Genomic DNA, 144,179 nt, shown 5'->3' with positions numbered 1-144,179 from the left:
GGATCTTCAGGAAGGTCATCGATGTCGATGATATCCTTTGGATCCGGCTTGCTGGCAGATGAAGCCTTGGGCGGAACTTCCACCTCAGGAGTGATAGGAAAAGAAGCCGGAGATGGTCTGGCCTTCTTCTTGGGGACCCTTGGGGCCTTGGGAGGCTGGCTTCCGGAACTTCAGAAACGACATAAAAGCATAAGTACGAGTTTGAGCGTTAAACCAGAACTTGGGTCTCGGAAGTAGACGCTTACCCGGAAGGCTTGAAGAAATGCTGGATGGCAGGCTGCCCTTTGTTGCTGGTATTAATCAGCGAGAGGCGCTTCTTTTCCGCCTCAGCTTTCCGGGTAGCCGCAATGCTGAGCGTCTCGCGAGGGCGTTTCGCATAAGGGCTGGAAGGGGCTGGCTTCTTCCTCTTCGCAGGACGTGGAGCTTCAGGAGCTTCCGCCTCTGATGCGGCTTCCGGATCCGCGTTGCCGGCGGACGGGACTCGGAGGAGAGTTCCGAGTTCGCTTTCCTCAAGCGCCTCGAGCTAAATGCAAAGTTAACACTTAGACAAAAAAGTTTGAAGAAAAACAATGAACCAAAGTCAAGACGACGTACCGCGGTTCCGGATCCCTCCGTGTGGATGTCTTTGTTGCATACGTGAACTTGGAGTTCACGTGGGATTTTGATGAGGACCCGGATCCTTTTGTCGATGGCGTCGGCGGAGAGATTGTCCTTGGTGGCGCGCATTGGATCGTCGCGCCCTGTGTATTCAAACATCAGGCGATCCCTGTGTTGCAGCGGCTGGATCCGCTTCGTGAACCAGGAAAGGGTTAAGTCCTTTCCCGTCAGCCCCTCCTCCGTGAGCTTGCAGATCCGCCTGACAGCGCGGGTCAGCTGTGGTGAGTCGGAGAAGTGGGGGCAGTGCGTCCATGATGGAAGCTCCGTGGCGGGGCAGTTCTTGAAAGACGGCAGCTTCCTGTCGCTCGCGGGGTCGGAGACGTCCTTCAAGTAGAAGAAACCCCCGGACCAGTACCTCGCGGATTCGTGACGGTCGGTGGGGGGATAGACGCGGCCCGGGCGGATTATGAAGGTGACGGAACCGCAAGTCGCCAATTCGGAAGTCTGGCGGATCTTCTCCTTCTTGACAGAAAAATAGTATTGGAAGAGGGGAAGCTCTGGAGTAACCCGGAGGTGGCCTTCGCAGAGAGCGACGTGGTTGCTGATGGCGAGCACGCTATTCAGAGATATGTTGTGGGGTTGGAGTCCATACGTCTTCAGAATCTCCCGAAAGAAGTCCGAAGGCGGAAATGAAAATCCGCGCTCCACCAGTGCCTTTGTCAGCACCATCTCGTCATCCTTTGGAGCCGGAGCTGGTTCATTTGGAACTGATCTCCAGCTTCCGGGTTGCAGGAAGCCCTCCGCCTCGAGATTCTTTAATTCCATCTCAGTGGTGGTGCAGGGCCACCACTTCCCCTTAGCTTCGGAGTCGCGCTTCCGAGCTTTCGATTTCTTGGCAGCCTCTTCCGCTTGCTGCTCCGTTTGACCTGCCCCGGAGGTTTTCTCCGGGTGAGCAGAGGTCCCCTCAGCCTCCTTGCCGAAATCCTTTGAAGGATCCAGCCTGACTGGAGCGAAGGGAGGAGGGGCGGAGGAGATTGGCGTCGCCATGATTGGTTCCGAGCTCGGAGGTGGAGTCGTTGAAGACATCTGAAGAAAAAGAGTTTGGCGGAAACTTTCCTTAGTCGGATCCCACATCGTCTTCCCCAGGTTCACCCCTACCAACTACGGCGCGAAGATGAAGCTCGAAGATTTACCGTAATGGCGTGTGCGGTGGTCGGAGTCGCCGGCGACGAGTTTTCCGTGTGGTGGCTCGCCGGAGTTAAGAACACGAAGAACACTGCGGTGGTGGGTTCGCTCCGGCGATGCTCCGGCGATTACTCCGGCAGGTTCCGGCACGGCGGAGAAAGGGCTCACGGGCGGCGCTCGGCAGGAAGGTGAGAAGGGGGTGAATGAGGGTAAGGGGTCTCGACGGCTGATATTTATAGGCTGAGGGGATAAGATTCGTGCTCCGCATCCTGTGGTCGGAACGCAAGCGTCGCGCCGTTGGATGCGTGACACGTGTCCCAAACCCTAGCGGTAAAAATGGTTAGAGATAAGTTACCGCGCAAATCGCGCAAAAATGGCGCCAGAATTGGCGGAACCGTTTGAGTCTTTTAAGATTCCGGGTAATTGTGTGAAGATAAGTTGGTCCTCGTTCACGAGCAGGGAGTAACCCGGAAATGTTCTTTGGAATGTCGATGGATGAAGTCCCGCAGGATGAGAGCATTTTCCGGCTGTAAGTTGGAAAAAGAAGAAAATGCGAAGTTGGAGTTCTTCAAGTTTCTCCGCGTTGCCAACGATGCCGGAAACTAAAGGTACATGCATGGCGGAGACTGCAGGTGAAACTCGGAGAACTCTGGGGGCTACTGTTGTGGGTATACTTCATGGGTGTACCATCGACAGTGCCTAGATCCGGCAAGCCCGGGTGGCCCACAGACGGTGATGAGGCATGTGGCCCATCGGACGGCCCAGTTGTTGTTGATCATGAAGGAGGAAGTCCAGCCCAGGATCAGTAAGCCGGATCCGTACCGACATAGGAGTAACCCGGATCCATGAGGGTCCATGAGGAACCCGGATCCAGTACGACGTGTGTGGAAGGCGGATCCGTGACGTGCGCGGCAAGATATTGTACCGTAGCTAGGCAATCTGTAATCCGGCTAGGACTCTCCATGTAAACCCTAGATCCGTGCGCCTTTATAAGCCGGATCCCGGGAGCCCTAGAGGCACAACCACAACTCATTGTAACAACGCGAAAGCGCCCAGATAATTCCAGACAAGCAGCAGTAGGCCCTGTCATCGTGCAGGTGTTTCGAAGCTGGGTAACTCGCGTACCACCGTCCCGAGAGCACTCCGCCCTATGGCCCCTACTTCTTCTCCCCCTCGTGAGGATCCCTCCTCCGGGGTACCGTCGATTAGGCAACGACATGATGCAGGCGAGTATACCATCAACTGCTTGCAAAACACGACAATCAAACATCTCTCACAGCCTCACAGGGGTCAGAGCCAAATAGCTCCTCGACAAAATATATATTCTACTAGCAGAAACTAATTAAGTTGTGTGCGCGCGTATACCATGAAGCATCTTCTCAAAAGATTATAAAATTGGTGACGCGAAAGTATCAACAAGTGATTTACACATTCTAGCCTAACAATTGAAGTGGACATTCAAATGAACACATATTCTTGCTTGCAAGGTACCGATCAATCACACATGGATAATTTTCCAGCAAACTTTTCTCGGACTGTATTTACCAGGTAGTAATGCACATGCTGCCGTTAGACTATTTCGTATATCAGGTTCCCGCGTGGAGACTTTAGTACCAACACCATAACAACTTTATGAGTCGTCGGGTGGCAACTTTGAAATCAGAAAAAAAGAGTGGTTGAAACATATTAGCATGAGGTCTAGTTGCGAAGATCCAGTCATCGCGAAACAGGCGGTAAATACGGATCATAAACCGGGTTCATGGTTTGAGAGTTCAATCATTTAGAAGTTTTGAGCTTAAAAAAATCTTGATAGTGCCATAAAAGTGTTTTTTATTGCATGCATGCAAATCCTAAAGAGATATTATGTCGCCGTGCCTAAGGAGGGGTTAGTTGCGAGTGACCTAACATTCTCGTGTTATTGACCTCCAATATTTCCATTGTTAAGTGCACACCACAAACTAATATTGTGCACCACATAGAAATAAATCAATTTGATCAACATCATGGTCCAGCTCAGATAGGTTGCTATAATATCTATCCTAGGAACGCCCAATTCGGTACCAACTATAGAGAAAATACATAGAATCGGAAACACTCCTTATTTCAAAGATCATTGTTATATATACGACACATTTTGTCTGAAAAGGAGCATACCAATGATTTGGTGCCACGATCACCTTAAATACCATATATACTCTAGATTTTTCTATACAAGTATATCAAATCATGAACTAGAAACCTCCAACAAAATATTCTTATAACATACAATTTAGAGATCTCTATAAACATAGCTAAGTATGCACTAATGTTGCTGCTTAGCTATATCCCATTTAATTTTTAGTGTGGTGTTGGTCCTGAGTGTACTCGGGAGCTTATAGGTAATAACATTTTGGTTATGTGATCTATAAGGCCTTCGGAAAATAAACATATACTCCATGCGAGCTATGCAAATTGATCCACACATTCATGGAAATCATTCTTTTCTTTCTTCTCTCATTTGCGATGATTTGATTACAATATCTTTGAAAGGCACAGTGTAATTAATTTTTTTATTAATTATATCGTGTAAATTTAGCATGTCACACTAACTATGACCATGAATTGACGAAAAATGAGTTATAAACAAGGCGTGAACCCAAACGCACATTCTTTGACGAATGAACTGCAAAAAACTAAGCTAACAGTTTATTGCATAGATAATACGAGAAAAGTATAAATGGTTCCTTGCAATTAAGCATCCCTCCGAGGATCGGTAAATTAACTCTTGAATTGACAATATAAAAATGGACTCAGTAATAACACAATAATCAAATTTATATGCTCAGTCGGCACACTGTACGACGGTCACCCTGCTATTTCCCGTTTTCCCGTGTTACAAACTGAAGGAATTCAAAAGCTTCACTTGAACACCAAGAATAAGTACCGAGATTCTTTGTTGAATACCAGCAAAAGACTAAGTTACAAGGATAAATCTCTTCAAACTGACACCCAAAGATACACCAGAAACAACCTGGACTTGGTCATAACATCATTTTGTATTAAATGACTTCTTGAGAGACCGAAGGACTCCCTACATGGCAGTTGATAGAAAGAAAAGGACTCCCTACATGACAGTTGATAGAAAGAAAAGAAGTACGATGGCGTACTTCAAACCAAGATTCTTTGACGAATAAACTGCAAAATACTAATTTAACAGTTTACCGCATAGATTATGCGAGGAAAGAAATGGCTCTTGCAACTAAACATCCCCCACGAGGATCGGTGGATTACCTCTTGAAACTGACAATACAAAAATGCATCAGAAACACCTCGACTCAGTTGTAACACAATGATCAAATTCATGCACACTCAGCGCGTTGTACAACTGTCACTCTGCTATTTCCCATTTTTCCTTGTAACAAACAGAAGAAATTCAAAAGCTTCAGTTGAACATCAGGAATAATATTATCCCTCACAAGACTACAAGTTGACAGTTTAGTTGCAACTAAATCCCTCAGAAGGACAAAAAAACGTACCAGAAACATTTCAACCTGGACTCAATCATAACATCATTCTGTATTCAATGACTTCTTGAGAGACCGAAGGACTCCCCACATCACAGTTGATACAAAGAAAAGAAGTACACCAGTGACTATGGCGTACTTCAACCCAAGATTCATGAGCAAATTTACCAGCAACCCTGCTAGGACGACCCCCACGAAATTCGCTGACAGACCCGACCAGAAAGGCATGCCCAGAACTGATGCAATGATAGCGCCGGTCCATGCCCCGGTGCCTGGGAATGGAACAGCAACAAACAGCATCAACCCAAGCCATTGGAATTCCTCCACAGGTGCAGCCTTCCGCCGCGCCCGCTCAAAGAGGAGATCCATAATCCGGGTCGCAGAAGCACTTCTTTGTGAGAGAAAGGTGGCGAGTTTCTTCAGGTAGAGGATGATGAATGGCACAGGCACCATGTTCCTGGAGAAACCCATAGTACAAATAAAGTTATATATAGAATGAAGCATCCTGGAGAGAGATGATTAAATTGCTGACACTATAGTAACAATGGGCAATTTAAATTTTAACCGCGTCACTGAAAAATGACTATAAACGTCATCACAAACCTATCAGTCATCAGAATGCAAGAACAACTGTTTCAAATGCTAAATAGTACATCACTTGATTTTGTGCATGTGGATGCAGCATCACCTTCCTGCCCACCCCCTCCTCTATCGATCTCTCCATCTCTCTTCCATCTCCTGCACACTACAGAAACTCATTTTGAGTGGATTTTTTTTTTCTGTTCTGATGAAAAGGGAGTGCAGAGTTTTCTGAATGTTTATGAATTGAAATTTTCTAGGAGCTTGTCAAAGACATTTCGCGTAGAGGCAACACTGACCTTTGTATTAGTGAAGGGTGGGCAGGATGTAAGCAACATGGTTTGAGGCTAAGAAGGATGAACTTGACAGGAAGATCTACAATGTCCACCTATCCTCCTAATCCTAACTAAATACCTTCACTCGAATACTAGTGACAGGTCCTGGCTTTACTTTTAAAATGGGTTCCTATGGTTTCTCCATGTTGTACAGCCAATTCCCCTATTAAAATGCTATCAGTGGTGCATTCATGTCGTTGATGTCAATTTAAAAGAAGAAATAAGTCGCTGTTATCATTTGCAGTACATTCATGCCATACCCATAGCACAATGCTTCCAATCAAGAATTAATCACATGCAATTTACATTTCAGCCGCGTCAATGAAAAATAACCATACAAGTATAAAACACCATCATGAACCTACCAATCATCTGAATGGAAGAACTACTGTATCAAATGCTAAATAGTCTATCACTTGGCTTCCACATGATCTTGGTTTTGCCCATGTGGATGCCACATCACCTTCCTGCCCACCCCCACCCTCTTCTCTCTCCCTCTCTCCCTCTCTCTTCAGTCTTTTGCACACTGTTGAATTCCATTCAGAGTGGATTCTTTCCAGTTCTTCAGAATCAGGAGTGCAAATTTTTCTGAATGTTGATGAGTTGGAATTTTGCAGGAGGCTGTTAAAGATATAAGCGCGTAGAGGTGACACTGACTTTGTGCTGGTGAAAGGAGGTTGGAGGTGAGTTGCATTGTCGAGGCTAAGAAGGATGAGCTTGACAGGAAGATCCACAGGCTCATCACATCCCCCTAATCCTAACTGAATAACTGTAGTCCAACATTAGTGACAAGTACTGGCTTTTCTCTCGGAGAAAATGGATAAAATGCTATCACGAGTACATTTGCGCTGTTGATGTCAATTCAAAAGAAGAAACAAGTCACTGCTATCAATTCTAGTACATTCATGGTTCCCATAATACATTGCTTCCAATCAAGAATTAATTCTTCAAACAAGCAGATCAAAAGGAGATGGAGGGAGTCACCATCATTGATATTTCAAGGTGGCAGGAAAAGGGTGAGAAGGAGGTGGTGGACAGCTCTCATTGGTAGGAACGTGCGATGTCCGGCCAATGTAACACTTAAACTAGGTAGCGCAGCATGGAGCTATCGGCAGGCTTGCTCAGGCCAGTGATGACATGCAACTGCCGCTGGCAGAGGATGCTCTAGTGCCTTCTCCCGGAGCATATCTGCTTGCCACTCTCAGATAGCCTCACATCAAGGATGCTGGGAACGAGTTTCTGATGGTTGGGAATTGGAGCAATGTATGAGTGGCACAGTTATGGATTTCTGGATCGGTCAGTGATAATAGGATGGTGGAGGACAGGGAGGAGAGAGACATAGGGGACAGAGGGAGGACCGGAGGACCAAGGTGACATAACACCCGCATGTAAAAACAGGGTGAGGTGCACACCACTTGGTCAAAACCATCGTCCATGCCATTACAACAGTGTCAAAACCAGACAGGGGAAAATGTTTTCACTGACTACTTTATGGGACCAAGTGCAACCAAATATTGTTTAGGGAATAAAGTGTGCGGTGCGAATAGTTTACGGACAACAAATGAAAGTTTTTCTTTAAACTATGTCATGTACACCCTTGTAACGTTCTGGGCTTTGTCGTCTTGGGCCCTGGGTTGCGTGTGCTGGGCCTGGTGCATGAAACTGACGAAGCTTTTAAGGAAAGGAAGCAGCTGCTGGCAGAGGGTATCGAAGAAAATGAATCGAGGCAGTTGCCTTCTCCTCGTCTAGTTCCTCTCGTTCCCTACCTCGTGCTTTGCTTCTCTCATCCCATTTTCTGATTTCTCTTGTATCCATGGTTTGATTTCATTACTTGTTTGATGCATATGGAGTGAACGAGTTGTGCATGCTGCGGAGATCCACTTATGTGGAGGTGTTTGTGGAGTTTCAGTCAGGGTTCGAGGCAAGCCAAGTTCGAGGCGCTCTGCATGGACGGTGCATCTATGATGGATGTTGCTTCCTTAACATCCAACATGCATCACCGGCCATCTCGTCTTCATGCCAAACAACTCGAGTCCAATCGTTATTGACTGGGATCAGGTGGAGGTGGCACCACTCTCCTCTGAATCAGTAATGCTTAACTTGGCAGTGCCAACACCCCTTAATGAGCATTCCGGTACCGCCAAGGAGTCTACACATGTGGTCCTTGGTGATGCCGGGTCCAAGCACCACTCTACAACGCCGGTACCAGCAGCCATCCAGGAGCTCGACAAAACACTGGTCATGCTGGATGACAAGGAGCAAGCGCAAGAGCAGGGGAAAAATGAGCTACCCAGTGTATCAGAGGTAAGTGACAGAAAAACTGGCATTATAAGGAATGGAAAGAAGCTTCACCGACTCATCAAGTGGGTAGTGCGTATTGCGCGGCGTCCTATGCGCTGGGTCCTAAGAAGTAAGTTTCGAAACTCTACGACTACTCCAGCACAGCCTCCAGTGCCGCCACACCCGCCTGATCTGCCAGTTCATCGGTTGGACCCTTGTTTAACCCCTCTGAAACTTGCTTCACATCGGCCTCCAGATTCACTCTCAGGTATTGGGTTTGTGACTACATACATGCTGCTTGATTCTCATATTGCACGAGTGGCACAACTTAGTTTTGAGCAGCAGAAATATGAAAATGTGAATGGAGACAGTTATATACTGAAGCGACTACTGGGCTCAGCTTCACATGTCTTGGATGTTGAGGAAATGTGTTCCATCTTCCAGGTTGATTTTCTACAAGGAACATGCATACAACTGGCTCCGAGTGGTATACTTCTTTTCGTGCCGTTGCTTCCTGTATATTGGTACTGCACATTGTCAGGCACAACGAGGAAGGCTATGGAAACTGCAGCACATTACTATTTGTCACTGCAGTCTGAGGATCCACCTCGAGATATAGGTTGCCTAGTGAAAATTTGTGAGATTATATTGGCAAGCACTGGTACACATAGTCTGGGCAGCTGGCTATAGCAGTATATGGTTACACAACATCAAGATTTCAGTCCATATTTACATGCACTTCTCAACTATTGACTGCTGGTTCAGATTCTCTACTTTACTGATATTATTGAGCGGTTCTTGGCCAAATGTACGACCTCATTATTCTCTACAACAGCTGCCTGGTCACACCTTGAGCTTGACTGAAGAATCACCACTTCACATGACAGGCCCAACCCCGATGGTTTCTACCGACAACTTAACTCAGTGTGCCCAACAGTCATGGACACCTCCTGTTCTTTTTCATGCGGTCATTCTTGGTAATCTCCGAATGCTCCAGATCTATTTCTTACATACTAAGTGGTGCAACATTGGTGTGGATACATATCTGAATGAGCAGAGAGAGGTTTTGGCATATCTTTTGCCTTGGCGTGGTATAGCACTGCAGCTTGTGGTGGATGTTATGCATGTTCAAAATGAGTGCCTGAATCGGATTACATACTTGGAGGGTGGATACAACAGTTTCTCTGTAAAGGCCAAGCATTTTCAGCATAAGCATGTGCATGGGAGTAGAGAATAATATCTCAGTGCCTATCACTATGCTGTGGGATCCGGGTGGCATATCGTTGCGGCTTGAGGGCAAGCCGGATTTTAAGGGGGCGAGAATGTCATGTACACCCTTGTAACATTCTGGGCTTTGTCGTCTTGGGCCCTGGGTTCCGTGTGCTGGGCCTGGTGCATGAAACTGACGAAGCTTATAAGGAAAGGAAGCAGCTGCTGGCAGAGGGTATCGAAGAAAATGAATCAAGGCAGTTGCCTTCTCCTCGTCTAGTTCCTCTCGTTCCCCACCTCGTGCTTTGCTTCTCTCAACCCATTTTCTGATTTCTCTTGTATCCATGGTTTGATTGTAACCACATACAATCATTATCCCACAATATCTGGTCGTTTCCCCCCATCTCTGTGATTGGGCCGTGACAAACTATAGTTGCTAATTTGTCAGTCCCTTGACCAATTCTGTTCTCTTCAGAATCAGTTACCTTACCATCTAGAAACTGAAAATCTATGTAACTACTAGTAAGCGATGATCAAGTGTCATGCATCTCTAATCCTCACCAAAGCACAGCTAGAGAACTACAAATAATTCTGAGAAAATACATCCGGCCAATAATTAAGTTGTCCTGGAGACAGCCGTCAGTTATGTGGTACTCTCGGTTCCACGCGCTAACTAAAATGATCCAGCATATCTTCATATGCACTTAGTTTATGTGTTGTGGTAGGTATCATTTCGCAACAAATGACTTAGCTACCATTAACCGTGTGCCAAAGGGCAGCTATGTAAGTTAATTCACTGTGTTGCCCTTTCTTTGGGGGCTGTTGCACCCTTTCAGGTTTTAATACACAATGGGGTTTATTTGAACACAAAAAAAAGGCTACACAGTCAGTCCACTTCATAATTTTGCTACACACAATCCAATCAAAAGTACAATTAAGATGGTCGCCTAACATATCACATTATTCATACACAATATCCTTATTTATCACTTTACCAAACTATGTAACCAACTTTAACGAACTGGGTGTGTTCCATTATGTGTGATCTTAAAGACAAGTCAAAACACATATTTTCGACTGGGTTGTTATGCACATTATTCAGAAGTGAAAAAGACGTTTGAACTAGGCTTTTTATACACATTAGTTTCAGAAGTCTAGGCTTGTTCTGCAAAATAGTTTCAGAAGCCAAACAAACTTTTCAACTAGGCTTGTTCTACACATTAGTTTCACAAGTCTCGCACCATGTAATATAGTATCTATTAGTTTCAGAACATTTTATAGTATCTACTCGTATTATACCTTATTGACAAGCAGTCAATGCACCACCGAAAATTCATCAAACACCTCACGGGCAAGTACTAGACTTCGTCAAACAAAACAATGATACGAGAAATGCAAAGACAAATCCAATAAAGGATAGAAAAGTGAGGCGGACAGGCAGGTATCGCAGCATGGAGCTATCAGTGGCTTGCTCAGGCCTGTGAAGACATGCGACTGCTGCCAGACCTCGCAGTCCAGGCCTCTAGGAACAAGTTTTTCATTGCCAGGAATTGGAGAGTGGTGTGAATGGCACAAGATTGGATTTCGGGGTTGGCCTGTGATGATAGGATGAGTTGGGGTAGAGTATCAAGAGGGGAGAGAGGGAGGAAGGTGACGTAGCACCGGTTGTGCAAAACCAGGGTGAGGTGCGTAGCCTCTCGGCCTAAACCATCGTCCACAGCATTAAAACAGTGTCAAAATCAGATAGGGGGAGAATGCTTCGGTAGCTGTACCTTTGGGGGAGAATACTTCAGTTTCAAAATCAGAGTGACACAAAGTTGTTTAGGGAATAGAGTAAGGGTTGCAACTAATTCAGGAGCAAAAAATGTGGACCAGCTGCTGGTGCTCTCCTTCTCTGGCCTCCTTGTTTTCTGTTGCTTGTATGTGTTTCAAGTCTGTATTGTTAGTAATGTATGCCTAGAGGCACTGGCGGAGCTACGCTGAAACAAAACCATGCCATGGCTCGCCCAGCCCCAAATCATTTTCTCCTCTATCCAACGACTATCTAGCACTAAAACTCCATTAACTATGTCCAAACTCACTGCTCCGCGTATGTTTTGGCCCGTCCAATGTTTCCTGTCAAGCTCCGAAAGGCCTACGGGCGTACATCGTAAAAAAAAATTGAACAGTTTCTTTCAGCTATAGTTGTTAATTTTTCAGTGCCTTGATCAACTGAGTTCTCTTCAGAATCAGTTATGTTTCCATGTAGGAACTGTAAATCTGAGTAACAAGTAAGCGATAATCAAGTGTCACCATCACTAAATCTCAGCAATGCACAGCTAGAGAAGTGCTAATTATCCGGAGAAAAAACACTGGGATAATAGCTAAGTTGTCCTGTAAGACGTCGGTGAGTTATGTGGCACTCCCAGTTCCGCACACTAACAAAAATGAGCCAGCATGTCATCACATTTACCTACTTTGCATGCCATGGTAGATATCATTTTGCAACAAATGACTTACCACCCTTAAACATGTGCCAAAGGGCAGCTATGTAAGTTGGTTTACTGGGTGGCCCTTTCTTTGGGGCTGTTGTACCCTTTCAGGTTTTAATACAACATGGGGTTAATCAGAACAAAACAAACATGGGATACAGTCAATCCACTTCATCATTAATTTCTCTGCGTATAATCCAAAAAAAAATTAACTAAGCTAGTAGGCTAATTTATCACATTGTTAAGCTAAAACACGTATATGTAGGCTAGATTAGTTTTAGAAGCCAAACACACAATTCAACTAGGCTTGTTCTACACATTAGTTTCACAAGTCATCGCCATCGGTACTCATAATAGCTTCTAGTACCATGTAATATAGTATCTACTTGTATTACAGCTTATTTTGACAAGCAGTCAATGAACCACCGGCAATTCATCGAACAACTCACCGGCAAATACTAGACTTCATCAAACAAACAATGACACGAGAAATGCGAAGACAAACCCAATAAAAGATAGGACAGTGAAGCGGACGGACAGGTAGCGCAGCATGGAGCTATCCGCAGGCTTGCTCAGGCCTGTGAATACATTGGACTGCTGCCGGTGGGAGATGCTCCAGTGCCTTCATGTGGAGCAAATCTACCAACTGCTCTCAGATAGCCTCACTGTCAAGGTCGCTGGGAACGAGTTTGTCATGGTCAGGAACTGGAGAGAGGTGTGACACAGGATTGGCCTGTGATGATAGGATGAGTTGGAGTAGAGAAACGGGAAAGGAGAGAGGGAGGAAGGTGATGTAGGACCCGCTTGTGCAAAACCAGGGTGAGGTGCGAGCCTCTCGGGCTAAACCATCGTCCACAACATTAAAACAGTGTCAAAATCAGAAAGGGGGGAATGCTTTAACTGTACCCTGGGTGCGGGGTGGGGTTAAGAGTGACAATTGTATGGAGAACAAAGTGCGCGTTGCAAATAGTTAAGGAGCAAAAATGAATTTCTGTTCCTATAGCTGTTAATTTTTCAGTTCCTTGCTGCGTTCTCTTCAGAATCAGTTACCTTTCCATGTAGGAAATGTAAATCTGTAGTAACAAGTAAGTGATAATCAAGTGTCACCATCACTAAATTTCAGCAAGGCAGAGCTAGAAAACTAGTACTTATCATCCTGAGAAAAAACATCAGCATAATAGCTAAGTTGTCCTGTGAGACAGCACAGTGAGTTATGTGGCACTCTCAGTTCCACACTAACTAAAATGAGCCAGCATGTCTTCATATTTACTTAAATTTCATGTCATGGTAGATATCATTTTGCAACAAATGACTTAGCTGCCCTTAAACATGAGCCAACGGGCAGCTACGTAAGTTGATTTACTGGGGCCCTTTCTTTGGGGCTGTCGTGCCCTTCCAGGTTTTAATACAACATGGGGTTAATTTGAAAAAACGAACATAGGATACACAGTCAATTGACTTCATCATTAATTTCTCTATGTATGATCCAAATAAAAGTTTAAGTAAGTAGTAGGCTAATTTATCGCATTGTTCACAGATAACTGATTTGTCACTTCATCAAACTGTGTGACTGACTTTGTCGGACAGCACGTATTTAATTATGTCTGAGCTTAAAGAGAATCCAAAACACACATGAGTAGGCTTGTTTATAGTACATCAGTTTCAGAAGTCAAGCCTACATTCATCTAGGCTTGTTCTTTCTATACATTAGTTTCAGAAGCCAAACACACATTTCAAGTTTTCAACTAGGCTTGTTCTACACATTAGTTTCAAAAGTCATCGGTACTCATAATAGTATTTAGTACCATGTAATATAGTATCTATTAGTTTCAGAACATTGTATAGTATCTACTCGTATTACACCTTATTTGACAAGCAGTCAATGCACCACCGACAATTCATAGAACACGTCACAGACAAATACTAGACTTTGTCAAACAAAACAATGACACGAGAAATGCAAAGACAAACCCAATAACTGATAGGATGGTGAGACGTACGGACAGGTAGCGCAGCATGGAGCTATCAGCGGGATTGCTCAGGCCTGTGAGGATGTGGGAGATCTCTAGTGCCTTCATCTGGAGCACATCTGCCAGCTGCTCTCAGATAGCCACGGGATTGGATTTCAGGATTGGCCTGTGATGATAGGATGAGTTGGAGTAGAGAGACAGGAGGGGAGAGAGCGAGGAAGGTGATGTAGCACCCGCTTGTGCAAAACCAGGGGGAACCATCGTCCACAGCATTAAAACAGTGTCAAAATCAGACAGGGGGTGAATGTTTCGGTAACTATAAAGTCAGAGTTGCAAATAGTTTGGGGGCAAAAAATGAACGTTTTCTATTGAAATATAGTTGTTAATTTTTCAGTCACTTGCTCTGTTCTCTTTAGAATTTATCTTGCCATGTCGGAACTGTAGGAACTGATAATCAAGTGTCACTATCACTAAATCTCAGCATCGCACAGGTAGGAAACTACTAATTATCCTGAGAGAGAAAAAAACCCAGGATAATAGCTAAGTTGTCCTGTGACACAGCAGCAAGTTATATGGCACTCTCAGTTCCACAGATTAACTAAAATGAACCAGCATGTCTTCATATTTACTTAATTTGCATGTCATGGTAGATATCATTTTGCAACAAATGACTTAGCTTCCCTTAAAACATGTGCCAAAGGGCAGCTATGTAAGTTGATTTACTGGGTGGCCCTTTCTTTGGGGCTGTTGTACCCTTTCAGGTTTTAGTAGAAGATTGGGTTAATTTGAACAAAACAAGCATAGGATACACAGTCAATCCACTTCATCATTAATTTCTCTATGTATAATCCAAAGAAAAGTTTAAGTAAGCTAGTAGGCTAATTTATCACACTGTTCATACAGATAAATCTGATTTATCACTTTATGAAACCGTGTGACCGACTTTGTCAGACAGGTTGTGTATTTTATTACGTCTGAGCTTAAAGAGAAGCCAAAACACACTTAAGTAGGCTTGTTTATAGTACATTAGTTTCAGAAGTCAAACCTATATTTCAACTAGGCTTGTTCTGTTTCAGAAGTCAAACATGCACTTCAACTAGGCCTGTCCTACACATTAGTTTCAACACACGTTTTAGCTAGGCTTGTTCTCCACATCAGTTTCAGATTCCAAACACATACTTTCGACTAGGCTTGTTATACACATTCGTCTCAGAAGTCCCACATTTTGCCTAGGCTTGTTGTACACATCAGTTTCAGCAGTCACAATAAATCTGTACTATGTAGTACAACGTAGTACTGTATCTATTATAGTTGCAGAACAATGTAACAATATCTACTCGTACTACTACATGCTATTTGAAATGCAGCCAAATGCCACCGGCAATTCATCGAACATCTGGCGGGCAATACTAGACCTAACCAAACGAAGCAATGAGAGAAGCAGAGACAAACCCGAGAACGGCTAGGACGGTGAGGCGGACGGGGTGGAGCCGCATCCAGTACCCGGCCGGGATGGCGCCCCGCAGCTCGAGCACGGGCAGCGTGGCGAGCGTGAAGACGACGGCGTCGTCGGGCCACCCGAGCCTCCGCAGCGACGCGGCGACCCGCAGCCCGAACCCGGACGCCCTGATGGAGTCCTCCGCCGCCGCCGCCAGGGCCGCGCCGCAGCCGAGCAGCGCGGCGGAGCCGATGAGCGCGCCCAGCAGCAGCCGTGTGGCCAGAGCACCCCGCTCCGGCGCCTCGGCCTCGCCTTGCGACAGCGCCACGCCACGCGCGACGGGCGCGCGAGCGGCACGGGACTCGCGCGCAAGCTGCGGGGGTCGGGGAGGAGGGGAAGCGGGGGCCCTCAGGCGGAGAGCGGGCGCAGGGGCCGCGAGGAAGGGCCTCCGTCTCGGCGATGCCGACGAGAGAAGGGACGGCGCGGGCGCGGCAGTGAGAAGTGAGGCCGCCATGGCCATTCGGGTCGAGAGAGCGTACTCTTGTGGTCGCGGCCACGGGTTGGATGAGCTCGGCATGGATCGATTGCGACGGCGGTTACGAGGTGGGCAGGAGTCGTCGGAGGAGAGCCCGAGGCCGGTGGCGCGCCATGGGAGTGAACTGGGGATGGTTCTGGCTCGAGTGGTGGGGTCGGGTGAATATCTGTTGTTGCGAAGACTTTTGGTCTGTACCTATATACTTCATCGCTCAGATTTTTTTTTTTTCGAGGGAACTTCATCGCTCAGATAGTCGTATCTATACCTAATAATAAAGAGAGAAGTGTTTCCCTGGTATGGTCCGTCACAATGCGCTTTGGTCCATCGTTCAATACGTCTTCGTCCGTCCGTCCAACCTTTCCTTTTCTTTTTTTTGAGAATAACCTTTCCTTTTCTGATGTTGCACACCGCATGCAAAGTCACAAACAGAGTTCAGGAGGAATACGTGTGGGACTACGACTCCGAGCTTGACACGACACGAGGGTTGAGTCCTGCCCCGCTTTTGGTATCCAACTCCATTATATATATCCTACCGCATCCCTAGACAAACCAATCGATCAATGGATACGGAAGGTACGATGTCGGCGCTAAGGTTTAGGACGAAAAGCTGCAGAAGCCAAGGGCTACCAAAGACGAAATCTGCAAGATCCTCGGTCGCCGCGTGCTCCAGATCAATGGGCAATGTAATCTTCAGCGATCGGCTTCCTCTCGTCCGCTCAGGTGTTGCTGCCTCCCACAACGGCCAACGAAATCCGCTGACCTCGCCTGCCTGGTCGAAGAGATGCTGTAGCGGATGTCCCGATAGCCCGTGGTCACAGACGAGCGGTCCGGAGTCACAACAACACGGATCGTGATGGACTGCACCTACGATACCACGGCCACCATGGTGCGTCTAGGACTCTAGGGCGCTGATGCTGGCGATCTTGTCGCGTCAGGTTTGTGCTGGCATGGCGCGCGAGACAGAATTTCCTTGGGATTTCTTTTATTGGCCTATGAGGATGACGGCCGTATGCGTGGGGTCGATGAGAGGATGTACAAGTAATCCACATGAAGGAATAGAGAATCGTGGCGCCAAGGCCGTTCACGTTGTTCTTGACCACCTCCCGTCAACGCTTACATGGAGTTCGTCCTGATCAAGGTGCAGTCTGTAGGTAACACAGAAACAGATCTCTTGTCCAGCTTCTGAACTTCCTTCTGCTCATCTCGTTTATCAAGGTCGGCACCTGTGATCATGCCGCATCCGTAGGAGTAGGTGGTATAAGCAGTAATCAAGGCTACGGTTGTCCAGGCAGTAAGGCGCCTGGCCTCCTGAGTGAGATTGGTGGACGGATGTATTAGTCACTTTGTTGGTGGATTGCTTCCTGCTTCCGAGTGTTGTTGCTGAATATTTTTTGAGAGGTGCAGTTTCAATTTCTTGAACACATTTTCAGTCCCAATCGGCAGTTTTAATTGGTATATATTACCAGCAGTAGTGGCCTGGTGTAAGTCGTGGCTCTACAACGTAAAACGTACGGAGCGAACCAGCGAAGGGTGGAATTGCACACAACCAGCGCTGGATGAGTCGCGTAAGTTATTAGCGATCTCAGTTATTAGTGAGTTGCATGGTGCAGTATGGAAAGCATGGCGGGGGAGCAGCTCATTGGATGCCGGTGGCCATGTGCCCTGTCTGGATCGTGCTCGTGGTATGAGGCTGGCGTGGACCTGGTAACGATGAGCACAACAGCGGGTCAGCGGCAACAGAGACAACAAGTGGCAGCGCCGTCGACCGCTCTCAAACCTGGCGGTACTTGCGCTCCAGGTCGGGTGTCAATGTTAGCGTCGGGCGTCGGCCGAGCTGCTGTATGTATTGCTTGTGTCGAACGATGTGTGTGCGTGCTGAAAGTAATGGGGCGGGAGACAGCTTTCATGGGTCTTTTTTTTTCATGTATCTAGATCGCCGCCGGCCACTTTTTGGACCGAACATGTAACAATGGGTCACTTTCTTTTTTTCTTTTTTTATTTTCCACTTCAACAACCTGACACGAATATTGTGAGCTCGATAGTCCCACTTGGTCCATTGCAACGAAAAAGCTACATGACACGAATAATGTGAGATCGATAGTCTCACCTCCCTCCGTTGCAACGAATTCGGTCAATTTATATACACCAATTTTCCTGTAATTGACAAGCCGCCAAGATCTGATTAGGAAGAAACAAAACTCCTATTGACAATGGGAGAGAAGTGGGTGCGAAGGACAGGGAGTGGTAAAAGGAAAAAAGAAAAGAGAAGGGAAATCATCGATTCGAAATTGCTCCGAAATTGTGTGGATTGAGGCATTGTTTACGGCGACCAAGCAAGGCCAGGGGTAACACATCAGGAGAAGGCCGGCAGGCAGGATTGGGCGTCGCGCTGAGCTTCGGCCGGTACGACGGAGCTCCACCGCATTGGTGAGGAACCAGAGCCAGGAAAGTCGGCGAGAGTGTGTGGAGAGGCAGCGCTCCGCTAGGGATTAGCGGCCGAGAGAGTTGACGTGCGATAGAGGGAGGCAAGGAAACATGGGTTCTCGTAGATGGCTAATTCACATTGTTATATGATTTTTAATATTGCGCGGTACAAAATACATGTTGATCAACGATTGTGTTATATTTGGATTTAACTTGCGTAGATTTGAAAAGCCCATTTTATTTAATGTTGTATCGTAGCAACGCACGAAGTTTGGTTGAAGTGTGCGGTAATACAAATCAATGTAGCGGCGGCTTCGCAGAAACATCTTCTTAGGATTATTAATCATGCTCGTCATGAACAGAAAAAAATTGTAACCACCTTTGTTATATATACATATATATCTTAAAAGAAAATAAGGGTGGTGCACAAAATGATTAGTAGTCCCGAATATTACAAGTCAGGTATGATTATGTTTTTTTTAGATAGGAAATTATTATGTTGGTGGTGACAGGGTAGCATTTCATAATTTGTTTCTTCCGGTGCAACGCACAGGCACTTTTGCTAGTACTGACCTACATTATAACCTATATAAAAGCTAAACCTCTTTGCTGAAACCTTATGCTTTTAACTACTGTTGATGGGGTCTTTTCTCCATATAGAGATGGACACGTAACCTTTTTTCACTGTAGATGACGATCGGTAACTGTAGATCCGTTTTGGGTGCCATTTTTTACTTCCGTGCAAAATCCGTAATAACCGGATCTGTACCGGTTGCCTTCCGGTTCCTCCTCGATGTGCACACTATTTTTTTTCTTCTCTACGTGCTGTTAATTCTAGGTCTTCCGGTTTCTCTCCGGTTCACAACGTGGGACGGCCAAAGCGGTGAACGTCCCCACCATCGAGAGCGATCCAGGAGCTCCACGTCTCCACCGCTTTGATTCGCACAGAAACTCACCTCCTCCCAATCGCCGCCACCCACATCCTCTCCCAGATTCGGCTCCCTCCTCTCCCTTTTCATCCCCCGTGTGGCCTTCTGCTTGGGTTCCTCCCTTCATGCCCCTTTCCTAGAGCACCTTTGGCCATGGCCTAACCATGGCGGCGCCGGAGGACTGCACATGCTCTGGTTCCACGCGTTGTGGACGATTTGCCCGCTCTGCGTGCCCGCCTAGCCTCTCCACTCCATGTGCTTCGGATTCGAGTGCAGAAGAGGATGTGCGTGTCGTCGCTGGTGGAGCTGCTGGATTGGAGGCTGGAGGGGTGATCGTGCCTCACCGCCTTGGTCCCCGCCTTTGCCGCTCAGCCGAGATCCGGGTCCCCGTGCCGGAGTCGCCAGCGACCTTGATTCTGTGCTGATTTTTCATAGCTCTGTACTGCGTCGGTGTTGCCTCAAGCACCGGAGAAAGAGGCATGGCATAGGTGCACAACCAACCGTACTACAGTCCTGCTGGTGTAGATAGCTTGAACATGTTTGATCTAATGTCCTACAGGCAGTAAGGTTGCTCTTTTCCTCTTTTTGCTTTTGTACCTAAATTAATAATTTTCAGTTTGCCATGCACGAGTGTAGGCTGCAGCTGGCGATGGTGTGCTTGGTGCAACAAAGTGGTGTTAATATTACACAAATTAGTTCATTATGTCAGTTGTTCTTCAGGTCTATTTTCAAAAGGGGATCCTGGGTCTTCTGTCCAGAAGGTGAGTTCTCAGAATCCATGGTCACTATAGGTTTACAGTATTTGTGTTAAATGTGATATTCCTATTTTTTTTTGCCGGGCACAATGTTCCTAAATTTAACTTTTGGGCATATGCTATTTGCAGACTAAATGTTACTCAAAATGCATGCTTTTGTTGTACCTTTTATTCTTTTGTTCAGGTTTATTTGATGTCCCAATGCTATGTACTATGTGCAGATGCTCCTCTTTTGATAAGTACAACACATTCCCTACCTTATTTGCGTCCCCTTCTACCCACACTATTTTAGCTTCCAATATTGTCAGCAAGTAACTCTCACAAATGCCCATCCAACAATGTTTCTAGCTTTTTAAATCACACATTGCTCAGAGCGTTGGTTTCCCATTCATACAAATTACTTTCAGTACCAATATTGTTTGAAAATGATTACCACAAACAAGACGATGTTTACATCTTTGCTTCTTCTAAAAATGTGGATTAGTCTACCTCCAAGTACTATCAGAAAATGATCATCACACTTGCTGATTTAACAGTGCTTCCATCAGTCGGAACCAAATGCTGTTTAGAACTTTAGATACACTTTCAGATATCCATGTATTTAGATGGCCATTACTAATTAAAAGAATTCAGTTTTCTTTGTATGCATGTCTTCTGGCAAATTTTGGTTGCTTTTTTGGTACAAGTAACCTTCAATAGCATTTCAGGGTCATATCTTTAGTTCGCGTTTATTTCAGTACATGCTAATTTTGTCTTCTGCTCCACATGTTGTTAATTTTACTGCCACTTAATAATGCGTTTTAAAAAATACTAATATTCCCTAAAAGTTATTTGTATATTTGATGTTCTCTGGTGTCTACATTTGAATCGCATAAAAATGGCCTTCCTTATTTGACGCAATTATTTGTTTTCACCTCTTCGTTATCCAGGAGGTATATGTTACTGCTGCTTCGAATATTTCCATATCTGTTTGATGCTCTAGAAGGTTGAGGAGATATGGCCTTCATGTGTGATTGTTTGGGCTGGTTGTTTCTCGCCTAATGTTTCTTTTTTTCGTGGGGAAAATTCTTGATGGAACATTTTATACTTCCTGCTTATAGTGCTTGGAACCAGCATCTAATTGATGCGAGCTATATCTGTGTGCACATGAATTTAATTTTTTAGGATTTGGTGTATCAATATAATCCTTTCGATTATGACCGACAGTTATATTTTTCCTCTTCCAGGTTGGGATGCCTTCCATTATTGATTTCTACTTTTCTCTTTCGCCTAGATGTTCAAGTATATTTTAGATAATCTGATACAAGAAATCTATGTATTTTCAATAAATTTGGCAGACACGTATGTCAATGAATGAGGCCATAGAGCACTTTCAGAGCATCTTCAGGTTGAAGTTCTATTCCTCTGTTGTGCACTTCCATTTACCTCGAGAAGCATTGCAAGCAGCATTCTATGAACAAGTTATGTGGGTTGGAGGTCCTATCTGTACGCAACAAGAGTTTTTTTGTTCTATTCATTGTTGCCATATGCAGTTGTATGCTAGAAATGCATTCCAGCATGAACCTGAGCAGTGACGTCATAAGGCAAGTAAGCCTATATAAGTTGTAATTCAGCACATGAATTCTGAGTAGGTAATTAGGTGTATTCTTCGAGGTGGATTTAAATCTTGGGAAGCTGCTCATGAAAGCGATTGCTCAGTGTAAATTTTGTTTGCAGGTTTACCCAGAAATAACTACACTGATTAATCGTAAGGCACACTTTTGATCCTAGAACTGGAACTGTATTTACACAATATGATATAACTCACCAGTTTGTTCATAATTGCCTCTAGAAGGACTATTAGCTAATCAGAATTTTCGATATGTTCATTGAATTGCATGTTGAATTACCTAATGTTCTTTTTTGTTTTGTACCTGTTGCTAGCCTTTCCATGTGCCTCTCAATATTGGTGCCAGTGTGGGCAACCTTCTTGCACATTTGAAGTTCAGTGTTGTCGATGCCAAATGGATCAGACATGACCTGCACACTTAAAGTTCTGAGTAGTTGATGCCAAATGGATGGGACGAAGTAATTACCCAGCATCTGTCTTAGGAGTTGGAGCCCTAAAAATCTATTAACAGAAATTATATGGAAAGAAGAAAAGGTTTGTGCATTTAGGGGTATGTGTTTCTCCTCTTCTCTTCCATTCAGTTTGTTGACTATATGAATGTGGTCCACATGATAAACACCTGAGATATGGATGATGTCCACATGAAGTACTCCGAGATTGAGAAGGTGTGATTTAAAAGGTGAGTTTTTTTCTCTGTTCTGCCTTGATTGGTGTGGCTAGATTTCTAGAGACATAACTTCAGACTAATTGTTTCATTGCAACTGTAGTAATTTTTCTCTGGAATGATGTAAATATTAGAGTTGATCTATTTTCAATTTCCTAGCATTCAGTTCTTACAGTTCCCTAATTTTTAACCGTGACATCAAACCTAGATTTGTAATGGAAAAATTTACTGTCGGTGTACCGACCAGGTATGGACGAGTCAAGGAGGCACGATCCGCGAGTGAAGGAAATCTTTATGAGCGACACTCGGAATTTCTTTGAACATATCATAAGTGAGTAATTCTACATCTTGGACAATGCTATAGGACACTCACCCCTGTCCTTTATTATTACTTTTTATTTAGAATTTTTTCCATTCTAACAATTCTTCTCTCTGCAGATTCAGAATTCTCCAGGTTTTAGGGACTGTAAATTCCCTATGTTCAGAGGACAATAGTAGGAAAATGATGTAGTTTGGTCACAAAATATGTCATAAAGTGCAAGTTCCTGCATAATGTTAGCAAGATGGTCTACGTGGTACATGTGGCCCATTCTGAGGGGTATATATTGAAGAAGTTAGTGGGACTTAATTGTATTTCTCTCATCGATATAGGCATGACCGCTGCAGGTATGATTAGTCCTACGTTACACTTTGTTCTGTTCAGTATTTAGATCAAAACATCCGATTGATGTGCATTCTCTAATTTATCTCTGCATTATTTGTATATGCACAGATACATTTGTCTGCATGGTCAGAAAGGGCAGGCCTCAATTTAACAATTTTCCTGAGCTAAAGCCAAACTAGGGGACATCTAAGGGGAAGAAAAAGATGCACCTGATGGAGATGGTCACCTGGTAGCAGTATGCCGGCAACGTTGGAAGCCCTCATCATCGACGTCTCCTGCCTAGAATGTCACCTTGACACCGGTGTCGCCAGCGAACCAGTGCTGCCATCGTCATCACGCTATGTGGATCCATGGAGGGAGTTGCTGCAGCCTGCAGGCATATCACGCAGCAGGGTGAGAGACCACACTCTTGCATGAAGGCCGAAGCTGGCTCGACGCTGACTCCACACCGGTGCTCTGCTAGCAACGTGAACCACCTCAACCAGCAGTAAAAGAACTAACACATACCAGCGTTGAGACCATCATATGGGGAGTCACCACCAGTGAAAAGCGGCAACGCCATCACTCTTGGACGGTACGGCTTTCGATTCACCAGGTGCAGAGCAGGAGCACATACACAGTGCAACGGTGGTGATCGTTGATTTGGTTGGGTTAGAGGGCGAGAAAGCACTCGGCAACATCGATTTCTAGAGGAGATGGTGAAGAATCGGCAAGATGCTGACCATTGAGGGAGTGAAGAAAAGGGGGATCGAAGAAAGAAGATGGGCGTCAAAGGCATGGATGAGGGAGAGATAAGCATCAGCGTGTGCAGGTGCACGTGTGATCAGTTATCTGACATGGACCCAACAATGTATTTGTTTAATACATACAATGCCACAAGTCTTAGATGTGTGCATCCTTATGCGAAGAAAAACAATAGTCCATGTACTACGGGACAAGAATTGACTGAAAACGTAGCCACACATTTATCTTACCTATTTGCTATATTTGTTAATTGTTGCTAGGAATATTGTAAGGTTTATTGCCACCAGTAGCCTCCTCACACATGCATACTTTATTCTTATTTTTGTAATTGGCAGCTAAACCAAGCTTAGAGTCCTAGATTTTTCTCACAGCTTGCAGACCACACCGACAGTGTTGCACAGCGATGTTTTTTAGTCTACCGACGCAAGATTCATTGCAGATATGAACATGATTAAGATAATAATGAGACTGAGCGAGGCTGCGAGCCAGCAATCGATGTCAGTATCCATCTGCCAGCTTCTGTTTGTTTTGGTGACACACTTTCTTATCATTTCATAACCAAGGGCCAAATGATGTGTTCAGAAATTTTCAAGAGGTACATTTTCTTGCAAAGTAGCAATATTTGTTCAAAATCGATCGATGTCAGTTTCCATCTGCCAAGTTTTGTTTGTTCTATCTTATCATTTCATAACCAAGGACTATAATATCGCGGCATAACCCAGAGAAGAGGGCCCGTCTGGTTTAGTCTGACAAACGCTTTTTAAATATGCCATATTCATAATCATTAGGTAAACATACAAAATAAACTACAGCCCAAAATTAATACACAACTTTTTTTTGAGTTGAAATTAATACACAACTAAATGCCAAAATTAATACACTGAAATGGTAACTTCACGGGCGCGGCGTGCGCCGCGCCTAACTTCCTAGTGATGCTAATGAGCTAATCACAAGCTTATGTGCTTAAATGCTCAATAATATAAAACGTTAGGAAAATGCTTCTTTTCAGGCGGAGGCTCCAGCGCATGTGGTTGAGAAAAATCAAGCCGCTCCCTCGTGTTCTTCGCATAGCCGGCCGCCGCAGCTCGTAGCTCGCCGTCTACCAGCATGCTCGCCGCCTCCTCCCGCTCCATCTCCCCCGTCTCCACCTCCGGTGGTTCCTCTGCACCGCCTCCTCCCCTACATCCCGAACGGCCGGCGGCACCTCGTGCCTCCTTGCTGGTTGCACAGCGTCGCCTCGGCCCCTCACGCGTAGATTCCCACGCCGCCGCGCTGTGCTCCGTTGTGCGCTGCGGGCACGACGGCCATCCGGAATTGGGGCTTCGATCTCGTCGGTCCTACTCGCCGCGGGCGGCGACATCGGATTTGGCAGTCAAGATGAGGATCCCGCGCCTGGTGGAGGTTGGAGGTGGCGGTTGAGTTGCGCGTGCGGCGGAAGAAGGCCGCCGGGGCACTCATTGCAGCCGAGTCCACCTTCCGCCGACCTGGCTGCAAGGTCAACGCCATCTCGGCTCGTAGGATGTTGCAAACTGCCCCGCTTGCTCTGCCCTTTCATCTTGCCGCAGACCTGCTCTGCCCTTTCATCTTGCCGCCGGCCGCCCCAAAAACCACGAGCCATAGCAAGGACGGGTTCCCTATCCCATGGCCAGACGAGATAGGCGGGGCCGGCGGTGTACCTTTTTGCGGTGGTCGAGGATAGGGCTCGGTCCACTCGATGTGCTCGACGCCGGTGATGGTCCTGGAGGAGACTGGCATTGAGGACGACAGGGTCACTCATCGTGCATCGGTGTGTGCTATAGGCCGAACGGGATTTGCATGCTACAAAGGATGCAGTGTCGCGCCTGCTAATTCATGCAGACTATGCTGCAATAGCAGTTCGACGCTACATCGAGCGGCGGTAGCCGATGTTACAAGGTTCGGGCAGCGGTGGACCGGGGACCTACCATGGGTGACGACAATGCCGCGAGCAACGTCGAGTAGTGCTTCCAGGGGCCTTGGGTGGTGCTACCACTGCTGAGAGCTGGTGCTGCGAGCCAAGGTCAAAATTGCGGCTAAGGGCGACGGCAATGCTACCACCTGCGTTCGGTGTTGCTACCATCTTGTGGAGGAGGTGCTGCAAAAGACAAACCGTAATGCTGCCAACAACCCACGATAATGCTACCACCCGCGTCTAGTGTTGCTACCATCGTGTGGCAGAGGTGCTGCAAAGGACAAATGGTAATGCTGCCAACTGCCCATGGCGATGCTACAAACAGTCAGTGACGATGCTGCAAGCAACAAGTGAGGTGCTGCTAGCCGGAGTTGGGATGATGTCGGCGGTGCACCGGCGACTAGTATTTAACGATGCTACAATAGTATAAATCTTTTGCTGCAAATATTTTGTGGTTCTGCTACTTTAGTATATTTTTGTTGCTACAAGGATTCCAGCGATGTATCCGGCTGTTATCACCAGAATTTGATCGAGTCAAAGGTGGGCCGCGATCAAGATGGGCTTGAAGAATATACATGGAAGAATATAAGTGAATCGGCCTTATATGCAAAGTTTGGGCTAGTGTGCCCGTGTATCTGTAATATAGTAGATTACGTGTCGGTTAGTTAGAGTTTGGCTCGTGCACGGTTGGGATTATTCCCACGTTAGAAAGTCTACGGACTATAAATATGTATCTAGGGTTTATGAAATAAACAACAATCACGTTCACCACAAACCAATCTAGGCGCATCGCCAACTCCCTTGTCTCGAGGGTTTCTTCCGGGTAAGCATCATGCTGCCTAGATCGCATCTCGCGATCTAGGCAGTACAAGTTTATTCGTCGTTCATGCGTTGCTCGTACTGAAGCCTTTTTGATGGCGAGCAACGTAGTTATCTTAGATGTGTTAGGGTTAGCATTGTTCTTCGAATCATATGCTATCATCGTGCAACCGTTAGACATCTAGCCGCCCTTACGCCTATCTTAGGCGTAGGGGCGGCACCCCGCTTGATCATTATTTAGTAGATCCGATCCGTTATGGTTGCTCCTTGTTCTTCAAGGATTAGTTTAATATCTGCATAGTTAGGCCTTACAAAGGGTTGAAGGATCCAGCGGCGCGTAGGGTGTAGTTTGCTAGCCCTAGACAGGATGTTCCGGGGATCAACCTCGTGTTGGTTTTTAGGCCTTGTCTAGGATCGGCTTACGATCACCGTGCGCGGCCGCGAGGCTCAATCACGAGTAGGACGTTCCGATTATGCGGTGAAAACCCTAAATCGTCGTAGATCGTTTTAGCTTTATCTTGATCAAGCAGGACCACCATATATTCGTACACCTCGTGCGAATCATGGGTGGATCGGCTCTTTGAGCCGATTCACAGGACAACCTGAGAGCCGATCGAGGCTCGTATTTAATGTTTACGTGTATGCCATGCAGGAAACTAAGCGAGGCATCTCCATCACCTTCCTGACCAGGTATAGGTCAGGTGGCACGCCCTTGCACCAGCATCGGACGTGCGTGCCGGAGTCTTTGCGGGCCGTCGCTCGGAGGGACCAGGGCCAGCCGCAGCCCTAAGTTGCTCCCGGCTCTCCTGTGTTGCCCGTCGCTGCTCGCCGGTGAGTTTCTGACAGCAACACATTCTGGCACGCCCGGTGGGACAGTCTTCGACATCAACCACATCGCCATCTACATCTGAGATGGCGGACGGCACCCCAGTCACGTACGAGGATCTGACCGAGGAGCTCAAGAAGAAGTATGACGAGGTCAAAGCGATTCTCGAAGCCGACCTCATCGGCTCCTTTCACAGAACCCGCTCACATGGCATCAGGTGGAAAGGGTTCTCGCCTGAAGGCGCGCTCGATGGAGTGGACCTGTCCGCCCCGTCCGAAGAACGCACCAGGTCCCTGCGTCAGGAGATTAACTTCATGGTAGCTCATTCGCTACACCGCCACTCTGAGAACCTGGTGAACACTTTGGAGCGTGTTGCTCTTCGGGTGATCCAGGAAATCATGAGGCACCAGTACTCTCCGTCAGGACCAGCTCTCGGGACATACCAAGGAGAGATGCCACTCCAGTCCCGTCCACCGCTGCCATTCGCGTTGGCAGCACCAGAAGTGCCGAATTCACCGGCATTCATCGTCTACAAGATCGGTGGTGACCCTAGTGACTACCAGTTCTTGCACGAGGCGCCTAAGGAGATCCCTCACGGGTACACGTGCACATACGTGCCAGACTGCGTGACTGAGGGCGCTCACAAACCAGCCGCAACGGCGAGGACTTCTGGAACAACAGGAGGAACTTCGGGAACGGATCTTGAGAAGCAGACGTGGCTAGCTAAATATGCCACTCCGACAAACCTCCAGAGCTCAGCTCCTGCAGTTGGCTCAGAGCTGGAAAAGCAAGCATGGCTGGCTAAGTATGCCACCCCGGCGAATCTTCAGAGTTCGACTCCTGCAGCCAACACCGCGGATCAGATCAGTACCATCCTGAGAGACCAGTTCGGCATGGTGCCGAAAAGGAGGACAATCGGCTATTCCAAGCCGTACCCCAACGAGTACGAGTTGATCCCACTACCACCCAAGTATCGGCTCCCTGATTTCTCCAAATTTAATGGATCAGATGGTTCCAGCTCCATCGAGCATGTGAGCCGATATTTGGCACAGCTAGGAACGGTCTCAGCATCGGATCCACTACGCGTGAGGTTCTTCGCACAGTCCCTCACAGGATCGGCTTTCGGGTGGTACACTTCGTTGCCACCAGACTCGATCCGGACTTGGAAGCAGTTGGAAGAACAGTTCCACATGCAGTATCACTCAGAGGCTTCCGAGGCCGGCATTGCCGATCTAGCTCAAGTACGTCAGAAGCGCGGAGAAACTGTGGCAGAATACGTCCGGCGCTTCAGAAATCTTAGGAACCGATGTTATTCGGCTCGTGTGACTGAAAAGGAAGCAGCCGAGTTGGCAGTGGTGGGCCTTGCATCACCAATCAAGGATGTGGCCTCCCAAGCAGACTACCCTTCACTGACGCACATGGTTCAGAAACTGTCGTTATATGAACAGCGCCACCCGGACCTGTACCAGGATAAAATTCAAGCGTGCGGTAGTCCTGGTTGAGGCAGATGAAGACGAAGGCTCTGCGGGAGATCAAGAAGTAGCAGTGGCTGAATGGACTCGGGGGGCAACCCCCGTGTCTTGCAAATGGGTTAAGCCACCAGGTCCGCCCAGAGGGTTTGATTTTGACGTGACTAAAACTGAGCAAATTTTTGACCTCTTACTCAAGGAGAAGCAGTTGAAGTTACCCGAAGGCCTCAAAATCCCCACGGTACAAGAGCTGAACGGAAAGCCATACTGCAAATGGCATAACTCGTTCTCCCATACCACCAACGACTGCAGGGTGTGGCGTCAGCAGATCCAAATGGCGATAGAACAAGGACGTCTAATTTTCAACCAGTACGCCATGAAGGTCGACACCCACCCCTTCCCCGCCGTAAACATGGTGGAGTGCACTTACCCTGGAGGGTGCCAGCCAAGTTTCTCGTTCAACGTCAACATGGTAGGACTTGGACACCACTCTGGTAAGGACGGAGACGAGGGCAGCTGCTCTCGTAGCAAGGACACAGAGGAAGCCGTTCCACGCGATCGGCTCCGGCACGATGGCAAGCGCTACATCACAGAGGGAGAAGTGAGGAACGTAAGATATCAGCGACCTCTCTCTGATCACCTCCTCAACAAGTATGTGAGTCAATATAGCCAACGCCGACGATCCAGCGACGATGATGATAGAGACCGTCTGGCTAGGGACGCCCGGAGACATCATCGGCATGATCGCGATGAGGAGGAGTACGAGCGCCGTGCCAAGGAAAAATCGAGGGAGCAAGACGACGAGGATAGGCACTGGGACTGCCCCTTCTTCAGACACTGCTGGGATTCAGGAATGAGCCGATTGCCTACAATCGGCAGCGCGAGTAATGTAGACAGAAGAGGAAGGATGCAGCTAACGTGTCCGTGTTCAAACGTCTAGGGCCCCTCCCACCGCGGAACAAGCACGCTGAGTCCCCTCGGGTGGAAGATCTCGAGGATTTGGAAGACGATGATGAAGAAGAAGACAGGTACCACCGGCCAAGGTGGTGCCCTGATGGACTCAGCCGTTCCCAAAAGTGCAGGGTTCAGCGACTGCGCGGCTTGGAGGAAGCCGAAAGGTTATACCTGCACACGCTAAGGAAGGCGCGGCCTGATCTGGCCGCGAAAATTCAGCGAACCCTGGATGAAGAGGGTCGACCACAAAAAATGGAGTGGCGCCCCAAGCAAAGGAAAGCCGATGATGAAACATCGGCTGGCACAAACATGGTGTTCATACTTCCAACGGAGTTTGGTGCTCCAGGATTGGACGAGGCACCCGTGGCACAACTTGACTGCGGCCCACGGCCAGTTATCTTTGAAAAGCCACGAGAAAGAAGCTACAGACATCTGAAGGCCCTGCGAGGTTATATCAATGGGCAGCATGTCAACAAGATGCTGGTGGACACCGGAGCGGCAGTCAACATTATGCCATACTCCATGCTACGTCGATTGGGACGCTCTAGCTCAGATCTGATCAAGACCAACGTGACATTGAGCGATTTCAACGGCCAAGCATCTGACGCACAAGGTGTTCTGAACGTGGATCTGACCGTAGGAAGAAAAACCATCCCTACGACGTTCTTCATTGTCGATAGCAAGAGCACCTATGCTGTTCTGCTAGGAAGAGATTGGATCCACGCCAACTGTTGCATCCCATCCACGATGCACCAATGCGTAATACAGTGAAATGGAGATGAGGTAGAGGTCGTCCATGCAGATGACTCAGCCGAGATTTCAACGGCTGGCATGAACGCTTGGGAGACAGCAGGCCAAGAGCCACTCTCAGGCATCAATCTGGACGACTGCGAGCGCATCGACGTGACGAAGGATGGGGTTAGGCTGGTCTTATCCACCGGCCTGACCGTGTAGCAGGAACAAACCTATGGACAAACGTGGCGAGGCCGATCCTTGGGATCGGCCCCAAAGATCTATGGAGGAACATCGCAAAACCTTCATTAAGCGATTCGATCAACGTGGAGGCCGATTCCAGCAATCGACCAAAATTATCCTCACCACACATTCCCCCTGTGTTCAAAATCGGTCTAATAGGCAGCGGTTTTACGTCGGCTGATGAGAGTCAATATTGGTCCTACCGGAGCCGACGTGCAAATACAGTGCCTTGGCTAACTACAGAGCCGATATCTGCAGTTACCTGACAGATTCGGCTCGGGGGGGGGCACCTAATCGGACAACATGTGCGATACATGTGCAGTGAAATATTGGGGGCCGATAGAAAATCGGCCAGTAAATTTTTTTTTACATTTTCATGTTTGGTATAAAGCCGATGCACAGCCATCGACTCTAGTACAATTACACAGGGTCTACTTGCTGCGTGTTCAAGATGTGGATCTTCACCAAGTTCAGTTCAGCTGTGAGGCCTTCAGTTTTGGCATACAAGACAGCCTTTTGCTCGTTAAGCCGTTGGTATTTCATCTACAATATCGGCTTTCAAAGGAAGAAAGGTGATCGGCTCTGGTGCATCTACCGTCGGCCTGGCGAGGTTGGCCACTTTCTCAGCTACGTTCGGCATGGCGGCTGTCTCAGAGTTACCTGAGTTCAAAGCCCTTTGTCTGATCTGTGCATCCTCACCAATATTCTCGCCTTGACTGAGGCTCGGGGGGCAGCTGGTCTGGTAGATGTTCTGTTTTAGAAGCCGATTGAGGTGTAATCGGCTGATCCTTCGTCGCAACCTTCTTCAAAAATGGTGAATTCTTGCAGAAGAGGATCACTGGACCTGGTGGGAGGAATTTAAGGGCTTTCTTGAAGACTCCACATTATCCACCAGATCTCAAAGTCATCAGTTGAAGAATTGAAGGATGAATTGTGAAGGACCGATGCGTTGCTATCGGCTCATTAAGCATTGGCTAAGTGGACGAATCGGCAAAATCAGTATGAGGGGAAATCGGCTAAATTAGCTCAAGGGAAATCGGCAAAATCAAATTGGGGGAATTCTTCATTGATAAGCAAGATTTCTTACATAAAGAGCTGATTGCTCTCAAAAGGAAGTACTAGGGGGTACATTGCCCCGTCTACTACTACTGGTCCTATGCTAATGGTCCTATCTATGGGCCGTCGCTGCCCTCGTCGTCGCCGTCGTCGCCGCTGTCGGCGCTACTCCCGGCGGGCTCGTCGTCGCTGCTCCAGCGGCCGCCGACCGGGCCTTCGTTGTCCTCATCCTCCTCGTCAGCGTCGTCGTCGTCGCTGTCGAAGTCGCTGAGGTTCCCCGGCCAGGGGCAGAAGCGCTTGGCCGGCGGTTCGTCGGAGGAGGTGGCATCCTCCTCCTCCTCCTTCTCTTCCTCCTCCTCCTCGGGGGAGGTGAAGTCGTCGCAGGAGAAGCGATCGTCATCGCTCTCCTCCTCCGTTTCCCCGTCGGCGAGGAAGCGGAGGTCACTTTCCCCGTCGGTCGAGGACTTGTCGTCCTCGGACCAGACGGAGAAGTCGTGACTAGACTCCTCCCCGGCTTCGATGGCGCGGCGGATGTTGGCCGCGTGGGCCTCCTCCGGGTTCCACTCCGGCGTCGGCTCGCGGGAAGAGGAGGACTGGGTGGAAAGATCCGATGAGGCAGAGGAGGAAGAAGACATGGTGGCACAGGAGGGCTTTTGGGAGTGCTAATGCGAAGGGGATGCGGAAGCGAACTGTTTGGAGCGGTTAAATAAAAGGGGATATAGTGGAAATTCAATGCCACATCAGTTTCCGAGGAAATGGTGCCTAAAAAAAAACTGCCAGGTCACGCGGAGAAGTTGAGAAGGCAAGGCATCATGATGAAGGATACTGCGACGGTTCTGTCACGACATGACCCGACGAAGAAAAGCAGAGTGATTTTGGAATTATCAATTCCAAAACCAGGGGGGGCATGTGTTATCACCAGAATTTGACCGAGTCAGAGGTGGGCCGCGATCAAGATGGGCTTGAAGAATATACATGGAAGAATATACGTGAATCGGCCTTATATGCAAAGTTTGGGCTAGTGTGCCCGTGTATCTGTAATATAGTAGATTACGTGTCGGTTAGTTAGAGTTTGGCTCGTGCACGGTTGGGATTATTCCCACGTTAGAAAGTCTACGGACTATAAATATGTATCTAGGGTTTATGAAATAAACAACAATCACGTTCACCACAAACCAATCTAGGCGCATCGGCAACTCCCTTGTCTCGAGGGTTTCTTCCGGGTAAGCATCATGCTGCCTAGATCTAGGCAGTACAAGTTTATTCGTCGTTCATGCGTTGCTCGTACTGAAGCCTTTTTTATGGCGAGCAACGTAGTTATCTTAGATGTGTTAGGGTTAGCATTGTTCTTCGAATCATATGCTATCGTCGTGCAACCCTTAGACATCTAGCCGCCCTTACGCCTATCTTAGGCGTAGGGGCGGCACCCCGCTTGATCATTATTTAGTAGATCCGATCCGTTATGGTTGCTCCTTGTTCTTCAAGGATTAGTTTAATATCTGCATAGTTAGGCCTTACAAAGGGTTGAAGGATCCAGCGGCGCGTAGGGTGTAGTTTGCTAGCCCTAGACAGGATGTTCCGGGGATCAACCTCGTGTTGGTTTTTAGGCCTTGTCTAGGATCGGCTTACGATCACCGTGCGCGGCCACGAGGCTCAATCACGAATAGGACGTTCCGATTATGCGGTGAAAACCCTAAATCGTCGTAGATCGTTTTAGCTTTATCTTGATCAAGCAGGACCACCATATATTCGTACACCTCGTGCGAATCATGGGTGGATCGGCTCTTTGAGCCGATTCACAGGACAACCTGAGAGCCGATCGAGGCTCGTATTTAATGTTTACGTGTATGCCATGCAGGAAACTAAGCGAGGCATCTCCATCACCTTCCTGACCAGGTATAGGTCAGGTGGCACGCCCTTGCACCAGCATCGGACGTGCGTGCCGGAGTCTTTACGGGCCGTCGCTCGGAGGGACCAGGGCCAGCCGCAGCCCTAAGTTGCTCCCGGCTCTCCTGTGTTGCCCGTCGCTGCTCGCCGGTGGGTTTCTGACCGCAACACCGGCGAGATCCACGTCCGACGGATCATTTTTATTTACTCCTAGTCGAACCGTTTTTTGCTTCAAAAGCGGAACTTTTTTTTGCTGCCACGAAACAAAATCTGAACAACTCGCAACTCTCCTTCTATTTTTAATCAAACCGTTTTTTGCTTCAATGAAGCAAAAGCGGGATCTTTTTTGCTGCGACGAAGCAACATCAGGATTTTTGGCTGAAAGTGGACACGTGGCACTTAGGGAAGCAGGAGGCTGGAACGATTCTAACCTCCGGAGGATCCTCAGCGGTATCCAAAACGTTAACCCGTAAAGATCTTTTCAGCTTTTTCCATAAATATATATACTTCCTCAATCTATAAATACGGTGAACGATTCATCGTCTTGTCCATAGCACCAATGATAACCAAGAAGCAGTCAGACTCCACAATGATAGGGAGCATACTACAAGCACTCCTATCTGCTGCATTTTGTTGCCGAATCCACAATGGATCGATTACCACAGAAGTGATCCCCACCAATTTTGTTGTGAGTTGCGACACAAGAGGGAAATTCAATTATTATTGTGAAGAGTCATTTGTATTATTTTTCATGTGCTTCATTTGTAAAATTTACAGCAATGTCTCAGGAGCTTCTCGGATAGAAGAACAGATATTGTATAATATTTCCTTCATTCTAAAATAAGTGCTTTCATTTTTTAAATACAGATGTATCTATAACTAAAATGTATAGTTATTTTAGGATGGAGGTGGTAGCTTCAAGTCATGTCCCATTGCCCTCAAAGGGCGAGCCGCGGCCCCCTAACGCTTTATGTTCAGCGCGGTCGACGCTCTCATGCCAATCTCGACACCATAGGGAGCCTCCTGGGAGCATAGGACACAAGCGGCAATCGACGCCACGTTGGATACCGACGGGTGGGTACCACACCTCGAGTGGTGGATCTAGCTATATCTTTGAGTTTTGCAGGTAATCGTGGTGTTTCAGTCTGATGCTGGAAAGGTTTGACTAGCTTCTGCTTCAACGTGGAGATAGTGAGGTCATGTCTCCTAGGGTCTATCTGGTCGGATGTGGGGTTGTCGCCATGTCCTTCTTGTGGCTTTCCTCTTTGGTACGGTTATGCATGTCTCAAGTCACTAGCGTCGCTGCTTTCTAGCCCCGACCGATGACTTACCGACTAACACATCAACAACTCTAGGGTTAGACATAAGGTTTGCTTAGCCTTTGGCCTCTTTGATTTTAAAAGAATTCACGTCTTAATGTACATGTTGGACTTCAATAATTGGTTTTGGGCGACCGTAGGGCATCGATTTTCTGATGGGTGGGCCTAAAACCGGTTGTCCTTCGTGCCATCTGTCAAATCGATATCCAACGATCATAACTAGCTTAAATTGTACTTTCGTAGTTTCTCCATAGTCTTAAAGAAATCAACCCGCAGTATCGAGGTTCTCCACTTAAAGCGAAAGTGTATATCACTTGTGCTCTGATCTTTCTGATTTTTGCAGAAAATATGGCAGCGTAGTGATCAATTAACATGATAGAGACTATACCCTTAAAAACATGATAGAGACTATACCCTTCAAAAAAAAACATGATAGAGACTATTGCAAACTTGTGTGGGTTGAGCAAGCCTTAAAAGCCGCTAGCCAACTGAGCGACACTAGTTCCCGATGAACTATCATACATGGCTTTCCTAATAGAAGGAGTTGACACTAGTTCCCGACGAACTCAGCAATTATGTTTACTCTAGGTTTACAACGCTCTATCGTCCATTTTTCCAAAAAAAAAACGCTCTATCGTGCATTTTCCCTAATAGTAAGAAATTTAAGCAGCAAACACAAAATGATCCCTTTAATGGTGCCCTTCTCTTATAGAAATAAAACATACTTTAAATTTTGAAAGAACTTTTAGTTATTTTGCACAAGCTCATATGCAAGATAACTACGGGTCGACAAGCGTGCTGTGTTCTTTTTATCGTTCGTGTTGTCAAACCCAGTCTTAGATGGTCCTTCAAAGAAGAAACTTAGATGGAACATGAATTTTTGGAGGTCAACCTCACCATGTTCACCTCATTCTCGGTTCGGCTTCTTCTCCTACGCTAGCCAGCTAGCGCTTCGATTTCATGCTTTGAACATTGCATTGCACCTAAGAAAATTGACGAGTTTGAATCGTAAAAGCACCAAATTTATTAGCATACCATGTTCCTGCTCTATGTAATGCTTTGTGATTATATTTCCAGAAAAATAGGATGTCACGGAGTCAGTGGCAAGTGTTGCCGTAAGTGATGGTTCAGCTACAATAATATAAGTTCAAGATGATGCGAATAACCACTAGTAGAAAATGGACCTTTTGCACCGGTTGGTAAGGACTATATGTACCGGATGCCCAGCCGGTGCAAAAAATCCGGTGCAAAAGCCCCCCCCCCCCCCCCTTAGCACCGGTTCAGTTGCGAACCGGTGCTAAAAGGTGCACCACGTGGCGGCTGCCGGGCGTCCGAGCGGGAGGATCTTTAGCACCGAACCGGTGCTAAAGGGTCTGCCGCGGCAGAAAAATGCCCCAAAACGCTGCCGTGGTAGAACCCCGCTACCGTAAAAATTTGTTCGAATTATTTTCCATTGCCTCTTTTTTTCTTTTTTTTCATAATTTCTAATATTTTAGTTATTTCACAAGTTTAGTCTCTAACTACCCTGATCTCTAGTCTAATTACTTACTCGTGTTCAAACTTCCCACTCGGTCACCCATCCTCCCACTACTCTAGCACTAGCACGCTTAACTTCCAAGTTCCTTTCCATCCCGCATCCAAGTGCTTCGTGCGCATGTGTGTGATACTAGTATCATATCAATCCTATTAACATGTCGGTCGATGTCATATTTCTTTATTGTTCGAATTTCAAATAATTATTTTAATAAACAAAAGTATTGTTGTAATAATAATCTTGAATAAATAAATAAACATTAACTTTATAATTTGTATAATTTTAATTATTTTCATATTTTCAATTTTTCAATTTTTTGCCCAAACCTAAAACCTGAAAATTTGAAAATCTTATAATTTGCTAAAAGTAATAGTAATCTTTATGCAGGATGCAATTATTAATTTTAATTAAAAAAATAAAAATATATATAATCCTAAATTTCTGGAAAAAAACTAAAATCTTCCTGCTTTCATATTTTCATTTGGAATTTTGAGAATTTAAAAATTAGCTAACCAGGTAAACCAAGTATGACAATGAAAAAAACTTACGATTAATAAGTTATCCCATAGTTCCTTCTCACCCACTATCTTGGAGCTTTTCTCGCATCAACCATCGCCTCTTTGCAATGCTTACAACATACCGGAGGCCTCAGGTACTCCGAACTTGCCGGCACATCGTGATCATAGTTGGCACACATAAAAACTTCATGCCAAACTTGTATGAAAAATACTCCATCTCCTTCACCTTCGCAAGATCGCCGCACTGACAATGCTTGGCTGTGTCATCCCTGGGGCAAGATTGCACTCTTCATCTTCGATGTTCTAAATTCTTGATATGAGAAAGGCACACTCACGACATCAAAGGTTGGTGGAAGAAAGAAGAGGGGAAGAAACACGGGTACATCAAAACAATTCGGTGGTTCCATTTATAAAGAAAGACCACATGATGAGATGGCAGGAAACGGTGGCGGGAAGGGGTTGGCAAGAGAAAGGAGCAGGGAAAACCAGCGAGAATAATAAAAAAAGAGAACATTCGGGTATGTCTAGCCCGAGCGGTCAAATTGTGTACGCCTAGCTCGACCACCTTCTTTGGTTTGGGCTTGCCCGACGAGGCCCAGCCAGGTCCGACGAACCCGACCTGCTTTGCGATACGGGGGAGCCCACACGATATCTTGTCAGGTCGGGTTACTACAGCCCATAGGCCCTAATCGGGTTAGCCTAGCCTACCACCGTATTATTTCTGATCATATTCAAATTTGAGTATTTGGTGGAAATAAATAAATAAATATTGTTAAAAAATCGTCTCTCTAAACACACTTTGAGTCGTAAGGTTTGTACAACCCAAGACATAGCTAGCGCACTTGTTTTTCAATCTGAAAACAAGACAAAACGAAAGATGACGGCGAACAGAGCTATGCATTATAGAACAAGTAAATCTTTGGAACAAATGAAATATACTCCATATAAAATTTCAGTGCGTAAACAACTAAGGAGCACATATTGAGAACTGAGTTCTAGCTCAGTGGCAAGGCAAGCGAGTGCGCAGCCAGCCCACCCGGATTCGAATCCCTATCTCGCGGTAATTTCGCATGGAGGGGCGAACTTTAAACCGGGTTATCATTCTTGCGTCCATCCGCGGGGAGAGTCTCATCCTACCTAACAACGTATAGCCAAGGGAGGGACCATTCCCCCGTTTGTCAACGTAACTAAGGAGCACATATTTGCATATTTTTACACGTGAGGTCAAACGGAACCACCATTTGACGATATAAGATGATGGCATTCGGAACTAATTGGGGCAACCTTATGCATCTATCTGCCATTCCTCCTCTGGATTACATATCTCACATAAAATTTTCCAAAGAGGACGGCGAGCGCGGAAAAATCCGAATCCTACGAGAAAGGCTTGCATCCCCAAGATCAAAGCGAGGGCCCAGAGCGGGATGCTAGAGTCGTCCTTTAGGCCGTAATAGATGCACATCAACAGTAAGACAGCGGTGATCGCTCCCAAGACGAGACTCAACACACCCAAGATCTGTTGCCGGCAGCGGCGGTTAGCGTCCTCATCTGGCTCCGCCGTGGCGACGAGGGCGTCGTGGATACCGTTCTCGATGTCGGCCATTGTTCTCGATTTTCTTAGTTGCCTGCTGCTTTGCTTGCGATCGGAGATTATCTCTCCTACTCTTTGGCTTTTCTTTTTTCTGGTACACGACTCCACCTGGCTCCTTATATTGCCTACGATCGCGAACTTAACAACGAACCGACTCGGAGATGTGGACGTATACAATCCGGATCCTTTTATTATTGGGTTGTGCTACCCGGCGGCGCCGCAAATTTATCAATCCGTGTGGCGGTTTTGTAGTGCATGATTGCCAATTTAATTTCAGAAAAGGAGCTATGCATCGCTGGTCCTCCACAAAAATCGAAACTGACACACGTATGAAAATTACTCACATAATTTGGCTCACATGTATCTGTAAACGAATCGAAACCTATGTAGAAGAGGAAAAACTCGGGCGAGTAACACACGGGTTGCCGGAAATAGTAAGAGCATCTCCACCGGCGCCCCCGATAGTAATTTGGGGGCCGGGAGCCAAAATGGGCTCGCACCGGCGCGCCCCAAACGGCGCCGGCGATTTTTGGAGCACAATAGAAGGGTCGGCAACCCCGTGCCGGCCCTTCGCCAAGGGTGCGAATCGGGCGCGCCGGCGCCTCGCGGGGCTGAAAATTTTGGTCGTGGGAGCTGCCTGTCAGCCGCACAACAACGTCGTATGCAAAAGTTAATGCGGTTTTACCATTTTTCAAACTTTTTTTGCAAAAAAAAGTGAAAATTCAAATTTATTAATTTTCCCTAATAGTAGGTTGCATAACATACAGGAATCTCAAAAGATTTTATTTTTTGAATTTTCTATCATTTTCTTTTATATTTTACAGTGTTAAAAAGGCGAAAAACCTTTTGCACCGGTTTTCGTGTTACGAACCGGTGCTAAAGGGTAGACCTTTAGCACCGCACGAACCGGTGCTAATGCCGCGGCTGGTCCCCTGGACGTCCAGACCGCACGAACCGGTGCTAATGACCCCTTTAGCACTAGTTCGTGTCAAATCCGGTGCAAAAACTCATTGGAGCAAAAAACCAAAGCCCATGTTTCTACTAGTGAACATAAATCTTGTACACCTATTTCCAATCCAACAATCCATGTGTTTTCAGGTGTAGCGGGTCCATAAGTTGTCACGTTTCTCCAGTACTCGGGGGTCGATTTTCCACAAAGAACAATTCTGGAGAGCCTCATTGCAATCTTTCTTTTTAGAAACACAGTACAAACTCAGACGCTCACGTACACGCGCATTCACTCACTCCTATTAACGCACACACGCACACCCTACCCCTATGAGCACCTTCGGAAGACTGAGCTGGCGGATTGGATCTTGAAATTGATGAAGTCACCATATGCGTCTCGCTGTCGACGGGAACGTCGCCTCCCACTGAATGAATATTCCGCCTTTATGAGACACACAGATGTCAAACCTGGAGTTTGAACTCTGGTGGCGTGGGGGTACAACCACCCTCCTAACCACCCAACCTTAGAGCATCTCCACCCACGTCCCCCAAAGCGTCCCCCAAACCGCGCCGGATTGAGCGTTTGCGGGACGTGTTTTGTTCGTGCCGCCTTTGGGGGACGTCGCTCCCCAGCCGCGTCCCCCAAACGCCGCCCCCAATCAGGAATTCAAATTGTTGCGTTCAAAAGAGATCGTTCCCGCCGAATCGTCGCGATCAGAGTAGCGGTGATCAAAGTACTGGGCGCACGATCATATTACAGACCATAGTGCATGCTAAATTAGAAGAAGGGGTTGGCCGACGGCGACGTATCCTGAGTCGACGCATGCCCGTCGATCACGATGACCTCGTGGCGATCTTCCTGGTGCTGTGCATGCTCCGTCTGCTCTGCCGCCGTCGCATAGGCCGACGATGGTGTAGCAGTCGAAGACGCGTCAGCCGGCTCTTGCTCCGCGGTTGCTGCCGCTGCCGCTGCCGTTGTCTGCTCCACCGCCGTCGCATAGGCCGACGATGGTGTAGCAGTCGTCCTCGTCCTCCACCTCCTCCTCTTCATCGTCCTCCTCGTCCTCACCCCCGCTCTCTTCCTCAGCACCCTTAGCACCGGCGCCGTCGAATTCGAGCGGGCCCCTGCGGCCAGTGAAAGGGTTTGGTCAGTTGGAGTAGACCAAACCCTGCATATATTAGAGTAGACCACATTTTTATTAAGATTGGTTTGGTCAGTTGGAAGTATACAAGATTTAGTGATAGATGTATAGGATTGCGTTAAGAGATGATGTCTATGATATGAGACTGTTGCATCATTTCTGCGTCACATAGAAAAAAAATCTAATGTAATTTGTCAAGAGATAGCCTGGAGGGTTGGAAGCGGCATAATGTTATTAAGACAAGCCGAAGTAGCACATTTACACACCGGTGATTCCGGTTTTCAGGATTCTTATTACAGCTTTTCGAATTTGGCAGCATTTTATTTTATAAGGGTATTTGCCACCACAACATAGGAAAAACATAGGAGCCCCCTACCAGTGTGAGAAGCCAGGACTTTGCACCGAATCTGGAGCACAGGTATTCGATCAGTGGGCGGACCGCTTAGAGATGTGACGTTCGATCTGCTTTATAAGCTCGTTCCTGTTGGCCCCAACCACGCGACTCACCTCCTTCCCGCCCTTCAGTAGTATGAAGGTCGGCATCGCCTCTACACGAAATGCTTTTGCAACCTCCTGCAAAATGGAATTCCATTACAAGAGAATAGGAAGACACCGCCCGCACCTCTGAATGCGCAAGCCGCCCTGACAGGCTTGAATCTGAAGTGTTTTCTTTTTTCCTATATGGAGCGAATAGCGACCTTCACTCTTGGAGCAAGGACCTACAATTTACGACTGGGTGCAGAAAAAGAATTTGCTTTCGCGATTTATGTCAATGCCCAGACAATGACAGCCACTGGCCATTGATGGAACCTTTGATTCCAGAGCCACTGATTTCCTATTCTGGCCGGGATGGAATCCATCCATGTTAGTGGGGTGGCATATACTGAAGCCATTAATAGGTTCTGATGCTGAATACTCAGATGAATCTGAAGTGTTCTGACGAGTAGAATCAAACGTCTGGCTTGAAATGAGCGTGCAATCAAACCTATGAATTGGATTGAGCGCTACTAACGATTTCCTCCTGTATAAGATTACACGGTAAACAGGAACAATTTGGTAATCTGATGCTGAATACTCAGATGATTCTGAAGTGCTGTGAGCAGTACAATCAAACAGTAACCGGATCGGGAACGGGAAGCTTGCCAGAGGAATACGCGAACGGAGAGGAGCACGAAAAGATCGATAACTAGCAGCATCTCAACCAGAGCAGGTCGGAACAAAATAAAGAAGCGTACGTACCGAGAGCTCGTCGACGTCGACCTTGGCGAACTCGGCGTCGGTGTTGCTGCAGGACAGGTCCTTGAAGATGGGCTCGATCATCTTGCCCGGTTCGGACCACGCCGCCGAGAAAAGGACCACGACCTTGGCTCGGGCAAGCAGCGAGAGAGAATACCTCAATTGGTTAGATCCGGAGAAGAGGCTCCAGCGCATGCAGGGGATTTCTAGCTACAACGATCGATCGAACGGAAAGAAGTCAGAAAGAGGAGAAGGCGGTGTGGTCTCGTCTCACCAGGATGGAGGCGTCACTCCCGACAATTTCCATGTGCTTGTCCCACCTGTCTTTGGACCGGAAGGTGACCACGCGGCTAGGGGAATCGCCGTCGGCAGCGGGGCTGCCGGTTTCCGACGAGAAGAGGGAGCCCATTTTTGCTTGATCTTGCTCCGTTCGCTGGCTGTGGCCGTGCTGCGTCTCGTCGTCCTCGTCAGTCTCTCTAGCGCTTTGTTTGTGTATCAGGCTATCAGCGCTGCATGCGTCGCGCTGCGGACCCGTCCGCTTCTCCTCCACTTTGGTCCGCGTGTCATTCGCGTGGGCTCCCTCCTCCGTGTTGGTTTCTATATGTCCTTTATGGATATGAAAGTGACTTCCACTAAAAAAAAGGATATGAAAGTGACTTTTCTGACATGCTTTTTTTTTCTCAAAAGAAAAAAGAAATGTGCTGACCACCGGATTCTCCACAAAAAAACTTACCTAATGATATAGTCGAAGCGAGACTTAGCGTGACAATTTCAGAAATTCGTCCCTGCTAGAGACCGAATTCTCATCGTTGGGTACGCCAAGATATGCGCACGCTGTCCAATAAAAAAGTAATTTTGAAAACCCGTTGATCTTAAAAGTGACAACTTCAACAAACCGTAAAAAGTACAGTTAGTTAGTGCAACAATTCACCACTGCAGAAGAATGTACAATGGTTTGGAATGCAACATTCTTTTAGCAATTTAGCTAACCTTCACGTCATCTAAAATTAACAATAAAAATAGGAAAATGATTGGAAATCCATTTTGGCTCATACGTGTAGATGCACCTATTACCAAAAAAACATATTTTAAAATGTCTAAAAAAATTGAACAAAAACTAGGGGGGTGTACTTCCACACATTTTATGCATGCAAAAAAAGTGTTTCGGAAAAATATTATAGTTTGTGGCATGTGAAAAAAAATGGTGCTCCAAAAAAGTTTTTATGGGACATTTATTTGTCTTTTTACACAGGTCACACAAAATGTTTTTCCATGCTAAACTTTTGTGAGCTAACATGGGATGTCCGGATACACATTGAGAAGTTTTATTCGATTTTTTTTAACATTTTAAATTGGATTTAAAATTTATTTTTCCAAATAGCTGTAGATACACCTATGAGCCAAAATTCCATGTCCGGAAAATGGTACAATTCTTCCGGGGGATCAGGCCCTCGCAACCTTCGGGTGTGTTGTCGTGCAATGGAATATATCGTGGGGCTGATTTTACCTGGGGCCCACGTTCCTCCGCTCCACTAAAAAAATATCTTTGTTTGGTCTTATCCTTCTCCCCGACTACATCCTCCTCCCAGCTTCTCCTGGCTAAGAACTGATGCAGTGCCGAACATGCATGACCGCAGCCCTGCCTCACGCCTCGTCCCTACTCCGGCGGCCCCCGCGCGAGTCTGTCGCGGAATTCGTCGCGCCTTCTCTTCTCCCTCTCGCCAATCTTCCTCTATTTGACCTCCCTGACCAAGGTTGTTCCCTTGCCTCCACACCTTCGTCCCGAAGGTGACCGAACCAGCTGGACGAGGAGGTCGCGTCTGTTGCTGATGCGGCGACTGGTGTCAAGGGAGCGGCATGACGGATGGCAGACCGGAGCTCGCCCACCTTGCCACCGGGAGGTCATCGTGCTTCTCTGCACCAATGTCGTCAAGGGAGGGCCTAGCTTGTCGCGAAGCTCCGGCCGGCTCCGACGCCGAAAACAAGCGGCAGCACCCCGCACATGCTCCTCCTTCCTCGACCATCTCGTGCTGACACCGCGCTTCTCCGTTAGTTTAGCCTTAGGCCTACGGTCTTGCTACCGGTGGAGGCCGGTTTTGGTACCTTAGGCCTCCAGCGTTGCTACCAGCGGAGGGTGCCTTGTGCTACTAGTGGAGGCCTTCTTTGCTACCTTAGACGTCGGGCGTTGCTGCCTTGGACAAAAGGAGTTGCTGCAAGCTTGGACGGTGTTGTTGCCGGCTGTAGGCGAGGTCTTTATTCATGTCTCCGAGGATTTGCAACATATGAATAATTATTTTGCTACAACTTTTTTGCGGTTTTGCTACAATTACATAATATGTTTGCTACGGGGGTATCCGGCGAGGTCTTCGGTGAGTTCTCCTGCGAGTTCCCCGACTATGCCTCCGACGACATCCATTTTTGCTATAATAGCACCATTTTTTGCTACGAGCTCTCTGGCAAGTTCCCCGTCTATGTCTCCAACTATATCCACTTTTGCTACAATAGCACCATCGTTTGCTACGAGCTCTCCAGCGAGTCTCCGGTGACCTGTCCTGCGAGTTCAGTCTTTTTCTTTTATTTCGTGAGTAAACTTTTTTTTACAATGAAACAAAAGCGGGAAAATCCTAGGCTAGAACAGTTATAGCCTTGACAAGCTAAGATAAGTAATTTTTCGATTAAGGATAATAGCACCATTTCTTTTATTTCCATTAAGATAAGATAAGGATCTAAGATAAGTACTGCAAAAATTATCTTACTTTTCAGAGCTAACTAGCCTCATACGGGGCTAGAAAAATCTTGCCGCACGGGGGGAGAGCCGATTCGGCTCGCTTCCGACGGCAAACTATCCACGAGCGAAAAACATCCCATGATTCGCACTTTCCGTTTGACATAGTCATCTCTAATGGACCTGCCAAAGAAGGTACCCGGGGTTTACTGGAGGCCCACGACCCGAAGTTTTACATAGTTTGGAAAGGTAGAATTGTATTAGGAATATCAACTTGTAAATATCGCGGAACGGTTCAGAAACCCTCCCGAACTCTGTAACTTGTACATCATGAAACCCTCGGCTCCGCCTCCTATATAAGGGGGAGTCGAGGGACAAAGAGAGGATCGATTCATTGTTTTACGCAACCCTAGTTTTCATAGCAGTCGAGTACTTTTCCGGCTGAAACCTTCGAGATCTACTTGCCCTCTACTTCCAACTAAACCCTAGTGTACAACCCGTAGGCATTGATAAGTTAATCCCATATCAATTGGCGCCGTCTGTGGGAATTACAGGCGACAAGGCTCTGATCTCGATGGCACGTTCGACATCATCAACATCTTCGGTAGCAAGCAACGCGATGGATAGAGGTAAACAGATCGAAACCACTCTAGTCGATTTTGTTCCTCACCCACCCTCCCGTATGGATGCATATGCGTATCTGGAGGAGCCCATGGACATGGCGTTCGGGATGTTTCACTTCCGCGTCGGGAAGGAAGGATCTCATCGTCTCGCAAGATCGGATTCGGCGAGATCGGGTGCAGCTGGTTCCGGTTCATCGGGATCAGTTTTATCGTTCGAGTCTGGCGATGAAGAGATTTCGTCGGCAATCTCCACCAAGCTTGCATCAAGCAGTGAACTCATCAAGATCTTCGGCAACATATCCGTCGGGTCGTCTGCGGACTCAAATATAAGCAGCGATTCCGACAGCGTCGACGCTTTCGATTTCATCGACAGATCTACTTCTATTCATGAGGTTTTCGCCGATCTAGATGACGGTGTCACCAATATCGACGACAATCAAGCTTCTACGCATCACCAAATATATGCCATTGAGGAGGCAAGCCGAACAGAGCCGGAGACATCAGAGGCTTTCGACGATGTGGGAAACCCATATGTTGATCCCGCCGATCTCAGGAGAGGTTTAGGCACTAAATACATTGGGCCTACACCGCGCCTGAGGATTCAACTTCCACAAGCAGCATGGGACAGAGCCACAAGAGCCATGGATGGTACGGAACCAATGACCACAACTGCTACGGCGGAAGAGTTACAAGCATACCAATGCAAACTCGCCCGTGTTGGAAGAGAATTAGAAAAACAGACAGCCGATCTAAATAGAAGAAGAGAGGCAGCTGCCGAGTCAAGCAGGCGAAGGGCGGAGTTGAGCCGACAATCAGGTACTTCGGGAGATAGTCACAGAGCAGCTCGAAAAGGAGCAAGATCTCGGCTGCAAAATATACCTGAGGCCGACAGGGAGAATTTAATCCAAAACCTCGACATGTCCTTCATGTCGATCGACACGAGAGGGAACATTATCCCAAAAACCCCGGAAGCAGGATATATGGCGACACAGGCCTTCATACTGGCGAACAGGCCACCTGCAGGAGATCCAAGAGAGGCATTGTATAACATGGCTTTCGCAGGAGTAGGAGTCATGGGAACTGCGTTCGCAAGTACGAGCACACCTCCCGAAGGTGTCGCAAGACAAAATAGTCCACGACCTACAGGGGCAGTCCAACCACCCCCAAGAACGTCGGCTAGAGATACAGTGGCGCAGACACGGGTTGACATGGCGCGACAAGAAAGGACAGAACGTCGGCAATCACCTGAAGTAGATGACGAAGATCTGTGTGGACTCCCCTGTTTCACTCGACGAGTCCGCAAAACGCGAGTACCATCAGATTTCAAGTTGCCTGATAGTTATAAGAAATTCGACGGATTGCAAGATCCCGAGGATTGGTTGGTTGATTACCTGGAGACAGTAAAATTGACGGGTGGAACTAAGGCGACAGCTATGCAAAGTATTCAGGTGCATCTAAGTGCCGCAGCTCAATCATGGGTCAAGAAGTTACCACCTGGATCTATCGACAGTTGGGAAACCTTCGAAGACCTGTTCGTAAAGAATTTCTTGTCCACGTGCAAGAAACCCGCGTCAATAGAGGAGTTGAGAGCCTGTCGACAGAAGTATGACGAGTCGATGAGAGCGTATATACAGAGATGGAATATTATCAAAAACTCGGCAGAAAATGTATCTGACGAGAGAGCGATAGATGCTTTTGTCGCTGGGATCCGAAGGAAGGACTTCATCGAGGACCTCGGAAGGACTAATCCAAAGACAATAGCAGCACTCATGGAGATAGCTAATCGGTGGGCAGATGGAGAGGATGTTGTCAACAACAAGCGACATAGGTCGCCAGAAGAGGATCGTAACAGAAACTTCCAAAATAGACGACGTTTTCCTCGTCAGTATTCAGATCACAACGGTCCCGGCCAAATATCGGCCGGCTTCCGCGGAAATAATGAAGGAAACAATCGAGATGATTATCAAAAGAGTGGTGAGCAGCGGGATGGTCCCCGCCAAAATAGGCAAAATAATGGTCCAAGGTTCCAGAGGCCGTACATATCTCCCGAAGATATGATGAACGGGCCATGCCAAATGCACTTTTACCTCCACAACAATGGAAAGAGGCAGTCAGGACACTTGCAGAAAGATTGCCAAACTTTTCAGGCGTTAAACAGATTTGCAGGGCAGGCCAACGCACAGGCAGCAAATAGATACCCTCAAGGACAAAGGAGCGAGGTCCACCTTCCGCCTCCTCCAGCAATTACGGAATAAAATCGGCACCAGCTCAGAATAGCGGCAGCACCACACCCGCCTCTGTATATCGATACCAACGACGCGGTCTCAATGATTCAGAAGGCCAGGCCATCCAACAGAGCTCAGAAAGTAATTTCGCGACAAGTTTTTATGGCAGAGAAGATGCCTCCACCAACAATAGAGTATCTAAATTGGCCGGGACAGGATATTGGCTTCACCATAGCGGATCACCCGCAGCAAGTTCCTCGACCAGGGCAATCAGCTTTAATCTTACCAGCAGTAATCGTAGGATTCGACGTGTCGAGAGTATTTATAGATGGCGGCAGCAGTCTAAACCTTATGTACGCAGATACATTGAGGAAGATGAATATATCCTTGGCGAACTTAAAACCAACGGATACGCGTTTCCATGGTATCACACCAGACAAGCCAAGTTATCCATTGGGGAAGATCAATCTCGACGTTCAGTTTGGAACCCGAGAGAATTATAGGATCGAGAGGCTGGAATTTGAGGTCGTGGATTTTCCATCGCAATACCATGCTTTATTGGGATGACCCGCATATGCCAGATTCATGGCAGTACCCCACTACACGTACTTGTTGTGGAGGCTCCCTGGACCCAAGGGACCAATAACGGTGAAAGGTAGTTTTGCGCTAGCGGATAAGTGCGACAAACATTTCCATCGCCTGTCGGAAACTTTCGGGATGCAAGCAGAGTATATGGCGTCAAAGCTGACAACAGATTACGACGTGTTGCCAGACGTCGGGAGGCCGCTCAAGGAACCAACCTTTGATACTACCAAGAACTCGAAGGAAGTGCAGATACACCCGACAGATCCCAAAAAGACGACAGCTATCGCCACCAACATGGACCTCGCATAGGAAAGCGCCTCGTCGAGTTCCTCCGTGAGCGCTGGGAAATCTTCGCATGGTGTCCAGCTGACATGCCAGGAGTACCCAGGGAACTTGCCGAGCACCCCTTAAACTTGGATCCATTGGCTAGGCTAATCAGACAACCTCTGCGGCATTTTTCGGAACCAAACCGCAAAGCTATGCTGTCAGAAATCAATCGACTCAGAGAAGCTGGGTTCATTAAAGAAATAAACACAGAAGCCACCTGGGTATTAAACCCAGTGCTGGTCCCAAAGAAAAACATAGAGGTCCTTCGCATGTGCGTCGACTTCACGTGTCTAAATAAACATTGTCCAAAGGATCACTTTCCCCTCCCAAGGATCAATCAAATTATCGACTCCACGGCAGGTTGTGAACGTCTTTCCTTCCTGGACGCATATTCTGGTTACAACCAAATTCGGCTGAAGGAAGAGGATGAAGTCAAAACAGCTTTCATCACCCCTTATGGCGTGTTTTGCTACAGAACAATGCCCTTCGGGTTGAAAAACGCGGGTGCAACATACCAGCGGATGATGCAGAAGTGCTTAGCCACGCAGATTGGCAAAAACGTCCAAGTATACATTGACGATGTCGTCATAACAACAAAGGAAGGATCAACATTGATCGATGATCTCAGAGAAACTTTTGATAATCTCGACAAATTCTGTCTCAAGCTAAACCCGACAAAATGTTCTTTCGGCGTCCCGGCAGGAGAACTTCTCGGGTTCCTGGTGTCAGCAAGAGGGATCGAGGCTAACCCGGAGAAAATACAGGCAATCGTAACAATGCGGAAACCAACAAAGTTAAAGGAGATACAACAGCTAACTGGACGAGTCGCAGCTTTGAGCAGATTCGTCGCCAGGCTAGGAGAAAAGGCGTTGCCATTTTACGCCTTGATCAAGCAAGGAGAAAAGTTCGAGTGGAACAAAGAAGCGGACAGAGCCTTCGAGGATCTCAAGCGCACAATATCGACACCCCCGATACTGGTGGCACCCAAGGAAAAGGAGCCTCTCCTGTTATACATTGCGGCCACCCCTCAGGTGGTCAGCACGGCACTTGTGGTTGAGCGAGAGGAAGAAGGGAAACTACATGGAGTACAAAGGCCGGTATACTTCATCAGTGAAGTTTTATCGCCTTCAAAACAGAGGTACCCGCTGATATGTCTCCAACGTATCTATAATTTCTTATGTTCCATGCTAGTTTTATGACAATACCTACATGTTTTGCTCACACTTTATATCATTTTGATGCATTTTCTGGTACTAACCTATTAACAAGATGCCGAAGCGTCAGTTCCTGTTTTCTGCTGTTTTTGGTTTCAGAAATCCTACACAGGAAATATTCTCGGAATTGGACGAAACAAAAGCCCACGGCCCTATTTTCCACGGAGGGTTCCAGAACATCGAAGAAGAGTCGGAGATGGCCAGCAGGGGGGCCACCCCATAGGGCGGCGCGGCCAACCCTCCTGGCGCGCCCAGGTGTGGGGAGGCCACCCCCTGGCTCCTCCGAGGCCGCCCTTCCGCCTATGTATTCTCCCAGAAGTAAAAACCCTAAGGGCATCGGTCTTCCTCCACGAAAAGTTACGTAGCCGCCGTCATCGCGAAGCCAAGTTCGGGGGATAGAAGTCTCTGTTCTGGCACGCCGCCGGGACGGGGAAGTGCCCCCGGAATCCATCTCCATCGACACCACCGCCATCTTCATCGCTGTTGTTGTCTCCCATGATGAGGAGGGAGTAGTTCTCCCCCGAGGCTGAGGGCTCTACCGGTAGCTATGTGGTTCATCTCTCTCTCCCATGGTGTGATCTTTATGTGATCATGAGCTTTGTGATCTAGCTGAATATGTAGATGTTACTCTTGTCTATTATGCACTATAGAGGTTACTTTAATATGAACTCCGGAGTTACTCTCCACGGTGTGATGGTGACGGTGTGCGCATCGTGTGTGATTCCTTTATGAAGTTGTGGAGCTTGTTTACTCCGGCTTGGGGTGTGCTTTTATAGCCCTACACAATGAATGGTGTTTCTTATCCAACAAGAGAGTGTTTAAGAGTAGCATTTATTTATTCAATTATGTGATCATTGTTGAGAGTGTCCACTAGTGAAAGTATGATCCCTAGGCCTTGTTTCTAAGCATTGAAACACCGTTTTCAACAAGTTCTGCTACATGTTCGCTTGCTGCCATTTTTATTTCAGATTGCAATTACTACTTATAATCATCCATATTACTTGTATTTCACTATCTCTTCGCCGAACTAGTGCACCTATACATCTGACAAGTGTATTAGGTGTGTTGGGGACACAAGAGACTTCTTGTATCTTAATTGCAGGGTTGCTTGAGAGGGATATCTTTGACCTCTACCTCCCTGAGTTCGATAAACCTTGGGTGATTCACTTAAGGGAAACTTGCTGCTGTTCTACAAACCTCTGCTCTTGGAGGCCCAACACTGTCTACAGGAATAGAAGCGTGCGTAGACATCAAGCTATTTTCTGGAGCCGTTGCCGGGGAGGTAAGGTAAAAGTATTCACATCCTCCGACTACTAAGCTATTTCCTAGCACTGTTGCCGGTGTGTGAGTGCTCGAAGCTATTTCCTTTAGATTCTGCAATTATATCTTTTTGTTTCTTGTTTTTATTTCACTAGTTAGGCTTAATGGAAAACAACAAAAAAATTAGAGATCTTTATGAACTTTATCTTGTATTAGGACATGATGTGTTTGAAGAGAGAATTAAAAAACCCATGGAACTTTGTTTGCAAAATAGTTGTAGCAATGTTATTAGCATGAACTCTTTGAACACTATTATTTCTAATGCTATGGAAGAATTTAAGCTTGGGGAGGTCGGTTTTGATGAAAATGATATTTTTAGTCCCCCAAGTTTTGAGGAGAAAATTTTCTTTGATGATACTTTGCCTCCCATTTATGATGATTATAATGATAGTGGTATTTTGGTGCCACCTACTATGGAGGATAAAGTTTATTATGATTATACCATGCCTGCAATTTATGATGATTACAATGATAGTTATGATAGTTTTACTCCCACTATTACTAATAAAATTGATTATGCTTATGTGGAGAGTAATGATACTTTTATGCATGTGGATCATGATAAGAATTCTTTATGTGATAGCTATATTGTTGAGTTTGTTCATGATGCTACTGGAAATTATTACGAGAGAGGAAAATATGGTTGTAGAAATTTTCATGGTACTAAAACACCTCTCTACATGCTGAAAATTTTAAAGTTACTCGTGTTTTATCTTCCTATGCTTGTCACTTTGTTCTTTTTGAATTTATTTGTGTACAAGATTCCTATGCATAGGAAGTGGGTTAGGCTTAAATGTGTTTTGAATTTGCTTTTGATGCTCTCTTTAGCTTCAACTCTTATTTCTTGGGAGAGCATCATTAAAATTACTGAGTCCATCTTAATGGCTATAAAGAAAGCACTTCTTGGGAGATAACCCATGTTTTAATTTTGCTACGGTTTTATTGTGTCTTGGAGTTGTTACTACTGTAGCAACCTCTCCTTATCATGTTTATTTTGTTTTGGTGCCAAGTAAAGTCTTTGATAGAAAGTTGATACTAGATTTGGATTTCTGCGCAGGAACAGATTTTTAGCTGTCACGAATTTGCGTTTATCTCTCTCTAGAAAACTCGTAAAATGCTGAAAAAATTCATGCGTAATCCTCAGATATGTACGCAACTTTCATTCAACCGGAGCTTTTCCATCTGAGCATGTTAAGTGCCTCGCAAAAATTCGTCTTTACGGACTGTTTTGTTTTTACAGATTCTGCCTTTTATTTCGCATTGCCTCTTTTACAGTGTTTGAGTGGATTTCTTTGCTCCATTAAATTTCAATAGCCTTGGGTAATGTCCAGAAGTGTTGGGAATGATTGTGTCCTTGCTGAACATGTGAATTTTTGATTATGCACTAACCCTCTAATGAAATTGCTTTGAGTTTTGTGTGAAGGAAGTTTTCAAGGATCAAGAGAGGAGGATGATATAATATGATCAAAAAGAGTGAAAAGTCCCAGCTTGGGGATGCCCCCCGTGGTTCATCCCTGCATATTTCACGAAGACTCAAGCGTCTAAGCTTGGGGATGCCCAAGGCATCCCCTTCTTCATCAACAACTTATCAGGTCACCTCTAGTGAAACTATATTTTAATTCCGTCACATCTTATGTGCTTTACTTGGAGCGTCCGTGTGCTTTTATTTTCGTTTTCTTATTTTCATTCTCTGAATAAAATCGGACCCTAAACATCCTTGTGTGGGAGAGAGACACGCTCCGCTTTTTCATTTGAACACTGGTGTTCTTTGTTTTTACTTTTAATGTTCGTGGCAAAAGCTGAAAGTCGCTGCGCTTATTGTTATTTGGTTGGAAATAGAAAGTGCTTCATGTGGTAGTTGGTATATTGTCTTGAATAATTTGATGTTTGGCAATTCTCAAGTTGATCATGTTTAAGCTCTTGCATCATGTAGTTTAAATCTATTAGTGGAGAAATACCGTAGAGCTTGTTGAAATTTGGTTTGCATGATTGGTCTCTCTAAGGTCTAGATATTTTCTGGTAAAAGTGTTTGAACAACAAGGAAGACAGTGTAGAGTCTTATAATGCTTGCAATATGTTCTTATGTAAGTTTTGCTGTACCGGTTTATACTTGTGTTTGCTTCAAACAACCTTGCTAGCCAAAGCCTTGTACTGAGAGGGAATGCTTCTCGTGCATCCAAAACCTTGAGCCAAAACCTATGCCATTTGTGTCCACCATAACTAGCTACTATGTGGTATTTTTCTGCCATTCCAAAGTAAATTGCTTGCGTGCTACCTTTAAAAAATTCATTCCTTGTCTTTGCAATACATAGCTCATGGGAAAGTAGCCTAAAAACTATTGTGGTAATGAATATGTCGCTTATGTATTCTTATAAGTTGCTTGTTGAGCGGTAACCATGTTTCTGGGGACGCCATCAACCTGTCACACCTTTGTTGAATATCATGTGAGTTGCTATGCATGTTCGTCTTGTCTTAAGTAAGGGAGATGACGTGGGCATTACCCTTCGGGTAACCGACGTTGCCCTATCCTGTATTGACTAGTTGGAGGCCCATGAAGGCACTTGGAGGCAAGGCGACCCATCCGGGTGGTGCACCAGAAGATTCCTTGACAAGCAAGACAAAGCAGCGGCTGAACAAGGAAAGATTAGATCTAAAATTACTGTAAACCTAGTCGTACTCGGTTAGACCTCTTGAGACCTGGCCTCCTATATAAAGGCCAGGAGAGGGGCTGCCGAGGGACACACAATCAATCTTAGCGATCTTAGCCACCAAAAGCTTAGAGCTAGGTCATCGTAGCACTTAGCCATCTCGACGAGATCTCAGCCGAACTATTCGGCACCCCATTGTAACCCATTATCATCATAATCAAGAATAGACAGGCAGGACGTAAGGGTTTTACCTCATCGAGGGCCCCGAACCTGGGTAAATTGCTCTCCCCGCTTGTCTGTGAACCGATGTCTCGTGTCAGCTTGCAGGATTCCATCAACCCTAAGCCCCTATCGGAGGGCATTGCCGAGGAGCACCCTCGACAATTGGCGCCGTCTGTGGGAAGCCTGTCGGCACAAGATCGGTCATCGGTAGATCCAATCATGTCACCAGCAACTTCATCGGCAACTTCATCAACACCGTCATCGCCAAACCTGGGAAGCCCGATTCGATTCTGTCGTGGTATCGTCACGGCATATGCCATAGGGTGGCTAACGAAGGTGGTTCCTAGGAGATCTCACGGCGGTATCCGGATGCGGGTATGGTGACGAGCGACACGGCGACGTACCCAGGTTCGAGGCCCTCCGATGGAGGTAACACCTCTACTCCTGCTAGAGTGTATATGATGATCACACAATACAAGGTTGCTCCTTGAGCTGTGTCCGGCTGCTCCTGGGAGGCTAAGGAAGACAAGAGTCTCTCTCACAGGGCAGCGCTAGGGGAGGAAGTGAGGTGAGAATGATCGATCCCCTGCACGAGAGGGGGTAGTGCGGCTTATATAGGCACCGGCACTTTACATATAAGACCCTATAGTCTACTGGCCGGCTTGGCCGGCTCCGGCTTCCGCTCCTTCCCGAGGCAATGACGTCAGGAGCCGTTGAGGCCTCATGGCCTGTCCCATCCGGCTGCCAAGGTCAGCGGTATGGAGAGGAGGTGTCCCTGTCGCCATCAGCCACTGTAGCCAGTACGGATCGACGTGGACCATGATGGCCTGTCCGGCGCGTGGCACTATTGCTCCACAGTGCCCCGCGCTTTACGGAAGATGAAGTCAGCGTGGACTTTGGGAACCCGGATCACCAACCCGGTTCCTTCTAGTGCAAGACTCGCCAGCCTCGAGTCGGTCTGAGGTACAAACCCCCAGTCGGATATGGCTTGTAGAAGCCGGCCCAGCTACAGCATTGGCGGCCGTAGCCAGGCCGACTAGGACCTAGAGCCAGCCGGCTTCCGGACCAGCCGGCCACGGCGCCAGCCGGCTGCTCCTCAGCCGGCCTTTGCCGCGAGCCGGCCAGTGGCCAGCCGGCTGCTCCGCGTCCATTGCCCTACCCGGGGTCTTCCCCCCGACATTAGCCCCCGAAGCTGGCAAGGTCCTGCGTTTAGAAGGACCTAGGCAGGTTTTCCTGGCCTCTTGAATATACTTGACGGCACTTGGAGGGGCCGACTGAGAGTTTCCATTCAGCCGGCTGCACCCTCATCCGGCTCGTTTCGGCCAGCTGCTCCTAGCCGGCCACTACTTGCACTTATGCAACTTTTGCTTTCTTACAAGTTTTGGCGATGTCTCCGCCTTGGTGGGCAAATTTTGGGCCGAGGTGAACTTAATATCCGGCTCCGGCTTGCGGCGCGCAGGAGTCTCCGCCGCCTCGGGTCCTGCACCCGACTTGACCGGTCTGACGTCAGGGCTCTGCCGCCGGTTCGTGGGCGACGTGGTGTGGCAGTTTCCGGTAACCGCAGCGATCGTGGGGGGAGTTATTGCGCAGAAGATCCGGGTGACGTGGCCACGTACGCCACTTGGAGCCCAACCGTCCGCCCCGGGCGGCTATAAATGTCGCGCGGGGGGGGGGGGGATCGAGGCGGCACTCCCGCACTTCTTCTTCTTCCTCGCGCCCGTGCTCTGCTTCGCTCGGCTCGAGCTCTTCGCCGCTCTTCCTCGCACTCTTGCTGCTCCGGCGGAAGCTCCTCACTGGCGAACTCCGGCGAGGACATCTCCGTCAAGCCGCCGCCGCCACTTCGTCGAGCCGGCGCCACGAGGCCCCGCGTTTCAACCGTGCGCCCTTCGCCGCCGCCGTCGCCGCCAGCCTCGCGAGGTTCTTCTTCTCCATTTCGCCTCTCGTGGTCCTCTTCTTCCTCTTCTTCGTCAATGGCCTCCGGCAGCGGATCTTGGAGGGGGTCGTACATGAGGGACGACGATATCGAGCGCTTGGTGCGCCTCCGCCGGATCCCGTCGACGGTGGCTATGAGGGCGCCAGGCGCGGAGATGGAGCCCAAGCCGGAGCCCGGCGAGCGCGTCGTCTTCGGTGCGCACCTCGACCATGGGTTGGGCCTGCCGGCATCCAACTTCTTCCGCCGCTTCCTCGACTATTTCGGCTTGCAGCCGCACCACTTGCCGGCCAACGCCTGCGTCCTCCTCAGCTGCTACGTGGCTTTCATGGAGGCGTACGCCGGCTTGTGGCCAGACATAGATTTCTGGAGCCGGCTCTTCTACATCAAAGCGCAGACCACTGACGGCCACCTGCGGACCTGCGGCGCCGCCTCGATCTACTCTCGGCCGGGTACGCCCTTCCCCAAGATTCCAACCGTTGACTCGGTGAAGAATTGGCAGATGTCATTCTTCTACGTGCGCAACGAGGGCCAGCTCGTCGACCGGATCAATCTGCCGGAGTTCAACCCGGCTCCTCCAGTCGGCCGGACCAACTGGGGCTACAACGCCCGTACGAAGGATCCGGACGCGGAGGTGAGCCAACTCTGGGATTTCCTGGGGGCGGCCGTCGAGAACGGGCTGACTGTAGGGATTCGTAGCATAGAAAACAAAAAAAATTCCTACCGCGAGAACGCAATCCAAGCCAAGATGCAATCTAGAAGATGCGAGCAACGAGGGGACGAACGAGACTAACCCTTGAAGATTTCCAAAGCCTACAAGAGGAGGCTCTCGTTGCTGCGGTAGACGATCACTTGCCGCTTTCAAAAGCGCGTAGAAGATCTTGACGGTGCCACAATCGGGCAGCACCTCCGTACTCGGTCACACGTTCGGTGTTGATGAAGACGACGTCCTTCTCCCCGTTCCAGCGGGCAGCGGAAGTAGTAGATCCTCCTCGGAATCCCGATAGCACGACGGCGTGGTGGCGGTGTCGATGGAGAGCTCCGGCAGGGCTTCGCCTAAGCGTATGCGGGAGAAGTGGTGGAGGAGGAGAGGCTAGGGTTTGGGGAGAGGGGGTGGCTAGGGCGCCGGCCATGGGCAGCCCTAGGTGGTGCGGCCAAGAGTGGCTGCCCCCTCCCTCTCCTCCTCATTATATAGGTGGAAATCCCCAAGAGTTGTAGTCCAAGTCTTCGAATAAGACCCCAACAACAAAACCTCCCATAGGTGGGAAACCTACTCAAGGGGGGAGTCCTACCCAAGGTGGGACTCCCACCTTTCCCTTAGGTGGGGTGGCCGGCCACCTATGGTGGAGTCCACCTGGGACTCCACCCTTTAGGGTTTGGCTGGCCATGCAAGGTGGAGTCCCTTCGGGACTCCACTTTCCATGGTGATTTCTTCCGGACTTTTCTAGAACCTTCTAGAACCTGCCATAAATGCATCGGATCATTTCCAAACTTGGAATATGACTTCCTATATATGAATCTTATTCTCCGGACCATTCCGGACCTCCTCGTGATGTCCTGGATCCCATCCGAGACTCCGAACAAAACTTCAAACTCCATTCCTTATTCCATATCTACTTAAACGACATCAAACCTTAAGTGTGTCACCCTACGGTTCGCGAACTATGTAGACATGGTCGAGATCTCTCTCCGACCAATAACCAATAGCGGGATCTGGAGATCCATAATGGCTCCCACACATTCAACGATGACTTAGTGATCGAATGAACCATTCACATAAGATACCAATTCCCTTTGTCACGCGATATTTTACTTGTCCGAGGTTTGATCATCGATATCTCTATACCTTGTTCAACCTCGTCTCCTGACAAGTACTCTTTACTCGTACCGTGGTATGTTGTCTCTTATGAACCATTAATATGCTTGCAAGCTATTTAGACGACATTCCACCGAGAGGGCCCAGAGTATATCTATCCGTCATCAGGATGGACAAATCCCACTGTTGATCCATATGCCTCAACTCATACTTTTCGGATACTTAATCCCACCTTTATAACCACCCATTTACGCAGTGGCGTTTGATGTAATCAAAGTACCTTTCCAGCATAAGTGATTTACATGATCTCATGGTCATAAGGACTAGGTAACTATGTATCGAAAGCTTATAGCAAATAACTTAATGACGTGATCTTATGCTACGCTTAATTGGGTGTATCCATTACATCATTCACATAATGATATAACCTTGTTATTAATAACATCCAATGTTCATGATGATGAAACCAATCATCTATTAATCAACAAGCTAGTTAAGAGGCTTTACTAGGGACTCATTGTTGTTTACATAACACACATGTATCAATGTTTCGGTTAATACAATTATAGCATGGTATATAAACATTTATCATAAACATAAAGATATATAATAACCACTTTTATTATTGCCTCTTGGGCATATCTCCAACACTGACCGCCGAGGACCTCCTCTGCACCATCGCCGAGCGCCGGGTGCTGCCGCTCCAAATGCGCACCCACAAGATCGGGCACATGTCCGGCCGGTTCGACCCGACCCGGACGTCCAAGGCGTCGCTCTCCAAGGCCCAGGTGGCCCGCCGGGTGAATAACATCACCAAGGCGAACATGCCGGACCAGTGGAACTACGGGCTGGCGCCCCGCAACAGGGATCTGCCGCCCGAGCTGGTAAGCTTTACTGTTTTGGGCCGACCTCCGGCTTGCGGCTGCGAGGCCGACTTCTCTTTCTTTCTGCCGACTTCCGGCTTGCTGTTTGCTCATGTCTTCTGTTTTTCTAGCTCTTCAACCGCCAGAACGTCGAGGACGGCGACCTGGCGACAAGGAGGTGGACGCCGGATCACGCCGATCCGGCTGACCAAGCCGGCGACCAGGCCAGCGACGATGACCTGCTGCAGGCGCCTGACCTAGGCGACCAGGGGGAGCACAATCTGCCCCCTTCACCGGAGCAGCAAGAGGACGAAGAGCCGGCGACGTCCGCCACGGGGCCAATCCCCGCCGTCCCTCTGCGCGCGAGGCCGCCAAGCACCACGGCGACTTCGGCGCCCAAGGGGAAGAAGCGGGTCGGCGACCCCCGCTCCACCGTCGCCTTGGAGGCGAAGGCGAAGAAGCTCCGCCGGCAGCAGCCGAAGAAGGTTCCGGAGCAGGCCGGGTGAGTTCTCTTTTTCTCTTGTTTGATTCCTTTTCTTTCCTTACTCTTTATGCTTATCTTTTTCTTATTTGTTCGGCTAGGGTCCCCATCAAGTTCGCTCAGGGCGGCGGCTCCCGGCAAGCCCCGCTTGTCGTGTCGCCGCTTCCGCGACAAAGGAGGGAGTCGACGCCACAGCCTCCATCGCGCGCGCCTACGCCGCCGCCGCCTGCGGGTACTCCGCCTCCCTTCGCCGTGCCACTGGCCTCAGCGCCTGGTCGCGGCACGCGGGCCGAGCCGACGCGCCAGCCGACGCTGGACGACATGTTCCCGCGCCGTGCTCGTCTTCTGGACCCAGCCAATGGGGACGGCCGGGGCATGCCGCCTTCGACCGGAGCCGGAGCCAGCAGGGCTGCGCCGCCTGCGACCGGGGCCGGAGCCGGGCCGAGCGTGGTGGTGTTGGTGGAGAGCCCAGAGGGGGAGCCTCAGGCGCTGGAGACGGCTGCGCCGACTGGGCCAACTGCTTCGCCCGGAGCGCCGCCGCCGCCGGAGCCGACGAGGGAGGAGCCGGCCAGGCAAGAGCCGGCAAGGGATGAGCCGGCGCGCATGGAGGACGCCGACTCGCACGCGCTGGTGAGGACGGAAGCCCCGTCGGCGCCGGTGGGGAGCCTGCATGTGGCCAAGGCCGCCCGGCTGCTGCACGTGTCGTCCGCCTCCGACTCCAGCCTTGGCTCGGCTGGCACTATGGAGCAAGCGTGGCTCAGCCCAGAGTATATCTATCCGTCATCGGGATGGACAAATCCCACTGTTGATCCATATGCCTCAACTCATACTTTCCGGATACTTAATCCCACCTTTATAACCACCCATTTACGCAGTGGCGTTTGATGTAATCAAAGTACCTTTCCAGCATAAGTGATTTACATGATCTCATGGTCATAAGGACTAGGTAACTATGTATCGAAAGCTTATAGCAAATAACTTAATGACGTGATCTTATGCTACGCTTAATTGGGTGTATCCATTACATCATTCACATAATGATATAACCTTGTTATTAATAACATCCAATGTTCATGATGATGAAACCAATCATCTATTAATCAACAAGCTAGTTAAGAGGCTTTACTAGGGACTCATTGTTGTTTACATAACACACATGTATCAATGTTTCGGTTAATACAATTATAGCATGGTATATAAACATTTATCATAAACATAAAGATATATAATAACCACTTTTATTATTGCCTCTTGGGCATATCTCCAACAGTCTCCCACTTGCACTAGAGTCAATAATCTAGATTACATTGTAATGTACCTAACACCCATGGCATTCTGGTGTTGGTCATACTTTTCCCTAGGGAGAGCTTTAGTCAACGGTTCTAACACACTCAGAAACGTATGTATTTTGCAATTCATTTGCGTCTTCACGCATCACTCATTTTCCAAATGAGTCGGCATTAAATATGTTTGGTCTTCTGGTGGAACCTTAATTCCACGGTCTGAAATATGTCACTAATATTGTCATACACAATATAGCTTCAAAGTTCTGACACTATTGGAACTACAGCAAGTTCTCAAAGAACCTCTTGACTTAACATCCTCAGTCATTATCAAAACAACGACATATTCTGCCTTCGTTTGTAGAATCCGTCACAACATTTAGAACTCTTCTAAATCTAGCATTGTGCTACCTTTTAAACAACACTTAGCCTAATTTTGAGATTGAAATTTTATTTTTATATGTGACAAAACCAATATCGGTGCAACACCTTACAGTGATTTGTTTGTCATTTCTCCATACAAAACTATTTATATATCCTTGGTTCTTCTAAAGTACACAGGGATATTCTTACTGTTTGTCCACTGATTATCACATGAATCATTCTGGTATATGCTCCTAACATTTTAGAGCACAAGACATCTGATTGTGTACATATTAATTGTGATCTAAATCACTCATGTGTTTTTACTCATTGAGTGTCAGATACACTCAAGTTTTGTTTAAAACTTCACATGACAAGAACATTTTCTTAATATTTCTATATTGAACTAATTCAATATCCTTTCTATGTACTTTGACTTAAACTTATTATGTGTTTCAATCTATCTTCATAGATCTTGACACTAAATATGTTTCAGTCCATATCCTTTCATTGAAGTTAATTCTCAATGAAACCTTTTATAATCAAGTATATAATTACATCATTTATAACCAACTATATGTATCTACATAAAGTATTATAAATATGTCTCAGCGCTCCCACTTAATTTCTTGCAAATGCAAGCCTCTTCATCGTTTCTGATGAAATCAAAAACTCTTTGACTATTTCATCCGGTGAAGATTCCAACTCCGTGATACTCACTTCATCCAATTGATGTTCGTTTACCTATCTAGTATTCCACGGACTAGCAAAACAATTGGTTGTATCTTGTATACACCTTTAATACACACTTCTGTTAAATAATGTATTTTGCCATCCTACTATCATATCTCATGAAAGAAATATGTAGCGATTACTAGAATAATCCACATAGACTATAATCTTATCGTAGTCAACTCTTTGAACTTTGTCGTAAACAACTTTTCGACAAGTCGAGCTTATTCAAGGATATTCCATCCAAGTCCATCAATTTTATAGATCCGTTTACTTTCAAAAAGTATTCATCTATCTTGGATTTCATGACGTATAGCCATTTTAACGGAGTCAGGGCCCATCATAACTTCTTTGTATGTAGTTGGTTTATCATTGTTCAAAAACAATCCTTTGTTCACAAATCATTTATTTGATCACAAAGTAAACCATACCTACAAGGTTCAATAAGTACTTTGATCTCCATGACTATAACATTTTGTAGACATGGGAGCCATGATCGTTGTGGCCGCTTCCGGAACCAATTCCGATGCTGCGCTACTCTGATCATTATGCTCAGGTTCATAAACCTTATCAAGTTTTATTGTCCTCCCACTCAAATACTTCGCTAAAAACAATTTCTTGGAAATAAGTAAGAAACATCGACAAACACTTTTGTCTTTGTCTCCATAGTGGAAAGAATTCCCAATCAATTCTGTGGGATAACCAACAAAGACATTCATCCGATTTTGGTTGTAAACTTAATTACTTTATGCTATGCATTCCAAAATTTAAGAAAGAACTATTAGGGTTCATACCCATGCCATAACTCGTATGGTGTCATTTCAACGGATCATGATGATGCTCTATTTAGTGTAAAAGCGGTAGTCACTAAAGCATAATCCACAAAAATATAATAGCATCAATATTTTATCTCATCATTGACCCAACAAGGTTTGGATACATCTCTCGGATACTCCATCATCACTATGATACTCCAAGAAACGTGAGTTGTAGAACAATTTCATAACTCTCTTAGATGTTCGCTAAAACTCGTAATTCAAATATTTCCACTATGATCCAATCATAGATATTTGACTTTTCTATTACGATGATTTCCACCTCATGCTGAAATTTATTTGAATCCATTCAAATGTTTCAAACTTCTTCCTTATCGAATATATCCACATATATATACTCAATTCATTGTTGGAAGTTTTTATGAAGTAGCAGAATCTCCCGCACAACCTATGCCCAGTGAACCACATACATCATCATGTATTTTTCACTAAGTTAGTTGCCCGTTCAACTCTTAGCCTATGAACGGTATTTCAGTCATTCTCTTTAGAAAAGATTTGCAAGCACCAAACGATTCAAAAATCGAATGACTCCAAAAATCCATTTGCATGGAGTTCCTTCATGCGTTCCTTTCTAATATGACCTAAATTGCGGTTCCACAAATAAGTGGAATTCAAATCATTTGCCTTATAGCATTTTAGCGTCAGTATTATGTATGTGTGTTTCACCATTAAGATTTATAATAACTTATCCATCGTACATGGAGTAATGTCATAATTTGAACAACTCATTGTTTTCATTTGACCAGAGCAAAATAACAATTATTAAGTTCTTTATTATAAATTCTAAGGGCTAGATAGGATGCCAATGACGAACATAATAACACTTTATTTTTGTTCCAGAAGTGCATTCCTATCATATTCCTTGTCACCACTTAGGCCATTGTATTCTTGTATTGCGTTGTTTTGTATGACATTTCATACCAACCAATATGGTACTAATACCCAAGAATTTCATTGTGTGACCAAACTAGGAATACAACCATAACATGTATATCATGTATATACACCTGAGCTTGACTTTCTAGTCTTCTCTTTTCTTTCTGCCAAAATATCTTTTGTAGTTTCTCTTTTAGCTTTCCTCATTATTCAGAAAATACTTCACCTTCAATAACTTCTAGGTTTGTTGGTCAAATACCAATAACCTTGAGGTTCTTACTTTGAAGTTGATCATCATATGACAAGTGTTTCAGATTTCACTATTAGTAGCTTTGTAATATGATGAACAATTTCACTCATAATTTTTATCCATCATATCATGACGACTTTTCCGAGATCATGTCTGTACATGCTAGGCTCGTAAAGTTTAACCTCAGTATTCGCATGTGCAAATCTGGCTTGCACCCGTTGTATGCACACGTAGAATCTATAACACCCGATCATCACGTGATGCTACGAAACGACGAGTCTTAGCAACGGTGCATACTAAGGACGATCACTTCATGGATATGCGAATATCGTTAGTGCCCCAATAGTTGGAGGATTGGGACGCCTTGCGTCTTCAACCTTCCTACATTCCCATAAAACTTATGAGTTTATGTAGTCTCACCAAATTATATTCTATCATCTTGCAATAAGGTCTTAGATATCACATATATCTCATACCTTGATTATTTCTGAAAACAAAATTTTCAGCTCCTTACTTTTCAAACAGATTTGAACTTCAAGTTTCACGGAGACAAGATAACTTTAGGTACTAATTGAAACTAGAGCTCTTTGAATCAACAATGTGAGGTTTACTAAAAGTTTGCAATAGGACTTAATCATTTCTTGATTCTTTAACAATACGGTACCAGTCCGTAAAGTTTCTTGTCAGATTTTAACAGTATTTCTATCTCAATTATAAGACTAGCGCTTGGTAGAAAACGGATGCCAATACTACAAATTAATTCAAAATACTACTCAGACTATGTTTATGATAATTAGTTCATGTTTTAATCTAATTACTAATGAACTCCCACTTAATACAACATCCCTCATAGTTGTTAAGTGGTACACGATCCACATCCACTACACCAAAACCGATCATCACGTGAGATGATGTAGCTTCAATGGTGAACATCAACATGTTGATCATATCATCCATATGACTCGTGTTCAACCTTTCGGTTTCCGTTGTCCCGAGGCCATGTCTGTACATGCTAGGCTCGTCAAGCAAACCCAAGTATTCCGCGTGTGTAACATGGCTTACACCCGTTGCATGTGAACGTTGAGTCTATCACATCCGATCATCACGAGATGCTTCGAAACGACGAACTGTGCAACGGTGCATATGAGGGGAGAACACTTTATTATCTTGATATTAATGTGAGAGATCATCTTATAATGCTACCGTCGTGATCTAAGCAAAATAAGATGCATAAAGGATTAACATCACATGCAATCAATATGTGATATGATATGGCCCTTTAGTCTTTGCGCCTTCGATCTTCATCTCCAAAGCACGGACATGATCTCCATCATCAACGGGCATAATCTCCATCATCGTCGGCGTAGCGTCAAGGTCCATGGCGTCGTCTTCATGATTGTTCACCTCATGTAGCAACTATTACAACTACTTTGAAATACTACTCAACATGAAATTTAAAGACAACCATAAGGCTCCTGCCGGTTGCCACAATACAATAATGATCATCTCATACATATTCATCATCACATCATGGCCATATCACATCACCAAACCCTGCAAAAACAAGTTAGACGCCTCTAATTTGGTTTGCATATTTTACGTGGTTTAGGGTTTTCGAGTAAGATCTAATCTACCTACGTACATGAACCACAACGGTGATACTAGTGTTGTCAATAGAAAGAGTAAATTGAATCTTCACTATGGCGAGAGAGACAGACACCCGCAAAGCCACTTATGCAATACAAGTTGCATGTCGAACGTGGAGCAAGTCTCATGAACGCGGTCATGTAAAGTTAGCCCGAGCCGCTTCATCCCACCATGCTACAAAGATGCAAAGTACTCGAACTAAAGACAACATAAGCATCAACGCCCACAAAACAATTGTGTTCTACTCGTGCAACCATCTATGCATAGACACGGCTCTGATACCACTGTAGGGATTCGTAGCATAGAAAACAAAAAAATTTCCTACCGCGAGAACGCAATCCAAGCCAAGATGCAATCTAGAAGATGCGAGCAACGAGGGGATGAACGAGACTAACCCTTGAAGATTTCCAAAGCCTACAAGAGGAGACTCTCGTTGCTGCGGTAGACGATCACTTGCCGCTTTCAAAAGCGCGTAGAAGATCTTGACGGTGCCACAATCGGGCAGCACCTCCGTACTCGGTCACACGTTCGATGTTGATGAAGACGACGTCCTTCTCCCCGTTCCAGCGGGCAGTGGAAGTAGTAGATCCTCCTCGGAATCCCGACAGCACGACGGCGTGGTGGCGGTGTCGATGGAGAACTCCGGCAGGGCTTCGCCTAAGCGTATGCGGGAGAAGTGGTGGAGGAGGAGAGGCTAGGGTTTGGGGAGAGGGGGTGGCTAGGGCGCCGGCCATGGGCAGCCCTAGGTGGTGCGGCCAAGAGTGGCTGCCCCCTCCCTCTCCTCCTCATTATATAGGTGGAAATCCCCAAGAGTTGTAGTCCAAGTCTTCGAATAAGACCCCAACAACAAAACCTCCCATAGGTGGGAAACCTACTCAAGGGGGGAGTCCTACCCAAGGTGGGACTCCCACCTTTCCCTTAGGTGGGGTGGCCGGCCACCTATGGTGGAGTCCACCTGGGACTCCACCCTTTAGGGTTTGGCTGGCCATGCAAGGTGGAGTCCCTTCGGGACTCCACTTTTCATGGTGATTTCTTCCGGACTTTTCTAGAACCTTCTAGAACCTGCCATAAATGCACCGGATCATTTCCAAACTTGGAATATGACTTCCTATATATGAATCTTATTCTCCGGACCATTCCGGACCTCCTCGTGATGTCCTGGATCCCATCCGAGACTCCGAACAAAACTTCAAACTCCATTCCTTATTCCATATCTACTTAAACGACATCAAACCTTAAGTGTGTCACCCTACGGTTCGCGAACTATGTAGACATGGTCGAGATCTCTCTCCGACCAATAACCAATAGCGGGATCTGGAGATCCATAATGGCTCCCACACATTCAACGATGACTTAGTGATCGAATGAACCATTCACATACGATACCAATTCCCTTTGTCACGCGATATTTTACTTGTCCGAGGTTTGATCATCGATATCTCTATACCTTGTTCAACCTCGTCTCCTGACAAGTACTCTTTACTTGTACCGTGGTATGTTGTCTCTTATGAACCATTAATATGCTTGCAAGCTATTTAGACGACATTCCACCGAGAGGGCCCAGAGTATATCTATCCGTCATCGGGATGGACAAATCCCACTGTTGATCCATATGCCTCAACTCATACTTTCCGGATACTTAATCCCACCTTTATAACCACCCATTTACGCAGTGGCGTTTGATGTAATCAAAGTACCTTTCTAGCATAAGTGATTTACATGATCTCATGGTCATAAGGACTAGGTAACTATGTATCGAAAGCTTATAGCAAATAACTTAATGACGTGATCTTATGCTACGCTTAATTGGGTGTATCCATTACATCATTCACATAATGATATAACCTTGTTATTAATAACATCCAATGTTCATGATTATGAAACCAATCATCTATTAATCAACAAGCTAGTTAAGAGGCTTTACTAGGGACTCATTGTTGTTTACATAACACACATGTATCAATGTTTCGGTTAATACAATTATAGCATGGTATATAAACATTTATCATAAACATAAAGATATATAATAACCACTTTTATTATTGCCTCTTGGGCATATCTCCAACACTGACCGCCGAGGACCTCCTCTGCACCATCGCCGAGCGCCGGGTGCTGCCGCTCCAAATGCGCACCCACAAGATCGGGCACATGTCCGGCCGGTTCGACCCGACCCGGACGTCCAAGGCGTCGCTCTCCAAGGCCCAGGTGGCCCGCCGGGTGAATAACATCACCAAGGCGAACATGCCGGACGAGTGGAACTACGGGCTGGCACCCCGCAACAGGGATCTGCCGCCCGAGCTGGTAAGCTTTACTGTTTTAGGCCGACCTCCGGCTTGCGGCTGCGAGGCCGACTTCTCTTTCTTTCTGCCGACTTCCGGCTTGCTGTTTGCTCATGTCTTCTATTTTTCTAGCTCTTCAACCGCCAGAACGTCGAGGACGGCGACCTGGCGACAAGGAGGTGGATGCCGGATCACGCCGATCCGGCTGACCAAGCCGGCGACCAGGCCAGCGACGATGACCTGCTGCAGGCGCCTGACCTAGGCGGCCAGGGGGAGCACAATCCGCCCCCTTCACCGGAGCAGCAAGAGGACGAAGAGCCGGCGACGTCCGCCACGGGGCCAATCCCCGCCGTGCCTCTGCGCGCGAGGCCGCCAAGCACCACGGCGACTTCGGCGCCCAAGGGGAAGAAGCGGGTCGGCGACCCCCGCTCCACCGTCGCCTTGGAGGCGAAGGCGAAGAAGCTCCGCCGGCAGCAGCCGAAGAAGGTTCCGGAGCAGGCCGGGTGAGTTCTCTTTTTCTCTTGTTTGATTCCTTTTCTTTCCTTACTCTTTATGCTTATCTTTTTCTTATTTGTTCAGCTAGGGTCCCCATCAAGTTCGCTCAGGGCGGCGGCTCCCGGCAAGCCCCGCGTGTCGTGTCACCGCTTCCGCGACAAAGGAGGGAGTCGACGCCACAGCCTCCATCGCGCGCGCCTACGCCGCCGCCGCCTGCGGGTACTCCGCCTCCCTTCGCCGTGCCACTGGCCTCAGCGCCTGGTCGCAGCACGCGGGCCGAGCCGACGCGCCAGCCAACGCTGGACGACATGTTCCCGCGCCGTGCTCGTCTTCTGGACCCAGCCAATGGGGCTGGCTGGGGCATGCCGCCTTCGACCGGAGCCGGAGCCAGCAGGGCTGCGCCGCCTGTGACCGGGGCCGGAGCCGGGCCGAGCGTGGTGGTGTTGGTGGAGAGCCCAGAGGGGGAGCCTCAGGCGCTGGAGACGGCTGCGCCGACTGGGCCAACTGCTTCGCCCGGAGCGCCGCCGCCGCCGGAGCCGACGAGGGAGGAGCCGGCCAGGCAAGAGCCAGCATGGGATGAGCCGGCGCGCATGGAGGACGCCGACTCGCACGCGCTGGTGAGGACGGAAGCCCCGTTGGCGCCGGTGGGGAGCCTGCATGTGGCCAAGGCCGCCCGGCTGCTGCACGTGTCGTCCGCCTCCGACTCCAGCCTTGGCTCGGCTGGCACTATGGAGCAAGCGTGGCTCAGCGCTGACTCCTACGAGGTGACCAGCCGGGAGGGGAACCCAGGCCAAGCGTCGGTGAAGATGTTCTTCTCCGGCTTGCAGGCCAACCTCAAGGCCAGGGCTGCCGAGACCGCGGCCAACGTCGCCAAGGTGGAGGAAGCCAGCAAGGTAAGCGCTTCATCTATTTTTTAGTTTGGTTATTATCCTGGTAGCCCTCCGAGGCATGGGCCGGCTGCTCGAAGCCGGTCCGGGTTTCGTCTAGTTGACTGATTTTCTTTCTCCTTAGGCTGTGGCGGAGCGGCGCACCGACTTGTACAACCGCGCCGTGACCCACTACCACAAGGCCAAGCTGGACCGGGCCGACTTGGCTCACGAGCTGGAAGCCGTCAAGGGTAAGATCTTTTTCTTTCCGACCCGATGTCTTCTTTCTTTTTAATCTTGGTTGGCTGACGCTTCTTTCCGGCTGCCTTGCAGCTGAAGCCGCCAAAGTCCCGCAGCTGGAGGCGGATCTTCGGGCTGCTCGCGCTCAGTGTGCCGAGAGCGTGGAGGCGGGCCGATCTGCAGCCGCCAAACTCAAGGTGGCCGAGCTGGAGCTAACGCGGCTGCGCCGGCTTGAGGAGAACCACCTCAATGAGCTTGCCCTCCTCAGGACGGCTGAGAAGGAGAAGGTGGAGGATCTGAGCCGACGGCTGACCGAGGTGGAGAAGCAGCGGCTTGCGCTTCAGGAGGAGGTCACCACCAAGACCACGGAGCTGTCGGCCACTGCCAAGCGCTGGGTGGACGAGATTGGCGCGCTCGACCACGGCTTGTCGGGTGAGTGCATTTCTTCTTTCTTTCTTTCCCTTTGCCGGCTTTCGGCTGTCGGCTGCCGGCCTAGGTTGGCAGCCGGCGGCAGAAACTCTGATTTTTTCGCTATCTCCATCTTCGGGCTGGGGGCAGTCGGTTCTTGCCGGCTGCCGCTAGGCTTTTCCTTTTATCCTTCGGAATTTCCATCTTCGGACCGGGGGCAGTCGGCTCTTGCCGGCTGCCGCCTGGCCTACTTTAGGACTTCGAAAATTTGCATTTTTCAGCTTATTTCGGCTTTGATGATTTCTGACGTGCTTCTTCTTGCAGCGGCCTTCCCGGAAACGCAGGATGCGGCATTAGCAGCCGTTGGCGTTGCGCGCGAGACTAGGAGGCGGGCGACTGGCGAGGGCAGCTCGGAGTACTTCACCATGGAGGATTACATGGCATCCATGGCCGCCCGCGTCGAGCCCATCACCAAGCTTGGCTGGGAGCTCCGGAAGGCGGCTGAGGAGCTGATCCCGCTGCTGTGGCCAGCGGAGACGTTGCCGCAGGATATCTCCGACCTCATCTCCTGGATGGAGCGGGCGCCGGATGGCTTCCTCGACTGGAAGGAGTCTGCGACGCGCGCTGGAGCCGACATGGCGCTGTCCTTTGTCCTCTCCTGGTACAACGAGGTGGACCTTGGGCAGCTCGAGTACCGGCGAGCCGACGTGGAGGGCAAGCTCCCGGCGGAATACAAGACTGCCCGGCTTGCCCGAGCCAGCGCCATCGCTGACTTCGTCGACAAGAGCCTCTTCGTTGCGGACCCGAACCCGCCGTCTGACGACGAGGATGAGGAGATGCAAGACGAGGAGGCGGAAGATGCGCCTGGGGACGACCCGGCAGCTGGCTCCGCTGATGCTCCTCCGGCTGGTCCTCCTCCAGCCGGTGCTTAATTTACCTGTCTTTCAGTTGTTGCTTTTGCCAAGACAATTTGTTAAATCCCCAGGATGCCGGGTGCATATGTATGAATATTATCGTCCCTTTTATTATGTCACACTTTAATGTGTTTGTTAATCACTTGTGTGCCGACTTGCTTTCTTTCGACTTGTTCGCTTTTTCCCATCCGCCCCACTCTTTGGCTTTGCTCTTGTCGGTCGTACGTCCGACTTGCGATCCGTCGCTGGATCAAGAGCGGGCCGATGGGTGAGGCCGACAGTATTTCAGTCGAACGAGCCGAATTCGGCAATCCGGCACTTTTATGAAAAGTTGCAAGTCAACTCGCTTTTACTCTTTCCCTTAGTCGTCTTTCGCGTGCCGGCTTCCTATGCCTTACTCCCGCCAGCCGGACAGCCGGGTTGCGGTCGGTAGCTGGATCGGAAGCCGGCTGTCGGAAGCCGGATCATGTTACTGAGCCGGCCGCGTGAGAGGGTTTAAGCCAATTGGCGAAACAGAGTAGAGTACGCGAAAAACTTGTCGGAAACGGCGCTCTTGGCGCATGCTTTTTCATAGCTTACAAAAGGGATACAAGGGATACATACATTCCTGCTCTCACGTGTAAAATGGGCGGAGCAAGTTGACATTCCAGGGACGTTTGGTCTCCTCGTCAGCCTTGTCCGGCTTGTTTTCTCTAGCCTCTTGGGCATCTATGAGATAGTAGGAATCGTTGCCTACTGCCTTGCTCACGATGAAGGGACCCTCCCATGGGGATGACAGTTTATGCTGTCCGGCTGTCCGCTGGATCAGCCGGAGCACTAGGTCTCCTTCTCGGAATGCTAAGGGCTGGACCTTCCGGCTGTGATAGCGTCGGAGGCTCTGCTGGTAGATAGTAGATCTGGACGCGGCCAGCAGCCGGGCCTCTTCGACCAAGTCGACTCCATCTTCGCGAGCTTCTTTGGCTTCGGCTTCAGTGTAGAGCTTGATCCTTGGCGCGTCGTGCTCGATATCAGTCGGCAGGACGGCTTCGGCCCCGTATACGAGGAAGAAAGGTGTGAAGCCGACTGAGCGGTTTGTTGTTGTGCGCAAGCTCCACAGCACATTGGGCAGCTCTTCAATCCAGCAGCCGGCTGCTCGCTCGAGCGGCTCCACCAGCCGGGGCCGGATGCCGGCTAGGACCAAGCCGTTAGACTTCTCCACTTGTCTGTTGGACTCCGGGTGCGCCACAGAGGCTAGGGCCATCCAGATCCCCATTTCCCCGCAATAGCGAGAGAAGATGCCTTGGGAGAAGTTGCTGCCGTTGTCGGTGATGATGCTGTGGGGGTAGCCGAACCTCACGATGATTTCCTTGAGGAATGTGACGGCTGTGGAGCCGTCCAGCTTCTTGATTGGCTTGGCTTCGATCCACTTAGTGAATTTGTCAATCATCACCAAGAGATGTGTCATGCCGCCTCGCGCTGTTCTGAACGGGCCCACCATATCCAAGCCCCATACGACAAACGACCATATGATGGGGATGGTTTTCAAGGCGGAAGCCGGCTGGTGTCTCTTCTTCGCGAAGCGCTGACAGCCGTTGCACTTCTTCACCAACTCTTCTGCGTCTCTGAGCGCAGTCGACCAGTAAAAACCGTGCCGGAAAGCTTTGGCCACTATGGCTCTGGATGAGGCGTGATGTCCGCACTCTCCTTGGTGGATTTCCCGTAGGAGTTCAATCCCTTCAGCCGGCTCGACGCACTGCTGGAACACCCCACTTACGCTGCGTTTGTACAGCTGGTGGTTGATGATTGTATAGGCCTTGGCCCTTCTCTCAATCTGCCTGGCCTGGACTCTATCATCAGGCAGCACACCGTCGGTGAGGTAGGAGAGGAATTCTTGTGCCCATGAAGGTACGCATCTTATCTCGAATACGCTGACCAACAGGGTCTCCTGCGTGGGAGCTTCCGGATTCGACTGCATGGTCGCCGGGTTCGGCTTGCTAGCCGGCGGGTTCGGCTTGCTAGCCCCCGAGTTTGGCGATGAAGCCCCCGGGTTGGACTGAGAAGTCCCCGGGTTCGGCATGGTAGCCGGCGGGTTCGGCTTGTTAGCCCCCGACTTGGGCGATGAAGCCCCCGGGTTTGGCTGAGCAGCCCCCGGGTCAGCCGGCACGAATATTGAATCCGAGTCCGGTGACGGTATGATGGACGGCTTCTTGAGAACCGTCAAGGCGACACCCGACGGAATGGCTTGCCGAGTTGAGCCAATCTTGGATAAGGCGTCAGCCGCTTCGTTGTTTGCTCGTGGCACATGGTGGAATTCACAGCCGTCGAAGAAGCCGGATAGCTGCTGGACGTGGAAGCGGTACGAGGCCATGTTGGCGTCCTTCGCGTCCCAGTCGCCCGATGCTTGCTGTACAACCAAGTCGGAGTCGCCGAAGCAGAGTATGCGGCGCAAACCAATCTCCTTGGCCAGCTTCAGCCCATGAATGAGCGCTTCATACTCCGCCACATTGTTGGATGCGGCGAAGTGGATCTGCAGGACGTAGTCCAGCCGGTCTCCCTTGGGAGAGGTGATGACGATGCCGGCTCCCAAGCCGTTGCGCATCTTCGAACCGTCAAAGTGCATCTTCCAATGTGTGGAATCCGGCACAGGCGGCAGGTACTGCATCTCGGCCTGGGGCCGACGAAGAAGTCCGCGAGGATCTGCGACTTGATGGCTGTGCGCGGCTCGTAGAGGATGGTGTGGGCGGCTAGCTCCAGAGCCCACTTGGCAACCCGGCCGTTGGCGTCTTTGCTGCCAATGATTTCCGCCAAGGGCGCTGTGGCAACCACCTTGATGGGGTGCTCTTGGAAGTAATGCTTGAGCTTCTTGGCCGCCATGTATACGCCGTAGGTGACCTTCTGGTAGTGGGGGTAGTTTTGCTTCGACTGGGAGAGCACTTCGCTGAGGTAGTAGACTGGGCGCTGGACCAGCTGCTCCCTGCCGGCTTCTTTGCGCTCCACCACCAGGACAACGCTAACCACTCGATTGGTGGCTGCGATGTACAACAACATCGGCTCCATTGAAGCCGGCGTTGCAAGGATTGGCGCGGTTGAGAGCACGCGCTTCAAGTCACGGAAGGCTTCATCCGCCTGCGGTGACCAGACGAACTTGTCCGCCTTCTTCATCAATTGATATAGGGGCAGTGCCTTCTCCCCGGCCGGTGACGAAGCAGCTCAAGGAAGCTGTGCAGCCAGCGAACTTCTGGACGTCCTTGAGGCACTGCGGCAGTTCCATCTTCTCCAGGGCACTGATCTTCTCCGGGTTGGCTTCGATCCCTCGCTGAGAGACGAGGTAGCCAAGGAGCTGGCCAGACGGCACGCCGAATGTGCACTTGGCCGGGTTGAGCTTCATCCGAAATCTTCTCAGATTGGTGAAGGTTTCTCTCAGGTCATCAAGGAGGGTAGTCGTCTCCTTGGTCTTTACAACGACATCATCCACATATGCGTGAACGTTTCTGCCGATTTGATCCTGCAAGCATTTTTGCATGCACCTTTGGTAGGTGGCGCCTGCATTTTTCAAGCCGAACGGCATAGTCGTGTAGCAATAAGCCCCGTACGGGGTAATGAACGAAGTCTTTATTTGATCATCCGGATTCAAAGGAATCTGGTGGTAGCCTGAATAGGCATCTAGAAAAGACAACAGTTCACAGCCGGCAGTCGAGTCTATGACTTGATCTATGCGCGGCAGGGGGAAGGGGTCCTTCGGGCACGCCTTGTTCAGGCTGGTGTAGTCGATACACATGCGCCAGGAGCCGTTCTTCTTCAAAACCAGGACCGGGTTCGCCAACCAGTCCGGGTGCAGCACTTCCATGATGAAGCCGGCTGCGAGCAGCCGGGCGATTTCTTCACCGATGGCCTTCCTTCTTTCCTCGGTGAAGCGCCTGAGAGGCTGCTTCACCGGCTTGGCTTCAGGCCGGACGTGGAGGTGGTGCTCAGCCAACTCCCTCGGCACACCCGGCATGTCTTTTGGAGTCCATGCGAAGATGTCCCGATTCTCACGGAGGAAGCTGGTGAGCTCGCTTTCCTATTTCCTGCTCAAGCCGGCACCGATGGTGACGTACGAGCCGGCTGCGCCGGGTCCAGCAGGATCTTCTTGGTGTTGTCGGCCGGCTGGAAGTGAGTCGTCCCAGCCGGGTTGCCTGCAGCCGGCATGTCTGTCTGCGCGGCCTTGGCGAGGGCGACGGCGTCGTGGATGAGCTGCTTCTCGGTGGCGATGACCAGCGTCTGGGCCATCTTGGAGCTCTGCGTGGCGCAGTCCATGGAGCGGCGATAGTCGCCGGCTATGGTGATGACCCCCTTGGGGCCAGGCAGCTTCATCTTCAGGTACCCATAGTGGGGCACCGCCATGAACTTGGTCAGGGCCGGCCTGCCCAGGAGCGCGTGGTAGGGACTGACGAGGTCCACCACCTCGAACTCGATCTTCTCGGTGCGGAAGTGATCCGGCTTCCCGAATATCACCTCCAGCGTGATTCGGCCAATCGGCTGGCAGCAGTGGCCCGGCACGATGCCATGGAAGACGGTGGGGGTGGGGCGCAGCTCGGCTTCCTGGATGCCTAGCTTGTGGGCGGTGTCGCGGTAGAGGATGTTGATGCTGCTGCCGCCGTCGATGAGGACGCGCGAAAAACGCACGCTGCGCCGAGTCGTGCCAATGGTGGGGTCGAGGACCATGGCGTAGCTGCCCGGCTTCGGCAGGACAGCCGGTGTGTCGCGGCGATCAAAAGTGATGGCCTGTTCTGACCAGTTTAGGTACTGGGGGACCGGCAGTATGACCGTGTTGACCTCGAGGGAACGGCTCTGCTGGCTCGTCTTGTCCTCGGGCTCGGAGGTGAAGATGATGTAGGTAGCATCTTCGGCCAGATATCGGCCATGGTGCACTTGGTTAGCCTCGTGGTGCTCGAGGTTGGCGTTCTCCGCGCCGGCTGTGCCACCCGGCCCGCCGGCTGGAGGCGGCGGGGGTGGAGGCGGGAGAGGTTCACCGCTTGTCAGCCGCTTCATGAAGTGGCAGTCGCGGGTGGTGTGGTTGGAGGGGTTCTTGCCGCTGTGGTACTTGCACGGCGAGTCGAGCATCTGCTCGAAGGTGTACTTCGGCTTCCACTGCCGGTCTTGCTTCTGGCGGCGGCTGCCGCCTGCCGCGTTGTCTGCTACGGCGGCTACATGGGCGGAGCCGTACCGGCGGTCCGGCTGGTCGCTGTGACGCTTGCCGCGGTAGTTGTCCCGCCGGCTGCCATGAGAGGCGCCGTCTGCCGGCTTGTGCTCAGCCGACTTGTGGTGGTCCCACCTGGAGGGAGCCGGCGCTGGGTCAGCCGTCGCCTTGCCGGCTTCTTCAGCCAGCGCGTACTTGTCGGCAATGACCATGAGGGCGGCCATGGACTTGGGCTCACTACGGCGTAGCTTGTGCCACAGCATGGTGTTGGGCCGGCAGCCGCCCATGAAGAAGCTGATGGCCTGGATCTCGTGCACACCCTCGCAGGAGTTGCGCATCTCGCACCAGCGCGTCAGGTACGCGCGATCCGTCTCCTCCGGGCCCTTCTTGCACATCTCGAGCTGCTGGGGGCGACCCGGCCGGCGATAGGTGCCGGTGAAGTTGCTGATGAAGGCCTCCTCGAAATCAAGCCAGCCGTTGATGCTGCCGGCTGGCAAGTTGTTGAGCCAGGTGCGGGCGAAGCCGACCAGCATCAGGGGGGAGTAGCGCACCGCCCAGCGCTTGTTGCCTCGAGAGATGCCGACTGCGGTGGAGTAGTCCTGCAGCCAGTCCTCCAGCTTGGCGGTGCCGTCGTACTTGGGCGTGTCGCGGGGGAGCTGGAAGCCGTCGAGCACGGGCTCGTTGGCGATGCGGGGCCCGAAGCACTTGGGGCAAGCCGGCGCCTCCTCTTCCGCGATGCGGGATTCGACCAGCCGATCGAGTCGGTCTCTGGCGTCGACGGGCTCGATGCGGGGGCCCAACCGGGAACGTGCCGGCTGCCGGGTGCCGGTTCGCTCTGGAGCCGGCCTGTGCTGGCGCCTTGGCGCCGCCAGCTCGGAGTCGTGCTCCTCGTTCCGGTTTGGTGGTGGGCGGCTGCGGCCGCTGTGGCCGCCGTCCAGCCGGCTTGTCCGGCTTGAACCTGCGCGGGTGTCGCGGGAGTCTCTGTGCCGGCTTGGTGCGGGCGAGGCGGATTCGGCCGTGTCTCTGTGGGGGTCCTTGCTGGTGCCTGCAGCAGCGCGGACGGGAGGAGCTTTCGAAGCACCATACCTGGGGTCCTTGGTCTGCTCAGCTGCAGCCCGGCACAGGTCAGCTACGCGCTGCGTCTGGCGGCGCAGCTCTTCTCCTTCGAGGAGGGCTAGCTCCTTCGAAGCCGCTTCGGCTGCGAGGATGTTCTTGTCGGGGGTGTTGTAGATGGGCAGCTCCGCGGACGGAGCCGGCGCTTCCGCGCCGTTGCGCTCGATCTCAGCGCCTAAGCCGCCTCCGCGCTTGCGGATCATGCCGGCTCGGCTGGGGTTGTTGCCGCCTGGCGTGAAGCCATGGGCGTGCTCGAACTCACGCTGGGTGATGCCCAGCTGGCGCTTGGCTGCAGCCAGCTCTTCGGCCTGCTGGAGGAGGAGCTGGCGATGTGCTTCCAGGTCCGCCTCGACGGTGGCGGCGTCGCCGCCTGCGGTGAGCGGGGAGCTCAACTTCGTCCCGACTTCGTCCAGCCGGGATGGAGGTGGGGGTGCCTTTGAGCCCGAGCCGGAGGCGTTGGGGTCGACGTTGCGCTCCAGGTTGGGGCCGCGGGTGCGCGGGTTCTTGGTGGGGAGCTCCTCGCTAGCCATCATGACTTGCACGACGGCGGGGCTGGCGGGAGAGCTGCTGCCGGCTCGGGGAGGAGGGCTTGCGCAGCGCAGCACCTGCCGCGGGTAGCGTGGCGGTGCGATGGTGGCGACGTAGACGTCGTGGCCGCCGAAGGAGATGACGTTGCCGCCGGCTGGGAAGGGCCGGTCAGCGAAGCAGCCAGCGTTGTCGCTGACGCAGTCGAGGGAGCCGAATCTCCAGATCAAGCCTGAAGCGACTCGCTCACCGGTGGTGATGGTGAGGCCCGTCCGGATGAAGACACCGGCCGAGGATGCTGAAGGCCCCACGGTGGGCGCCAAATGTCGTGGTATCGTCACGGCATATGCCATAGGGTGGCTAACGAAGGTGGTTCCTAGGAGATCTCACGGCGGTATCCGGATGCGGGTATGGGGACGAGCGACACGGCAACGTACCCAGGTTCGAGGCCCTCCGATGGAGGTAACACCTCTACTCCTGCTAGAGTGTATATGATGATCACACAATACAAGGTTGCTCCTTGAGCTGTGTCCGGCTGCTCCTGGGAGGCTAAGGAAGACAAGAGTCTCTCTCACAGGACAGCGCTAGGGGAGGAAGTGAGGTGAGAATGATCGATCCCCTGCACGAGAGGGGGTAGTGCGGCTTATATAGGCACCGACACTTTACATATAAGACCCTATAGTCTACTGGCCGGCTTGGCCGGCTCCGGCTTCCGCTCCTTCCCGGAGAACGGCACACCACCAGGTTTGTGTCGCCAATAACACGGGAAACACAAGGCACAGAGGAGACGGAGACCATACCCCTCGTTCCAGTAGACGAGCAAGTTTTGAAAACAGTGCCAGCAACCACAACAGCGACTACACCATCGCGGACGAGGAGTGGGCAGCAGCCAAGGCAGCAGTACTTAACAACACGCCGCTCCCCGCAGGAACCTCGGTTGGAACCCTCAACACCTATCGCTCGATCTATACTAGAGAAAAACCGGGAGCACCTATCAAAAGAGCAAGCCACCCTCGAGAGACGCCTATCTACGGCAGACCGATCCAGCGAGCGACGAAGAGGCTCGCAAGGGAGCGCCTCTCGAAATACTCAGGGGGCAGGCAAGCACCGGTCGAGACTATCCAGGCTTTCGGAAGACGACGCAAGAGAAATAACATCGAACCTGACCAAGTCCTTTATGACCACGGACACCGCGGGCATGCCACGGCCGAAAACCATTGCAGGAGCAACAGCCAACCTCGCTGCATACCTCATCAACCAGCGCCCTGAAGGATCCATGGCTCAAGCCCACCGAGGCGCCCTAGAAAGTCTCGCGATATTGGGAGAAAATCTAGTTCCGCGAAAGGAAAAGACCACGTTGCAGGCTAGTGGCTCAGAGCATCATGCGAGAGATGCTCGGGATGAAATCACCCAGAGCAGGATCGACAAAGCAAGGCAACGACGCGCCGCTAGGGAGGAGAATGACAGTGATTCTTCGGATGAGAATCAGGAGTACGACGGCGAGCTCAGGGGAGCCGACTGTTTAAGCTACAAAATCCGCGAGGCGATGCCACCCAAAAAATTCAAACCTACCCCTATTGACGCTGCCAAATATGATGGGCAGCAGGAACCAAGATCCTGGATAGACGACTATCTGCAAACTGTGATTCTGCACAAAGGGAACCAGATAGCGGCAATGCAGTGCTTGCAGCTTTACCTAAAGGATTCAGCGCGAGCCTGGCTAAGAGGCTTGCCGAAGGGTTCCATCAAATCATGGGACGACCTAGTAGATGCCTTCGTTGCCAATTTCCAAGCAACGTACAAAAGACCCGTCGGGATTGAAGAGTTACGGAATTGCCAGCAAAAGCAGAAGGAATCGATGCGCTCATACATCGGGAGATTCACCAAACTCCTAAACGCTGCCGAAGATGTATCTGTCGACAGAGCAATCGACGCTTTCAGCGACAGCGTCCGACGTGAAAGCTACATAGAAGAACTCGGATGCAAAAAGCCAAAAACCATAACCAAGTTAATGGAAATCGCCAGTAGCTGGGCTGATGGCGAGGACAACGTGCGAAGGCCGCGACAGCGCAGTGATGACGAAGACGATGACCAGCCGAAGCACGACTCGGGAGGTCGAAGGGATCGTCACAAGAGAAGGAAGAATCGCAGCTATGACGACAACAACCTGGTAGCCGCAGGGTACTCCGATCGGCAGGACGATCGATATGACGATAGAAGAGACGATCGACAGGACGGTAATCGGAACAACTCTGGGAACCGTGGCAATTATAAACCACGGCAGCAGAGAACTCCCGAATTGCCTTACGCTGAGCAGATCAACGCTCCCTGTTATTTGCACTCGTATGTCGATTCTAAGGATGGCAAAACGAAGTCGAGCCACTTGCTCAGGGACTGTCGGCAGTTCATTGACATGCATAAACTCATCCAGCAGGCAGGCCAGCAACCGCCACCACCACCACCACCACCTCCACCGTAGCATCAAGTCCAGCAGGCTCAACCTCATCAACCCAACGAGGCGTTTACACCACCACGTGGGCAGATGAGCATGATCCATAGGACAGGTGTCTCGAGAAGAGAAATGAAGAAGCTCACCCGAGAGATTAACCTGGCAGAAAGCATCATGGCAAACATCCCCGAGTATGTCGAGTGGTCCTCTCAGAACATTACGTTCAGTCGAGCAGATCACCCGATGACCATACCAAAACCAGGACACGCTGCCTTAGTAGTCGAGGCACAAATCGGGGGGTTCAAGATGAGCAAAGTCTTCATGGATGGTGGAAGCGGCCTAAACCTGATATTCGTCGACACAATCAAAAGTATGGGGATCACCATGAGGATGCTAGAAGAAACAGACACTTGCTTCCATGGGATTCTTCCAACCGCACCGGGCTACTCTCTTGGCAAAGTTTACCTGAACGTCGTCTTTGGCAAAACCGACAATTTCAGGAAGGAAAAGATCGAGTTTGAAGTAGTGAACTGGGAGTCACAGTATCACGCTATACTCGGAAGACCAGCTTATGCCAAGTTCATGGCTGTGCCGCACTACGCATACCTCAAGCTGAAAATGCCTGGGAACAACGGGACAAACATCACAGTCTATGGAAGTTTTTCACGCTCGGACAATTGTGATCACGACTTTCAGAGGATTGCTGCAAAGTTTGGGTTAAAACAAGAAATTATCGATCTTCCACCCAAGCTATCGATACGGGAAATTAAGGAGGAGAAACATGTCAGGGAGACCAAGAAGAAGCCAGACGACCTTGCTCCAGAAGCTTTGGCAGCAAAAATCTCGGCAGTTGATGGCACAACAGTCTTACAAGACAGCAAGACATTGGCAATCACTGTCGAGACCTCTACTGCAGTCAACGACGCTTCAAAAACCGTTAACGCGGTTGACAAGCCTGAAGTTAAGAAGAACCCCTTCCTTGCTTAGAATAGTCGAATAATGTTTAGCTTTCTCTTTTACTTTCAGCAGGGCTTCCCCTTCTTCACGCCCTTTAGTACCGTGTTTACCTTATTAATGAGAACTTCAGTTTTGATCCCTTGCTAAGCATGCAGTAATTTGGAGCACTTAATCCGCATCATCGTAACCTTTGATTACACCCCTCGGTGAACGATGGTGCAATGTTGTACGCGGCAAAAGATTGTGTTCCAAAAAAGCCTCTACGAGTGCTAAAGGATGCAAAAAAACAAGGGCGATGACCTTTCCCTCTGCTATAGATGCCTCTACGAGTGCCGAAAATAGCAAGAGTTTGGAAATACACATAATACAACCCACGTTCGATATTTTACTTATGGAAATATCAAAAAACAACGGGCTCATCGGCAGAATCATTGCACCCGAAATATTCGGGAGTGACTGTCGAAACATACATCGGTTGAAAGCAAAGTTGCACATACAACGGGTTTAGCAAGACCTGCAACACGAGCTGATCACTCAAACGTTTGCTGACCAACGAATACGAAAAATGTTTAAACGGACAATTAAGATTTGCTCCCTCAAAATTTGCCAACGGCATCAACACGGTAAAAGTACATATACATGTATCTACCGAATAAAGAGTTTCGGCTAAACAATCCTAACACTTGGATGAAGTAGCCAAAATAACCTATTTACAAAACAACACTAATCCCTGAAGTCACCCTTGCGGAGTTTCTTTTTCCTCAGGTACCTTCGAATACTCCTCAAGCTTGTCGACAATTACATTGGCAGGCAGCAATACCTTCGGATACAGAGTCTCCAAGTCACCAACCGCGTTGGCGATAGCAAGCAGATTTGCTGAGGGGTAACGTGCAAGCACAAGGGCAAGTGTAAACCTGGCCCCTGCAAAAACCTGAGCTCGCACCAAGTCTCGAATCTTCTTGGTATTCCCAAACTCAGACATCAGAGTCAACAGCGTAGGGGGAATTGCGTTTAAAGGAAACATAGTCCTCCAAACCACCCTCAGGGCTTTGTAGCACTTGTCGAAGAAATGGTGGACTTGTTGAACCCGATCCTGAAATTGTGCGACAGCCGAAGCCTTCGAGTGATCCCGCCAGAAAATTTCTTCGGCTGATGACAGCTGGGTCAATGCGTGCACACGCTCGCGAATCCGCTTGTTCTCTTCGGCACGGTTCAAAGCTATGACTGGCAAAGGAATCAATAGAGGATCAGACAATGCTTTGTTGACAAAAGAGTGCAAGGACCAAGAAACTTACAGTTCAAACTCTCGGTAGCTTTATGCAGTTCAGTAAGAGAGTACCGCTCCACTTCGGCTGCAATCTCGCTCTTCTTATTGACAATAGCAGCTAAGGCATAAGTGCTGCGCAGATCCTTCTCCATCTGAGCGATCTGATCCTTCATGCATTGGATTCGGTCACCTTCAGGAAGAGCACTCGAAGAGTCGTCGACAAATGCGGGCACTGGGAAAACCTGCAAGAAACAACGTTAAAAGGGATGATAGATCGGGTCAATTCGAGCATCCGAAGTAACTCCCATCGGGAGAAGTGCAAGTAAAAATGTCATAACAAAGGATAACAAAGGTTTACTAACAACATTGCTAGCACGGAGTTTATTACAAACATAAGTTTTGCAACAGAACAATGTTTCACATCAGCTCGAAGAAAAGTTTGTTACAAAAATCAAAGGGCTTGGGTCTGAGTCGATAAACTGGGGCCAGCCGATGTCTTCCTTGACGAAACCAGTTCAAGGAGCTGGCGAGCACACTTAAGGGCAGACGTTTTGAAGACGCTTAAATCAATGAGCTGCCCATCTTGCTCTTTCGGCAGCTCCTTAGTCATTTCTTCGATGTCAGCCTTAAAGCCGTGACCCATCATAAGTTGGAAGGCAAGGAGGGCACCATAGGTACGCGAAGTGCGTTTGAATACCTCGATAACCTCCTTGGTGTCAACCGCGAAGGCATCGATCAACTGCCCCAGAGTTTTGTCTTGCTTGATCTTGGGGAAGATCATCGAGTGCATCCGCTCCATGGCACCTTTCCCCTTTTCAAGAAGCTCCTGCGTAAGCTGGTGGGAGGCGAGAGTCATTGATACACCATTCGCAGGAGAGTTATCTGAAACTTTGTCCAAGGCATTGACGGGGATGTTGGCGGCTTCTGCAAAAGAATAGAGTGGAAAAGATCATTAACAAAAGATCGAATTCGTAGAGTACAATAATCGACAGAGAAGTATAAAAGGAATTACCGAGCAAAGCCAACGAAGACTGGCGAAGGAGTTCATCTTTTTCAGCTGCCTGAGCTTCGGCAGCCAGCCTTGACGCTTCTTCTTCCTTCAGCTTCTCCTTCAGCTTGCCCAGTTCCTCCTTCAGGGAGTCGACTTCTTGGCGAGCTTCGGCAGATATTTTGACCGCGCCGTCCAACTTCGAGGAAGAAGATTCGACTTCCTTCTGCAGTCGAACCTTGTCTGCCTCCAGAGAAGTGAATTGGGAGGCGAAGGCCTCCAAAGAAGAAATCACACCCCGCAGGTCCTTAAGGAAAAAGGATGTTTTACAAAGAATTATTGGACAAGACACACTCCAAGAAATTTGTGCTGAAATCAAAAAGGACTTACAGAAGGAGGAGTCGCGGCGGCAGCCATTGGGGGAATATCTTTCCCCTTGGAAAGGGAGGAAGCAGTCGATGCTTGAGCCGTGGGGGCTGCCTTAGGAGCCGAAGCTTCGGAAGCCGCAACGTCCGGTGGAGCAGCGCCAGATTTGGCTTTCTTAGACGGAGGCTCAGTGAAACCTTCGTCACTACAAAAAGGAAATGATCGGCAGAAGTTATGAAAAGAACGCGAGAAATAAGGGGACAATATATGGCATCAGGGAAGAAGGTGCTTACATATCGAAGAGATCGTCTTCGTCGGCAAAGCCGCCGGTTGATCTCTTCACGGGTGAAGCCCTGGTCTCCTCCACAGCTGCATTAACAAAGGCATCACGATCAGCGTCATCATCACGCATTGATCCCTCTGTGTCGCAAGCATCATCGGCTGAGGAAGGAAGATCGGTGTGAACAGTTTCAGAATCTATCGGATCATCGTGTTCGCTCTCCGGGCCTGTGTGTTCGACAGTATGAAAATCAACAGGTACTGAGGAGCCTCTTCCCTCAGAAGTATCATTTGGCGAATCGTGCAAGTTTCCAGAGACTATGGGGATCTGTCGAAGAGAAAAACAAATAAGAATAATAGTAATTATGTTGACTAAGTGGAAACAGCATAATGAGAATATGAAAAGGGAAGTTACCTCTGGTGGTGGATGATCAGCATCAAGAGGAGTGTAAGAAGATATCAATGGGATCGAGTCTTCCTGACTAAAGAAAGTAAGGCGATGGACTTCATCAAGCAGCTCCTTTTCCGACAGTTCGGCAACATTAATCCTGGTCTCATCCTTCGGACCTGAATACAACCACATTGGACGAACTCTGGCCATGATTGGTTGGACTCGACGTTTCAGGAACACCGCTGCCACCTCTGTGCCAACCATAGTTTGGCCATCGGTCTCTTTGATTCGAAGAAATTTGGCAAATAATTCGTCGGCTGCTGCCCTTTCGTCGGGAGAGAGAATGTTCTTCCAGGAATCCTTAGGCTTGGCTTCGAGGACGTCGGCAAAGCAAGGAAGCTGGGACTCGGTTGACAAGGAATCCTTGACATAAAACCATTTCAGTCTCCATCCTTGCACGGATTCTCTCATTGGGAAATTGAAATAATTAACCTCCGAACGAGCCACAAACCCCACTCCTCCGATGACGAAAGATCCATTACTACTGCTGTATCTCTTTACATAAAAGATCTTTTTCCATAATCCAAAATGAGGCTCAATGCCCAAAAACGCCTCGCAGAGGGTAATGAACACAGCGACGTGAAGGATTGAGTTAGGAGTGAGTTGCCACAGTTGGATTTCGTAAGTCTGCAGAAGATGAAGAAGGAATTCATGAGCAGGTAGCGAGAGACCCCGATATAGGAATGACAGGAACATCACGGTAAAGCCAGCAGGGGGATTGGGCCGAGAAATCGCACCTGGAAAAATCACATTCCCCTCGTCGGAGGAGATTAATCCTAGGCTTCGGGATCTCTTCTCGTCGCGCTTGGTGATGGTTGACGCTATCCAATCCCCAGGTTTGGCTATCGAGCCTGGCGGTGCTGGCGGCGCCGGAGCTGGGGGAGGAGCATCCAGAGCGCTCCCCTTCGGAAGATTCGAGGAGGATTTGGCGGCGGCGCCTCCGCTAGTAGAACTGGCGGCGGTAAGGCTCTTCTTCTTCACCATTGCGAGATCTGGGGAAGATCGGAAAAGCGGTGGTGGCGGCGCAGCAGTTGTGAAGGAAGGAAGGAAGAAGAAGAAGGGCGAGGAGACGCTACGGCAAGTGTGGAGAAGATCAGAGATTTTCGCCCTTTGGAGATTTTAAGAGAGGGAGAACTTGAGGGCTGTGTGGGCACGTGTCTTTGCTGCCAGTTCTTTAAGTGAATTTTTTCCATTAAAGATTGCGGAAATCGAGGAGACGCCTCGGTAACTGTGCGAGAAGGGCGGGTATTGCTTAAAAAAAGGGCCATACAGAGAGAGAATAGGCCCAGCGGGTCACGTCCTGTCAGTCAAAATCAAGATATCAGCAAAGCGTCATCAATGACGTCATGAGGAATGCTCAAAGCATTCGAAGGAATAAAAATGTATCGGATGGTGAACTAGAGTCTATGCACAGATTGCAAAGCATCTGCACTTAGACTCGGGGGCTACTCCCATCGGGAGCGCTGGACGCGCACCCGATAGAATGAAGACTCGAAGAAAAAAGCCTTGAAGGAAGAGATAATTGCTCGACTCGAGTCTGCACCCGGTTGCAAGCACCCGTGCCCAGACTCGGGGGCTACTCCCATCGGGAGCGCTGGACGCGCACCCGACAGAACTTTTTTGCACTTCAGGATCATGCCCGGTGACATAGGCATCCCCAATGGGCCTGCTGATGATGGTACCCGGGGTTTACTGAAGGCCCACTACCCGGAGAATAAGAAGATTCGGAAGCCCAAGATATTGTTAAGGAAAGCTAGAGTTGTAATAGGAAGCATTATTTGTAATCTTGCGGGAGGAGTTAGAAACCTTCCCGGACTCTGTAACTTGTACAATACGAATCCCTCGGCTCCGCCTCCTATATAAGGGGGAGTCGAGGGACGCAGAAGGCATCGAATCATTGTTGGACAAACCCTAGTTTTCATATTCGTCGAGTACTTTTCGGCTGAAACCTTCGAGATCTACTTGCCCTCTACATCCAACTAAACCCTAGTCTACAATCCGTAGGCATTGACAAGTTAATACCTTGTCAATTGGCGCCGTCTGTGGGATCTAGAGGCGACAAGGAGCTGATCTCGATGGCACGTTCAAGATCGTCGACTTCATCAGTAGCAAGCAACATCATGGACAGAGGTAAACAGATCGAAACTGGTCTCGTTGATTTTATTCCTCACCCGCCCTCCCGTTTGGATGCATATGCGTATCTGGAGGAGCCCACGAAGATGACGTTTGGAAAATTCCACTTCCACGTCGAGAAAGAAGGATCGTATCGTCTCGAAGTTCCGATTTCGTCGGGATTATCGGTGGATGGTCTTGATCCCTTAAACTCAGTGTCATCCGTCGAGTCAAGCGACAAGGAGATTTCGTCGCCACGCTTCATCGGCAGCAGGGCAAGTGAAAAACTCGACAAAATCTTCAGCGACATGTCCTTCGAGTCATCGGCGGACTCCTATATAAGCGATGATTCGAGCGACACCGATAGCTTCGACTTCATCGACAAATCCATCTCTATTGGGAAGGTCTTCACCAATCTCTATGATGGTGTCACCGAACCGAGCAAAGCGAAAACTCCAAAATATCACCAAGTTTATGCCATTGGAGAAGCAAGTCGCGATCAAGAGGAAACATCAGAGGCTTTCGACAATTTGGGAAATCCTTATGTCGATCCCTCAGATCTAAGGAGAGGTTTGGGCACTAAATATGTCGGGCCCACACCACGTGCCAGAGTTCAACTTCCACAAGCAGCCTGGGATAGAGCTGCGAAAGCTTTAGATGGCTCTGAACCAATGGAGACAACAGCTACAGTCGAAGAACTGCAAGCTTATCAATATAGACTCGCCAGAGCTGGAAGAGAGTTGGAAAAACAGACAGCTGCTTTGAACAGAAGAAGGGAGGCAGCTTCCGCATCGAGCAGGCGACGAGCGGAATTAAGTCGACACTCAGAAACTTCGGGAGACAGTCACAGAGAAGCTCGGAGGAGAGCAAGATCTCGGCTGCAAAATATACCGGAAGCTGAAAGAGAGACTCTAATCCAAAACCTCGACATGTCCTTTATGTCAATCGACACGAGGGGGAATATTATCCCAAAAACACCGGAAGCAGGGTACATGGCGACACAAGCCTCCATCTTAGCGTCCAGGCCACCTCCTGGAGATCCAAGGGAAGCGTTGTACAACATGGCCATGGCAGGATGTGGAGCCATGGGAGCAGCGTTCACAGCCACACCTCCCGAAGGAACTGCAAGGCAAAATAGTCCGAGACCTACTGCAGCAGTACAAGATCCACCAAGAGCAAGTGGAGCCAGGGACACAACAACTCAGGCTAGAGTTGATAGAGCGCGACAAGAAAGAAGGGAACGTCGGCACTCACCAGAACTTGCTGAAGAGGACATGTGTGGACTTCCATGTTTCACACGACGAGTCCGAAAAACTCGAGTTCCATCAGGATTCAAGCTACCCGATAGTTTCAAGAAATTCGATGGCCTGCAAGACCCCGAGGATTGGCTGGTGGATTACCTCGAGACAGTAAAATTGATAGGTGGGACCAGAGCGACAGCCATGCAGAGCATCCAGATACATCTGAGCGGAGCCGCCAGATCATGGATAAAAAAGCTTCCCCCAGGTTCCATCGACAGCTGGGAAAGTTTCGAGGACGTATTTATCAAGAATTTCAGGTCAACTTGCAAGAAACCTGCGACACTAGAAGAGTTGAGGTCATGTCGACAAAAACATGATGAGTCAATGAGGAAGTACATCCAAAGGTGGAACATCATCAAAAACTCGGCAGAAAATATATCTGACGAAAGAGCGATAGATGCATTTGTTGCAGGAGTTCGACGAGGAGATTTCGTGGAGGACTTGGGGAGGACAAACCCAAGAACAGTATCAGCTTTAATGGAGATAGCAAACAGATGGGCTGATGGTGAAGATGCGGTACATAACAAACGACATAGGTCCCCAGAGGAAGATCGCAGTCGAAATTTTCAAAATAGACGTCGATTCCCCCGTAAATTTTCAAGTTACGATGCACCTGGCCAAATATCGGCTGGCTTTCGGGGAAACAATGGAGGAAACAGTAGAGATGACTACCAGAGAAGTAATGCACAGCAAGGCGACAATAGAGATAACAGGCAAAATAGCGGGCCAAGGTTCCAGAGACCTTTTGTGTCTCCCGAAGAAATGATGAACGGGCCATGTCAGATGCATTTTTTTCTCGATAGCAATGGAAAAAAGACAGTCAGGACACTTGCAAAAGGATTGCCGAAATTTCCAGGCAATGTTAAGATGGGCAGGACATGCAAATGCTCAGGCAGCTCACAGAAATCTTCAAGGACCTAGGAGTGAGATTCACTAGCCACCTCCTCCCGCGGTCACAGATGAAAATCGACATCAGCTCAGAATAGCGGCAGCACCTGCTCCACCGCCCTACGTCGATCCTAACTCTAATGGAGCGGTCTCGATGATTCAGAAAGGCAGGCCATCCAATAGAGCTCAGAAAGTAATCTCGCGACAGGTGTTTATGGCAGATAAGATGCCACCACCTACAGTCGAGTACCTTAACTGGTCAGGGCAAGATATTGGCTTCACAATAGCTGATCATCCACAGCAAGTTCCTCGACCAGGGCAGTCAGCACTGATCTTACCAGCAGTAATTGCGGGATTCGATGTATCTCGAGTATTCATAGATGGCGGCAGCAGTCTAAACCTTATGTACGCAGATACGCTAAGGAAGATGAATATCTCCCTCGCAAATTTGAAACCAACCGACACACGTTTCCACGGCATCACACCAGAGAAGCCAAGTTACCCACTGGGGAAGATCAATCTCGACGTTCAGTTTGGGACCCGAGAAAACTACAGGATAGAGAGGTTGGAATTCGAAGTTGTGGATTTCCACGCAGATATCACGCTTTGTTGGGGCGACCAGCATATGCCAGGTTTATGGCGGTACCACATTACACGTACTTGCTTTGGAGGTTACCTGGACCTAAGGGACCAATCACAGTCAAAGGAAGCTTCGCGCTAGCCGATAAATGCGACAAAGATTTTCATCGACTATCAGAAACTTTCGGGATGCAGGCAGAGTACGCAGCGTCAAGGCTCATGACTAATTACGATGTGCTGCCAGACGTAGGGAGGCCCAACAAGGAATCAACTTTCAATACAACAAAATATTCTAAGGAAGTACAGATTCACCCGACAGACCCGAAGAAAACGACGTCCATCGCAACAAACATGGACCTCACATAGGAAAGCGCGCTCGTCGAGTTCCTCCGTGAGCACTGGAAAATCTTCGCATGGTGTCCAGCTGACATGCCAGGAGTACCCAGGGAACTTGCCGAGCACCACCTAAACTTGGATCCTATTGCGAGACCAATCAAGCAACCTTTACGGCGTTTTTCGGAACCAAACCGCAAAGCCATGCTGTCAGAAATTGATCGACTTAGAGAAGCTGGTTTCATCAAAGAGATATCTACGGAGGCTACTTGGGTAGCTAACCCAGTAATGGTGCCGAAGAAAAACACGAAAGTCCTTCGCATGTGTGTCGACTTTACGTGCCTCAATAAACATTGTCCAAAGGATCACTTTCCCCTCCCAAGGATCGATCAGATTATCGACTCCACGGCAGGATGTGAACGTCTTTCCTTCTTGGACGCATATTCTGGTTACAATCAGATCAGATTAAAAGAAGACGACGAAGCTAAAACAGCGTTCATCACACCGTACGGCGTATTTTGTTACAAAACAATGCCCTTCGGGTTGAAAAACGCGGGAGAAACATATCAACGGATGATGCAGAAGTTCCTAGCAACACAGATTGGGAAAAATGTACAAGTGTACATCGACGACATCGTCATCACATCAAAAAAGGGAGCAACACTAATTGAGGACTTGAAAGAAACTTTCGACAACCTCGACAAATTTTGTCTCAAGTTGAATCCGACGAAATGTTCTTTCGGCGTCCCTGCAGGAGAACTTCTCGGGTTCCTAGTCTCAGCAAGAGGGATTGAAGCAAATCCCGAAAAAATCCAAGCTATCGTAACAATGAGGAAGCCAACAAAGTTGAAGGAAATACAGCAGTTAACTGGGCGAGTCGCAGCTTTAAGCAGATTCATCGCCAGGCTGGGAGAAAAGGCGTTACCATTCTACGCCCTAATCAAACAAGGAGAGAAGTTCCAGTGGAACGAAGAGGCAGATAGGGCCTTCGAGGACCTCAAACGAAAAATTTCGACACCACCAATTCTAGTGGCGCCAAAAGAGAAAGAACCGCTCCTGTTATATATTGCGGCTACACCTCAGGTGGTCAGCACGGCACTAGTTGTCGAAAGAGAAGAAGAAGGAAAACTCCATGGAGTGCAGAGGCCAGTATATTTCATCAGCGAAGTATTATCGCCTTCAAAACAGAGGTACCCGCAGTACCAAAAGCTAGCATATGGAGTATTCACAACGGCAAGAAAATTGCGTCATTATTTTTCGGCGCATCCGATAATAGTGGTCAATGAGGCGCCTTTATCCAACATACTCAATAATCCAGAAGCTACAGGCCGTGTCTCCCTTTGGGGAATAGAACTTTCTCCTCGGGACATCACGTATGAAAAAAGAAAGGCAATAAAGTCACAAATTCTACCAGACTTCATCGCAGAGTGGATGGAGTTGCAAAACACAGGATCTCCGGATTTATCGAGAACCTGGACTATGAACTTCGACGGATCCAAAAGGTTAGAAGGAGCTGGAGTAGGGGTAATACTCATATCACCTGAAGGCGACAAATTGAAATACGTCCTGCGGATGACGTTCCCAAACGCATCTAATAATGAGGCGGAATATGAAGCCCTTATACATGGGATGAAGATGGCGAAAGCCTGTGGCGCAACTCGACTAAAAATATTTGGCGACTCACAATTGGTAGCTCAGCAAGTCATGAACCAATGTGATGCGGTCAATGACAGCATGGTGGCGTACAAAGAGATGTATAATGAGCTAGAGAAGCTATTTGACGGATGCGAAGTAAACCATATCAGTAGGCTGAGCAATGATGAAGCCGATGTTCTCGCAAACATCGGGTCGCAGTGCCTCGCAATTCCCCCAGGTGTGTTCTTGGAAGAAATAACAGAGAGGTCCACGAAGCCGAAGAAATTAACAAAGAAGGAGAAGAGCGAGAAACCCTCGGGGGCTGCGAAAGAAGCATTGGAAGAAGAAGAAGAGGAACAAGATCTAGTATTGATGGTGCAAACCCCGTGGATGCAGGCGTACATATCATACATCCTAAGAAAAACAATACCCGACGATCCAGTTGAAGCAAGGCGAGTTATTAGGCGATCCAAAGCTTTCACAGTGGTCAAAGGGGAGTTATACAAACGTAGTATCTCGGGTGTGTTACAACGGTGCGTCACACCCGAAGAAGGATAATTCTGAAGGACGTACACGAAGGAGTATGTGGCCACCACGCGAGCAGTCGAGCTATTGCAGCCAAAGTTTTTCTAGCAGGATTCTACTGGTTGACAGCAATTGAGGACGCGAAGGAGATAGTGCGAACTTGTGACGCATGTCAGAGATTTGCCGCAAAACCTCACTCTCCGGCAGCAGAATTAATGCCAATACCCTTATCTTGGCCTTTTGCTCAATGGGGTCTCGATATGGTGGGAAAATTACACAAAGCTTCGCCAGGAGGATACGAGTACATGTTGGTTGCTGTTGATAAATTCACCAAATGGATAGAAGCAAAGCCGATAAATTCACCAGATGCAGCATCAGCAATAAAGTTCGTGAAGGGCATCGTTTTTCGATTTGGAGTACCTCACAGCATCGTCACAGACAATGGCAGCAACTTTACGTCAAAGGAGTTCAAGGCGTACTGTGCAGAGGTAGGCATCAAATTGCACTTCGCGTCAGTTGCACATCCTCAAACCAATGGTCAAGTCGAGAAAGCCAATGGCATCATCTGCAATGGCATCAAGAAACGCTTGTTAGGACCACTGGAAAAAGCTCGACATACTTGGCCAGAAGAATTACCAAGCGTGTTATGGAGCATCCGAACAACACCAAATACAGCAACACAGGAGACCCCGTTTTTCCTTGTCCATGGAGCAGAGGCAGTACTGCCGATAGAAATAGAGCACGACTCCCCCAGAGTCACAGAGTATAATGAAGAAGCTTCTAGGAAAGCATTGGAAGACGACGTCGACGCACTCGACGAAGCTCGAGACGAAGTATTATCAAGGGTAACCAAATATCAGCAGGACCTGAAAAACTACCACAGTCGACGTTTGCGACCAAGATCTTTTCAAGTTGGAGACTTAGTTTTACGACTCAACCAAGAGCGTACTGAAAAACTCGAGTTGCCATGGCTTGGCCCCTACGTCATTACGGGAGTAATCGAAGGAGGAGCATACAGGATAAAAGACAAGAAGACAGGGGTTCCCGAGAAAAACCCCTGGAACATGGCATAACTCAGGCGGTTCTACGCTTAGAGTCGAAATATAGTCCTCCTCTGTAAAATACAATGTACTGAAACGCCCACGAGTTTTCAGACGCACTCTTTTCCTTTTTCGGGGCACCGAGTGGGACCGAGAAAGGTTTTTAATGAGGCGGGCTCGCGGTGCTGCAATATAATAAAGATAGTGGAGATATAATTCTTATTCTTCGACACGCTCGGGGGCTCAATGCCTTCAAGTCTCAAAATATATACAATATAGATAAACTAGACTTACCGAAATATTTCGCCTTGGTACAAGATTACCTCGCCAAATAGAACATCGGAAGCTAACACCTGTAAATATAGCGTACTCGTCAAAATATTATTGCTTTGGTCTGAAAACCTCGCAACAAAAATATAGAACGTGACCACCAAGACACTCGGGGGCTCATGCCCATTGATAGCAAAATATATATACCTTCTCGCAATAAGAGAAAAATCTTCGAGATAACAAAATAGTACAAACTCCAGCCAAAGGCTCGGGGGCTGGACGATCAAAAATAAAAACAATACATACTTACAGAGTTGATAGCTTTACAATATAGATCATGTTTACAAAGGCGTATCAATGGTGAAACTACAGCAAGAAAAAAGGAAAAACCCTCAATGGATACCTAGCACATGGTCTATGGTTACTCGTTCATTGGAAGGACGAGTACTATGCTCGGCATAGCTACCCTTCACGAAGAATTCAGCGTCCATCCGAAGAAGTTCATCCATCATATCTTCGGCTACAGGAGTCACCAGATCATCAATCTTGCTCATGTTTCTCTTTTTCTTCGACATTTTAGCCAGGCACGTGGGAACAATTTGATCCATGGGCAATTTTGGATGGCAAATCTTTATCATCATCATAGCAAATCTTGCGCCAGCAGAGAGTTGAGCCCGCACAAAGCCATGGATTCGAGGAGCATCTCGAAATTTTTCCATTAATGTAGGAAGAGTTTCTGGCATTTTGTTGCGAGGGAACATGGTTCCATAAACTAAAAACAAAGTCTTCGTACAGAAGTCAAGGAAATCACGGACCTGACCCGCGCGATCTTGGAATCTGACAATTTGACGGGTACGCTCGGGAGTAACCCAAAAGTTAGAACCATCTTGTGCAGCCAGTCTGAGCAGAGCATTGGCTCGAGCTTCAACACGTTGATCTTCGGCAGCAGTATCCAAAAATGAGCCTGGTACAGCGAATAAATTGACGAGGGAGGAAAAATAGGAAAAATAACATCCAGCATGGTTATGAACAAGAAACATACCTATCATGTCCAAACTGGCGTCAGTCATTAGCTGAAGCATATAATTTTCCCGAGAGGAAGCATCGGTAGCCTCAGCAACAGCAGCATCCTTTGCAGCAATGGCTTCTCTCGCCTGTTGAAGAGCAATATTCTCTCTCTCGGATGCTTGTCGAGATTGTTCCATCATCGCAAGAGTTTGTTTTTTCATGGATTGGAGCTGTTGGCGCAATTCTTGCAAATCTTGCGACAGATGTTGTCCCGAAGAACCGTCGACAAAGTTATCATTGACTAGTGTTTTCTTCGAGAAGGATGAAGCAGGAGAAGTATCGGCAGAATGAGGATCGGCAGAGTAGTTATCAAATATAAACTGGAAAAGAAAATTCCAATATCAAAGGATTGCACAAGACAGAATTCCATTGATCTTCAAGAAATTTCCATGGATATTACAGAAGGAGTTCTTCAAAAGTACTAAGGTAATTGTCGCCATAGCTAATATGGCGACAATAGCTGAAGAAACAGGAAAAATAAAAAGAAGGGGCATTCAACTAGACCTCCGGCTTTGATGAGCTAGGAGTTGAAGATGGCTTGATCCCAAGATAGGACAGGATTTTCTTCGTGTTGGGCTTCGCCGCCTTGATCAACGATCGCCATTTTGTCTGCTCTATCTGTTCTGTGTCGCCTACTTTCGCCCAGTCGATAGTTTGTTGGCTATCAGCAACCAAGGCAACAGTGCTTTCAACAGCGACCTTCATATTTTCCTGGCGCATCTTCAGCCCAAGATCTTCAGGTGGATTAAAGCACTTGGCAAGAGCAAGGAAAGTTGCGGGTTCCTCCTTTTTCGGGAAGAAATAGGGGAAGAGTCGCGACAGCCCTGCTTTAGCTTGATCAATGCCCTCGCGTGCTTCTGTTCCATGAAACTCAAGGAACGAAATGGCGTCAAGAAGAGGATCATTGTCAGGATCTTCAAGTTCAAATTCTTGAGATGTTTTACCTGTCACGATCAAAACTTATTGATCAAAAAGCAAGTGAAGAAAAGAAAGTCCAAAGGATGTGAAGTGGTTCAGATACTTACTGACAAAGTGACGGTTTTGCGACCTTATGCGCTTAAGGATCGTTTTCTCGCGAGCAGCTTGTGCAGCTATATGATCGCTCAGCGAAGTCTCGGCATCGTGAAGTCTCTTCCTAAGATCTTCGACACCAGCAGCATCGGCCTTGGCCTTGTCAACCTCTGCTCTAGCTTGGATAGCATCTGATTCGGCCTTCTTACGAGCCTCTTCACTTTGCTCTAATTTTTGAGCAAGTGTATCGGCACGTTCGTTGACCTCCGCCAGTTTTTCTGCCAAGAAAGTTAAATTAAGTTAAAAACATCGACAACAAAGGAGTAAGAAGGCAAGGGCAAAAAGAAGCAGCAAGGCATTACCTTCAGTTTTACTCGCATACTCACGATACCCAATGAATTGGGCACCGATACGAATAAGCTCTTTGATCATAGGCTGTCAAAGAAGGACAAAGAAAGAAAATGTCGGTATAGGAAAAATATTATGGCATAAAGAAGCAAACAGAGGAAATATAGACAGTGACAAGAAAATTAAGAACTTACATCATCCAAGAGAGGGTTAGAGGAGTTACTCAATTGGAGAGTAGGCTCCGGGATTGTTTCAACCCTTGCCCTTTTCGGTGAAGGGACAAGGGGGCTTGAAGGAGGAGTAGAAGCGCCGACATTTTGTTGAGGAGGCGAGGATTCCTCTCCTTCAACTGGCGTCTCCGAAACAACTAGAGTATGTGACGTACTCGTTCGAGCAGCCACATCAAAAGCTGGTACTTCTTCCTCATCATCACTGCGATTAAATGTTGGCAGCATAAAAAGCAAGATAGAGAAAAATCTTCGAGTACAAAAAAAAAAGAGGTGACTTACGAACTGATGAGAGCCTCAAGGTATGGATCATAAGCTGCCTTCTGAGGTGAAGGAACAGCTTCTTCGGCTTTGGAGGTGCTGGAATCTTCGACATCACTCCTTTTCCTTTTGTTCTTTGGAGAAACAGCAGGAGGAGGAGATTGTGCTGACGCAGTACCTTCAGAGGCAGCCTCCTTTTCAACAGATCCCGCAGATTTTCGAGAATCTGCGGGTTCATTCACAAAAGAGGGGGCATCTTGGTTGTCGTCGGTGACAACGGCCCTTTCCTCGACTTCTCCACCCTCAGGAAGGGGAGGAAGCGAGATAAGATTTGGATGGTTCTATATAAAAACAGGGAAAGATGTCAAAAAAAAGGAGTTATAAAAAAGATAGCAAGGCAATAACAAATCAATCGACAAAGTTTACCTTGGGAAGCGCATTGGTGGCGATGTACGGTTTTACACGACAAGAAGAAGGAACAGAATCTTTTTTGCTGAGAGAAGAGATTTTTTGGACAAGCTTTTCTAAATCCTTGACCTCCAAATCCACCGACAACCGATCTGCGTCCTCGTCGCCAGCATACTTCCAGAGAGGGTTTTTGCGAGCCTGAAGAGGTTGCACTCTGGTTCTAAGAAAATACGTTGTGATTTGGATGCCTGATAATTCTTTGCCGCGTGTATTTTGCAACTTATGGATGCGAGTCATCAAGGCCTCTGTCGATGTTTTTTCTTCCTCGGTAGCCTCTGCATCCCAGAAGGATTTTTTCGGCACCATCGAAAGGAGGGATGTTGTCTTCAGCGCATCCATGGTTCTCCTCCTGGATGTACAACCACTTCTTGCGCCACCCTTGAACTGAGTCAGGGAGTTTGACGTCGAAGTAATCGACAGTGGGGCGCACAGAAATAACAACGCCGCCTATATTATAGGCGATATTGGGAGAGCCATTGCGGCGACAAAAGAAAATGCGCTTCCATAGCGCCCAGTTAGGCTGGACGCCAAGGAAGGCCTCACAGAGGGTGATGAAAATGGAGATATGGAGGATTGAGTTGGGCGTGAGGTGGTGAAGTTGAAGACCATAAACAAAAAGCAATCCACGGAGAAAAGGATGAATGGGGGCGGAAAGACCGCGGATGAGATGGTCGACGAAACTTACCCGATACCCCATTGGAGGGGTGGGGTAGCTTTCTTCACTAGGGAAGCACAGCGCTTTGGGCTTCTTGCTAATCCCTAGCTTCTTCAAGAGATTGATGTCCTGAGAGGAAATTTTGGACCTTTCCCACTCCGCACTTCCCAGATCTACGGCAGCCATTGATGATTCAGGCGTGCTGCGCTTGATCAACCGACGCGGTGGCATCAACAATGGCGCAGGAATGTAGCTTGGAGAAGATGAGCTCAGGGAGTTCTGGGGCGCAGGCGGAGGTTTTGCAAAGAAGAGCAGGAGAGCGGCGCGGGCGGAAGTGCTCGAGGAAGAAGAAGAAGATCTTATATAGAGGTGCGGCGAAGCGGCGGACCGTTGGATGGAAAAAATGTGTGACAGATGATAACCACGTGGAAACAAGGGTAAAAAAGTATTTTAACACTGGAGAAGTTACGGTACGTGCGCCAGGAAAAGCGGAGGACGTGTGTCCCCCACCTACAAGACGTGTCAAGATAATGGATAATTTGGGCCCGCAAGGCAGTGGGAGAAAAACTTCTCGCCATTTTTGGATTAGCAATCGTGGCTATCGTCAGCAATAACGTCACCTTGTCAGAAAGAAAAATTTGACTCAACAGCGGCATAAAAAGGCGACATGAAAAAATATTGGAGAGCCTTTGATCAAATACAAGTTTTTGATCAAATGCTCGGGGGCTACTTTGGAAAAATGAAAAGATCAAGAAAGACAAAATAGAAATGGCATGAGCCTATGATCAAATACAAATATTTGTTCATAGCCTAGGGGACTACTCCCATCGGGAGCGCTGTTCGCGCACCCGAGAAATTATAAAACTTCGGGAAGAGGAAGAAAATATAGCGGCATAAGGCGTGGAGCCTACAACCAAGGACAAGTTCTTGGTTGTAGCCTCGGGGGCTACTCCCATCGGGAATGCTGTTCGCGTGCCCGATGAAATTATAAGTAAAAAGACAGAGAAAGAAAGAATGAAAAGAAGAAAGATAGAAGGGCAAAAGAGTATATTTCGAGTTATAAATAACTCTGCATATACTCCCATCGGGAGAACAATATAAGTCATCTTTGACTCAATAAAATGTGCCATTCCAACAGCCGAATAAGCACTCGACAATATATTCTCAGAACGCTAAAGTTGCGATCAATTTTTGAATGCCGCAAAACTTTGCGAAGGTAAGACCCCAGATCCGTTCTGTGAGGCGTGGCGCCGTCTCTGACGTCGGTTTGCTACTTTTATCCGTATCAACAGATACGAAGAAAAATCCTAACGGACGCGTTAGGTACCCGATAAATATAACTGGGACTCGACAGAATGGTAAGACCTTAAGCGGCACCTGTCGAAGTTTACACCAGTATCCCGAGATCATGTCCAGGGACGTGATTTTGAAGTAGGTTTTTGCGGATTGCCACTAGAGCAGTTAACTAGTACCTGATCCGTCAGATGAACTAGCCCCAACTACCATTATCCCTGCACAATATAGAAATTTATGTGAAGAAATATAGAAAGGTTTTGAATTGTCGAGTAAAAATAAACAGTGGAGATTTTCCCTGACTCTATGATTCAAGCAAAATCTCGGGGGCTACTGACATAGGCATCCCTAATGGGCCTGCCGATGATGGTACCCGGGGTTTACTGAAGGCCCACTACCAGGAGAATAAGAAGATTCGGAAGCCCAAGATATTGTTAAGGAAAGCTAGAGTTGTAATAGGAAGCATTATTTGTAATCTTGCGGGAGGAGTTAGAAACCTTCCCGGACTCTGTAACTTGTACAATACGAATCCCTCGGCTCCGCCTCCTATATAAGGGGGAGTCGAGGGACGCAGAAGGCATCGAATCATTGTTGGACAAACCCTAGTTTTCATATTCGTCGAGTACTTTTCGGCTGAAACCTTCGAGATCTACTTGCCCTCTACATCCAACTAAACCCTAGTCTACAATCCGTAGGCATTGACAAGTTAATACCTTGTCACCCGGGGACTTGATTCTGTGTAGGGTAATGTTGTTTTGCCATCGGCAGTTAACCAGCAAAAGTTGGGCACGTTACTCATTATCCCTTGCATGAGGAAAATATATCGGATGACCTATGAAGATTTGCGGAAAAACTTCAGCAGAGCAAAATGTTCGAGTGGTACAACTTGAGTCTACGCACGGATTGCAAGCATCCGTACCTAGACTCGGGGGCTACTCCCATCGGGAGCGCTGAACGCGCACCCGATAGAAGAAGATGATGCAGATTCAAGGAAAACAAGAACAATCGAGGAGAAGGACATCGGAAGAAGACATGCTTCAGTCTCTACCCGAACTATGTTCGGCTAGACACTCGGGGGCTACTTACGTGGGCATTACCCTTCGGGCAACCGACGTTGCCCTATCCTGTATTGACTAGTTGGAGGCCCATGAAGGCACTTGGAGGCAAGGCGGCCCATCCGGGTGGTGCACCAGAAGATTCCTTGACAAGCAAGACAAAGAAGCGGCTGAACAAGGAAAGATTAGATCTAAAATTACTGTAAACCTAGTCGTACTCGGTTAGACCTCTTGAGACCTGGCCTCCTATATAAAGGCCAGGAGAGGGGCTGCCGAGGGACACACAATCAATCTTAGCGATCTTAGCCACCAAAAGCTTAGAGCTAGGTCATCGTAGCACTTAGCCATCTCGACGAGATCTTAGCCGAACTATTCGGCACCCCATTGTAACCCATTATCATCATAATCAAGAACAGACAGGCAGGACGTAAGGGTTTTACCTCATCGAGGGCCACGAACCTGGGTAAATCGCTCTCCCCGCTTGTCTGTGAACCGATGTCTCGTGTCAGCTTGCAGGATTCCATCAACCCTAAGCCCCTATCGGAGGGCATTGCCGAGGAGCACCCTCGACAGGAGATTTCTCATGATTAAATGGTTTGAGTATGCATATTGTTAGAGAAGAACATTGGGCCGCCAACCAAAGCCATGTATCATGGTGGAAGTTTCAGCTTGGACATTAATCCTCAGAATCTCTTATGAGAATATTATTGTTGTTGAATGCTTAAAGCATAAAAGAGGAGTCCATTATCTGTTTTCTATGTTGTCCCGGTATGGATGTCCTCAAGTTGAGATCTATCAAAATCGAGAAATCAAATGTGATTTATCTCCTTGGACCTTTGTACAGGTGGCATAGAGGTACCCCTTTGTAACACTTGGTTGAAACATATGTAATGCAATGATAATCCATGGAAGTCCGAGCTAATTAGAACAAGGTGCGGGCACTATTGGTATTCGATGCATGAGGCTTGCAACTTATAGGAGGTTTTATGCATAACACATATGAATTATTACTACCGTTGACACAATTGTTTCCATGTTTTCAAAATAAAAAGCTCTAGCACATGAGTAATCCCTGCTTCCCTCTGCGAATGGCCTTTCTTTTACTTTATGTTGAGTCAGTTTACCTACTTCTTTCTATGTTAGAAGCAAACACTTGTGTCAACTGTGTGCACTGATTCTTACATGTTTACTTATTGCACTTATTATATTACTTTGTGTTGACAATTATCCATGAGATATGCATGTTGAAAGTTGAAAGAATTTGCTGAAACTTAAATCTTCCTTTGTGTTGCTTCAAAACCTCTTATTAAGAATCTATTGCTTTATGAGTTAACTCTTATGCAAGACTTTTTTATGCTTGTCTTGAAAGTACTATTCATGAAAAGTTTTTGCTATATGATTCAGTTGTTTAGTCATTATCTTTTTGTTAGCAAACTATGGACCATTGCTTTGGGTCACTTCATTCATCTCATATGCTTTACAAATAGTGTTGATCGAGATTATGTTGATAGCATGTCACTTCAGAAATTATTCTTTTTATCGTTTACCTACTCGAGGGCGAGTAGGAACTAAGCTTGGGGATGCTTGATACGTCTCCAACGTATCTATAATTTCTTATGTTCCATGCTAGTTTTATGACAATACCTACATGTTTTGCTCACACTTTATATCATTTTGATGCATTTTTCGGTACTAACCTATTAACAAGATGCCGAAGCGCCAGTTCCTGTTTTCTGCTGTTTTTGGTTTCAGAAATCCTACACAGGAAATATTCTCGGAATTGGATGAAACAAAAGCCCACGGCCCTATTTCCACGGAGGGTTCCAGAACATCGAAGAAGAGTCGGAGACGGCCAGCAGGGGGGCCACCACATAGGGCGGCGTGGCCAACCCTCCTGGCGCGCCCAGGTGTGGGGAGGCCACCCCCTGGCTCCTCCGAGGCTGCCCTTCCGCCTATATATTCTCCCAGAAGTAAAAACCCTAAGGGCATCGGTCTTCCTCCATGAAAAGTTGCGTAGCCGCCGCCATCGCGAAGCCAAGTTCGGGGGACAGAAGTCTCTGTTCCGGCACGCCGCCGGGACGGGGAAGTGCCCCCGGAATCCATCTCCATCGACACCACTGCCATCTTCATCGTCGTTGCTGTCTCCCATGATGAGGAGGGAGTAGTTATCCCCCGAGGCTGAGGGCTCTACCGGTACCTATGTGGTTCATCTCTCTCTCCCATGGTGTGATCTTTATGTGATCATGAGCTTTGTGATCTAGTTGAATATGTAGATGTTACTCTTGTCTATTATGCACTGTAGAGGTTACTTTAATATGAACTCCGGAGTTACTCTCCACGGTGTGATGGTGACAGTGTGCGCATCGTGTGTGATTCCTTTATGAAGTTGTGGAGCTTGTTTACTCCGGCTTGAGGTGTGCTTTTATAGCCCTACACAATGAATGGTGTTTCTTATCCAACAAGAGAGTGTTTAAGAGTAACATTTATTTATTCAATTATGTGATCATTGCTGAGAGTATCCACTAGTGAAAGTATGATCCCTAGGCCTTGTTTCTAAGCATTGAAACACCGTTTCCAACAAGTTCTGCTACATGTTCGCTTGCTGCCATTTTTATTTCAGATTGCAATTACTACTTATAATCATCCATATTACTTGTATTTCACTATCTCTTCGCCGAACTAGTGCACCTATACATCTGACAAGTGTATTAGGTGTGTTGGGGACACAAGAGACTTCTTGTATCTTAATTGCAGGGTTGCTTGAGAGGGATATCTTTGACCTCTACCTCCCTGAGTTCGATAAACCTTGGGTGATTCACTTAAGGGAAACTTGCTGCTGTTCTACAAACCTCTGCTCTTGGAGGCCCAACACTGTCTACAGGAATAGAAGCGTGCGTAGACATCACCCGCATTATCAGAAGCTAGCATACGGAGTATTTACAACAGCAAGAAAGTTACGACACTATTTTTTGGCACATCCGATAATAGTGGTCAACGAGGCACCATTGTCAAATATACTGAATAACCCGGAAGCTACGGGTCGTGTCTCCCTTTGGGGAATAGAGCTTTCCCCTCGGGACATCACATATGAAAAAAGAAAAGCAATCAAGTCGCAGATCTTACCAGACTTCGTTGCCAAGTGGATGGAGCTGCAAAACACGGGACATCCTGATTTATCGAGAACCTGGACCATGAACTTCGATGGGTCCAAGAGGTTAGAAGGAGCGGGAGCAGGCGTAATACTGGTTTCACCCCAAGGAGATAAGTTGAAATATGTACTACGGATGACGTTTCCCAACGCATCTAACAATGAGGCAGAGTACGAGGCGTTGATACATGATGAAGATGGCGAAGGCCTGTGGTGCGACCCGATTAAAAATATACGGCGACTCCCAGCTGGTAGCTCAGCAAGTGATGAATCAATGCGACGCAGTCAATGATAGCATGATAGCATACAAAGAGTTATATAATGAACTCGAGAAGCTTTTCGACGGGTGTGAGGTAAATCATGTTAGCAGGCTCAGCAATGATGAAGCCAATGTTCTGGCAAATATCGGGTCACAGTGTCTAGCAATACCACCCGGAGTATTCTGGGAAGAGATAAGTGAAAGATCGACTAAGGCAAGAAAACAGCCAAAGAAGAAGGAAAAGGTCGAGAAAGGCTCGGGGGCTTCGGCAGCCCTCGAGGTAGGTGCACCTGGAGATAAGGAAGAGTTGCACGAAGTAATGGTAGTACAAGTACCATGGATGCAAGCTTATATTGCATATATCTCAAGGCAGCAAATACCCGACGATCCAGTAGAAGCAAGGCGAGTTGTTAGAAGATCGAAAGCTTTTACTGTGGTTAAAGGCGAGCTGTACAAGAAAAGTATATCGGGAGTCTTGCAGCGATGCGTCACGGCTGAAGAAGGTCGGGAGCTTTTAAAGGATGTGCACGAAGGAGTATGTGGACACCATGCAAGCAGTCGAGTTATTGCGGCCAAGGTTTTCAGAGCAGGGTTTTATTGGCTTACAGCCATTGAGGATGCAAAAAACATAGTGCGCACCTGTGATGCGTGTCAAGGGTTTGCCGCAAAACCTCATTCTCCGGCAGCAGAACTGATGCCAATACCTCTGTCATGGCCCTTTGCCCAGTGGGGTCTTGATATGGTGGGAAAATTGCACAAGGCGCCAGGAGGATACAAGTATATGCTTGTAGCTGTCGACAAGTTCACCAAATGGGTCGAAGTAAAACCAATAAATTCGCCAGATGCAGCATCAGCAGTCAAATTCATCAAGAGCATCGTTTTCCGGTTCAGAGTTCCTCATAGCATCGTCACAAACAATGGTAGCAATTTCACGTCAAAGGAATTCAAGGCTTATTGTGCAGAAGTAGGTATCAAGCTACATTTTGCGTCGGTTGCGCACCCGCAAACCAATGGTCAAGTCGAGAAAGCAAACGACGTCATTTGCAATGGCATCAAGAAGCGCCTGTTAGGACCATTGGAAAAAGCTCGGCACACTTGGCCAGAGGAATTATCTAGCATGCTATGGAGCATACGAACGACACCCAACACAACAACACAGGAAACCCCGTTTTTTCTGGTTCATGGAGCTGAAGCAGTGCTGCCGATAGAAATAGAACACAATTCTCCGAGAGTGGCGGAATTCGATGAAGAAACCTCAAGAAAGGCACTAGAAGATGATATGGATGCACTCGACGAAGCTCGAGACAAAGTATTGTCAAGAGTCGCCAAATATCATCAAGATATGAAAAATTATCACAGTTGACGATTACGGCCAAGATCTTTCCAGGTGGGCGACCTAGTTCTTCGGCGCACGCAGGATAGCCATGAAAAGTTCGAGTCGCCGTGGCTAGGCCCTTACATCGTCACCGAGGTCATCGAGGGAGGAGCATTGCTGGCGTGCAGTTGACGTGGGAGATAGAAATCTTTGTGGTGTAACTTTCTTCAGTCCCCGGCAACGGCGCCAGAAAATATGCTTGATGGCGTGTAACTCACACGTTCGTTGGGAACCCCAAGAGGAAGGTATGATGCGCACAGCAGCAAGTTTTCCCTCAGAAAGAAACCAAGGTTTATCGAACCAGGAGGAGCCAAGAAGCACGTTGAAGGTTGATGGCAGCGGGATGTAGTGCGGCGCAACACCAGGGATTCCGGCGCCAACGTGGAACCTGCACAACACAACCAAAGTACTTTGCCCCAACGAAACAGTGAGGTTGTCAATCTCACCGGCTTGCTGTAACAAAGGATTAACCGTATTGTGTGGAAGATGATTGTTTGCAGAAAACAATAGAACAAGTATTGCAGTAGATTGTATGCGATGTAAAGAATAGGACCGGGGTCCACAGTTCACTAGAGGTGTCTCTCCCATAAGATAAATAGCATGTTGGGTGAACAAATTACAGTCGGGCAATTGACAAATAGAGAGGGCATAACAATGCACATACATGATATGATAAGTATTGTGAGATTTAATTGGGCATTACGACAAAGTACAAAGACCGCTATCCAGCATGCATCTATGCCTAAAAAGTCCACCTTCAGGTTATCATCCGAACCCCTTCCAGTATTAAGTTGCAAAACAACAGACAATTGCATTAAGTATGGTGCGTAATGTAATCAATAACTACATCCTCGGACATAGCATCAATGTTTTATCCCTAGTGGCAACAGCACATCCACAACCTTAGAACTTTCATCCTTGTCCCTGCATTTAATGGAGGCATGAACCCACTATCGAGCATAAATACTCCCTCTTGGAGTTAAGAGTAAAAACTTGGCCAGAGCCTCTACTAATAACGGAGAGCATGCAAGATCATAAACAACACATAGGTAATAGATTGATAATTAACATAACATAGTATTCTCTATCCATCGGATCCCGACAAACACAACATATAGAATTACAGATAGATGATCTTGATCATGTTAGGCAGCTCACAAGATCCAACAATGAAGCACATAAGGAGAAGACGACCATCTAGCTACTGCTATGGACCCATAGTCCAGGGGTGAACTACTCACTCATCACTCCGGAGGCGACCATGGCGGTGAAGAGTCCTCCGGGAGATGATTCCCCTCTCCGGCAGGGTGCCGGAGGTGATCTCCAGAATCCCCCGAGATGGGATTGGCGGCGGCGGCGTCTCAGTAAGGTTTTCTGTATCGTGGCTCTCGGTATTGGGGGTTTCGCGACGAAGGCTTTAAGTAGGCGGAAGGGCAACGCGGGGGGCCACACGAGGGCCCCACACGCCAGGGCCGCGCGGCCAAGACCTAGGCCGCGCCGCCCTGTTGTGGCGGCGCCCCGTGGCCCCACTTCGTTTCCCCCTCGGTCTTCTGGAAGCTTCGTGCAAAAATAGGACCCTGGGCGTTGATTTCGTCCAATTCCGAGAATATTTCTTTACTAGGATTTCTGAAACCAAAAACAGCAGAAAACAAAGAATCGGCTCTTCGGCATCTCGTTAATAGGTTAGTGCCGGAAAATGCATAAATACGACATATAATGTGTATAAAACATGTAGATATCATCAATAATGTGGCATGGAACATAAGAAATTATCGATACGTCGGAGACGTATCAGCATCCCCAAGCTTAGTTCCTGCTCGTCCCGAGCAGGTAAACGATAACAAAGATAATTTCTGGAGTGGCATGCCATCATAACCTTGATCATACTATTGTAAGCATATTTAATGAATGCAGCGATCAAAACAATGGTAATGACATGAGTAAACAAATGAATCATAAAGCAAAGACTTTTCATGAATAGTACTTCAAGACAAGCACCAATAAGTCTTGTATAAGAGTTAACTCATAAAGCAATAAATCAAAGTAAAGGTATTGAAGCAACACAAAGGAAGATTAAGTTTCAGCGGTTGCTTTCAACTTATAACATGTATATCTCATGGATAATTGTCAACATAGAGTAATATAACAAGTGCAATATGCAAGTATGTAGGAATCAATGCACAGTTCACACAAGTGTTTGCTTCTTGAGGTGGAGAGAGATAGGTGAACTGACTCAACATAAAAGTAAAAGAAAGGTCCTTCAAAGAGGAAAGCATCGATTGCTATATTTGTGCTAGAGCTTTTAGTTTGAAAACATGAAACAATTTTGTCAACGGTAGTAATAAAGCATATGTATTATGTAAGTTATATCTTAAAAGTTGCAAGCCTCATGCATAGTATACTAATAGTGCCTGCACCTTGTCCTAATTAGCTTGGACTACCGGGATCATCGCAATACACATGTTTTAACCAAGTGTCACAAAGGGGTACCTCCATGCCGCCTGTACAAAGGTCTAAGGAGAAAGCTCGCATTTTGGATTTCTCGCTTTTGATTATTCTCAACTTAGACATCCATACCGGGACAACATGGACAACAGATAATGGACTCCTCTTTAATGCATAAGCATGTAGCAACAATTAGTGTTCTCATATGAGATTGAGGATATATGTCCAAAACTGAAACTTCCACCATGATTCATGGCTTTAGTTAGCGGCCCAATGTTCTTCTCTAACAATATGCATGCTCTAACCATTAAAGTGGTAGATCTCTCTTACTTCAGACAAGACGGATATGCATAGCAACTCACATGATATTCAACAAAGAGTTGATGGCGTCCCCAGAAGCATGGTTATCGCATAACAAGCAACTTAATAAGAGATAAAGTGCATAAGTACATATTCAATACCACAATAGTTTTTAAGGCTATTTTGTCCCATGAGCTATATATTGCAAAGGCGAATGATGGAAATTTAAAGGTAGCACTCAAGCAATTTACTTTGGAATGGCGGAGAAATACCATGTAGTAGGTAGGTATGGTGGACACAAATGGCTTAGTGGTTGGCTCAAGGATTTTGGATGCATGAGAAGTATTCCCTCTTGATACAAGGTTTAGGCTAGCAAGGTTATTTGAAACAAATACAAGGATGAACCGGTGCAGCAAAACTCACATAAAAGACATATTGTAAACATTATAAGACTCTACACCGTCTTCCTTGTTGTTCAAAACTCAATACTAGAAATTATCTAGACTTTAGAGAGACCAAATATGCAAACCAAATTTAGCAAGCTCTAGGTATTTCTTCATTAATGGGTGCAAAGTATATGATGCAAGAGCTTAAACATGAGCACAACAATTGCCAAGTATCAAATTATTCAAGACATTTTAGAATTACTACATGTAGCATTTCCCGATTCCAACCATATAACAATTTAACGAAGAAGATTCAACCTTCGCCATGAATACTATGAGTAAAGCCTAAGGACATATTTGTCCATATGCAACAGCGGAGTGTCTCTCTCCCACACAATGAATGCTAGGATCCATTTTATTCAAACAAAACAAAAACAAAAACAAACCGACGCTCCAAGCAAAGTACATAAGATGTGACTGAATAAAAATATAGTTTCAGGGGAGGAACCTGATGATGTTGTCGATGAAGAAGGGGATGCCTTGGGCATCCCCAAGCTTAGACGCTTGAGTCTTCTTAAAATATGCAGGGGTGAACCACCGGGGCATCCCCAAGCTTAGAGCTTTCACTCCTCTTGATCTTAGTATATCATACTCCTCTCTTGACCCTTGAAAACTTCTTTCACACCAAACTTCAAGCAAACTCATTAGAGGGTTAGTGCACAATAAAAAATTCACATGTTCAGAGGTGACACAATCATTATTAATACTTCTGGACATTGCACAAAGCTACTGGACATTAATGGATCAAAGAAATTCATCCAACATAGCAAAAGAGGCAATGCGAAATAAAAGGCAGAATCTGTCAAAAACAGAACAGTTCGTAAAGACGAACCTGGAAGGGGCACTTAACTTGCTCAACGGAAAAACTCAAAACTAATGAAAGTTGCGTACATATCTGAGGAACACACACGTAAATTTGCAGATTTTTTTGATTTTTTTACAGAGACTTCTGCGCGAATTCGTGACAGACAGCAATGCTGTTTCTGCGCAGCAATCCAAATCTAGCATCAACTTTACCATAGAGAATTTACTTGGCACAAAAACATGATAAGGAGAGGTTGCTACAGTAGTAAACAACTTCCAAGACTCAAATATAAAACAAAGTGCTGTAGTAAAATAAACACATGGGTTATCTCCCAAGAAGTTCTTTCTTTATAGCCATTAAGATGGGCTCAGTAATTTCAATGATACTCTCGCAAGAAATAAGAGTTGAAGCAAAAGAGAAGAAAATAGGAAACACTTTTAAGTCTAACCCACTTCCTATGAAAAGGAATCTTGTACACAAATAAATTCATGAAGAACAAAGTGACAAGCATAGAAAGGCAACACAAGCGCAACTTCAAGATTCTCAACATAAAGAGGGGAAACTTAATATTATTAAGATGCATATAACCATGTTTCCCTCTCTCATAATAACTTTCAGTAGCATCATGAACAAACTCAACAATATAAGTATCACATAAAACATTCTTGTCATGAGCCACATGCATAAACTTATTACTCTCCACATAAGCATAATCAATTTTATTAGTTGTAGTGGGAGCAAATTCAATAAGATAGCTATCATTATTATTCTCATCACCATAATCATCATATGTAGGAGGTATATTGTAATCATAATTAATTTTCTCCTCAATAGTAGGTGGACTAAAAATATCATATTCATCATTGCAAACATCATATATAGGAGGTAAAGTATCATCAAAGTAAAATTTCTCCTCCATGCTTGGGGGATTAAAAATATCACAACTAGCTTCCCAAGCTTAAATTCTTCCATAGCATTAGCAACAATGGTGTTCAAAGCATTTATACAAATAACATTACCATTAGCATGCATATAAAGTTCCATAGGTTTTTTAATTTTCTCTTCAAACACCTCATGTCCTAACTCAAGATAAATACTATAAAGATCTCTAATTTTTTTGTTGTTTTCCATTAAGCCTAACTAGTGAAAATAAAAACAAGTACAGGACTAGACATGATAACAAAATAAATTAAATGCAAGTAACTAATTTTTTTGTGTTTTTTATATAAGAAAGCAAACAAGAAAGCAAACAAGACAGCAAATACAGTAAAGCTAGCAACTAATTTTTTGTGTGTTTTGTTTAAGTGCAGCAAACAAATAGTAAATAAAATAAAGCAAAGACAAAAACAAAGTAAAGAGATTGGATTGTGGAGACTCCCCTTGCAGCGTGTCTTGATCTCCCCGGCAACGGCGCCGGAAAATATGCTGTTGGCGTGCAGTTGACGTGGGAGATAGAAATCTTTGTGGTGTAACTTTCTTCAGTCCCCGGCAACGGCGCCAGAAAATATGCTTGATGGCGTGTAACTCACACGTTCGTTGGGAACCCCAAGAGGAAGGTATGATGCGCACAGCAGCAAGTTTTCCCTCAGAAAGAAACCAAGGTTTATCGAACCAGGAGGAGCCAAGAAGCACGTTGAAGGTTGATGGCGGCGGGATGTAGTCCGGCGCAACACCAGGGATTCCGGCGCCAACGTGGAACCTGCACAACACAACCAAAGTACTTTGCCCCAACGAAACAGTGAGGTTGTCAATCTCACCGGCTTGCTGTAACAAAGGATTAACCGTATTGTGTGGAAGATGATTGTTTGCAGAAAACAATAGAACAAGTATTGCAGTAGATTGTATGCGATGTAAAGAATAGGACCGGGGTCCACAGTTCACTAGAGGTGTCTCTCCCATAAGATAAATAGCATGTTGGGTGAACAAATTACAGTCGGGCAATTGACAAATAGAGAGGGCATAACAATGCACATACATGATATGATAAGTATTGTGAGATTTAATTGGGCATTACGACAAAGTACAAAGACCGCTATCCAGCATGCATCTATGCCTAAAAAGTCCACCTTCAGGTTATCATCCGAACCCCTTCCAGTATTAAGTTGCAAAACAACAGACAATTGCATTAAGTATGGTGCGTAATGTAATCAATAACTACATCCTCGGACATAGCATCAATGTTTTATCCCTAGTGGCAACAGCACATCCACAACCTTAGAACTTTCTCATCCTTGTCCCATTTAATGGAGGCATGAACCCACTATCGAGCATAAATACTCCCTCTTGGAGTTAAGAGTAAAAACTTGGCCAGAGCCTCTACTAATAACGGAGAGCATGCAAGATCATAAACAACACATAGGTAATAGATTGATAATTAACATAACATAGTATTCTCTATCCATCGGATCCCGACAAACACAACATATAGAATTACAGATAGATGATCTTGATCATGTTAGGCAGCTCACAAGATCCAACAATGAAGCACATAAGGAGAAGACGACCATCTAGCTACTGCTATGGACCCATAGTCCAGGGGTGAACTACTCACTCATCACTCCGGAGGCGACCATGGCGGTGAAGAGTCCTCCGGGAGATGATTCCCCTCTCCGGCAGGGTGCCGGAGGTGATCTCCAGAATCCCCCGAGATGGGATTGGCGGCGGCGGCGTCTCAGTAAGGTTTTCTGTATCGTGGCTCTCGGTATTGGGGGTTTCGCGACGAAGGCTTTAAGTAGGCGGAAGGGCAACGCGGGGGGCCACACGAGGGCCCCACACGCCAGGGCCGCGCGGCCAAGACCTAGGCCGCGCCGCCCTGTTGTGGCGGCGCCCCGTGGCCCCACTTCGTTTCCCCCTCGGTCTTCTGGAAGCTTCGTGCAAAAATAGGACCCTGGGCGTTGATTTCGTCCAATTCCGAGAATATTTCTTTACTAGGATTTCTGAAACCAAAAACAGCAGAAAACAGCAACTGGCTCTTCGGCATCTCGTTAATAGGTTAGTGCCGGAAAATGCATAAATACGACATATAATGTGTATAAAACATGTAGATATCATCAATAATGTGGCATGGAACATAAGAAATTATCGATACGTCGGAGACGTATCAAGCATACAGGATAAAGCACAAGAAGACAGGGATTGCCGAGCCAAATCCCTGGAACGTGGCGCAACTCAGGCGTTTTTACGCCTAAGTCAAGATATATATGTAAACATACAATATACTGAAACGCCCGCATGTTTCAGACGCACTCTTTTCCTTTCAGGGCACCGAGTGGGGCTGGAAGGTTTTTAATGAGGCGGACTCGCGGTGCTGCAATATAATAAAGATATTGGAGATATACATCTTCTTTTCTCCGACAGGCTCGGGGGCTCATACCCGCAAATACAGTATACACTCAATAAAATTTATTTGTCTTGGTTTAAAAAACCTCGCAAACACAAATAAAAATATAGACATTAGCCACCGAAACACTCGGGGGCTAGGGAAAAGAAAAATACATATCTTTGTCTTACAATATATATACAACAAGTTACAGTTTCTTTCGACAAAACAAGCTATCTACCGAAGAAATAAATCTAGTCGACCTAACAGATCATCAATGTTTATTCTGTCTTCTTCGGCAGAGGCACCCAGAAAATCGGCGTAATGGCCATCTGCAAAAAAGTCGGCATCCATTCGAAGAAGGTCACCAATTATTTCTTCAGCCACTGGTGTAACTACCGCATCAATTTTATCGACACCTCTCCGCCGTCGCCTCAGCTTGGTATGGACAGTTTCGACAACCTTTGTCATATCGAGTTTTGAGTGGCAGATCTGAAGCATAATGAGGGCAAATCTGGCACCAGCTACTAGTTGAGCTCTTACAAAACCATGGATTTTGTGCGAGTCCTTAAACTTGTCCATCAGCTCAGGAAGGGTCTTAGGCTGAACATTTCGAGGAAACATGGAGTTGTAAACCATGGACAACGTTTTGGTACAAAATTCAAGGAACTCACGAACTTGGCATGAGCGGTCTTGAAATCTGACGATTTGTCGGGTACGTTCAGGGGTAGCCCAAAAAAGGGAGCCATGGTCCACTGCCAGATTAACAAGGAAATTTGATCTTGTGTCAACCCGTTGACCTTCGGCAGCGGCGTCTGATAACGCGTGAAGCACACGTCTGTTGGGAACCCCAAGAGGAAGGTGTGATGTGTACAGCAGCAAGTTTTCCCTCAGTAAGAAACCAAGGTTATCGAACCAGTAGGAGATGAGGACCACGTGAAGGTTGTTGGTGGAGGAGTGTAGTGCGGCGCAACACCAGGGATCCCGGCGCCAACGTGGAACCTGCACAACACAATCACAATACTTTGCCCCAACTTAACAGTGAGGTTGTCAATCTCACCGGCTTGCTGAAAACAAAGGATTAAACGTATGGTGTGGAGAATGATGTTTGCTTGCAAAGAACAACAGAGAACAGAGATTGCAGTAGATTGTATTTCAGATGTAAAAGAATGGACCGGGGTCCACAGTTCACTAGTGGTGTCTCTCCAATAAGAAATAGCATGTTGGGTGAACAAATTACAGTTGGGCAATTGACAAATAGAGAGGGCATAACAATGCACATACATATCATGATGACTACTATGAGATTTAATCAGGGCATTACGACAAAGTACATAGACCGCTATCCAGCATGCATCTATACCTAAAAAGTCCACCTTCGGGTTAGCATCCACACCCCTTCCAGTATTAAGTTGCAAACAACAGACAATTGCATTAAGTATGGTGCGTAATGTAATCAACACAAATATCCTTAGACAAAGCATTGATGTTTTATTCCTAGTGGCAACAGCACATCCACAACCTTAGAACTTTCTGTCACTGTCCCAGATTCAATGGAGCAATGAGCCCACTATCGAGCATAAATACTCCCTCTTGGAGTTACAAGTATCAACTTGGCTAGAGCCTCTACTAGCAACGGAGAGCATGCAAGAACATAAACAACACATATATGATAGATTGATAATCAACTTGACATAGTATTCAATATTCATCGGATCCCAACAAACGCAACATGTAGCATTACAAATAGACGATCTTGATCATGATAGGCAGCTCACAAGATCTAAACATGATAGCACAAGAGGAGAAGACAACCATCTAGCTACTGCTATGGACCCATAGTCCAAGGATGAACTACTCACACATCAATCCGGAGGCGGGCATGGTGATGTAGAGCCCTCCGGTGATGATTCCCCTCTCCGGCAGGGTGCCGGAGGCGATCTCCTGAATCCCCCGAGATGGGATTGGTGGCGGCGGCGTCTCTGGAACTTTTTTCGTATCGTGGCTCTCGGTAATAGGGTTTTCGCGACGGAGAGTTTAAGTAGGCGGAAGGGCAGAGTCGGTGGAGTCCCGAGGGGCCCACACCATAGGGCGGCGCGGGCCCCTCCTTGGCCGCGCCACCTTGTGGTGTCGCCACCTCGTGGCCCCACTTCGTATCTCCTTCGGTCTTCTGGAAGCTCCGTGGAAAAATAAGACCCTGGGTGTTCGTTTCATCCAATTCCGAGAATATTTCCTGTGTAGGATTTCTGAACCCAAAAACAGCACAAAACAGGAACTGGCGCTTCGGCATCTCGTTAATAGGTTAGTGCCGAAAAATGCGTATAAATGATGTAAAGTGTGTATAAAACATGTGAGTATTGTCATAAAACTAGCATGGAACATAAGAAATTATAGATACGTTTGAGACGTATCAAGCATCCCCAAGCTTAGTTCCTACTCGCCCTCGAGTAGGTAAATGATAACAAGGATAATTTCTGAAGTGACATGCTGCTATCATAATCTTGATCAATACTATTGTAAAGCATATGAGATGAATGAAGTGATTCGAAGCAATGGTAAAGACAATGATTAAACAACTGAATCATGTAGCAAAGACTTTTCATGAATAGTACTTTCAAGACAAGCATCAATAAGACTTGCATAGGAGTTAACTCATAAAGCAATAAATTCTTAGTAGAAAGTTTTGAAGCAACACAAAGGAAGATATAAGTTTCAGCGGTTGCTTTCAACTTCAACATGTATATCTCATGGATAATTGTCAACACAAAGTAATATGATGAATGCAAATAAGCAAGTATGTAGGAATCAATGCACACAGTTGACACAAGTGTTTGCTTCTAAGATAGAAAGAAGTAGGTAAACTGACTCAACATAAAGTAAAAGAAAGGGCCCTTCGCAGAGGGAAGCATGGATTACTATTTTTGTGCTAGAGCTTTTATTTTGAAAACATAGAAACAATTTTGTCAACGGTAGTAATAATTCATATGTGTTATGCATAAGACATCTTATAAGTTGCAAGCCTCATGCATAGAATACCAATAGTGCTCGCACCTTGTCCTAATTAGCTTGGATTTACATGGATTATCATTGCATAACATATGTTTCAACCAAGTGTCACAAAGGGGTACCTCTATGCCGCCTGTACAAAGGTCCAAGGAGATCGATCGCATTTGATTTCTCGTTTTTGATAGATCTCAACTAAGGACATCCATACCGGGACAACATAGAAAACAGATAATGGAATCCTCTTTAATGCATAAGCATTCAACAACAGATAATATTCTCATAAGAGATTGAGGATTAATGTCCAAACTGAAACTTCCACCATGATACATGGCTTTAGTTAGCGGCTCAATGTTCTTCTCTAACAATATGCATACTCAAACCATTTGATCATGATAAATCGCCCTTACTTCAGACAAGACGAACATGCATAGCAACTCACATGATATTCAACAAAGGTGTAATAGTTGATGGCGTCCCCGGAAACATGGTTACCGCTTGTGTGCTACCTTTAAAATTGAGCGGTAACCATGTTTCTGGGGACGCCATCAACTTTTTACACCTTTGCTGAATATCATGTGAGTTGCTATGCATGTTCGTCTTGTCTGAAGTAAGGGTGATTTCTCATGATTAAATGGTTTGAGTATGCATATTGTTAGAGAAGAACATTGGGCCGCCAACCAAAGCCATGTATCATGGTGGAAGTTTCAGTTGGACATTAATCCTCAATCTCTTATGAGAATATTATCTGTTGTTGAATGCTTAAGCATTAAAGAGGAGTCCATTATCTGTTTTCTATGTTGTCCTGGTATGGATGTCCTCAAGTTGAGATCTATCAAAACTGAGAAATCAAATGTGATCTATCTCCTAGGACCTTTGTACAGGTGGCATAGAGGTACCCCTTTGTGACACTTGGTTGAATCATATGTAATGCAATGATAATCCATGGAAATCCGAGCTAATTAGGACAAGGTGCGGGCACTATTGGTATTCGATGCATGAGGCTTGCAACTTATAAGAGGTCTTATGCATAACACATATGAACTATTACTACCGTTGAAAAATTGTTTCCATGTTTTCAAAATAAAAAAGCTCTAGCACATGAGTAATCCATGCTTCCCTCTGCGAAGGGCCTTTCTTTTACTTTATGTTGAGTCAGTTTACCTACTTCTTCCTATCTTAGAAGCAAACACTTGTGTCAACTGTGTGCATTGATTCTTACATGTTTACCTATTGCACTTGTTATATTGCTTTATGTTGACAACTATCCATGAGATATACATGTTACAAGTTGAAAGCAATTGCTGAAACTTAATCATCCTTTGTGTTGCTTCAAAACCTTCTATTAAGAATCTATTGCTTTATGAGTTAACTCTTATGCAAGACTTATTGATGCTTGTCTTGAAAGTACTATTCATGAAAAGTCTTTGCTATATGATTCAGTTGTTTAATCATCATCTTTACCATTGCTTTGAATCACTTCATTCATCTCCTATGCTTTACAATAGTGTTTATCAAGATTATGATAGTAGCATGTCACTTCAGAAATTATCCTTGTTATCGTTTACCTACTCGATGGCGAGTAGGAACTAAGCTTGGGGATGCTTGATATGTCTCCAACGTATCTATAATTTCTGATGTTCCATGCTAGTTTTATGACAATACCTACATGTTTTGCTCACACTTTATAATGATTTTATGCATTTTCCGGAACTTACCTATTAACAAGATGCTGAGGTGTCAGTTCCTGTTTTCTGCTGTTTTTGGTTCCAGAAAGGTTGTTCGGGCAATATTCTCGGAATTTGACGAAACAAAAGCCAAACATCTTATTTCACCGAGACGGACCAGAACACCGAAGGGGGGCCGGAGAGGAGGCCCAGGGCCCCCACACCACACTGGGGCGCGGCCTAGGAGGGGGGGCGCGCCGCCCTATGGGGTGGGCCCCCCAGGCACCCCCTTGCGCCGCCTCTTCGCCTATATAATCTCTCGTGACGTAAAAACCCTACAACAATTGACAAAACTCCAGAAAGATTCCAGGGACGCCGCCGCCATCGCGAAAATCCGTTTCGGGGGACAGAAGTCTCTGTTCCGGCAGGCCGCCGGGACGGGGAATTGCCCCCGGAGTCATCTCCATCGACACCACCGCCATCTTCATCGCCGTTGCTGTCTCCCATGATGAGGAGGGAGTAGTTCTCCTGAATCTTGAGGGCTCTACCGGTAGCTATGTGGTTCATCTCTCTCTCCCATGGTGTGATCTTTATGTGATCATGAGCTTTGTATCACTATTAATCTATGTGCTACTCTAGTGATGTTATTAAAGTAGTCTATTCCTCCTCCATGATGTAATGTTGACAGTCTGTGCATCACGTAGTACTTGGCGTAGGTTATGATTGTAATCTCTTGTAGATTATGAAGTTAACTATTACTATGATAGTATTGATGCGATCTATTCCCCCTTTCATAGCTATTGTTGACAGTGTGTATGCTATGTTAGTACTCGGTCTAAATTTCAACGGTCTATTATGCACTCTAGAGGTTACTTTAATATGAACTCCGGATGTTGTGGAGCTTGTTTACTCCGGCTTGAGGGAGCTCTTGTAGCCCTACACAATGAATGGTGTTTGTTATCCAACAAGAGAGTGTTTGAAAGTAGCACAAGTGAGGAGAAGTTATTTATTTATTATGTGATCATTGTTGAGAGTGTCCACTAGTGAAAGTATGATCCCTAGGCCTTGTTTCTAAGCATTGAAACACCGTTTCCATCAAGTTCTGCTACATGTTCGCTTGCTGCCATTTTTATTTCAGATTGCAATTGCTACTTATAATCATCCATATTACTTGTATTTCACTATCTCTTCGCCGAACTAGTTCACCTATACATCTGACAAGTGTATTAGGTGTGTTGGGGACACAAGAGACTTCTTGTATCTTAATTGCAGGGTTGCTTGAGAGGGATATCTCTGACCTCTACCTCCCTGAGTTCGATAAACCTTGGGTGATTCACTTAGGGGAAACTTGTTGTTGTTCTACAAACCTCTGCTCTTGGAGGCCTAATACTGTCTACAGGAATAGAAGCGTGCGTAGACATCAGCTTACTATCATCATCAAACAAATTTTCAGGAACAAGCCAAGCATAGTTATTTTCTAGAGCTTCATGCATCCCTAGGAGCTTACTAGGTATCGATACTTTAATCTCCCCCTCACCATTGACGTTATTAGTGTACTTTAATCTATTGATACGTCCAATTTGCATCACTATTTTATATCATAATTTGCTGTTATTCATTGATATATTTCATATTTGGATACAATACTTATGTTATTTCATCTATTTTGCATGTTTCATCATTATTGGAGGATCAAGCACCGGAGCCAGGATTCTGCTGGAAAAAGCACCGTCAGAACGCAATATTTCGGAAGATCAACTGTGGAAGGAAATTATACCAAAAATCCTATTTTTCAAGATGACGAAGAAAGCCAGAAGGAGGAGCCAGCTGGACCCAGGGTGGGCCCACACCATAGGGCGGCGCGGCCCATGGCCTGGCCGCGCCACCATGTGGTGTGGGGGCCCCACAGCCCCTTTTGCCTCCTTTTCTTCGCGAAACCCTTCGTCCCGAAAACCTAAGCCACAGAGGGTACCTCGCGAAGAGTTACAGCCGCCTCTGCGGGGCGGAGAACACCAGAGAGAAAAGAGCTCTCCGGCGGGCAGGAATCCACCGGGGAAATTCCCTCCGGGAGGGGGAAATCGACGCCATCGTCACCGTCATCGAGCTGGACATCATCTCCATCACCATCATCATCATCTCCACCATCATCACCGCCGTCTCCACCGCTGGACATCGTCACCGCCGTTGCAATTTGGGTTTGATCTTGATTGTTTGATAGGGGAAACTCTCCCGGTATCGATTTCTACTTGTTGTTGATGCTATTGAGTGAAACCATTGAACCAAGGTTTATGTTCAGATTGTTATTCATCATCATATCATCTCTGATCATGTTCCATATGATGTCTCGTGAGTAGTTCGTTTAGTTCTTGAGGACATGGGTGAAGTCTAACTGTTAGTAGTGAACTATGGTTGAGTAATATTCAATGGTATGATATTTAAGTTGTGGTGTTATTCTTCTAGTGGTGTCATGTGAACGTCGACTACATGACACTTCACCTTTATGGGCCTAGGGGAATGCATCTTGTACTCGTTTGCCAATTGCGGGGTTGCCGGAGTGACAGAAACCTAAACCCCCGTTGGTATATCGATGCAGGAGGGATAGCAGGATCTCAGAGTTTAAGGCTGTGGTTAGATTTATTCTTAATTACTTTCTTGTAGTTGCGGATGCTTGCAAGGGGTATAATCACAAGTATGTATTAGTCCTAGGAAGGGCGGTACATTAGCATAGGTTCACCCACACAACACTTATCATAACAATGAAGATTATTTAGCCGTATGTAGCGAAAGCACTAGACTAAAATCCCGTGTGTCCTCGAGAACGTTTGGTCATTATAAGTAAACAAACCGGCTTGTCCTTTGTGCTAAAAAGGATTGGGCCACTCGCTGCAATTGTTACTCTCGCACTTTACTTACTCGTACTTTATTCAACTGTTACATCAAAAACCCCTGAATACTTGTCTGTGAGCATTTACAGTGAATCCTTCATCGAAACTGCTTGTCAACACCTTCTGCTCCTCGTTGGGATCGACATTCTTACTTATCGAAAATACTACGATACACCCCCTATACTTGTGGGTCATCAAGACTATTTTCTGGCGCCGTTGCCGGGGAGCTAAGCGCTATTGGTAAGTGGAATTGGTAAGGAAAACCTTTACTGTTTGTGCTGATTTTATTTCTGCCTGCTGCTATAAGTTATTATGGAGAGATCTTCTCTTCAATTTTTATTTGGGAAATCTACTACTACTGCAACGGTAGTGGATGAGGCGCCAGGTGAGGAAGTGATACCATATAAAATACCTATGAAAATTATTGAGGCCCAGTTCGGTGCCAGTGTTTTATCTCAGGTTTGGGCCGGTTTTGAAGTGTAATTTTCGGGCTCAGTTAAAACACCTCAAAACACGTCAAAACACTTGTGGCCTGTTCGGTAGGCCAGTTTTGGGCCGGTGAGGCCCGAGAAAACCCTCCAATACCCGTCGGGTTGGCGTGGAAGAAAAACGCCTCACCCCCCTCGCGTTTTCCCCTGGCGGCGCAGCGCAAGATCGAGCTGAGTTCTTTGCCGTCCATGGCGATGGGGACGACCCGGCAACGATCGGGCGAGGCAGCTCGGAGACTGCATGTTCAAGGCGCAGAGGCCATGGCCGGCCAGCACCCTTCCCCTCACGGACGCCGACGTCCTCGGGGCCATAAGAACCGCCGGCAAGCGTGTCCGGGCGCCGCAGCTGGCCGCATCTCCACCCGACCTTCCTCGTCCTCCTTGTACCTCATTCCAGCATGACCTCCTTCGATGGCAGCAGCAGCTGCTGCTGCGGGGCCCATTTCTTGTGAGGAGGCAGAGAGGTTGGCCTGCGCGTCCTCGCACAGGGGAGTGACCTGGACATTTTGAGGAGATCCTCCAGTCCCAGCTCGACGGAGACGTCCTACATCAGTCATCACGGCGCCCTGCAAAAGTTTGCTTTTTTTCCTTCCACTGCAAAATTGCTTGGAGGTGGTAATATCATGATTAAATCTGGGTCTTTTTTTCAGGTTTGTATGGCAGCAGGCATGGGGATCTAACGCTCGTTGTTCAGAAACTAGAATTGTATCTTGGTGTGTTATGTAATATGTGCTAGCTAAAAATCTGTTCACAAATTGTGTGGAGACAACATATGCTTGAAGCTTAACTTGATAGCTAGCGATCGACATCGCCCTCTGATATTAACTTTATTAACCAAAGTTACTCGTTTCTCAATAGGAATTATGGTAAAAGAAGGTTCATTTTTCCCCCTCAAATACTCAAATCCCAAATCGGATCCAGCATTTAGACATTGATCAGTACAATTTGCAGTACGTAGTGTTGCGCAGTTAGCTGTGTATAAAGTGTAGATTCTGAAGTTTAGCTGCAAAAATGCTCCAAGTCCGTCACAGAAAAGGACTCTGATAGTTCTAGCTTTTTTTTAATCACTGGAGCTAGTTATGCATTTTGCTTTCTTCTACTGTGAAATGTGAGTCGTGTATTTACTTACAAGTTACATTCTAGAGTTACTAGACAGCAAGAATCCAGTTCAGATTTTAGAGATTGAACCTCTTTCTCTTTTTGCAGTAATAATTGCAGATTACTGCTCCAGCATGTTGGGAAGATGCAGAGTATTCTGATCCCTTCTGCTCAGCTCAATGACATTTCTTGGTGAAAAATCCGATAATATATTGCTTCTTTGTGCTCAGAATGATGGGAAGATGATAAACTATTTTTGTAATAAGTCTATGATAATTTATTGCTCCGAAAAGTGGATTATGAGATGTGAGGCCATGAGCTAACTGTACCAATTATTGAATTTCTATCTATTCAGTGTAATTATTGAATTTCTATCTATTCTAATGTGCTAAAAAAGTCGGATTTTTATTTGTGATGCAAGTCTAGTATAAACTGTCAAAAAAGATTGAGTTTTTATCCATTTCCGTTGAATACACTTGAATACACTAATTTATAAAACTAGTGTTCCAAACAAGTGTTTTGACAAGTGTTTTAGGTAAAAGGGGTTTTGTAGTGTTTTAGGTAGTGTTTTGGGTGGTTGGTGTTTTCACCCAAAACACTTCTCAAAACACTCCTCAAAACACAGAAAAACACTGGCACCAAACGAGGCCTGAACGTGTTATGGATAACCGCTATGAAGGGGATGGAACTGTCCACCCTGGAGATCATTTATTGTTCTTACATGAATTATGTGGTTTATTCAAGTGTGCAGGTATTGCTATGGATGAAGTGAGGAAGAAACTATTCTCTTTATCGCTGTCTGGTAAGGCGGCGCATTGGTATAAATTACTGGATAATGGGGATTCTCTTGAATGGAATGATATTGTGCCCCAGTTTTATTCTAAGTTCTATCCTCCAAGTGAAATTCACAAGGATCGGAATCGCATATATAATTTTTGGCCTCATGATGAAGAGAGTATTGCCCAAGCTTGGGGGAGATTGAAGTCTTTAATGCTCAAATGCCCCATTCATGAGCTTCCTGGTAATGTTATTATTGATAATTTCTATGCAAGGCTTTCTTTTCAAGACAAGACCTTGTTGGTACTTCTTGTTCTGGATCATTTACACGCAACAAAGAAGAGTTTAAAAGGGACCTTCTTGATCGGATCCAAGAAAATACTGAAGGTTGGGAGAACGACAAGGATAGAGAATCAGGTATAATTTATGATTATAAATGCATTGAAGCTTTTATGGATACTGATAAATTTCGTAATATGAGTGCTACATATGGTCTTGATTCTCAAGTTGCTGCAAATCTTTTTAAAGCTTTTGCCTCTCATTATGAATTGCCAAAGAAGAATTTTGATAAGTATCATGAACCGTATAAAGATAAAATTGATTCATCTATTAATAAATGCGTTGTAGTTGAAACTGCTGGTCATGTTATTCCTGAAGCTTATATTGAAAAAACTCCTTTCCCTGCTAAAATGAAGGAGTACTCTGTTATAAATAGTGCGGTTCATAAAAGTGAAAAGAAACCTGTAGAACCGGAAGAACAAATAAAAGTTGAACCTGCTGTTGCAATAGTTAAAGATCTTGTGACTGAAAATGTGGAGGATGGTCATATTATTTTCTGTGAAGATGCTTCTAATATTGTTTCACATCCTAATAAACCCAAACAAGCTAGTGTTCCTATGCTATCTGTTAGAATTGGTGATCATTGCTATTATGGATTATGTGATATTGGTGCAAGCGTTAGTGCTATTCCTTATGAGCTTTACACGGAGATTATGCACGAAATTGATTCTTGTGAACTTGAAGATATTGATGTGGTTATTCAGCTGGCTAATAGAGAAACTATTTCTCCAATTGGTATTGTTCGAGATGTGGAAGTTTTATGCGGTAAGATTAAATATCCTACTGACTTTTTGGTACTTGGTTCATTGCTAGTGATTATTGTCCTATTATTTTTGGTAGACCTTTTCTAAATACTTGTGGAGCTATTATAGATTGCAAGAAAGAGAAAATTTTGACTAAATTTGCTGGTGAATCTTATGAGTTTAACTTCTCTAAATTTACCAAAACTCCTTATAAAGCTGATTTGCCTAGTGATGATTTTAAAATGGAACATTGTGCATCTATTGTTCTTGTTCCTAACAATCCTTTGCAGCAACATTTGGAGGATAGCGAGAGTGAAGTTTTTAGGAAAGAAAGAGATGAGCTTGAGGAAATTTTTCTTCGCCAACCTATTCTCAAGCATGATTTACCGGTGGAAGATTTGGGTACAACACCGCCACCAAAGGAAGATCCTGTTTTTGAATTAAAGCCTTTGCCTGATAATCTTAAATATGCTCATATTGATGATAAGAAAATATATCCTGTTATTATTAGTTCTAAGCTTTCAGAGATTGAGGAAGAAAGGTTATTGGAAATATTGAAGAAGCACCGAGGCGCTATTGGCTACACTCTTGATGATTTGAAAGGGATTTCTCCTTCTATTTGCCAACATGCTATTAATATGGAAGATGATGCAAAGCCTGTTTTTGAACATCAGCGTCGTCTAATTCCGAAGATGAAGGAAGTGGTAAGGAATGAGGTATTAAGACTTCTTGAAGCTGGTATTATATATCCTATTGCTGATAGTAGATGGGTTAGTCCTGTGCATTGCGTTCCCAAGAAAGGAGGAATGACTGTTGTGCCTAATGATAATGATGAGCTCATCCCTCAAAGTTTAGTTGTAGGGTATAGAATGTGCATTGATTTTCAAAAAGTTAATAAAGTTACTAAGAAAGATCATTACCCTTTACCATTTATTGATCAAATGCTAGAAAGATTGTCTAAAAATACTCATTTTTGTTTTCTTGATGGTTATTCAGGGTTTTCACAAATTCTTTAAAGCTAAAGATCAAGAGAAAACCACTTTCACTTGTCCCTATGGAACTTATGCTTATAGACGTATGCCTTTTGGTTTATGTAATGCTCCTGCTACTTTTCAAAGATGCATGTCTGCTATTTTTCATGGTTTTTGTGAGAGTATTGTAGAGGTATTCATGGATGATTTTTCCGTATATGGGAATTCTTTTGATAGTTGCTTGCGAAACCTTGATAAAGTTTTGCAGAGATGTGAAGAAACTAACCTTGTTCTTAATTGGGAGAAATGCCACTTTATGGTTAATGAAGGAATAGTATTGGGACATAAAATTTCTGAGAGAGGTATTGAAGTTGATAGAGCTAAAGTTGAAGCAATTGAGAAGATGCCCTATCCAAGGGATGTTAAAGGTATTCGTAGTGTTCTTGGTCATGCTGGGTTTTATAGGAGATTTATTAAAGATTTCTCCAAGATTTCAAAACCTCTTACTAATCTTCTTCAAAAAGACGTACCATTTGTTTTTGATGATGATTGTAAGGAAGCTTTTGAAACTCTAAAGAAAGCCTTAACAACTGCTCCTATAGTTGAACCTCCTAATTGGAACTTACCCTTTGAGATTATGTGTGATGCTAGTGATTTTGCTGTAGGCGCTGTTCTTGGACAGCGAGTAGATAAAAAACTGAATGTTATTCATTATGCTAGTAAAACTCTTGATGCTGCTCAAAGAAATTATGCCACAACTGAAAAAGAATTATTAGCTGTAGTCTTTGCTTGCGATAAATTTAGATCTTATATTGTTGATTCAAAAGTTACTATTCATACTGATCATGCTGCAATTAGATACCTTATGACAAAGAAAGATGCTAAGCCGAGGCTTATTAGATGGGTGCTTCTTTTGCAAGAATTTGATTTACATATTGTAGATAGGAAAGGTGCTGATAATCCTGTTGCTGATAATTTGTCTAGATTGGAAAATATTGCTTATGATCCTGTTCCTGTTAATGATAGTTTTCCAAATGAACAATTGGTTGTAATAAAGGTGAGCTCGCGAGACAGTCCTTGGTATGCTGATTATGCTAACTTTATTGTTTCCAAGTACTTGCCTCCAACCTTTTCAGCTCAGCAAAGGAGGAAATTCTTTTATGACTTGAGGCATTATTTCTGGGATGACCCACACTTATACAAAGAAAGAGTGGATGGTATTATGCGAAGATGTGTTCCCGAATATGAACAACAAGAGATAATGAGTAAATGTCATGGTAGTGTGATGGCGTGTATTTCACACGTTCGTTGGGCAACCCCAAGAGGAAGGTATGATGCGCACAGCAGCAAGTTTTCCCTCAGAAAGAAACCAAGGTTTATCGAACCAGGAGGAGCCAAGAAGCACGTTGAAGGTTGATGGCGGCGGGATGTAGTGCGGCGCAACACCAGAGATTCCGGCGCCAACGTGGAACCTGCACAACACAACCAAAGTACTTTGCCCCAACGAAACAGTGAGGTTGTCAATCTCACCGGCTTGCTGTAACAAAGGATTAACCGTATTGTGTGGAAGATGATTGTTTGCAGAAAACAATAGAAACGATGTGCAAAGAGATTGTATTTCAGTAAAGAGAATTGGACCGGGGTCCACAGTTCACTAGAGGTGTCTCTCCCATAAGACGAACAGCATGTTGGGTGAACAAATTACAGTTGGGCAATTGACAAATAAAGAGAGCATGACCATGCACATACATATCATGATGAGTAAAGTGAGATTTAATTGGGCATTACGACAAAGTACATAGACCGTCATCCAACTGCATCTATGCCTAAAAAGTCCACCTTCAGGTTATCATCCGAACCCCCTCCAGTATTAAGTTGCTAACAACAGACAATTGCATTAAGTATTGCGCGTAATGTAACTAGTGACTACATCCTTGAACATAGCACTAATGTTTTATCCCTAGTGGCAACAGCACATCCATAACCTTAGTGGCTCTTGTCACTCCTCCAGATTCACAGAGGCATGAACCCACTATCGAGCATAAATACTCCCTCTTGGAGTTACTAGCATCAACTTGGCCAGAGCATCTACTAATAACGGAGAGCATGCAAGATCATAAACAACACATAAGCATAGCTTTGATAATCAACATATCAAGTATTCTCTATTCATCGGATCCCAACAAACGCAACATATAGAATTACAGATAGATGATCTTGATCATGTTAGGCAGCTCACAAGACCCGACAATGATAGCACAATGGGGAGAAGACAACCATCTAGCTACTGCTATGGACCCATAGTCCAGGGGTAGACTACTCACACATCACACCGGAGGCGACCATGGCGGCGTAGAGTCCTCCGGGAGATGATTCCCCTCTCCGGCGTGGTGCCGGAGGCGATCTCTGGATCCCCCGAGATGGGATCGGCGGCGGCGGCGTCTCTGGAAGGTTTTCCGTATCGTGGTTCTCAGATGCGGGGTTTTCGTCACGGAGACTTTTTATAGGCGAAAGGGCAGGTCAAGAGGCGGCACGGGGCCCCACACCACGTGGGCCGCGCGGCCAAGGGGGGGCCGCGCCGCCTAGGGTGTGGCCCCTCTTCGTCTCTCCTTCGGACTTCGGAAGCTTCGTGAGAAAATAGGCCCCTGGGCTTTGATTTCGTCCAATTCGAGAATATTTCCTTACTAGGATTTCTGAAACCAAAAACAGCGAGAAAACAAAGAATCGGCACTTCGGCATCTTGTTAATAGGTTAGTTCCGAAAATGCACGAATATGACATAAAGTGTGCATAAAACATGTAGATAACATCAATAATGTGGCATGGAACATAAGAAATTATCGATACGTCGGAGACGTATCAGCATCCCCAAGCTTAGTTACGCTCGTCCCGAGCAGGTAAAACGATAACACGAGATAATTTCTGGAGTGACATGCCATCATAATCTTGATCATACTATTTGTAAAGCATATGTAGTGAATGCAGCGATCAAAACAATGTATATGACATGAGTAAACAAGTGAATCATATAGCAAAGACTTTTCATGAATAGCACTTCAAGACAAGCATCAATAAGTCTTGCATAAGAGTTAACTCATAAAGCAATAATTCAAAGTAAAGGTATTGAAGCAACACAAAAGAAGATTAAGTTTCAGCGGTTGCTTTCAACTTGTAACATGTATATCTCATGGATATTGTCAACATAGAGTAATATAATAAGTGCAATAAGCAAGTATGTAGGAATCAATGCATAGTTCACACAAGTGTTTGCTTCTTGAGGTGGAGAGAAATAGGTGAACTGACTCAACATTGAAAGTAAAAGAATGGTCCTCATAGAGGAAAAGCATCGATTGCTATATTTGTGCTAGAGCTTTGATTTTGAAAACATGAAACAATTTTGTCAACGGTAGTAATAAAGCTTATGTATCATGTAAATTATATCTTACAAGTTGCAAGCCTCATGCATAGTATACTAATAGTGCCCGCACCTTGTCCTAATTAGCTTGGACTACCGGATCATCACAATGCATTGTTTTTACCAAGTGTCACAAAGGGGTACCTCTATGCCGCTTTATTACAAAGGTCTAAGGAGAAAGCTCGCATTGGATTTCTCGCTATTGATTATTCTTCAACTTAGACATCCATATCGGGACAACATAGACAACAGATAATGGACTCCTCTTTTATGCATAAGCATATAACAACAATTAATAATTTTCTCCTTTGAGATTTGAGGATTGTTGTCCAAAACTGAAACTTCCACCATGGAACATGGCTTTAGTTAGCGGCCCAATGTTCTTCTCTAACATATGCATGCTTAACCCTATGGTGGTAGATCTCTCTTACTTCAGACAAGACGAACATGCATAGCAACTCACATGAAATTCAACAAAGAGTAGTTGATGGCGTCCCCAGTAAACATGGTTATCGCACAACAAGCAACTTAATAAGAGATAAAGTGCATAATTACATATTCAATACCACAATAGTTTAAAGCTATTTGTCCCATGAGCTATATATTGCAAAGGTGAATGATGGAATTTTAAAGGTAGCACTCAAGCAATTTACTTTAGAATGGCGGAAAATACCATGTAGTAGGTAGGTATGGTGGACACAAATGGCATAGTGGTTGGCTCAAGTATTTTGGATGCATGAGAAGTATTCCCTCTCGATACAAGGTTTAGGCTAGCAAGGCTTATTTGAAACAAACACAAGGATGAACCAGTGCAGCAAAACTCACATAAAAGACATATTGAAAACATTATAAGACTCTACACCGTCTTCCTTGTTGTTCAAACTCAATACTAGAAATTATCTAGACCTTAGAGAAACCAAATATGCAAACCAAATTTTAGCATGCTCTATGTATTTCTTCATTAATGGGTGCAAAGCATATGATGCAAGAGCTTAATTATGAGCACAACAATTGCCAAGTATCACATTACCCAAGACATTTATAGCAATTACTACATGTATCATTTTCCAATTCCAACCATATAACAATTTAACGAAGGAGAAACTTCGCCATGAATACTATGAGTAGAAACCAAGGACATACTTGTCCATATGCTACAGCGGAGCGTGTATCTCTCCCATAAAGTGAATGCTAGGATCCATTTTATTCAAACAAAACAAAAACAAAAACAAACCGACGCTCCAAGAAAAAGCACATAAGATGTGATGGAATAAAAATATAGTTTCAGGGGAGGAACCTGATAATGTTGTCGATGAAGAAGGGGATGCCTTGGGCATCCCCAAGCTTAGACGCTTGAGTCTTCTTGATATATGCAGGGGTGAACCACGGGTGCATCCCCAAGCTTAGAGCTTTCACTCTCCTTGATCATGTTGCATCATACTCCTCTCTTGATCCTTGAAAACTTCCTCCACACCAAACTCGAAACAACTCATTAGAGGGTTAGTGCACATTATAAATTGACATATTCAGAGGTGACACAATCATTCTTAACACTTCTGGACATTGCATAATGCTACTGGACATTAGTGGATCAAAGAAATTCATCCATCATAGCGAAAGAGGCAATGCGAAATAAAAGGCAGAATCTGTCAAAACAGAACAGTTCGTATTGACGAATTTTAAAATGGCACCAGACTTGCTCAAATGAAAATGCTCAAATTGAATGAAAGTTGCGTACATATCTGAGGATCATGCACGTAAATTGGCTTAATTTTCTGAGTTACCTACAGGGAGGTGGACTCAGATTCGTGACAGCAAAGAAATCTGGAACTGTGCAGTAATCCAAATCTAGTACTTACTTTTCTATCAACGGCTTAACTTGGCACAACAAAACACAAAACTAAGATAAGGAGAGGTTGCTACAGTAGTAAACAACTTCCAAGACACAAAATAAAAACAAAGTACTGTAGGTAAAAACATGGGTTGTCTCCCATAAGCGCTTTTCTTTAACGCCTTTCAGCTAGGCGCAGAAAGTGTGTATCAAGTATTATCGAGAGATGAAGTGTCAACATCATAATTTGTTCTCATAATAGAATCAAAAGGTACCTTCATTCTCTTTCTAGGGAAGTGTTCCATACCTTTCTTGAAAGGAAATTGATATTTTATATTACCTTCCTTCATATCAATGATAGCACCAACAGTTCGAAGAAAAGGTCTTCCCAATATAATGGGGCAAGATGCATTGTATTCAATATCCAAGACAACAAAATCAACGGGAACCAGGTTATTGTTAATGGTAATGCGAACATTATCAACTTTACCCAAAGGTTTCTTTGTAGAATGATCAGCAAGATTAACATCCAAATAACAATTTTTCAGCGGTGGCAAGTCAAGCATATTATAAATTTTCTTAGGCATAACAGAGATACTTGCACCAAGATCACATAAAGCATTACAATCAAAATCTTTAATCTTCATCTTAATGATGGGCTCCCAACCATCCTCTAACTTTTTAGGAATAGAGGCTTCACGCTCTAGTTTCTCTTTTCTAGCTTTTATGAGAGCATTTGTAATATGATGCGTGAAAGCCAAATTTATAGCACTAGCATTAGGACTTTTAGCAAGTTTTTGCAAGAACTTTATAACTTCAGAGATGTGGCAATCATCAAAATTCAAACCATTATAATCTAAAGCAATGGGATCATCATCCCCAATGTTGGAAAAAATTTCAGCAGCTTTATCAAAGGCGATTTCAGCAGTTTTAGCGATTTCGAGCAGTTTTCCGCGCTTTGCATTAGAAGTGGAAACATTGCTAACACCAATTCTTTTATTAGTATGAGTAGGAGGTGTAGCAACATGTGTAGCATTAGCATTACTAGTGGTGGTAATAGTTCAAACTTTAGCTATATTCTTCTCTTTAGCTAGTTTTTCATTTTCTTCTCTATCCCACCTAGCACGCAGTTCAGCCATTAATCTTATATTCTCATTAATTCTAACTTGAATGGCATTTGCTGTAGTAGTAATTTTATTATGATGATTCTCATTAGTCATAACTTTCGATTTCAAAAAGATCAACATCAGCGACAAGACTATCAACTTTAGAAGCAAGTATATCAATTTTCCCAAGCTTTTCTTCAACAGATTTGTTAAAAGCAGTTTGTGTACTAATAAATTCCTTAAGCATGGCTTCAAGTCCAGGGGGTGAACTCCTATTATTGTTGTAAGAATTCCCATAAGAATTACCATAGCCGTTGCCATTATTATAAGGATATGGCCTATAGTTGTTACTAGAATTGTTCCGGTAAGCATTGTTGTTGAAATTATTATTTTTAATGAAGTTTACATCAACATGTTCTTCTTGTGCAACCAATGAAGCTAATGGAACATTATTAGGATCAATATTAGTCCTATCATTCACAAGCATAGACATAATAGCATCGATCTTATCACTCAAGGAAGAGGTTTCTTCGATTAATTTACCTTCTTACCTTGTGGAGCTCTTTCCGTGTGCCATTCAGAGTAGTTGATCATCATATTATCAAGAAGCTTTGTTGCTTCACCAAGAGTGATGGACATAAAGGTACCTCCAGCAGCTGAATCCAATAAATTCCGTGAAGAAAAATTTAGTCCTGCATAGAAGGTTTGGATGATCATCCAAGTAGTCGATCCATGGGTTGGGCAATTTTTAACCAGAGATTTCATTCTCTCCCAAGCTTGAGCAACATGTTCAGTATCTAATTGTTTAAAATTCATTATGCTACTCCTCAAAGATATAATTTTAGCAGGGGGATAATATCTACCAATAAAAGCATCCTTGCATTTAGTCCATGAATCGATACTATTCTTAGGCAGAGATAGCAACCAATCTTTAGCTCTTCCTCTTAATGAGAAAGGGAACAATTTTAGTTTAATAATATCACCATCTACATCTTTATATTTTTGCATTTCACATAGTTCAACAAAATTATTAAGATGGACAGCAGCATCATCAGAACTAACACCAGAAAATTGCTCTCGCATAGCAAGATTCAGTAAAGCAGGTTTAATTTCAAAGAATTCTGCTGTAGTAGCAGGTGGAGCAATAGGTGTGCATAAGAAATCATTATTATTTGTGGTTGTGAAGTCACACAGCTTAGTGTTTTCAGCGTTGGCCATTTTAGCAACAGTAAATAAAGCAAACTAGATAAAGTAAATGCAAGTAAACTAATTTTTTTTGTGTTTTTGATATAGTAAACAAGATAACAAGTAAAGTAAAACTAGCAACTAATTTTTTTGTATTTTGATTTAGTGCAGCAAACAAAGTAGTAAATAAAACTAAGCAAGACAAAAACAAAGTAAAGAGATTGAGAAGTGGAGACTCCCCTTGCAGCGTGTCTTGATCTCCCCGGCAACGGCGCCAGAAAATATGCTTGATGGCGTGTATTTCACACGTTCGTTGGGCAACCCCAAGAGGAAGGTATGATGCGCACAGCAGCAAGTTTTCCCTCAGAAAGAAACCAAGGTTTATCGAACCAGGAGGAGCCAAGAAGCACGTTGAAGGTTGATGGCGGCGGGATGTAGTGCGGCGCAACACCAGAGATTCCGGCGCCAACGTGGAACCTGCACAACACAACCAAAGTACTTTGCCCCAACGAAGCAGTGAGGTTGTCAATCTCACCGGCTTCTTGTAACAAAGGATTAACCGTATTGTGTGGAAGATGATTGTTTGCGAGAAAACAGTAGAACAAGATTACGATGAGATTGTATTTCAAGTAAAGAGAATTGGACCGAGGTCCACAGTTCACTAGAGGTGTCTCTCCCATAAGACGAACAAACATGTTGGGTGAACAAATTACAGTTGGGCAATTGACAAATAAAGAGAGCATGACCATGCACATACATATCATGATGAGTAAAGTGAGATTTAATTGGGCATTACGACAAAGTACATAGACCGCCATCCAACTGCATCTATGCCTAAAAAGTCCACCTTCAGGTTATCATCCGAACCCCTCCGGTATTAAGTTGCTAACAACAGACAATTGCATTAAGTATTGCGCGTAATGTAACTAGTGACTACATCCTTGAACATAGCACTAATGTTTTATCCCTAGTGGCAACAGCACATCCATAACCTTAGTGGTTCTTGTCACTCCTCCAGATTCACAGAGGCATGAACCCACTATCGAGCATAAATACTCCCTCTTGGAGTTACTAGCATCAACTTGGCCAGAGCATCTACTAATAACGGAGAGCATGCAAGATCATAAACAACACATAAGCATAGCTTTGATAATCAACATAACAAGTATTCTCTATTCATCGGATCCCAACAAACGCAACATATAGAATTACAGATAGATGATCTTGATCATGTTAGGCAGCTCACAAGACCCGACAATGATAGCACAATGGGGAGAAGACAACCATCTAGCTACTGCTATGTACCCATAGTCCAGGGGTAGACTACTCACACATCACACCGGAGGCGACCATGGCGGCGTAGAGTCCTCCGGGAGATGATTCCCCTCTCCGGCAGGGTGCGGAGGCGATCTCTGGATCCCCCGAGATGGGATCGGCGGCGGCGGCGTCGGGAAGGTTTTCCGTATCGTGGTTCTCGCATCGGGGTTTCGTCACGGAGACTTTTTATAGGCGAAAGGGCAGGTCAAGAGGCGGCACGGGGGCCCCACACCACAGGGCCGCGCGGCCAAGGGGGGGGCCGCGCCGCCCTAGGGTGTGGCCCCTCCGTGGCCCCTCTTCGTCTCTCCTTCGGACTTCTGGAAGCTTCGTGAGAAAATAGGCCCCTGGGCTTTGATTTCGTCCAATTCCGAGAATATTTCCTTACTAGGATTTCTGAAACCAAAAACAGCAGAAAACAAAGAATCGGCACTTCGGCATCTTGTTAATAGGTTAGTTCCAGAAAATGCACGAATATGACATAAAGTGTGCATAAAACATGTAGATAACATCAATAATGTGGCATGGAACATAAGAAATTATCGATACGTCGGAGACGTATCATAGTGCTTATGGAGGACATCAAGCCGGAGAAAGAACCGCGCAAAAGGTTCTACAATCAGGTTTTTATTGGCCAACTCTCTTCAAAGATGCGAGAAAGTTTATTTTATCTTGTGATGAATGCCAAAGGGTTGGTAATATCTCCAGATGTAATGAAATGCCTATGAATTATACTCTTGTTATTAAACCGTTTGATTGTTGGGGATTTGACTTCATGGGACCTTTTCCATCTTCAGAAGGTAACACTCATATACTTGTTGCTGTTGATTATGTTACTAAATGGGTGGAAGCCATACCTACAAAAAGTGCTGATGGTGAGACCTCTTTAAGAATGCTTTTAGACATTATTTTTCCTAGATTTGGAGTGCCTAGATATATTATGACTGATGGAGGTTCTCATTTTATTCATGGAGGTTTTAGAAAAACTCTTGCTAAGTATGGTATTAATCATAGAATTGCTTCCGCTTATCATCCTCAAACTAGTGGTCAAGTAGAATTATCAAATAGAGAGATTAAATCTATCTTGCAAAAGACTGTTAATAAAACTAGAAAGAATTGGGCTAGTAAATTGAAGGATGCACTATGGGCTTATAGAACTGCTTATAAAAATCCCATGGGAATGTCACCTTATAAAATGGTTTATGGGAAAGCTTGTCATTTACCTTTAGAACTAGAGCACAAAGCTTATTGGGCTGTTAGAGAATTAAATAAAGATCCTAAACTTGCCGGTGATAAGAGGTTGTTGCAATTAAGTTCTCTAGATGAATGGAGAAGTGAAGCTTATGAAAATGCTAAACTCTTTAAAGAGAAAGTTAAAAAATGGCATGATAGAAGGATTATCAAAAGAGAATTTAATATTGGGGATAAAGTCCTATTGTATCGGTCTCGTCTCAGATTCTTTGCAGGGAAATTACTTTCGAAATGGGAAGGACCATATGTTGTCGAGGAGGTGTATCGTTCAGGAGCAATCAAAATTAGCTCTCTCCAAGGCAATGCCACGCAAGTGGTGAATGGACAAAGACTCAAGCATTATATCTCAGGTGATTCCTATAATGTTGATGTTGATATTATTCAAGTGGAAACACCGAGGCTTTCATCAAAGGGCAAATTGACAGTCCGCGTAACTCGACTTTGAATAGGTAACGATCGGTAATGAAAAGTACGCAATTTACTTTCCGAACAATATTTTTGCTGTTTTTGGAAAATATGAAAAATTACGAGATCGAAACGGAGTGGAAAGGACGCACGAGGGCGTGCCACCATAGGCCGGCGCGGCCTGGCCTGGGCCCGCGCCGACCTATGGTCTGGCCGCCTCGTCGCCCCTTTCCGACTCTGGTTCGATCTGGTACTTTCCTTTTGTCATGAAAATTTTTGCTATATAATCCCCCGGATCCCTGGAGGTCCGTATATCGTTTTCTTGACGTGTTTTGTTTCGAGCTGTTTCTGCCAGGATTTGCTTCGGATCTAGAGCCATCATGTCTTCGTCGGAAACTCCGAAGGACAGCTCCTGCAAGGATGTTGGCAACTTGTACATGGAGGAGCTGAGGATGCACCCCAAGGAGTTGCTGCTTGTTGAAGGAGAACTGCAGGTCAAGGATGTCCAGGGTCCTACAGGAGAAGGAAGCTTGGAAGATAGGATGGGGAAGCTAGAACAAGAGGTTTTCAAATACAAGAAGATGGCTGAGCGTGAGGTGGATATCTTCCACAGGATTGTGTCTGAACTCATTGCTGAACATGAGAAGAAAACTGCAAAGCTTTGGAGCGACATCCTCTCACTTCACGACACCACCAACAAGCTCCAAGCACAACTCTATGACGTTCAGAATCAGAACTGTGAGTATGAAAACAGGTTTAAATACATAAGCCGTGCTGCCAGTTTCAGGATTCCCGAGACCAAGATGTCGTTTCTTGATGGAGAGCCTTTTCCTTGGAAGTTTGATGACGGGAGTTCATCACCACCATCGCCAAAGGAGTAATTCATCATCGGTATTGGCATCCCCTTGGTTTGTTCCAAGCTTGGGGGAGTGCCGCGGTATCACATCATCACTACCTTTTACTTTTATTGTCAAGTAGTGTCATATCATGAGTAGGGAAGTTATCATATAAGATGGGTTGCAGTTTGGAAGTATCTCTCCTTTAGTTGGTTGTCTATGTATCCCTTGGTGTGAGTTATCGTTATGGAATATTAATGAGAAGTCTTATCATTTACATATTGCACATCTTATTCTAGTTTGCAATCTCTATTATATGATTTACCTTGTTGTTAGTATTGGTATCACTTTGGGAGCATTGAATAAATCTATTTGGTTTTGGCAAACTTAGCATTGGTCAATAGCAACAACACTTTGAGGTTTAAGTATAAAAGAGAAATACATGTAGATGTTTCATTGTCTTTCTTTCTTGTTAGCTCATAGCTTATTATTCTGAAGTTAAAATTGTTTGTGCTTACAAGGAAGATGCATGATTGTTTCTATCACATGTATATTTGTTTGTTTCCCTCGACTCTTATGCTTGCTAATTAACCTTGCTAGCCAAAAACCTGTACTGAGAGGGAATACTTCTCGTGCATCCAAACCTTAGCCCAAACCTATGTCATTTGTGTCCACCATACCTACCTACTACATGGTATTTTCCGCCATTCCAAGTAAATACTTCATGTGCTACCTTTAAACAATTCAAAACTTAGTATCTCTTATTTGTGTCAATGTTTCATAGCTCATGAGGAAGTATGTGGTGTTTTATCTTTCAATCTTGTTGGGCAACTTTCACCAATGGACTAGTGGCTTCATCCGCTTATCCAATAATTTTGCAAAAAGAGCTGGATAGTTATTAGTGTACTTTAATCTATTGATACGTCCAATTTGCATCACTATTAGGAACAAGCCAAGCATAGTTATTAGGAACAAGCCAAGCATAGTTATTTTCTAGAGCTTCATGCATCCCTAGGAGCTTACTAGGTATCGGTACTTTAATCTCCCCCTCACCATTGACGTTATTAGTGTACTTTAATCTATTGATACGTCCAATTTGCATCACTATTTTATATCATAATTTGCTGTTATTCATTGATATATTTCATATTTGGATACAATACTTATGTTATTTCATCTATTTTGCATGTTTCATCATTATTGGAGGATCAAGCACCGGAGCCAGGATTCTGCTGGAAAAAGCACCGTCAGAACGCAATATTTCGGAAGATCAACTGTGGAAGGAAATTATACCAAAAATCCTATTTTTCAAGATGACGAAGAAAGCCAGAAGGTGGAGCCAGCTGGACCCAGGGTGGGCCCACACCATAGGGCGGCGCGGCCCATGGCCTGGCCGCGCCACCATGTGGTGTGGGGGCCCCACAGCCCCTTTTGCCTCCTTTTCTTCGCGAAACCCTTCATCCCGAAAACCTAAGCCACAGAGGGTACCTCGCGAAGAGTTACAGCCGCCTCTGCGGGGCGGAGAACACCAGAGAGAAAAGAGCTCTCCGGCGGGCAGGAATCCGCCGGGGAAATTCCCTCCGGGAGGGGGAAATCGACGCCATCGTCACCGTCATCGAGCTGGACATCATCTCCATCACCATCATCATCATCTCCACCATCATCACCGCCGTCTCCACCGCTGGACATCGTCACCGCCGTTGCAATTTGGGTTTGATCTTGATTGTTTGATAGGGGAAACTCTCCCGGTATCGATTTCTACTTGTTGTTGATGCTATTGAGGGAAACCATTGAACCAAGGTTTATGTTCAGATTGTTATTCATCATCATATCATCTCTGATCATGTTCCATATGATGTCTCGTGAGTAGTTCGTTTAGTTCTTGAGGACATGGGTGAAGTCTAACTGTTAGTAGTGAACTATGGTTGAGTAATATTCAATGGTATGATATTTAAGTTGTGGTGTTATTCTTCTAGTGGTGTCATGTGAACGTCGACTACATGACACTTCACCTTTATGGGCCTAGGGGAATGCATCTTGTACTCGTTTGCCAATTGCGGGGTTGCCGGAGTGACAGAAACCTAAACCCCCGTTGGTATATCGATGCAGGAGGGATAGCAGGATCTCAGAGTTTAAGGCTGTGTTTAGATTTATTCTTAATTACTTTCTTGTAGTTGCGGATGCTTGCAAGGGGTATAATCACAAATATGTATTAGTCCTAGGAAGGGCGGTACATTAGCATAGGTTCACCCACACAACACTTATCATAACAATGAAGATTATTTAGCCGTATGTAGCGAAAGCACTAGACTAAAATCCCGTGTGTCCTCGAGAACGTTTGGTCATTATAAGTAAACAAACCAGCTTGTCCTTTGTGCTAAAAAGGATTCGGCCACTCGCTGCAATTGTTACTCTCGCACTTTACTTACTCGTACTTTATTCAACTGTTACATCAAAAACCCCTGAATACTTGTCTGTGAGCATTTACAGTGAATCCTTCATCGAAACTGCTTGTCAACACCTTCTGCTCCTCGTTGGGATCGACATTCTTACTTATCGAAAATACTACGATACACCCCCTATACTTGTGGGTCATCATCTATCCATGTCCATTTTTTCAAGTGTTTTTGCAAAATCGGTATAAAAGCCAAGCCTCTTATGCTTAATAAAAACTTTTCTAGCTTCTTTAGCTATATCACCAAATTCTCTAAGAAGGACCTCTAAAACAAAATCTCTCTTTTCTCCCATTTCCTTATCAGAGAGTGTAAGAAACATATGTTGCATTATAGGATTGAGATTAACGAATCTAGTTTCCAACATGTGTACTAAAGAGGCAGTAGCACTTTCATAAGTAGGAACAACTTTTACCAAGTGTCTATCTTCAAAATCTCTAAATCTACTAACATGAGTGAAAAATTCTTCTATATTATCTCTTCCAATGATAGACCCTTGCCCTACCGGTATATCTTTCAGAGTGAACTTAGGAGGAAGCATGATGAAATAAACAAAAGGTAAATAAAGTAAATGCAAGTAACTAATTTTTTTGGTGTTTTTAATATAGAGAACGCAAACAAGACAGTAAATAAAGTAAATGCAAGTAACTAATTTTTTTGTGTTTTTGATATACAGAAAGCAAACAAAACAGAAAATAAAATAAAGTAAAGCAAGACAATAACAAAGTAAAGAGATTGGATGTGAGAGACTCCCCTTGCAGCGTGTCTTGATCTCCCCGGCAACGGCGCCGGAAAAAGTGTCTGCTGGCGTGCAGTTGACGTGGGAGATAGAACTCTTTGTGGTGTAACTTTTCTTCAGGTCCCCGGCAACGGCGCCAGAAAAAGTGCTTGATAACGCGTGAAGCACACGTCTGTTGGGAACCCCAAGAGGAAGGTGTGATGCGTACAGTAGTAAGTTTTCCCTCAGTAAGAAACCAAGGTTATCGAACCAGTAGGAGATGAAGGCCACGTGAAGGTTCTTGGTGGAGGAGTGTAGTGCGGCGCAACACCAGGGATTCCGGCGCCAACGTGGAACCTGCACAACACAATCACAATACTTTGCCCCAACTTAACAGTGAGGTTGTCAATCTCACCGGCTTGCTGAAAACAAAGGATTAAACGTATGGTGTGGAGAATGATGTTTGCTTGCAAAGAACAACAGAGAACAGAGATTGCAGTATATTGTATTTCAGATGTAAATGAATGGACCGGGGTCCACAGTTCACTAGTGGTGTCTCTCCAATAAGAAATAGCATGTTGGGTGAACAAATTACAATTGGGCAATTGACAAATAGAGAGGGCATAACAATGCACATACATATCATGATGACTACTATGAGATTTAATCAGGGCATTACGACAAAGTACATAGACCACTATCCAGCATGCATTTATGCCTAAAAAGTCCACCTTCGGGTTAGCATCCGCACCCCTTCCAGTATTAAGTTGCAAACAACAGGCAATTGCATTAAGTATGGTGCGTAATGTAATCAACACAAATATCCTTAGACAAAGCATTGATGTTTTATCCCTAGTGGCAACAGCACATCCACAACCTTAGAACTTTACGTCACATCGTCCCTGCATTCAATGGAGGCATGAACCCACTATCGAGCATAAATACTCCCTCTTGGAGTTACAAGTATCAACTTGGCCAGAGCCTCTACTAGCAACGGAGAGCATGCAAGAACATAAACAACACATATATGATAGATTGATAATCAACTTGACATAGTATTCAATATTCATCGGATCCCAACAAACGCAACATGTAGCATTACAAATAGACGATCTTGATCATGATAGGCAGCTCACAAGATCTAAACATGATAGCACAAGAGGAGAAGACAACCATCTAGCTACTGCTATGGACCCATAGTCCAAGGATGAACTACTCACGCATCAATCCGGAGGCGGGCATGGTGATGTAGAGCCCTCCGGTGATGATTCCCCTCTCCGGCAGGGTGCCGGAGGCGATCTCCTGAATCCCCCGAGATGGGATTGGCGGCGACGGCGTCTCTGGAACTTTTTCCGTATCGTGGCTCTCGGTAATAGGGTTTTCATGACGGAGAGTTTAAGTAGGCGGAAGGGCAGAGTCGGTGGAGTCCCGAGGGGCCCACACCATAGGGCGGCGCGGGCCCCTCCTTGGCCGCGCCGCCTTGTGGTGTCGCCACCTCGTGGCCCCACTTCGTATCTCCTTCGGTCTGCTGGAAGCTCCGTGGAAAAATAAGACCCTGGGCGTTCGTTACGTCCAATTCCGAGAATATTTCCTGTGTAGGATTTCTGAAACCAAAAATAGCACAAAACAGGAACTGGCGCTTCGGCATCTCGTTAATAGGTTAGTGCCGGAAAATGCGTATAAATGATGTAAAGTGTGTATAAAACATGTGAGTATTGTCATAAAACTAGCATGGAACATAAGAAATTATAGATACGTTTGAGACGTATCAGCGTCCAAAAAGGGACCTATTTGGCGACAGCACACGAGTTACAAGCAGAAAACAAGCAAAAAACAGAGGAAGTTTAAGCTTAAGGAGTATACCTGCCATTTCCAAGCTTGCTTCAGTCATCAACTCAAGCATGAAGTTCTCTCGGGAGGTAGCCTATGTAGCTTCAGCGACTACAGCCTCTCTTGAAGCTATAGCTTCCTGAGCTTGTTGTTGCGCAATTTTTTCCCTCTCAGATGACCTTCGAGATTGTTCCATTATCACGAGAGCTTGTTTCTTCATCGATTGAAGCTGTTGGCGGAGTTCTTTCAAGTCATGTGCTGGACCCGTACTCGAAGAATCTTCAATGAATTCATCATCAGCTAGTATTTTCTTCGAGTAAGAGGAAGCAGGCAAAGCATCGGAAGGATGAGGAGTTGGAGTATAGTTGTCAAATACCAACTGGAAAAGAAAATTTCGACATCAATCATCACATAAAATAGGCTTCCATTGATTTTCAACATATTTACATGGTTCTTACAAAAGGTTGGGTCCTAGTAAGCCAACCATACGCTGTCGCAAGCTACATCTATGGCGACAGACGTCAAAAGAAAGAAAAAAGAGAAACAAGATAGGCAGGGCGATCTACTTGACCTCCGGTTTGGTGGAACTGGAGGAAGGCGTTGGTTTGTATCCAAGGAAGGCGAGGATTTTCTTCGAGCTCGGCTTGGCGGCCTTGATCAAAGATTGCCATTTCTTCGTCTCCATACTCTTCGCATCACCAACTTTAGCCCAGTCGACGTGCTGCTGGCTCTCGGCAACCAAAGCAATGGTGCCTTCAACGCCAATCTTCAGGTTTTCTTGCTGAAGAGCTAACCCAAGATCTTCCTTCGGAATGAAGCGCTTGGCAAGCGCAGAAAAAGTGTTGGGCTCATCAGTCTTCGGGAAGAAGTAGGGGAAGAGCCGAGAAAATGCCGCCTTGGCATCAGAAATGCTTTGACGCACTTCATCTCCATAAATTTCGAGGAGTGAAAGGGTGTCAAGGGGACGGTCATCTTCTGGCTTTTCAAGCCCATATTCCTGGCTGGTCTTCCCTGCTGGAGAAAAATCTCAGATTATCAATAAGTATACGTAAAAATAGCGCTAAAGTCAACTCGAAGAAAATGGGCGGTACTTACTAACAAAGCGTCGGTTTTGCGACTCCAAGCAAGCGGCGATGGCAGCCTCGCGAGCAAGCTATTGAGTGATGTCTACGCACGCTTTTATTCCTGTAGACAGTGTTGGGCCTCCAAGAGCAGAGGTTTGTAGAACAACAGCAAGTTTCCCTTAAGTGAATCACCCAAGGTTTATCGAACTCAGGGAGGTAGAGGTCAAAGATATTCCTCTCAAGCAACCCTGCAATTAAGATACAAGAAGTCTCTTGTGTCCCCAACACACCTAATACACTTGTCAGATGTATAGGTGCACTAGTTCAGCGAAGAGATAGTGAAATACAAGTAATATGGATGATTGTAAGTAGTAATTGCAATCTGAAATGAAAATGGCAGCAAGAGAACATGTAGCAGAACTTGTTGGAAATGGTGTTTCAATGCTTAGAAACAAGGCCTAGGGATCGTACTTTCACTAGTGGACACTCTCAACAATGATCACATAATAAATAAATAACTTCTCCTCACTTGTGCTACTCTCAAACACTCTCTTGTTGGATAACAAACACCATTCATTGTGTAGGGCTACAAGAGCTCCCTCAAGCCGGAGTAAACAAGCTCCACAACATCCGGAGTTCATATTAAAGTAACCTCTAGAGTGCATAATAGACCGTTGCAATTTAGACCGAGTACTAACATAGCATACACACTGTCACCAATAGCTATGAAAGGGGGAATAGATCGCATCAATACTATCATAGTAATAGTTAACTTCATAATCTACAAGAGATTACAATCATAACCTACGCCAAGTACTACATGATGCACACACTGTCAACTTTACATCATGGAGGAGGAATATACTACTTTAATAACATCACTAGAGTAGCACATAGATTAATAGTGATACAAAGCTCATGATCACATAAAGATCACACCATGGGAGAGAGAGATGAACCACATAGCTACCGGTAGAGCCCTCAGCCTCGGGGGAGAATTACTCCGTCCTCATCATAGGAGACATCAGCGGCGATGAAGATGGCGGTGGTGTCGATGGAGATGACTCCGGGGGCAATTCCCCGTCCCGGCGGCGTGCCGGAACAGAGACTTCTGTCCCCCGAAAGTTCGTTTCGCGATGGCGGCGGCGCTCCTGGAGTTTTTCCGGAATATGGTCGATTGATGAAGGGTTTTCCGTCGCGAGGGAATTTATAGGCGAAAGGGCGATGTCGCTGGAGTCCCGAGGGGGCCACACCATAGGGTGGGGCGGCCCCCCTCCTGGCCGCGCCGGCTGATGGGGAGGAGGCCCTGGACCTCCTCTGGCCTGGCCCTTCTGGCTCCGTGAGTCTTCTGGCGGAATAGAATTTATGTGATTTTTCTGGATTTTTCCGAGCACTTTGGTTTTTGGGCCTTTTCTGCAATAAACAGACATAATAAACAGAAACTGGCACTGCGACATCTTGTTAATAGGTTAGTCCAATAAATGCCATAATATGATATAAAGTGCATATAAAACATGTAGATATTGTCATAAAACTAGCACGAAACATCAGAAATTATAGATACGTTGGAGACGTATCAAGCATCCCCAAGCTTAGTTCCTACTCGCCCTCGAGTAGGTAAACGATAACAAGGATAATTTCTGAAGTGACATGCTACTATCATAAACTTGATCAACACTATTATAAAGCATGTGAGATGAATGAAGTGATTCAAAGCAATGGTAAAGATGATGATTAAACAACTGAATCATATAGCAAAGACTTTTCATGAATAGTACTTTCAAAACAAGCATCAATAAGTCTTGCATAAGAGTTAGCTCATAAAGCAATAGATTCTTAATAGAAGGTTTTGAAGCAACACAAAGGATGATTAATTTTCAGCAATTGCTTTCAACTCTTAACATGTATATCTCATGGATAGTTGTCAACATAAAGCAATATAACAAGTGCAATAAGTAAACATGTAAGAATCAGTGCACACAGTTGACACAAGTGTTTGCTTCTAAGATAGAAAGAAGTAGGTAAACTGACTCAACATAAAGTAAAAGAAAGGCCCTTCGCAGAGGGAAGCATTGATTACTCATGTGCTAGAGCTTTTTATTTTGAAAACATGGAAACAATTTTGTCAACGGTAGTAATAATTCATATGTGTTATGCATAAAACCTACTATAAGTTGCAAGCCTCATGCATCGAATACCAATAGTGCCCGCACCTTGTCCTAATTAGCTCGGATTTTCATGGATTATCATTGCATTACATATGTTTCAACCAAGTGTCACAAAGGGGTACATCTATGTCACCTGTACAAAGGTCCAAGGAGATTGATCGCATTTGATTTCTCAGTTTTGATAGATCTCACTTGAGGACATCCATACCGGGACAACATAGAAAACAGATAATGGACTCCTCTTTTTAATGCTTTAAGCATTCAACAGTAGATAATATTCTCATAAGAGATTGAGGATTAATGTCCAAGCTGAAACTTCCACCATGATACATGGCTTTGGTTGGCGGCCCAATGTTCTTCTCTAACAATATGCATACTCAAACCATTTAATCATGAGAAATCACCCTTACTTCAGACAAGACGAACATGCATAGCAACTCACATGATATTCAACAAAGGTGTAAAAAGTTGATGGCGTCCCCAGAAACATGGTTACCGCTCAACAAGCAACTTATAAGAACTAAGATACATAGCAACATATTCATCACCACAATAGTTTTTTAGGCTACTTTCCCATGAGCTATGTATTGCAAAGACAAGGAATGAAATTTTAAAGGTAGCACGCAAGCAATTTACTTTGGAATGGCAGAGAAATACCACATAGTAGGTAGTTATGGTGGACACAAATGGCATATGTTTTGGCTCAAGGTTTTTGGATGCACAAGAAGCATTTCCTCTCAGTACAAGGTTTTGGCTACCAAGGTTGTTTGAAGCAAACACAAGTATGAACAGGTACAGCAAAACTTACATAAGAACATATTGCAAGCATTGTAAGACTCTACACTGTCTTCCTTGTTGTTCAAACACTTTTACCAGAAAATATCTAGACCTTAGAGAGATCAATCATGCAATCCAAATTTCAACAAGCTCTACAGTAGTTCTCCACTAATAGGTATAAACTACATGATGCAAAAGCTTAAACATGATCTATGAGAGCTCAAAACAATTGCCAAGTATCAAATTATTCAAGTTATATACCATTTCCCACATGAAGCATTTTCTGTTTCCAACCAAATAGCAATCAATGAAGCGGTTTTCAACTCCGCCATGAACATTAAAGATAGAGCTAAGAACACCAGTGTTCATATGAAAAAGCGGAGCGTGTCTCTCTCCCACACAAGGATGTTTAGGATCCGATTTTATTCAAACAAAAACAAAAACAAAAACAAACAGACGCTCCAAGTAAAGCACATAAGATGTGACGAAATAAAAATATAGTATCACTAGAAGTGACCTGATAAGTTGTTGATGAAAAAGGGGATGCATTGGGCATCCCCAAGCTTAGATGCTTGAGTCTTCTTGAAATATGCAGGGATGAACCACGGGGGCATCCCCAAGCTTAGACTTTTCACTCTTCCTGATCATAGTATATCATCCTCTTCTCTTGACCCTTGAAAACTTCCTCCACACCAAACTTAAAGCAAACTCATTAGAGGGTTAGTGCATAATCAAAAATTCACATGTTCAGAGAGGACACAATCATTCTTAACACTTCTGGACATTGACCAAAGCTACTGAAAGTTAATGGAACAAAGAAATCCACTCAACACAGTAAAAGAGGCAATGCAAAATAAAAGGCAGAATCTGTCAA

At 46.3% G+C, this 144,179-nt stretch overlaps 2 protein-coding genes and 1 long non-coding RNA gene across 8 annotated transcripts; 1 reads left to right on the top strand and 2 right to left on the bottom strand.

Annotated features, from left to right (window-relative positions):
- Positions 1-5,138: 5,138 nt before the first annotated feature.
- On the bottom strand, positions 5,139-16,280 carry LOC127292351 (uncharacterized). Its single transcript, XM_051321731.2, has 2 exons — positions 15,582-16,280; positions 5,139-5,742 (listed from the first exon to the last, which is right to left on the bottom strand). Exons 1-2 carry the CDS (start codon positions 16,142-16,144, stop codon positions 5,331-5,333), a joined length of 975 nt encoding a protein of 324 aa, XP_051177691.1. The 5' UTR covers positions 16,145-16,280; the 3' UTR covers positions 5,139-5,330.
- Positions 16,281-18,451: 2,171 nt separating this feature from the next.
- LOC127292352 (uncharacterized) lies at positions 18,452-24,219 on the top strand. 6 transcript variants are annotated; one of them, XR_007845106.2, is made up of 5 exons: positions 18,452-19,943; positions 20,092-22,498; positions 22,731-22,814; positions 22,922-23,149; positions 23,256-24,219. It is a non-coding gene; the product is annotated as an uncharacterized lncRNA (long non-coding RNA). The 6 variants fall into 6 exon arrangements; XR_007845107.2 differs by having other exon boundaries at positions 18,457-20,216; positions 21,140-22,498; XR_007845109.2 differs by having other exon boundaries at positions 18,460-20,216; positions 21,548-22,498.
- Positions 24,220-41,068: 16,849 nt separating this feature from the next.
- Positions 41,069-119,582, bottom strand: LOC127346735 (uncharacterized). Its single transcript, XM_051373008.1, has 5 exons — positions 119,393-119,582; positions 82,537-82,656; positions 42,370-42,701; positions 42,099-42,221; positions 41,069-41,432 (listed from the first exon to the last, which is right to left on the bottom strand). Exons 1-5 carry the CDS (start codon positions 119,580-119,582, stop codon positions 41,286-41,288), a joined length of 912 nt encoding a protein of 303 aa, XP_051228968.1. The 3' UTR covers positions 41,069-41,285.
- Positions 119,583-144,179: the final 24,597 nt, after the last annotated feature.

Source organism: Lolium perenne, chromosome 4, assembly GCF_019359855.2.
Source record: "Lolium perenne isolate Kyuss_39 chromosome 4, Kyuss_2.0, whole genome shotgun sequence".
Classification (NCBI taxonomy): domain Eukaryota; kingdom Viridiplantae; phylum Streptophyta; class Magnoliopsida; order Poales; family Poaceae; genus Lolium; species Lolium perenne.
The sequence above is the reverse complement of the archived record's forward strand: the minus strand, read 5'-3'. Positions and strand labels throughout refer to the sequence as shown.

What these genes read in the sequence shown, in the direction of transcription:
- LOC127292351 (XM_051321731.2), bottom strand. Translation starts at nt 16,144, where the DNA reads ATGCCGAGCTCATCCAACCCGTGGCCGCGACCACAAGAGTACGCTCTC. An exon ending in ACCGTCCTAGCCGTTCTCGG is followed by an intron (nt 5,743 to 15,581) that starts GTTTGTCTCTGC and finishes GGGTTTCTCCAG; the next exon opens with GAACATGGTGCCTGTGCCAT.
- LOC127346735 (XM_051373008.1), bottom strand. Translation starts at nt 119,582, where the DNA reads ATGACTGATGTAGGACGTCTCCGTCGAGCTGGGACTGGAGGATCTCCT. An exon ending in GGAGTGACGCCTCCATCCTG is followed by an intron (nt 42,222 to 42,369) that starts GTGAGACGAGAC and finishes GCCCGAGCCAAG; the next exon opens with GTCGTGGTCCTTTTCTCGGC. An exon ending in TCGACGTCGACGAGCTCTCG is followed by an intron (nt 41,433 to 42,098) that starts GTACGTACGCTT and finishes TCCATTTTGCAG; the next exon opens with GAGGTTGCAAAAGCATTTCG.